Raw genomic sequence first — 144,179 nt, 5'->3', positions numbered from 1 at the left:
CATTATATCTGTGGCACAGCATTAGAGAGAACTGGAGTAGGATTTGGATTCTGAGTGGCACATGCCCTAGGTAACTGCTCCACTTTGACTTCTGACACATTACTCAAATGAACAGCGTCACATTCTAGTTCCTGACCCTTCATGCACAACACAGCAGTTATGGGGTTAATATCATATACCATTTCAAGGAAACTGAAAAGTAAAGATTGGAAATTACCTGTGGTTTTACCACTAGTACAAAAGCAAAGGCTGGGTTGTTGCTTTTTTATTTTTTTTTTTAACACTCTCATCTATTTCCTATCGTGAAGAGTGCATACAGATGTAGGCAAAAAGTATTTTGGTGAACTGTGTGCACTTCAGTTTATCCCGGTGATGAGCTCTAAATCTGAAAAGGTGACAGAATATGGCTTTCTCAATGACTTGTTTGCACAATCTCATACTAGAACTAAAACCTTGAGCATCAATAAAACATGTGCCACACTTTAAGCAAGTAGAATAATGCATTTTCTGCTCCTAAACAAACTTTACTATTTTTCATCTGGAGTTAGTTTTCTACTGTCAGCTAAAAATCCATGCATGTGGTTGTGTATTTATGAGCAAGTTTTATCTCTAAACAGATTTGTAACTAAAAACAGAAATATATTTTTATGGGAGACAGCTGGTTGGGAGATTAAAGAAACACAGCAAGGGAGGGGAGTTCAAATTAACAAACATTCCTCAATAAGGAATGCCTTTAAGCATTAGCAAGCTCTTAGCTTGCGACCTAAAAAACATATCTAATCTTACCCACTGCTCTGTACTGATGTGTTTTGCTTTATTTTGATGACCAAAAAAAATGAGAAGTCCAGTATGGAGCCATAACTCTTTTTCATCTCAAAGTATCAGAGAGAGCCTATAAATATTATGTCAGAGTAAAAATGTCCAATTATGCTATGAGTTGGGATTCAGTGATAATGACTTATATGTGACAACGTGTGCACTAAAGTTCTGCTTGGGGCAAATGATGCTAACTCTTGAGTGGCTTCACAAAAAACTTGCAGCCCATTGTGTAGCCTCACAGGGGGGCCTCCATCAAAAGCAGTCCCTTTGCCCTGCGGAGTGCAGGCACTGTTTTCTCCCTGCAGAGCGAATAACCAGAAAGAGGAGAGAGAGGAGGCAGGCCCTGCTCGCATCTTCCACATCAGACTTAGAACAAAGTCAGTGCACCATGGGAAGCAATCTGTGCCAGCCTGAAGCTTGTCCATCTTACATATGAAGGAGAAACTGTGCCTGCATGAGACATAATCTTCCCCAGTGTTCCTTCTGGGGTTGTGCAGCTCCACATTCACCTTTATGCAGGGCTGTAGCCTTTAAGTGTCTCTGTAGGAACTGCTGGGCACTGAGCACTTCTGAAAACCTGTCCCTTATTTAAGTACCTAAATGGGGGCTGAGCTGTTTTGAAAATCTGGCCTCAGTTGTGGTTGCTGGACACTTGAAAATCTGGCCTTGAGTTTTTGAAAAATCTGGCCCAATGTATAATGTTGCAGTGTATAATAATTTCCACTTTTTGTTTAAATATGGTCATTGGGAATGCTGCCAACTTCCAGTGGAGCTATTAGTTTTTAAGTCAGAAAAGTTACATTTGGAATTGTTATCCTTTAAATTTTTTCTATGCTCTTCTTCTGCACATATGCTTTGCTGGAGTAAATTGACACAGCTTTATTGAATTCAGTTTACGCCAGCAGAGGATTTGGCCCACAGGTTTTCACAAACTTTCCATAAATAATTGGACCAGGTAGGATACAATCATTCTTAAAATGAATCACTTTCTTCCAAGTTCCTTGCAACTCAAAGCCATATTTTTGTGTGTGTTTCTTAACCCTCCACTACAAAATGGTAAAATATCCCATCCTTTCATGTGATTAGTTAAAACCACATTCTTGGCATCCACATGTTTGACACATCTGCTTTACTTGTTAAGAAGACGTTTGCTGGTTTTGAGAGCGCAAGAAGAAGAGAGAATAATAATAATAAAAAAACCCCTTTCAGCTAAAGGACATTTCTTTATTGTTTCAATTGGTTAATAAATGTTGCATTAGGCAGGGATGAGAGAGACCAGTGTGGCTCTCTCGCTCTGTGTTGCAGCTAGCAGCATGAGAAATGTGTTAGACAAACTACATATGTTAGCATTCATATGCCTAGCCAGATGCTTTTGAGATAAAACATGGAGCATAACTGCTGTGTTCCGAGAGTGGACAGGCACTTCGTAAGTCTAGCCATACACAGCAAGGTGACTCGAGGGGTGTGATTTAGGGCATGGCTACACTTGCAGGTGTAGAGTGCTGTGAGTTAAGCCAGCCCTCGGAGACCGCAGCAGGGAAAGCGCTGCAGTGTGTTCACACTGTCAGCTGCAAGTGCACTGGCATGGCCACATTTGCGGCCCTTGCAGTGGCATTGGGAGCGGTGCATTATGGGCAGCTATCCCACAGAGCATGTCTTCTCACTCTGGCGCTATGGCTTGTGGGAAGCAGGTTGTGGGGGCTGAGGAGCATTCTGGATCCTGTCCCAATGCTTTGCATCCCAGCAATCCCTGTGCTTCTGTCCACATTTGGCACCATCTTTCAACATTTATTGTTCTGTGCGCTTTGTCTTCCCTTTCGATCAGCAGGAATAGATCCCAAACTGCTGAGAAATATGTTGATGGGTCGTGCTAGCACGTCACGAATTGCAGCTGAGTTACTCCTTAAGCTACAAACTGACAGTGAGGAGTCCGATGATGATGTTGACTTGCATAATGCTTACAACACGAGATTGCTTGTGGCATTCACGGACATGCTTGGCACAGTGGAACACCGCTTTTGAGCTCGGGAAACAAGCACTGAATGGTGGAATCACATCATCATGCAAGTCTGGGATGACAAACAGTGGCTGCAGAACTTCTGGATGAGAAAAGCCACTTTCATGGGACTGAGCTGGCCCCCACCCTGTGGCGCAAGGACACGAGATTGAAAGCTGCCTTGCCGATGGAGAGGCTGTTGCAATCTGGAAGTTAGCAACTCCGGACAGCTACCGATCGGTCGCTAACCAGTTTGGAGTAGGAAAGTTGACTGTTGGAATCATGTTGATGCAAGTTTGCAGGGCTATTAATTGCATCCTGCTCAGAAGAACCATGACTCCGGGTAACATGCATGACATTGTAGCTGGCCCTGCACATATGGGTTTTCCTAACTATGGAGGGGCGATTGATGGGGCGCATATTCCAATTCTGGCACCAGCCCACCTAGCCTCCGAGTACATAAATTGGAAGGGGTATTTCTCAATGGTTCTCCGACAGATCACCGTGGCTGTTTCACTGACATTAACACAGGCTGGTCTGGAAAGGTGCATGACGCATGCATCTTTCGGAACACAGGCCTGTTCAGGAAGCTGCAAGCTGGGACTTTCTTCACAGACCAGAAGATCACCATAGGGGAAGTTGAAATGCCCATTGTGATCCTTGGAGACCCGCTTACCCTTTAATGCCGTGGCTCATGAAACACTACACAGTGAGCCTTGACAGCAGCAAGGAGTGGTTCAACAACAGGCTGAGTCAGTGCAGAATGACTGTGGCGTGTGCTTTTGGCTGTTTAAAGGGCTGCTGGCACTGTCTGTATGGGAAGCTGGACCTGGCCGATGACACTATCCCCACAGTTATATCCATGTGCTGTACCCTCCATAACATTTATGAAGGGAAGGGTGAAAGATTCACTCAGGCATGGATCTTGGAGGTTCAACACCTGGAGGCTGAATTTGAACAGCCAGAGAGCAAGGCTATTAGATGGACCCAGCATGGGGCTGCAAGGATTAGAGATGCCTTGAGGGAGCAATTTGAGGCTGAAAGCCACCAGTAATGTTTGGTGCCCTGCACGGAAGTGATGTGCAGTGGTTCCAATGTGAGTAGGAATCTGTGTTTACTATGTATGATGCACTGACTTGCAGTGCCTGTTGCTTTCCTGGGCTATGGTAGCTTTTACTTAATGCAATAATAAAGAAAGTTTTTAAAAAAATAATCATTTATTGAAAAGAAAATTCATGTATTGAAAAAAACCAACAGCTTGGGAAACAGAGCATGACATTTGCGCGTGTCCTGTTATCATACTCAGCCTTTCTGTCTGGAGTGCCGTGCAATGAGTGTAAATAAAATGTATGGTGATGGGGGTTGAATGCAGTGGGTAAGGGTTGTAGTTTCCAGGGCTAGGTGGTGAAGCTATAGGTGTTGGAGGCAGTTGGTGGTGATAAGAACCCAGATGTGGGGGAAAGTGGGTTGGTGGTGACATGGGGGCACAAGGGAAAGAGTTTTGGGACAAGGGCTGCGAGAGGGGGTAGTGTTAGGGCTCCACATGCATTGCTACGAGCACCTGAATTGAGTCCGCTTGGCGCTCCATGATGCTTCGGAGGCGCTCTGTGCCTTGGTGACGGCAATCCGTATTCTGCTGGCACACTCTCTTTTCACTCTCGCGCCACTCCTACACTTTTTGATTTTCATTAAGGGACTGCTGCACTACTTCATGCAGCATGTCTTCTTTGCTTCTTCGTGGACGCTTCCTAATTCTTTGGATTCTTTCAGCCATTGATAACAAGGATGGCTGGGATCTCAAGGTTGCATTTGTAAAGCCAAAATACTACACTTAACAGAGGTAGCATTGTTCACACCAGACAGGCCAATGTTCGGCTATACTTAAAGAAAAACACAGTGCACATAATAGCAGAAATTGCCCATCCCAAATCAAGTGCACATAACCCACAGGAGCCACAAAATTGTGAGTAAGCACAGTGGCAAGGGGGACTGATTGTTTCACGGCCATACTGTTCTCTGGGGTTCTGTGCCTTGAGGAGAGCCAACAGCTGCAAGGGGCACCTAGACTGAACACTGTCCCAACATTTTCTACAGGATGAGTTCATCCTGGAAGATATCTCACTATTGAGGATGACCTGGGAAGCAAGGGAGGGTCTTCTATGGCTTCTGCCCTGGCCCATATGCAGCTTGCCTGTGTGCAGAAATGGTTTCCCTGCCCGTCACAGCATAGTGGTGCGGACATGTTAGCCATACTGGGACAAGGATCACAGTAGCGCTGCCAAGGAACCTGCACAAGCGGATTGCCCAGTTTCTGCATGAGACCTTTGAAGAGATCACTGAGGCCAATTGCCGCGATGTGAGAGAGCACATTAATGCCCTATTCCGCATCTAGGCATGCATGCAGCCCTAACCCTGTCTTGCCCCAAAAGTCCACACCAAAGAACTACCTTCCCAAAATAAAAGCTGCTTACTGGGCACCTCCTCTGGTGTTTGTTCTTCCCAAGCACCATCTGCTGTGACTGGCTACGTTTCTCCTGGCTTGAAAACAGCTCCTGAATGCTTGCATCCGGGCTGTCTTCCTCCTTCTCAGCACCCTCGCTCATGCTTTCCTCTTCCTCCTGCCTTGTTGAACTGGGCTCTGAAGTGTCCATGCTGGTCTTCAGAGTGGAGGTGGGGTTGCCCCCAAGTATTGCGTCCAGCTCTTTGTAGAAATGGCAGGTCGCGGGGGCATCACCTGAGCGGCAGTTTGCATTGCACGCTTTGTGGTACGCATTCCGCAGCTCCTTCACTTTAACCCTGCACTGCAGTGCGTCCCAGTCATGGCCCCTTTTGTTGATGTGCCTTGATATCTGCTCGAAGGTATCATAATTCCTATGGCTGGAGCGCAGCTGGGACTGATCAGCTTCCTCCCCCCAAACACTGATCAGGTCCAGCACCTCACCATTGCTCCATACTGGGGATCAGCTGGAGTGTGGAGGCATGGTCACCTGGAAAGATTCACTGAGAGCACTCCCTGCCTGGCTGAGCAAACAGGAAGGGGATTTTCAAAATTCCCAGAGAATTTAAAGGGTGAGTCTGATGGTTGGTCACCGGAGGGAAGTTCAAAGTGATGACCAGGGTGACTAGAACAAGCATTATGGGACACTTCTGGAGGCCGATCAGAGTGCTTTACTAGACCAAAGCATCCACACTGGTTCCACAACGCTCCAGCCAGGGGACAGCAAGTATTATGCTTCTCGTGGAGGTGGATTACTAGGAGTGCTCCAGCCACAGAGTCCAGGCACTCTACATGCCTTGCCAGTGTGGACGCGCCATGAGTTAGGGTGCCCGGGTTGCTTTAATGTGCTCTAACTCGGAAGTGTAGCCAAGCCCTTAGAATGGACAGTGCTGGCTCATCAAAGTTGATTGTGTTGTGTTATATTCCCCGTTTGAATTGTTTGGTGTGATTTATCCTTGCCCCAAGGTAGCTGAGCAGGCTTTTTTCAGAATGTGGGTGCAAATTAACACGCAAAAATCCCGGGGCCTTTTCAGAGGGGCAGATGGCAGAATTTGGAGCTACTTATTAGACAGTTATTGTATTTGTATTAAATATCTATAGTTAGTCACTGGAGGCTTACTCAGAAACGTTCAAAATCAGGTAGCTTGACTACTGGAACAGGCTTTTTCAGTTGGCAGTGTACTATAACTCAGGATCTAACCCAACTTGAAGTAGGACAATGTGAAATATTTGTTTGGATTGTTTTCTATTTGAACTCATCCACTTTCAAAGTGAGTTAGTGTTAAGTGCAATCAGTAAATACTGGGACATGTGGCAGACCTACGCTGATGCTGGTCACAGAACACTAGTTACCTTTACCAAATCCCTAAGCCGCAGTCCAGCTAATCAACTCACCCCAGACCCTGTCCCAGTTTACTCTTGTGTTCAAAGGGGGCATTAGTTGTCCCTGTGCACAGTGTACCAGGATTCACAGTGGGAGAGGGAATGTTTTCACTTCCTACTCCCCTAGGAGACTGTCAGGTCGTTTTTTGCCCCAATTACCCTTTTGGTGAGTAGGGCACACTTCTCTGCTGGTCCCCCGGTATGCTATGGTAGCTGTGTCCTAATATCCTCTGAAAACCCAGAGGTGGGGGTCTTCTGGCCCTAGAAGTGAATGGAAGAAAAAACCAGGCAGCAAAGACTGAGAGGCTGGAGGGAGGAGGGGAAGGGTCCATGCCAGAAAATGACTTGGGAGAGGGCAACTGGACATAGTGGATGGAAGCTTCCTCAGAGTTCTGTGTTCTGTAGAACCACAGCTTCCGAGCAAACCAGCAGGGGTTAGTTGGATGTAGTCCCTAGCAAATAGGCCTCGCAAGTTCTAATTCACATATACCTTGCAGGATTCACTTACCCCTTCCTTCCACTTACCCATTCCTAAACAATGCCATTGAAAATCTACTTTAATCTACAATAAGTGGTTTGGTGAGATGAATTCAAGCAGAAGTTAAAAATGATTGGTGATGAGGTCTCTATGCTATGCTTCCAATTTCAAATCATAGATTTAATGCAGAAGCTGCTTTCATCTCTCCCCTTCCCAATTTTACAGGACCTTTGGCCACATGTCTGACCTTAACCTTTTCTCTGCTGCATTGGGACACACATATATTTGGGAATAAAAATGGAGTTTTGAAACAATTTTATTTAATTTATAAGGAATCTGGCTGCATGTGTGGATGTCAGTTTGTTTTCTCTTTCAAACCCACAAATATGTACTTGATGCACATTATAAAATGATGTCATTATAAAATGAAGTGGGTATTCACCCATGAAAGCTCATGCTCCAATACGTCTGTTAGTCTATAAGATGCCACAGGACTCTTCCTTGCTTTTTGCAGATCCAGACTAACACGGCTACCCCTCTGAGTATAAAATTGGAATCCTATCTTCAAAAATCTATTTCATTCGTTGCTTTATGTAAAGCATTGTATCCATCCTACCTGTCTTTATCACAGATGCTTACTACTAAATCATAATGAGGTAGTAGCAACATTTTGTTTTTAAGTTCATAAATAAAATGCAAAGGAGACAATACGGTAAGTGCCACAAGTCAAGAGAAGACTTTTCTCTTATATTCGTAAAAACATTACTGATTTTGTTTGATAAGTTTAATTTATATATATAAATAAAATATTTGGTGTAGTATTTTCCTAGTTCTGTTTACAAATATTAGCTCTGTGGGCACGCCAAACAGAACAGAACTGAGGTTACCTAATTGTGCTGGGAGTATAATAGGAATCCAGAAATGCAGCACAACATTAGACTAAATATGTTTCTTCCCAAGGCTAGAGTATCTCCTCATTGTTGCCAGGGATGCAATATAATTAATACACTAATCAATCCCCTTGCACTTATTTGGCACCTTCCTTCTGATGGACTTGAAAAAGTTTAAAAGCATTAATTAAGTTTAACAACACCGCTGTAAGATAGGAAATATAATACTTTTTGAACAGATAGGCAAACTGAAGCATAGAGCACTTAAGTGCTTTACCCAATGCCAAGTGGTGAGTCACAGGCAGAACTGGGAAATAAAGCCAGGAGAACTGACTCTCAGCCACACATTTTATTGTAGCTTTATTTTAAGAAATTAATGAAATTAATGAGTACAGGTGCAGTAACAATAGTCAACCGCATACAATAGAAAATTCATTCCTAACGCACTGAAAGCATACAGAATGTCATGTCTGAACAGCAAAAGAAAATGATATTAACACAAAAGACAAGGGGATTATGTACCACATTATTGATTTAATGTGCTTATTATGGCTAAGTAGTGGGTTACTTAAATGGTTATCTGAAGGTTAAATAAGAGTAATCGTAAGGTAGAAAGAAAAGGGGGAGAGGGCGAGAAAGGACCAGAGGAAGAGAGAGAGAGAAGGAAAGCAGAATTATCTTCTCAAGAATCAACAGGATCAATTATTTTTTTTAATCCTGAACGGTTTTATGAGATATCTCATCATCATCCAATAATTATAAACTGCCAATCCAACAACCAGTCTTTTGTTCTAACTATTCGATGATGCCATAGCCACAGTATAGAATCAAGTGTATTTTATGTATTGTTCTTCAGTCAAAGAATAAAAAAAATACTTTTCAAAGAGCCTTACGACCCATTTAAAAAAAAACAACAAAACCTCTGTTGTGGTTTCCCCTCAGTTTATTTGTGCTGATAGAAGCACTAGCAACTACAGCAGTAGTGTAACTCTGGTGTACCGGACATTTTAACTATTGTTTTGTCTGGACGGCCCCTAAACCATGTTAGACAACAAACATACAATTCTAGCAGCCCATCTGCTCTGGTAGGCCACATTGCATTGTATTCGTGGTGGTAACAGTGAGAGGATGTAATAAAAATGACTAGAGTAGTCACAGTCTATGTAGAACGTTTTCCTTGGTCTTTTGGTATATTCTTGGTGCTTATATTTGTAATATACAAAAATTTTGAAGGTGCTAAAATTGGAAGATTGTATGCCCCCAAATGGAAAGACTAAATGTTGAGATTGACAAAAAGCCTTGAGTTCCTTTTGTTATATATGGTTTACTTGTCACTTGTGGGCCATGTGTTATTTATGTGTGTACTCATAAGATATAATTTATACAAGAAAATTTAGGTGAGATATGGTGGCAGTGTATTTTTCCTGATCATCCTGGGCTCAGGGAAGTTATAAGATAGTAAAGCCTGGGTTAGGTGATCTTACCCTATATAACACGGTAAAGGCCTAATTTAATGATTAGCAATGTATAGGTAGTTTGGAAATCATGTATACAATAAATATTTTCCAAATGGGAAGGAAGGCTTTCGGGCAGTGAATGAAAAGAAAGTAGTGTTAATAAAAAGAAAACATGTCATACTACATATAAAAGTTTGTATTGAGACTAAAAGTCTTTGTCTCTGTGTTTCTTAAAATAGCCAGTTTCTTGAACTGCTATATTCCATTTGATTGCTGGGGTGTAGTACTCTGTAAATATGCAAATAAAATCTGGTCTATGGATATAAGTAGTGGTTCTGTCCTTGGATTTGAGAGACAACTGTAGGCCTGGTTGAATTGGTCCTGAAACATCCTTAAGCAGAAACACTGCAGCGGACAAGTAGCACAATATGGTTTTATTTCTGAAGCAAGAGAATAATCATGGTTTGGCTTTCTGTACTCCAAACTTTTGAATTAAGGGTTTAGGAAGACCATAGAAGAGGAAATAGCAATAGGTGAGCAGTAGTTAAGTTATGAATAAAGACTTCAGCAGAGTTAGGGTTGAGGTAAGGACAAATTCTGGTAACGTTCTCACGACAGGAAAATTTACTGAAAGGGAGAAGTAGATGGGAAAAGTATGTAGAGTATATGCATGATTCCAAGTATGACTCCAAATTTTCTGCTTTAAGGAACAAAATAAAGGTCAGAATTAAGAATTGTTATGATAGAGGCAGAGATCAGGACAAAGAATATTTTATTCAGTCTGAAACATTCACCATAAGGAAGTAAAGGTCATATTTCCTACATTTAAAAAATAATAAGATAACAAAATAAACCTGATCTTCTGTTGAGGAAACTAATTCTCCATTTGATTTAAGATTTCTCACCTTAGATATCACACACTAATCCTCTTGGCCCTTTTGGGATGTCTCACTTTTAAACATTTGCTTAAAAGTCAGTCTGTCACATTTAGGCAATCGTTGGAAGAAAGTTCAACCCCTGCACCTAAATGTGAGAAGGTTTGTGTGAAAATGCCCAAGTAGTTGTGCAGATTTCAGATGTTCAAACACCAGAGCACATTCAAACACCAGAATAGATTTCAGATGTTCAAACACAGGGTACGTCTATACTACCCGCTGGATTGGCAGATACCGATCGATCTATCGGGGATCGATTTATCGCTTGTAGTATAGACACGATAAATCGATCCCCAATCGCTCTCCTGTTGACTGCTGAACCCCAGCTTGGCAAGAGGAGGAAGCAAAGTTGACGGGGGAACAGTGGCTGCTGATCCTGCGAAGTAAGTGATTCTAAGTCGATCTAAGATACATTGACTTCAGCTATGCTATTCTCATAGCTGAAGTTGCGTATTTTAGATCGATCCCCTCTCTCTCCCTCCCCAGTGTAGACCAGGCCACACAAAGGAATGAGTGCATTTTAAATGCCTAGATTAGTGGATACCTTGTCTCCATGAGATTCCTCCGGGAGTGGACAGTAATGTTAAGTCCTGCTGGTGTGTTCTGAGGCTGTAACTAATAGGTGGTTTCAGCTGATGAATCATGGCTGTGGACTATGGGGAGGGTTGCAATGCTGTACTTCTTTGACTGGAACCCATACATCTTTGGATATATCCCTGGCATAATTTCTATTCACTGCAAAGGCAGCTATACACATTACATGTGTTAAGAAAATATATTTCAATGTAAAAACCTAAGATTTATTTGAAAACAAACAGCAGTTTAAGGTGATGGCACATGCAAAACTATATGGCAAACCTTATAGCGAATAAACCATGAGACTTTTAAAATAAACATGCTATTTATTTCTCTGGGATTGTGCTAAATAATATAAATAATCCTGTTAATGTGCTTACTAAAACATTGCTACGAAGGCTGATGTAATAAATGACAATGAATTAGGTATTAAAAAGTATGTCCCTAGTTTTGTTTTTGTAAAATTGATCTTTGATTGAGTTTTAGAGTTTGATTTATTCAGAATCACCTTGGCCTCCACCATCCATCCCTTCACTGCTTAAGTATATGCAGTACTGGAACTTTGAATGTTATAGCTAGTAAGAATGCTTAGAAAATTTACATTCTTTTAAACCCTATGGCCTTAGAGGCCTTGAAATCAACTGCTCTTTCATTTTTACTTAGAAATTCTGATTTTCCCTAATGACACAGCATTCCTTATTTACCTGGGTTAGACTTGATTTTACAGCTACATAGGCAATATGCTGGCTGCTGAAGAACAGCTCACTGCTTTTTGTTTTTTGGATCTTTTTAAAGGCTTTGCGTGGCAATCAACATTCTTCTTATTTTTACTTTCTTTTCTAATGTCTCCCTTTTCAGCTTTTTATGTTGCCTTGTAACTATAACCCTCACCATTGTATACTGCATTTGATGTTTTACCTAGGTTTCTCTTGTTGTGTGCTTTAGACATCAGGTGTTCGATTTTTGTAGGTCACTTCAATGTTACAGTCACAATGGATTCTTTCAAATAGTTTTACATTTTGAACAAAACCAGAAATACATAATTTCCTTTCATGCTTTTAGCTTTTAATTCCATCATTTTAGACTGTTATAATGCACCTCCTAGTCAGTTTTTTGTACTACTTTAAGGTTTTGTGGGAGCAACACTTTAAGGTTTCTATTATAATTACTATAACCATCTTTTTTCTCTGTGTGCACCCCATACACTCTAAATCTGTGGGTCGATCCAAATAAAGAGACATGGACAGTGAATTCTATCTGAGGCAGCATTAACTCTCTGTGACTTCCTTTTGCACTTATAGAGCATACCTGAGGTCTGTGAGCCAATGGCAACAGAACTGTTAGTCCATCCATGCTGCCAGAGTTGGACTTCCTCTGTGCAGCTGCCTGATATCTGTGGAGTCATAGGTACTGGAACTAGGGGTGCGCTGCACCCCATGTCTTGAAGTGGTTTCCATCAGGGTTTACAGTTTGGGTCAATGGCTCTCAGCACCCTCACCTCACAATAGTTGAAAATTAGGATCCCCGGGGACTGCCCCATTCCACACTGAGGCCTTGTTCTACCCATTCCATACTGCTCCTGTAGAGTGGACTTGGGGAATGTGTAGCTTAAGATTCTGAGCATTGATTTATTTCCTCAGTGCAGTTTTGTGTGGGGAAGAGGGTGTTGATATTCATGACATTATCACTAGAATCTTTAGTCTATTGGCACAGGGACAGGGCATGTGCTGTACCCAGGGCCGCCCAGAGGGTTCAGTGGGCCTGGGGCAAAGCAATTTCAGGGGCCTCTTCCATAAAAAAAATAAGTTGCAGTACTATAGAATACTATATTCTCGTGGGGGCCCCTGCAGGGCCTGGGGCCTGAGGCAAATTGCCCCACTTGCCCTCCCCTCTGGGCAGCCCTGGCTGTACCATCCCTTTGAATGATGTAGCACCCTCCTTGTTGCACCCAACTAGCTCCAGGAGCCAGTGGGAGGAGTTTGAGTAGCTGTGGGCCTGTTTCCTCCCCATCCCCTGTTCTCAGAGAGAGTGCTCTTTGACTTATTATCCAGGTTAAGAGCTGAGGGTGTTGAGGGAATTGTTCTTGGGGCATCAGAATTGGCAAAAACAATAACGCCAAAACAAAGAAACTGCTCCAGAGCTAGTCTACTAAAGTAACCATTATGTTAGTCTCCACTGTGTGCTAATGGAAGCCTTTCTGTGTTTCTTATGTTAAGTTTTCGGGAAGAATTGAGGTTACCTTGAATGCTGGGAAGTAATATGAACCCCATCATTCCTCTGCGGAAATTTACATGAAAATGAAGCTACACCCTCATAGTGTAAGTAATACACTAATGAGCAGAGCCCTCTACACTGTCTTAGCTTTTTCAGGCTTTTCTAAAATGTTTTACAATTCAATACACTTTATTCAAATAAAATATCGCTTGATTAAAAAAGAGAAGTCCCTGGTAATACTGTGTGATCAATACTTTTCTAGAATTATGTGACACTATAAATAATGGACCATATCCTCTACTTCTATAAATTTGGCACAGAATCACTGATTTCAATAGACTTTTGTAAATTTATATCAGCACAGAATATCTGGCCAAGTTGGTTTAAAAGAAGATTGTCCAATCAGCCTAACATAGGTTACCAGACTTCAAATAAATGAAGAGTGGACAGCACGGGATTGCATAGGAATTGCACAGAAGGAGAATGATTACACTCCAATTCTCCCCATGTAGGAACAAATAGTGTGTGTTAAAGTTAATGGGAGTTCTTCTTTGAGTGATTGCACAACTCCATTCCACTTCAGGTGTGTGCAAACCCAGTGCACCACAGCCATAGATTTTTCCTTAAGCAGTGCTTGTCAGGGCACACGGGCACCTTCAGTAGTCTCCTGCTGCTGCATCAGGGTATAGAGGGGCACCTGGAGTGCCTCTACTCTTCATTCCTCCTTACTGCCCATGGTTGGTAGTCGGAACACATAGCCTTGTTTACTGCAAGTTTTCTCCAACTGCAGAGGGATTATCACCCTTCCGAAAGTAGCTAGAGGTACTCTTGATATGTAAATGAGTGTAGGTTTTCTTTATTTTTTTATTCTGACTTTGGGTATTGGATTCCTCTTTTATACAAAGGGTGTGGTCGCTCATTACAAGGGTATGCCTTAGCCTGTGCGCTTTTGGCTTTCTTCTGGGTGCAGTAAGTGGTCGTCATTCCAAATTCCTAAAGTGCCAATGACAGTGAAGGCCATGTTTGAGATCATTGTCAGATCTGCAGAGGCTATAAACCTTGGACTAAAAAGGATGAAGAGGTGAGACTGTGTCCCATTCTCACGGAGGCTGCCCTGCATCCACTCTCAGTGTAAGCACTGAGTGCTCCTTAGTTAGGATTGCCTCTCTGGACGGGGATTGCTGATGAGTTTCCAATACAACTTCTCCAGTGCCAAGGAAAAAGCAGAAATCGGAACACTATTCCTTAAAGGAGCTGAGCACCTCTAGGAGGTCAAAGTCTCCAGTACTGTCCACTGGTAAACTACCAAGAGGAAAAGATAGAGTGTCATCTGGAATGAGACATGCTGTGGTACCAACTTCTTCTGATTAAGGGTTGTCAACTCCGACTCTGGTGCCTGGGCCATTGAGGCTGACCCCCACTGTGGTGCCATACCTTTGATTACTGAAAAAATGGAAGAAGTCTATGACAACAAAATATTGATGCTTGGCTCAGTCATATGGCTGACCTTTCATCTAATGAATGATTGGCATTCTGCAAAAAGGGAATGCCTGAAAAAGAAAATTTGGGCAGACTTTTTATAGGTCTGTGATTAACTTAGACCATAAAGATAAATATGTTGGTTTTCCTCCCTTCCCTTTATCCTAACTCTTTCTTTACTTTGTATATTGTGATGAATCTGGTATTCTGGAATATTTGTTGTATTTGGGAAAAAAACTAATACAAAACTATAAATACAAAAAAAACTTTGTGGAAAACTCCATCCTCTCGATCTTCGCAGATAACACAGCAGTGATGTTCTATGTGAACAGGCAGGAAGAGGCTGCATGAGACTTTGTAAAGAGGTAATACATGCTTGGAAGTTTGTATCAGCAATGCAATGAATCTCAAAGTGTCCTAAATTTCTGGTGTTAAAAACAGCTTGGGGGGGATCACCTGAGTAGATTGGTCAGCAGAGTGGTGTCTCAGGCTGAATGTCATGAGATTCATTTTTCAGGCCTCTCAGAGACCTATATGCTGTTCATCTCAACAGAAAGGGCCAACTCTTTTGTTCCAGGGGAAGTCTCCTTGACACATGCTTTCCTGTTCTCTTGGAAAAACAAGCTTTATACCTACCCTTCTACTCCTCTCTTCCCCAAGTTGTTATCCAAGTTCAAGCAGTATCATGCTCACACTGGGCTACACTGAGCAGTATCACAATACATGTGGCTCATTGGAGCTCTGTAGCTGAGGAGGCTAACATTGATCTTTAATGAAAAAGCTCCCCACAAACTGGCATATGGTAACATTGAGTTGTGTGTGTCTGCTAGTGGTTCCACAGATGATGAAAGGCCTGTACTGATACCACATAATAGGATTTCTCCTTTAGCTCTGGTAACAGAGACCTGTTTTGGTGCTGAAGGTTCAAATTTCTGGTGTTGACAACATGACAACATTCTAAAGATGTAGCACATATGCATCTGCTCATACTTTGCCCATGCCAAATGCTATGTATGGGTATAGTGGAATAACATCAGAGGAGACAATGAGCATATGAATTTCCTCCTCATTATCCCAGAGGGAGAGGAGTTCTTGATCTGCTGGTTTTCAGTGACGTGAGGAGGTACTGAATTGACACACACAGACTAAAGATAGCCTTCTCGTGCCAAACAGTTGTTTGGAGGCTGTCGAAGTTAGGACTTCTTAGGATGAAGATTATCCATGTGGTGATGACAATTTAGAGGCGGGAAAGGTAGAGAGGACACAGGATTTCTAGAGCTGTATGGAGAACAGAAGTTCCCTTTCATGAAAGATTTTGAGTTTTTGAAATTAGGTTTTGTTTCAAATCACAGTGAAAACTAAACATTTCCAAACTCCCTACAAAAGCAAAAATTTGAAAAAATCTTTAGTTTTAGATTGGTGGAAATGTTCCATTTAGACATCACAATTTTTTTCTTTTGAAAATTCAAAATATTTTATAATACATTTAAAAAAATTCAAAATGAAAAGTCATTTCAAAATGAAAAATCAAAGCATTTTATTCCAAAATATCAAGATGGGCATTTTCAGCACTGTTTAAACTCCTCTTGCCCCCACCTCCAGTTTTCTTCCAAAATGAAATTCTGGTGAAATTGAGCCAATTTCATGAAGTGTGTTGATTTCACCAGAAATGCATACTCTGATTGAATATAGTTCCATCTAGGTTTTTCTGACCAGCTCTAATAATGTCTCCACAGCTCCTGCGCCTACCCACAGAGCATGTTAGGTTTGAATTACGCATCTGAGTAATTTTCACCAAGTGTATGGTACAGAGTACAGCCAGTATATGTGGCCTGCAGAGGCTTACCAACACATTAGTGCCCTATAAACTGGATTCAGGATCAGGTCTAATAATAAGAGAGATTTTACACTGAAATAATTAAGCTATTAATTCACAAATGAATTAATATATAAAAGTGCATTTTCCTAAGGCTTGTTATTTGATGACAAGAATAATACTACGTATTATGATGATAATATTCTGAGCGTCTTTAGCATTTTTCGTTCCAGGATTTCAAAGCGTATTACAAGCCTAGTGAATCATGGCTCACAATACCCTGGTGAATTAGGCAAATGACTGTGTCACTGAGACAATTATTTACCATTTATTTTCAGTGGAGTTACAATATATTGGTATATTGCATCTGAATGGATTGCTACTTATTTTAGCCCACATATGGTACATGTAACATTTTCTGTTACATCATATCAATGAATTATTCATGTCCCCTCCTTTTTTTTCTTGGTCTGGATCTTCTTTTTTTCAGATTAGTGTTGTGGTTTTGGATATGAATGAATCTGCTGCTACTTCACACATTTTTTTTCTCTCCTTGACACCGTTGTTGCTCCAAAGGTATTTAAGTCTTTCCTTTGAAAAATATTGTGAAATTTTACTTATACTTTCCGTGATTATGGATCTTTCCTCATCATGGTTTTCTCCGTATGAAGGAGCTTGACTTAAATTATGTGAATAACTGAAATGGACTTACTGTGCAGACCTTTATTTGGCCACCAATAGAAAGTACTGCATTTTTCTTGACCTTTTATTTTATTTTATTTTATTTTATTTTATTTTATTTGAACTTGTAGCAGAAATCATGTATTACCAGAGCTCTTAATGGCCTTTTGTTTTGTGTTTTGTATAACAGTTTCTTTATTTTATTCCCTGCCAACATTATTTTTTGACAGTTGGATCAGTTTAGTTTTTCTGAGTATATCTCTCACAGTATATAGAGAATACAAAACAATTTAATACTATTGCTTTTTGTTAATGTATTGCATACTCTAATTATTCTAGACATAAATGGCACTTGGCAAACTTGGCACTTGGCAAATCCATGCATTTTCTAAAATTCTCTTGTTATATAACCATTTCTAGCAATGAATTTTCTGATTCTTTCCTTGGTCTCATTTAAGATACAATATTTTTAATATTTGCCTTCAAGGACTTTGATTACTGATACGGTATTTTGATGGTCAATGAGGCTTATCTGCTCCTCCATGCAGATAGTGCATAATGGTGTGGTAACCTTGTTATCTAGAACATCACTCTTCTTTTAACAGAACTTCCCTTAAGCATCTCCATCAATCTTCACATGTCATGTACTGTGTACCATGAATAAGTTGAAATTTGTGCTCATATTTGATTGTATCTTATGTTTGTTTTACACATTTTAAACACTGCCTTTTCATGTTTCATTCTCTCTCACATGATTAATATATGCAGAGACTTGAATAAATAGGTAGTTTGTTTTCCAGGGAGATGTAAATTGCAAGGAGATTTTTGTATTTGATTATATTAACATGAGACCAGACTGACATAAAGTTGCAAAAGCAAATTGTAATAGCTCACTGAGCTTTATTATTTGAAAGTTCAGCCAAATACCTTTCAGTTCACCATTTCTTATTAATAGACAGAACTGTTAATATTCCTTGAGAAGTAAAATCTATTTAAAACTTATTTTAATTTGGCTATGGAAATTTGTAGGGAAGATGAAGGTTTGAAGGACTTGGAGCCAAGAAAACTTGGAGTAAATCTCTTACAGAAAATTGTATAGTAAACTGTAATAAATAAAACTAAGGTGAATGTGCAAACTAACACCCTGGTGCGACTGTGTCCTACTCAGGGGTGAAAGTCACATAAAAGACTTACTGGTACGGGGGCCCGGCTCTGGGTGGGTGGAAGGAGCGGGACCTCGGGCAGAAGGGACGAGGCTGGGTGTCAGCCACCACCAGCCAGCCCTTCCATGCTGCCCAGCCTGCGCCGCCTGGGGCTCCGATGGTGATTTAAAGGGCCTGGGGCTCCAACTCATGATCTGGTAGCAGCAGCAGCAGCAGCCAGGAGCCGTGGGCCCTTTAAATCGCCAGGCTCTGGGGCAGCTGACCCTTTTGCCCTCTCCTCCCGTCCCCCCATTGGTGGACCTGGGGAAGGGAGGCAAAAGGGGCAGAGATGTTAAAGTGCTGCCATGGCAGCAGTTTAATGTTGGCTGTGTACAGACCAGTACCAGTGACCAGTTCTTACTGGTATGCTGTACCGGCCCTTACTGGCTCACTCTCACTTCTATTCCTACTGACTTCAAGCATATGCTTACGTGCTTTGCCAAAAAGGAGATGCTCTTCAGCATATGTTTGAAGTTAAGTATATGATTAAGCGCTTTGCTGAATTGTGGTTTAACTGACTAAAGATATACAAATTTAGGACAATATTATTTTCTTGGATCTGTGTTGCAAGCATCTATTGTACCTTTTTCCTTTCTCCTATTCATGAATATTCTAGTGATGTTAATGGGAGTTCTACATGGAGCTTGAAGAACATACAAAGTTCCAAAAGAGGCTTAAAAGTTGTGTCAGCTGTGCAAGGAGAAGACCTCATCTAGCAGAGACCACAGCTGAGGAGACTCAGAATCCCATATGTGCCATGAAGAGCTCTGCAGTTTAGGATAGTGAGAAGGAACATGCATAGACCAGGGATTTATCTTCAAACTAACATTGACTGAAAATACTATAGTGAATAGTAGATTCACTTTTCATTTCATTCATGAGACATGAATAACATACTGGGCATTCTTTGGTGTATATTCTGTTATGCCTTTGCTATAATTAATCGAGCAAAAAATGAGTATTATATTTCCTAATGACAATTTTGTGCCTAGAGAATAAAGTGATGCTAAAATTTTAATACTGTATAGGGTCTTCTACATCAAACTATACAACCTTTAATTCTAATTTTAAGAGTTAATAGCTCCAGACAATAATAATAAACCATTATAATTTTATAGGTGTGTCTAGTTGGTTTTCTATAATTATACTAAACAGGGTACTAACTCACTTATGTAATTAAGACAACACCATCTTATAGCTCTTTTTCCAGATATACCTAGTAGGATTTGAGAATATTTTTTTGGAAATAGCTTTCAAAAGATTAGCAGAAATCCTGAAATATAGTCCACCAAACAATGCATATTATTTTACAATACCATCATATGTTTTAGAACATTTCTGGTTATTTAGAATTTCTGTTGGTACCTTCAAGATCCGTTATGGTTAACCCAACCCTGTGATAGAGCAGATTAAAAAGTAAGGCTTGATCTTCCAAAGGTATAGCTTTCCAAATATGCTTGACTAATTTGTACACATATTTACTAAATTTGCACACACAACAGTGGTAAGTGCATAGAAGAACCAGTTGCATGTATAAATGGCTTATTGCATGAATAATTAGTCATTTCATACACAGTCACAGTAAATACATGCACACATTATTTTTGTATATACATTTATATGCCCCACTTTTTAAATTCTGATCTTTAAATCTCTGCATCAAAACCTTTCATTCATAGATTAGCACCAATACAATTCATTTTATGTTAATTGTTTTAGGGGATTCTCATTTATTCCAGAATATGTATCAACTATTCTTATTACTTTAGAGCTATCAGGAAGATGGATTTTATGTGTTCTTATGCTGGATGAGACATTAATGTGAATGAAATGGAAATCGTCCTCTGCCTCAAGAGTTACAGATTGGGTTGTTGAATTTGTCATGCTGATGACGTTACAGAGGATATCCCTCAAGATGTGTGGTCTTGCATCTAGTCCTGCAGCTAATACTCAGGCAAAATTTACATTAAATCCTATGGGAATATCGCTTGATTGAAATAGGACTGCAGGATCAGACCCTTACTATATAACATTGTATGCTCAATACTCAAACTTCGAAAAACTGAAAGCCCAGAATTCTCAAAAACTGAATGGCCAACATCTGAGTACTCAAAGCAAAATTCCTTGCGCATCAAAATACTTGTTTTCATATCTGAAAGTTAAATGTGGCTAAGTACTTAGCTAAATTGGGGCCTAAAAGAGAATGCCATGAATTTATCTAATAAAATACAAATTAATCATAGAAAACTACTTTAAAGGTCCAGATCTCATAGATATCCTCAGAATTCCATCTGGAACAGAGCATATTCTTCTCACTTGTAGGTTCACTCATTCTATTTCACTCCTCCATGGTGTTCAGTTTGTTTGTCAGCTTTCAAGTCCTTAGATCCTTTAGGCTGCTGCAAATCTCTTATCAACAACTGCATTTGAAATTTATCCAACTCTCCAAAAGTTGTACAATCTTGTAAACTGAAAATCCTTGGATCTTCTGGGATATTGCTGATTAAGATCATGTTTAATCTCCTTCCAATATCCTCTGAGTGGTTAAATCCTGATTACAGTGATGTACATTCAAAGTAACTCCATTAAACTCAGTGCAAAATGTAAGTCAAAGGTGTTACTTCAGATTTAGTATCAGAATAGGGGCTTGGGATTTTATGTTTTAACTCATTGCAACAATAAGTGTAAAAGCATCTGAATCACAGACCTGCTTCCTCATCCGACAGTACTTGGTGGTCAAAAGATTTTTAAAATTTTTCTGTTTCCAATTTGAACTTGATAGCAAGAGTAACTATAGTAGTGATTTGGCATATATATATTTTTAGCTTTTAGTACTGTATCTGTTTGCCTCCTTAAATTTTCACTCCAGCACAGCCTTAATTTGTCCACAGCATTTTTTGGAAAATTTTGCTATGTAATTTTAGGTAAAAAAAACAGGAATTATTTTTTTGCCAGAATCATCGGGAAAAAATTCTCTCCTGTCTTCATGTTGTCAGAAATTCCAACCATCTGGACACATCTTAATCTGAATTTGTTTTCTAGGGGTACATCTACACAGGGATAAATGACTCACTGCTGGCTCGTTTCAGGGGCTTGGGCTCTGGGGCTAAAATTTGCTGTTTAGACGTTCAGGCTCAGGCTAACCCCCGAGCACTGGGACACTCCTCCCTCACAGGCCTCCACCCCAAGCCCAAACATCTACAGAGTGATGTTTCAGCCCTGGAGCCTGAGCCCACATCAGCTGACCCGGGCCAGCCCACATATGTTTTATCCCTGTGTAGACATACCCTAGGTTATTTAGAGCATCAGTACAATAGCTTTTAGTATTCTCAGATAAAATGGTATCATGTCTGTCAACCAAAAGCAATATTGGACCTATTCTTCCTTAAATACATGTGTAGCTTTCATTGGCACATGAGAATTACTTGTGCAGGACAGCGTTTCAATTCTCTTAGCCTTCTGCATTCTAATTACAAATTCAAATGGTGATGTCACCAGGGTGGCTGGCCCTTGTAAATGAAGCAGGTCCGGCTTCCCAATGTCAGATGCCAATTAAGAGGGTAGGATGGCACCTGGGGCTATAAAGAATCATGGAGAATCTGAGGAGGAAATCTAGTGAGTCAGAACTCCCTGAGACTCAGAAAAGAGCAGGTGGGAGCAAGGGGACTGTGCAAGCTCCTGGAAGGACACTGTAGTTGGTTCAGGGAGAAGATTGAGGGCAGAAGAGTACCAAAAGGGCTTTGCTTGTTGTCCTCCACAAGGACCGGAGAGAGCTGAGGGCCAGATAGCAGCAAAGGGAGTTGCCTGCTAACTTCTAAGCAAGAGAGCTGAAGCCAAGGGCTGGACAGGTTAGAAGGAAGGAGAACAATGGAGGAGATAACCTGTTGACATCTCCAGGACTGGAGAGTGGGATCCTGGGGAATAGTTAAAGGACCAGGAGGAGAGAGAGAGAGGTGCTCTCCTGGTGAGGATGCTCCCATCATAGAGACTGAGGGGAAGAACAGGGTTTCACTCCAGCTGCAAGGGCTCAGGTGACTGTCTCAGCAGAGGGACAGGAGAGGACCAACAAGGAGTCTCTGTGTGGAGGATGATAGGTTATGTCAATAAAGAGGTGGTTTAGGATTTTAAGGGCTGCTTGCACTGGGATGGGAAATGGACTGTGTATTGGGACTTATGTTTTGCGCCATTTGCACCAACCCTAAAGAGGGTACTATTGAGGTAGGAGAGCCTGGTGTCAAGTTACTGGGAAAACTGCAGCAGGCACACTGGTTGTGCCGTAGCCTGCAGCAGGAGAGCAGGAGGGTGCTCTGGGCCACCCTATGACATGTGTAGACTTTCTGTAAAATGATAAGAAAATGTACGTACTATCGAAGCTAGTTCCTAGTGCTGTGAGATGTTCCAGAGGTGATATCAGGAATCATTGCTGTAACACCATGGGTACTCCTGTATGTTTTTGTGGTAGTTCATTCTAGAAGGGATCATGGGTTGGGAACAAACATAACTGTTGGGGATCAAGTTGGACATTGATTTTGCCTATGTTCAGAAAGTGAGCTCTAAGAAGGGAGAAATGGCAACCTTTGTATTTCATTTTGATGAAGAGTAGAGTGAAAGCAACTCAGAGAAGACCTAGTATGAAGGTCCACTGATGGAGTAATTCTTATGAGATCAAAATTACTTAGGGCACAAATATCTAACTATAAATGTTGGAGAATGCAAGGGACTCTCTAATTTACTTGTTTGCCTTATATGTGAATTCTTGAGTGTGTTTGGTTTCTGTTATTGTGTTAATGATCATGTCTGATGTAAAGAAATCTTTCTTTACATGTTGCCATGATAGAAAAAAAAAACACAGATGGGATAGTGGGACATTCCACCATGCCCTGACAAAATAAAACAAAGCTAATTGGTGGTGGCAATATATAAAACCATAAAGAAATTCTCTAAAAACAACTTGTTATGGGTGGATCCAGTTCTTTACTTGCAGGAGATGAATGAGAAGTTCCACTGAAGTATTACTCACTAGGGTTCTGAGAAACCTGTCATTTGGCTGGGTTTTCAGTGCATTCCATATTTTCAGTTTCTCTTGACATTTCAGATTGTCATGTAGGACAATCTGCCATATTTTATGCTGATTCTGGAGTACCCAGCAATGGAGTAGGGTGTTTTCTTGCCCTGTTCCTGCAGGAAAAAAAAGGAGCTGACAGGCTCATCCCCAAACAAGACTCATTCAGGAATAGTAGACATAACCCTAAAATTAGAAGATAAGGCGTGGAGTAGTTTACTCCTTTAACAGCAACAAAGTGGGGAAGGGGATTTGCAATCCATAGGTTACCGTGGTATGAATGCATGAGTCAGATTAGGGAGGACTACCTCCCCATTTCTAAACTAATGCAAAAGCAAGAGAGGAATCCTGAGCTGTCAGGCATCTCTTTCCCACTTTGAACTTTAGCGTCCAGAAAGTGGGGACCTGCTTATTCCCTTCTAAGCTTAATTCCTAGCTTAGATCTTATCACGCTGCCACCAAACCAAAATACAGTGTTTGGGTACACGTTCTGTCCCCCAAAACCTTTCCTGGGGAACCCAAGACCCAAATCCCCTGGGTCTCAAAACAAAGGGAAATAAACCATTCCCCCCTCTTTTCTTCCTCCCAGATTCCCGCCCCCCCCGGGTTACACTGGGAGCTCACTGTGATTCAAACTCCTTGATTCTTAAAACAGAGAGGAAATTCACCTTCTCCCTCCCCTTCTCTCCCCCTCCCAGACTCTCCCTGAGAGAGAGACAGTGATCCTAACACAGAGAGAAATTAACCTTTCCCTCCCCCTTCTCTCCTTTCCCCCCTACCAATCCCTGGTGAGTCCAGACCCCGTCCCCTGGGGTCTTACATGAGAATAAAAAAATCAATCAGGTTCCTAAAAGAAAAGCTTTTAATTAAAGAAAGAAAAAAGTAAAAATTATCTCTGTAAAATCAAGATGGAAAATGTTACAGGGTCTTTCAGCTTCACCTAGATCAGAGGGCTCCCCCTCCCAGCCTAAGGATACAAGTTACAGCAAACAGAGTTAAAATCCTTCCAGGAAAATACACATTTGCAATAAAGAAAACAAACAAATGCCTAATTGGTCTGCTATCTAGTACTTACAGTATTGAATAGAAGAGACTTTTTCAGAAAGATTGGAGAGCATGTCTGGTCCTTCTCAGACCCCAGAGAGAACAAAGAACAGGACAAAAAGCACAAAACAAAGACTTCCCTCCACCAAGATTTGAAAGTATCTTGTCTCCCGATTGGTCCTTTGGTCAGATGTCAGCCAGGTTCACTGAGCTTGTTAACTCTTTACAAGTAAAAGAGACATTAACCCTTAACTATCTGTTTATGACATGAGCTTTCTTATGAGTGAAATTCTCATGAAAATTAAGGCTCTTCTCACAGAAGTTAAGGGCTATATAGGCAGTTTGGAGATGGCTGAAATCTTTTCTGAGGCTCCCAGTCCCAGGAATCTCCTGCTCAGGTTTGTGAAACTGGGTGAATTGTTTGTGTGACCCATACAGGATCTATTTTTGTTGTGAAACCTGAAAGAGGCCTGGGTTGACAAGAAAATGTTAAATTGCTCTAGGGTTTTTTTTAATGATACAGTATATAGGAATTTTCAGGCAGGACTGAGGTTCGTCACTGATTTTATTCAGTGGCATGGTTGAGTAGCCTGAAAATTGTTTCCACCATTTACCAATACCCACCATATATATGCTTAAAATGTCAGACATTGTTTGATGTTTTAAGGCTTTTTGTTATTTTAATTTCTCATTTTGAGAAATGGAAGGCAAGATGTCCCAGGTCTCCGCTATTGAATCATCAGAAGATCCAGCTTTGTTTTTCTTCTCGATAACTAATGTTCCCAACTAAATAAAACAAATAACCAAAAGCATCAAATTACTAAAACAACAAAAGAACAGCTACTAAAAATTGTTTTTGAAAGCTGTGTGGTCTCTTGGCCTGCTTATATAAATGCCTGGAAAATGGCAGCAGCCCATTTACTCAGTGATGAAGAATGGATACATTCAGCTGTTTGATTAGTCTTCCCTACCCCATGAAAATGCCATACAACAACCATCTCCAACTTCAATTTTGTGTTAGTTGCTTAACTTTCCATTTTAGTTCATCTCAAGTTCATTCTTAGCCCCAAGTATTCTCCTTAGTCACAAAATCTGAGTAGTTTTTTTGTTTGTTTGTTTGTTTTTCCCCTTCCAAATGGCTGCTCTATAGAGGACAGAATCTTCCCAGACCAGGCCAAAGAGTAGTAGAAGCCCTACCCTGTGACTTGTGCTGTGACCTTAGATCTATGTGGGTATGTGATGGTGGTTCAGCATACATGGATGTTTGGCTGGTGGAGCCACCTAGCTGAAGATTTAATGATCATTCCATGTCTTTACACCAATATTCCCTGAGTGATACTAAAAAAGAACCCTTCTGGGGCACTATTGCATGGTATAGGGATTGCAGACACCACAGGACCAGATCCAAAGGTCACAAAAGTTGGTGGAAAGACTCCTATTGATTTGAATGAGAACTCTGAACTTTCTATATCTTGTGCCTCCAGACACTGGAACATTATTGCTTGTGCTGATTTTTGAATAACGTAACTGCAGAAGATGTTTTACCCTTTAAAAGTCAGAGACTGAAACTATGTTGCTAGATTCTCTATTACATCCACCAGTTAAGTATAAAAACATCTTACCTTCTTTGAAACAAAGCCTGTCATTTTCGTCCAGCCCTCTCACTCTCAGGGAGTCACTTGTACCCCTTGACCAACTAGTGTATGACAATTAAAAAAAAAAGGAACATGATTTAAAAAAAAATCTGCCACGAATACTGAATAAATACCAGTCTCTTTAAATAACCATCCATATACAAGCAAATTGGTGCTTTATTACACATGGGAGTTTTGCCTAAATCTTATATTGCATCCAATGATCGATGAACTTTCAAAACTAAATGGAAGAGTTTTTTTTTACTAAAGCTACATAGATCATTTCATTTTTCTACATTTCATAATTGAGACTGTTTTCCTGTTTTCTGACTGAGTATTATGTGAATCATCTAATGTTTTAGTTATCTCATGTGACTTAAATTATAATGTTTAATAATATTTATATCTAATGATAAAAGCAGTATTAAAGAATTATAGCTGTATGGAGTTTAAAGAGCAAAGCAAACTTGTTTTTTTGTATAACCATTTTTTATTCACTTGAGCTTATTAGATGGAAGTGGCTATGGATTGTTTAAAACATCAGAGAGATGTTAATGCAGTTTTGGTAGTTCAGCTGGTTCAACTTTATAGTTTAAAGTAAAAATCATAGCTAAAGCTTTATCATTTTATCATTATTTTGTTGGGCTATGAACAAATGGCTCCATTTATAATTGTTTACCCGACAGCTACAATTGTGATAGAGCACTGAGATATGTGCAATATGGTCATTCATACACCAGTATAACAGTGCCTCTGATTATGGCCTTGTATGGGTAGATAAGTAGCTATTGACTCATAGTAGCAGAAACAGCACAGGGACATACACCAAAATCACAAATAAAAATCTGAAATACTTGAGGTGCTTGCTGGGCAAGATTGACTATCTCAAGCTGCGAGCATTAAATGAAGAAAGATCTTTGTGCTAGATAAGCATGACTGCCTGGTGTTCATCAGTACAGAAGGGTTAGCTACTAAGATTACAGGAACATCATTCTCCCTTAAATCTACTTGGCCACATTTTGGACTATTTGCAAACTGAAGTTACATACTCCAACTATATACTGAAAAAAACATCATTTGTCAATCATAACATGCATTTTCCTTAAATGGAGCACAAGAAAACAGAGAAATGTCAAACTGTAAAGTTTGTAAATATCCTTTTTTCATGAGTGAGAATAAGCAAAGGTATTAATTATACAGCACTTGCTGTACAAAAGAAATGATGCTCAGAAGTGAAATTAGAACACAAATATTGGTACTAAGGATTAAGCTATGTCGTTTTTCTGTCAAATTGTCTATGTTCAAACTGTGTATGCTCTCTAGTAAGTTGAAATCATTCCTTGGACAATTGTTTTATTGTAAAATGAATTATATAAATTATTTCCTCCAAGTCCCTGAGTCATTTAAACACCCCAACCAGGATCTGGAATTTCAGTAAGGGCCTGATCCTGCTTGCCCTCTTAATCACAGTGCCATTGAAAGGTAAATTCTCTTTATACAATGGTGATGATAATTTCTTTTTAAGGTGTGGGTTCAGGAATAAATGAGTCTCAAGTTCCTAACTGTAAATCATATCTTGTCTAAATAAGAAATCTAGCTTTCTGATCTGTATCCCTAAAAGCCCATTAGCAAAAGACACAGTTGCAGTTAAAAGTTTGAGATTCATCTGACATACCATTTCAGTTTCTTCTATTTTTTCTGTGCTGTATGGATATTAGGTAATAAAGACTATTGTTACAGTGAAGTGTGTATATATATCCTCTACATGCAGTACTTCAATATAAACAAATTCACTTACTTCAGAATGGCATTCTCTGTAAATGTGTTTCAGTCTAAGTCCTGTAAGGACAAATAACCCAGCTTAATTAATTATTCTGGGCCAGATCCTTAGATGCATCAACTGCATTGAGCTGTTCTGAATTATACAGCTGGCAAAAAACTGGCTTAGATGTACCTGCGGATTCTTCTGGCATGAGGGAATTTGACTGGCATAGGAGCTGACTATGCCAACACCTACCTAGCCCCCAACTTGACAGATGTGTTGAGAGTAGAGGTGAGAGAAACAAAAAGGGTACATGGTCAGAGTGCTGTTGCATCCCAGAAATTCCTACCAAGCGATAGCAAGCTTGCCTAATTTTGATCCGCCTTAAACCATACTGGGGACTGAATAAGTACAGGATGGGCCCAGAGATCATGGATCTGGAAAGGGCCATACTCAGCTGTGCTCAGCACATGTTGTGCCAGATCTCCTGATGGTATAAATTGATTTAGCTCCTGTTGCCAAGGTCATAATTAAAACAAGACTTTCCATTAAACAGGCATTTGATAATTGTCATTTGAAAAAAGATCTCTACCCAGAAAGATTTTTTTTCTCCCATTAAAACATGAACAAATTTGAGCCGCAGTTCTGTAATTGGATTTCTAGTAGTGGGTCCTTATATCTGCATGGTGTCCTGCTAAAGTCATCCCCAGTAGTCTAATCACACAGTTTGGTTTGCAGGATCAGGGCCTTTGATCTCCCATAAATGGGGAGTGGGGTGGAAGAAGGGGGGCTGGGCACTGCCACCACAGTTGCCTTGGACCTGGCTGGGGTGGGCAGGGTGGAGATGGAGGCTGGACACCGCCACCACAGGCATGGCAGGGGAGCTGGGGTGCAGAGAAATAACTCATTCAGGATGTCATTTAAAAACAAACAAACAAAAAAATCTATTATCCCATGACTTTTACATTGAGATGCAGGCAATACCAAAGTCTCTTCCTTTTGTGATCTGGATGAAGAGTCACTGTCCACTGTGAACTCACTCTCAGTACTTAGATACACTTGTGCTCAACAGGAGATGTCCCCTCCATCTTACTTTTTTCCTTTCTTCTTTCCAGATTTGGACAATTTTTCACTAACGTGATACACTGAGGGGAATGAAAACAAACTCTTCTAGTCACTGATGTACCAGAATAAAAGCATATGCAAGCCATTTACTCCAGGGCGCCATTTGGTATAGAGGTGGAATGCACTTTTGGGAGTACCTGTTACAGGTCAGTATTCATTATTACAATTTTAATTCTTACAAGAAGACACTTGTGCAGTATTCAACTGGTTAATCATAAAGGGGAAAGATTATAATATACAGATTGGAAATACAATATTTTCTGTATCAGAAGTTTGTTTCTTCTCCTTTCCCTAATTCTCATTCCTCCCCACCCTTTAAAAAATAGAGCCTTTGTCTTTTCTCTTCCTTTTTTAATACTCTCATGTTCAAGGTCCCACACTTCATCCTCATGTCCATAGAGAAATACCAAGACCTGCAAGCTTTGTTGTGGTAGCAGATTCTATATCAGTTGTTTTTAATGAGATTATTTTTTAACCTGATATCTGTTCTATATTTTTTCAACCTTTCTCAAAAAAGAAACCATAGTTAAAGTTCATATCTCCTGAAAGAAGATAGTTGTGGCTGCAAGGAAGGCTGTGGCTATTGGATGTTTTCTGAGGGCTGCCAATTTTCAGTTGTGAAATAAATGAATTAAGTTCTAATCTTGTCCCTCTCACCAAGATGCACACTTTTGCTAAAATACACTATCCCTCTAGGCTCTCCTCTTCTCACTGTGCTGCTGCAGCTGTTGCTATTTCATTTTCCTACCTCTTGGCTCATGAGAATACTACTTTTTCTCTTCTCTAATCCCAGCTGCTCTTTGGTTTCTCATACTGAACCAAATTCTGCTTCGTTTCAGTGAAACCACATTGAACTGAAGTTGTAGGTGTAATTTTGGTCAATATTATCTTCTGTTAGCTGTCCTAACTCCTCGGTCACCTTTTCTCTCACCTGTTCCTTATCTTCCCCCATTTTGAGCTCTTTCCAGCTCCTGCTGTTAGCAATGTGGGAACCCTGTTCATGTTGCTTTTATACCTCTAATACTTCCCAGCAGAAAGAGTGAAGGGAGTTGCAAGACTCTTATAGGTAACTAAAAAGGAAAAGAGGGTTTCTTGAAGCCATAGGGAGGAAATGGCCTGTTGGGGACTAGAGAAGAAAGGTGGGGAAAAAAAGGAAAAGAGGCAAATCTTTCATATGACTGCAGCAATAATCACAACTAATCCAAATAGATAAGGTATAGGGATAACCGTCTGAACTTTTGGAGTGCCTATCTGAAGTGAATCTTTTGAAATTTATCAGTCAGTAATTCCTCTCAAACCATTTCAAGCAGACTAAAACATATGTTCAGTTATAACTTTTTTAACTCCAGTTTTAACTTTTTAAACTTAGAAGCAAAACAATCATTTTGGCTCCATCAAAAAGATCTATCAGAAATGTGTGATTGGCTGTTTTTTTTTTCTTTTATGAATGTGTGGGTTAAGTTTCATGAACTGAAGTACAGTTCTCACTTTCCCAGAACAATTATTAAATTAGCAGAGCTGCATGTAACTCTTCAGATGCTTAGAAAACAAATCAGCTAGCTTATTTTCAAATGATAAATTGTGATAACTTACTATGCAACCAACAGATTTTTAACCAGTTCCAGATTTTCTACATTTAAACCCACAGTAGAGAAAGTCACCATCTCTTAATTTTGTCAGATCTGTTATCACAGATGTTCCTAACTGAAATATACACATATGTATAAATAAATAATGCTTAATAATGTTTAAAATATGCATAAACTTCCTTTATTTATATCTGACACTGATTGCATTTTGACAATAGGTTTCTAGCAGATGCAAGTGGTAATTATGGGCTTTATTCTTCTCTCATTGCCACTTTGAGCAGGATCAAGACCAATGTCCGTAGCAGACACTTGCTACTTTTTCACTCCTAACTTTTGCACGAGGAAGTCATCTCTGGACAAATTTTCTTCTAGTTAAATGTGATCAATTTAATGAGCACTGGCCACAATGCACAATTCCTAACATCCAGCCCTAGCTTTCATGGGTGAGGAGGAAGGTTCCCTAAGCAGCAACACTGGTCTATGGAAAGATATTGCACGGCACAGAGCCCTGTACGTGGCAGGGCTGGGAAGGCATGGTTTGGGTAATCCATGTGGATCCTCCTATGCTACATCCCATGAGGGTAGGATTCATAAGAACCTATTTTAACCATCCAGATGGTGTAGATTCTGCTGTTCTGTGGCCCGGGGGATTTTTCTTCCCTTGCCTCCTGTACATCTCCCTTTAGTATTTGGTTTTGGCTGGACTCTGTGTTTTGGAGCTATCTGCCAAATCTTGGTCCATAAACAGGAAAAATCCTGAGTAAGGATATCAAGATGAGGTCCTTCCAAAATAAATCTCCTGAAACGGTGACATAGTAACTAGGAACTGTTCCTTTATTTATACACCATGGAGTGGCTAATACTAATTTGCCATATTCTGCCCTCAGATATATCCATGCAAACCACTGACTTCAGTTTCTAATCATGAACAAAATTTGACCTAATATGTCTTGTTTTGAGGTTTGGCTGCTGACTGTTGATGCTGTTGAATCCACAAAGGGCAGCACTGAGCATGGGACTCTATTGATTTGGATGGGAATTTCACCTTAACTTTTCCTGCAGGATGGGACCCTCCAACTACAACTGCTATAGGCACAGGATCACACAAGACAAATCTAATAGAAACATCTGATTAGTTTTAATCTTTGAAATTTTAGCTCAGAAAGCAGGGGGCAAACTTAAGCCAATCACCAGATCCAATGTTGACACTCATTTGTTAACATGATTCTTGAATAGAATTAATGCACCCTTACATTATAGATCAATATGCTCTTTGACTAAAGAGTATTACAAGTACCTTTTGTGTATGCTTAATTAGATTGAAATTGCTTTCACATTTCCTTTATAGTCAAGAAAAATCTGATCTCGGTAGTTTAAAAAGAAAATCTCAACGATCATCTCTCCACCTATGCTCCCAAAACTAACAATGGAAAAGAGAAGAAAACATGTTCCAACAAACTCTCCAGCTCTGAGCTTTGCCAAATGGAAATTCAGTTGCCCCTAGAGATAACAGCAGAACCACACTAAGTATCAGTCACTACAGTATATACTCAAAGGAAAACAATTGCTTATTTCCATGTAATAATTCCAGAGGATTTAGGGCATAATCCACTTTGCATGAAAATCAGTGAAAAGAGTCCCATTACCTTAAGTGGGAGTTCGCAGGCCCATTGTGAGAAAAAGTAAACTCTGTGTTCTGCTCTGTATATGGGACCAGACTTTATATGACAGCCAACTCTTACTTGTGTAAAAATCTCTCAACGTGCTGCCTTCCCTCAAAACAATGCTCACGAAATTCCTACTTCTTCACAGCTTCCCTCTCCCAAGACAAATTTCCCTCACAAAGCATATCCAAAATACATTCTTATCACTTGTTCTCTGAAACTCTCTTCCCTCAAAAACTCCTCAAAACACCTTCCTCTCACTTAGTTCCCCACATCAACTTTGCTCTTATAAAACTTTCCCCAAAACCACTTCTTCTACAAAACAAATTTCCTCCTCACCAGATATCTGCCACCTGAAAACACTGTTCCAATCAAAATAAAATAGTAAATAAATAATATTTTATTAGCTTTTTACTCCTTTCAATTCACCCCCAAGATGTTTATCTTTTTCTTTCACTTCTTGTATCCTGTCTCACCTAGATCGTAAACACCGCATGGCAGGGACTGTTTTCCTTGTTACTTGTCTGTAAAGTGTCCAGACAATGGAGCCCTAGTCTGGATTGGGGTTTTCAGGTGCTATCATAATATCAGATGATCTTACTCCATATATAATTTAAAACATTCCTACTCCCTAAAAACTGTTTCCCTACAAAGGTAACCCTGCCCCAATGGGATTGTGAATTGAATCTCCAACTCACAATGGCCCTTTCAATATTTTTTTTTCTTTAATTCTCTAGGGACTTAATTCTACTAACCCAGAGTGCCTGAGGCTCCCTGCTCTTTCCCTGAGACCAACGGTACTCAGGAGGAAGTAGCTTTTAATCTCCTGAGCTCATGAGCATTGTGTCCCTCCCAGCCCAGGGTGCTTTAGTCCATCTGCTTACCAGGCTGCCCCCTTCCACATTTTGTTCCTTCTCCAATGGTAATGGCTGTGCTATTTTTTTCCCCTCTGCATAGAGTTGTTGGCAATGCTGAATTAACCACAAAGTACAGGAGTCATGTTCTTTGGGGTCTGGCTATAAAGTCACAGAACAATGTGAGTGTAGCTGAGGAAAATCTGTGGAACAGACTGAGACATGGGCAAATTATCTCCACCCAATGAAGGCTCCGGTGGATGGATCAACCCAAACACTAAAGTAAACTCTTGGGATTAGAGACCACCCAACTGCCTCTTCTGTGCTTATTTTTGGGTGGCTGGATATTAGGTGGACAGATATGGTCTGCTGCTGCTGGAGCACAGGTGGCGGGGAAAGGGGATGATTTATCCACTGCATTCACTGGGAATCCAGGGACCAGACAGGTCTTCGCTCCACCATGCTGGTTCTAAGGCTGATGGAAAAGGGGGACTTGGGCCATGGTCATCTCCCCCTGGTTCCTAACTGTGTGTGTTTGGGGGCGGGGAGTGAGGCATCTGCTACTGCCATTAGTTTTTGAAGAGTGGGCCTGGCTGTACTTTTCTCTGGTGGTCCACAAAGTGAAAAGACTCAGCCACTTCTGCTGTTCACTGAGCAGCCTGGCATGGGGCTCATGGCCCCTGCCTCTGGTTATGGGGAAGATACTGCCAGTGGTCCTCAGACAACTAAAGACATGGTGGACAGAGGGGTCTGGAAGAGGGATCGATCTCTAGCTCCACCTCACCCACTAGAGCAGGGGGTCATGCAAACCCCTCCCCAGCAGAGGTCCCTGGATGCTAGGGCCACTCGGCCTCCGCTCTACCAAACAGAGCTGGCCAGGGCTTGCCACGTGGCAAAATGTTGAGGAAACTTTCTAGGAAAATGTGTAACTTTGAAAAATAGCAGTCGATGGGGTCGACACCCCCTGGGTTCACCCAGTTCTACTAACAGCCCTGGCTGGGGTGGGGCAGGAGGGCTCCCCCTCAAAATGAGGGCCCCATACTGGGCTGGAGGTCACTCCCCAAATGGGGTTCTTTTGCTGGGCTGGGAGCCGCCCCACAATCGGGGCCCCCTGCTGGGGTGGAGCTCCCTCCACAATCAGGGTCCCCTGCTGGGGTGCAGCTGCTCCCCACACAGCCAGGGGTCCCCTATTCGGTAGCCGCCGAGTCCCCCTTCCCCTAGGTGCCCCCCCCCCCCCAGGAGACGGAGCCGTGGTTTAGCGGGTGGCCCCAGCTGCAGTCCCGGCAGTGTGGGTGGCCTCGGCCCAACACCCGTGTGTGTGGGGGGTGTGGAGCCAGGGTCCCAGGAGACCCCTCATGGCGGGGTGCGGGGAGCGCCCCAGATGGCCGTGCCGCAGCCCAGGCTGCTCGCAGCCATCCCCCCGGGCAGCTGGGCAGAGGGACGGGGCGCCAGGCTCCTCCTCAGCGCTTCCCACGCGAAGAGCCCGGGAAGAAGCAGGAGCCTCCAGCCTATTCCTTCCTCTAACCCTGCTTCGCTCCCCCTCCCTCCTCCCGTCCCCTCCTTCCCCCGCTTCTAATTCCTGCCGCTCGCTCCGAGCCTCATTCAGCCGCCGCCGCCAGTGGAGTGTAACAGGCGGAGGATGCTGCGGTGTCTGTTCAGTGTCTAGTTGTGAATGGGACTTGCCTCCTCGCCCTCCGCCGCAGGTGACAAGGGAAGCAGCCAGCCCGGCTGGACTCCCAGGTAAGGCTCGGGGCCGTGCCCCCGCTGCACCGGCAGAGCGGGGAGCTTTTGCTGCGGAGGTCGCCTTTGAGGATGGGCATTTTGGGGGTGGGGTGGGGCGAGGGGTGAAGGCTGCTGCCGGGAGAGGAGCTGCGGGGTGGAGGGGAGGAGAAGGAGCTTTTCTGGTGGTGGAGAGAAGCGGAGGCGCTGTGTAGAGCTCCCCTGCCCAGTGGCCGAGGGAGCCGAGCCGGCTAGAAACTTGACAGCAGCGAAAGGCTAAGGAGATCTGTGCTGTGGGGAGCGCCCCCGAGCCCCTGGAGGGGACGGGCAGGCACGCACACCCAAAACAGACCCCTTGATTTTGCGTTGGGGGGGGGGGTTGAGTATGGGGAAAGCCGTGCAAGGGGGTCCTGGAGCCATCGCCGGACAAGCACAAGCCACATCCGGCAACTCTTCTCCCTGGCTCCTGAGCAAGTCCGGCTGCGTTTCTTTGCATCAGCTCTGTGCCGCTGGAGCTGACTGGCTTCCAAAGGGGGAAGAAATCTCCTTGCGATTCAGTATTTTGTTCAATCTTTGAGTGTGCGAGCGTTCAAAAAACGGTCCTCCGGATAAGCAGGCATTAAAAGAAACGAAGTGAAAAGCAGCTTTTCTCTTGCCATGGTAGCTCCCAATCATGAAATGGATATGCAGAATGCGAGCGAAAATGAAATGAAAGATGCCTTCTCCAGAATAGGAAGGGGAGGGGGGGAAGGGAAGCGAGCAAGACTTTGATTTTTTGCTTGTTTTTAAATTCATGCAGCAGTAGTCACAAAAACCTAACACGGTATCTATACACTGGGTTAGTCTAAAAATCATCATGGTCTATATGTAATCACAATCTCAATGGAGGTAAACTAGATGAAGCTTTAAGACTGCACGTCCACATACATACCATTCACTTTTAGAATAAAATCCCTTCCTGTGTAATCCTCCAGGAGCACATATTGCAATCTGACATCATAGTAAATGACTTTACCTTTCATAGATATGCGCATATGTTATCTACCCTTCTAAAAATATGAATTTGACCAGGATAGGACTGAAATAAGCCAGTTAGCATATACTGGGGAATCCTCTTTGTACCGTTGCTAAAAGGGGCACAGTGTGATTACCTAACGAAGTATCTACGACAAAGGATTCTCTTTAGCAACAGGAGTCACTAATTCAGAAAATAGCCTTTAATTTGGGGAAAGTTCATTTGTTTTTCACATTCCAATGGTTTGTAACTCATTGGAAAGGACTTTCTTCCTGTTGATCTGTGTTGATGATATAAGAAGTTCACAGACCATGAAACCTCTATTAAGAAGTCAAATATTTATAATTATTTAATAATAAAACTGTTGAATGCAAAAAGCAATAAATAATTCCAAAGCAGAGATGCTGAGACATATCTGGTGAAGTAGGCAATATCCTTATTTTTTTAAAGCTTGCAATATTTCCAGATTTATGTGGTTTCCTAGGTAAATATCACATTTTTTCTCCAGTCCAGTTAAAATGTCAATAAATAAATGTTGTATTTAATTAGGGTTTTTTGCAATAATTAATCTGAAGTGGGCATAAATCAATTCCTTTTCCACTGGGATTTGAAACACAAGTCAATGATCTTTTGGGTCTTTGGATTTTTTTTATATGGAAATGCAAATGCAGATGTTTTCTTATGAGCAAAAATTTTATAGGACAACATCAGCAGGATTCTTGATGTTGGGAGATAAGCAATACAGAACAGGAGAGAGAATAATGCAAGCTAGAGCAAAGGAACCAAGCTTCGTATCTTTATTCCAAGAAGCCTTTTTCCCCCTACCACATTTCTTCTACCTATTAAACCCTAGAAAACAGAAGTTTCTGATTGTTCTTCCAAAGCAATTTCTCTTGCTATTTCAGGAGAAGAAAACAATAAAGTTACAAAACAAAGGACTACAGATCTTACCAAGGAATGTAGACCTCTATAGGAAAACAAGTTAGAAATCACCTTGTGATTCGGATTTTCTGGTTGAAATATTGAATTTGTATTTAAACCTGAATCTTGGTACTCTAATATGAAGAAATAAGTATGATTGGAATATGCTATTTGTAGACTTTTCATAGCAGCTTAAACTTTGCTGAAATACACATAGTCTGCTTATATAAGTGTTTTTGTCTATAAAAATTATGATGATCTGGACTAGATCATTATTACAAAAGCAATTATAATAAACTCTGTTAATAGATGGGATAAGTGATTGCAATTTGTGATTAGCAATTTTTGAATGAAGACCTTTATAGAAAAACGTTGATTGAGAGACTGGATGTTAAAATTAAATTATTTCTGTTGCACAACACATTTGGAGCAGTTAGAAGTGTAGAGAAAATTTCATGATTTTTCTGCAAAAACGTCATTTTTATGTGTTACGTGAGTTCAAGTGCAATTAGCATACTATTTTAATAAAGTTTGAAGTATTGCCTTTTGTTCAGTTCAGGATATATGTATCCACTTTGGAGCTGCAGTAGCTTAGGAGGCTACATTTTCCACAGATCATTTAAACAAATAATGAGACTAAGCAGAACATATTTTTACTACAGTATTCTTAAAGGGATGTTCTTTTTAATTCAGGTATTGAGCCATTTTTTGTAAAAAATATAATGCAATCGCAAACTTCTTTAAAGATTAGTTCTCTTTTTTGCTTAGTGTGTCTCTATTAAAATTATTTGAACCCATTCTGAATCAGACATTTTGCCATCAGATGATAGTGTGTGAGAAATAATATTTTCACTTGTTTCACCTGAAACCATTAAGCAACATACTACATATCTGTTGGTGGCAAAGCCTTGGTATTTGTATGTAAAGCTCAGAATCTACATGCAATTTCTAATAACATGACAACTTTTTTTTTTATTAAATGGCACTTTGGTTTTCACGGTCCCTTTCTTGGGCTCAATTAAAAGCCCATTAAAGTAAACAGAAGTATTCCCACTGATTTAAATGGACTTTGGATCTGGCCTTGAGGCATGTGATTTAAGAGAGCTTCATTTTATAGTTAAGTACTGACATCTCATTTCACTGTCTTAGTCTCCGCATTCATTTTTTTTCTCAATGGTACTACTACTAAGTTGAACAATATTGAATGTATCAAGTGTATATTGTTAAAATTCTCCGAGTGACATGAAGGTGCAGGGGTGGGAGTAGAGGTGAGTCTCTAATTCTGTATTTGAGTTATATTGTTGAAGATTGGGGGTTCCAAAACATTCTCCTGGAAAGTATAGTTATTTTTTTCATTTTGAATAATGTGTTCCAAAACTGCATATACAGGATTACTAAACCCTTTTGTTGTTGTTTTTGTTTAAATAGTTTGAAGTTGAAAGATGGTTATAAGACTATATTAGATTCATTTATAAATTAGAGGATTTATTTGACTAAAAGATCTCAAGTTTTGGATGTAGTTTTTACAGTACTTATATTTGTTATGATCTCTGGATCAGTTTAAAAATTGTTTGGTTTTTTTTAAGTTATAGAAGTATGAAATCAAGAAGGAATTTATATCAAATTCCTCCAAGATTTACTAAATTGGACATTATGTAGTTTAATGTCTCTGAAGTAACTGTGGTAGTAAAGAAATTATAGCTGTAAATCCGTTTCTTTCATGTATAACGGTAGCTGGAAATTTGGGGCACTCGAAATTTGGTTATTGTTCTTTCAAAGGCGTTACACTTGTGAGCACTAGAGGGCACTGATGCTCTTCTCTAAATCACTTCTGTGGCCCATCTGCTTCTCAGGGCACTATGAAAAGACGTTTTGTTACTACCAGCATTGCAGGCCCTCTCAGGGGAAACAGAATTCAATCTAGCTGTGGTTCAGGCTAATGCTCAGGCAGTTTGTCAGGATTAACATCTTTCTAGTCAGTGGATCGTGTTACCTTCAGCATCATATTACCACCTTGGAGTTCAGTACAAAGTTTTGAAATCATGTAACTTTAGATTGTATGAGGAGTGACACAGCTGGAGTCTAGGTGTAAAATAAATAGTATCTGTTCTCCCAGCAGCAATGATTTTTAAGAGATTTGCTATCTTCTTTCTCTGTCTTCCAAAAAAAGCATCAGTTCATGCTATGGGAAAGGAAACAAATGTACAGACAGAGAGAGGAGAAAAAGTAATATGATAAAAAATTACTGGTAATACTTGGATAATATCTTAGCACATTCTTCCCAGTGATGGAGGATATTTGAAAAAGATAGAAAGACACTTTAGATAAGAAACAGGCATGCATTTTATATTCAAATGCACAAATTCTGCTCTTATTTATGCTGGCATAAACTGGTGTCATTAGAGTTCCTCTGAGTTTACATCAGTGTTACTAAGAACAATATTTGGCCCACAGCATCCCAGCTGTCATTTTGCAAAACACTTTGGGATACAGAATTCAATAACATAAATAACTGATTCTTAGGGTGACCAGATGTCCCATTTTTAAAGGGACAGTCCTGTTTTTTGGGACTTTTTTTTTGTATAGGCGCCTATTACTTCCACCCCTGACCCGTTTTTTTCACAGTTGCTATCTGGTAACCCTATTGATACTTGAAAAATAAGCCATTACTAATAACATGCAGAAATGGCATATAACAAAGTATTGATTTGAAAATGTTAATTATTGGCATGTGAAATTGTAAATCAATCTGTAGTAAGTACTATGCATACAGTTTCTGATTCCAGTGTTTGTCTCTATTTGGGCTGAAAATCAGACATATAACCTGAAGTTTAGATGACTTACAGAAATTTTAGCATATGATTGCAAAACCAGAAATTCTCATGGATGCAGTTTAATGATAGTTACAAGGTCTCATTAAATCATATCAGTCAGTTAACTTCAAATATAAATCATACAAGTTATTCTATAGTAGTGTGTAATGATTAGAGCGAGCTGCTACATACTTTAAGAGAAAATGAAGATTGCCCCTGCACCGACATACATGGGTGCAGAGTCCCTTTCCTTCTCCATCCCCAGTGCACCTATAGCATCCATAATGCCCTTAGCTGTTGTCAAAATGGATGATTTACCTTGCCAGTGGTGCTCAGAGGCCTGCAAGGGAATGTCTAGGTGTGGTTGGTTCATCTTTAGTGCTTCCACACCTTGCAAACCAGCTAACATTCAGAGGCTGATATCAAGTGGAGCAGCCAGGACTGCTGCTGGCTCGTTTGTGGAAGAAGGCATTATCTCTTCCTCTGCTTGACAAAGACATAATACTTTCTACTGTAACTGGCTGGATGGTGCAGTGGTTTCAAAACCTTCAGCTCCCACAGTGCTCAGCTGGCTCCAGGAGCTGTAATTTAGCTCTCAGTTTTAAAATGCTGTTTTAAACAAATTCTAGTTTGTTGCTTCAAACTTTTGCAATGAACAAGAATCCTCTGCCTTCTGAATCAGCTAAAGAATTCATCAAAGTTCTTAATTGTATTGGAATAGATACTGAGTTGAAGTAGTAAAAATCAGTCTAAATGGATTATAGGAGCAAGGATTAAATGAAGGGTGGAAAAGAGGATGCAGGGTTTTCTGAAATAGCACTGGTCAAACACTACTGTACATTTCCAAGAATAAATTATTGTTAGAAGGATGACTTAGTAGCTCATCACCAAAAAAAATAAAATAAAACATACCACAATCGGGCATATAGCAACCTTATGAACTAAGTATGCCACTCACTAAAGATTAATTAATATTATTGTAGAGCAAACAACATTGAACAGAACTCCTGCTGTTACATTTTAAACAGAATGAACCCAAGTGTAGAAAACATCAATATATCTAAGATGTAAATGCTTTTGAGATTTCATGTTACTGGAGAAGTAAGAGACCATATTGGCTCTCTCAGTAGCAAAGCTCCCATTGATGCCAATAGGAGGCAGGGACCACATTGCTCAAAGGCTGGGATAAAATAGAGAAAGAATGAAGTTCAACATCCTTTTAAAATACAATTTGCAGAATTTTAAGGTTTGTGCAAGGTGACAATTTGATAGCACTAAGAACTCAGCTGCATTTATCCACCAGACATGTACAGCACCGACAGTGCAAGTTTCCCCATGCTGCACAAGCATGGCTCAATCCTGTTCTAGGAAGAGTCTAGATCTAAGAGGTTACTTCATCCTCTGTACACATAGAACTCTCAGTCACCTCGATGAAACTGGCGACTGGGGGCACCAACTGGGATTTTATCATACGGACATTGTGTCTGCTTGAAACAGGACTGAGAGCACGATTTCATTTCAAATGCAACTCTAAACATCAACAGTCATTGCCAATTTGGGCCAGGTTAAAAAAGATGCCTTATCCTATTACCTTTCTCCAAACCCATCCAGTCTGTTGAAGAGATGCTTCAAATGTATTGCATTTCAGTGGTCATAAATTTTGCATAATACCTGTTAATAAGTATTATCTGTTTGCTTTTGTATTTCTGCATAAACAGATGCTACAGAACTGTTGTTGGAATGTAATTTTTATCCCAGGTAGTCTACTGGTGTGTACTTTCAAATAAAATAATCCAGAAACATATTAAGTCTCAGTGGTTAAGTTAAATAGTTAGTTACATGCATGCATATCATTCTGCCTAGAATAAATCGTAGTTGAGTGTAAACCAGATGTGATAGCTCTATTGGAATCAGACTAAACCCTATTTCCATGAATGCTAAACTGTTGTATTAATACACACGTGTTGGCATAAAGTCATAAATTTAAATGGTTGGCCCTACCTTGATTGAAAGTAATTATCTCAAAGATCTTGTCTGCCCCTAATGAATGAATACTATGTTATCCCCTTCACCTTTTTTCACCTACTAATTTAATTTTGTATGTGGACTTGTAACAAACAAAATAAATGTATTTTGTGTAAACTTAGTCTAGAATTTCAAGTTAAAATGTTAGTACCAAATTAAAAAAAATACTGTGCAAAGAATAATTTAAACTATAATTAGTCCCTGGATAATTAGTCTCAGATTCAAGCCTTCTGTTTTTCTTAAGGTGATTTCAACACATAAATATATAATTTCAAAGGCAATTATTTCTTAACTCAGACAACTTTTAATTTGTTCTATAAACGTGAAATTCAACAATTATGACTTGGTTTTAGCTAATTAATTAATTAATAATTGAACTAATAAACTTTATGATATCAGGATTTTAAGTAAACATGTCTCCTCTTTTTGGTATACAAACCTGTAATAATAGTATTAAGAGCAAATGGTTCTAACTGGTATTTTTAAAAAAGTTTTTCTTGAATAGTTAGGGCTAAGTTTTTTGGTGGTTTTTTAATTATTTTTTTTAATGTTTAGGTTCCATGTGATTAATTGCAACATTTTCAGCCACTGTGTGGTTACTTTAGGCTAGTTTTTGATTCCCTTAGTAATTTTACCTGCACAAGAAGTTCCACTGACTTCAGTGAGACTTCTGTGGCGTAAGGTACAGCTCAACATGAATAAATTAATCATGGCCCTTTATTAACAGTTGAATTTCTTCAAATCATCCTTTTGGATTTTCATGGATCTTTGTGGATCTGGCTGAAGGCAAAGCTTTCAGATCAGTACTTCTACCAAGCAAAGAGTCAGTCCTTATCTACTTGGTGATATACTGCCTTTAGTTAGTCACTTATGGCTACCATGAAGCTCATTTTGGCTCACTAATCAAGATGGACTTGTGTTTTTCTTTACTGGAAATAATTTGGAACCAGGGTAGTGACTCTAATAACCGTTTAGTGAGGAATAGACAATACTGGGTTGAAATGGCAGGATGCTGTCAGATTAATCCAACATATGTACCAGCATGCCAAATATACTGCATGTGATCCTCCTATCATTCTATCATTAAGGATGAGAAAACTGATATAGCTAAATACGAATCAATTCAAATTTCATCCAAAATTCTAGTGAGCCTGAACAGAGTATCATTTGAGCATAACCCTGACTCCCTCACTGTTTTCCAATTGTGCATGTTTTTTTTGCAAATGTTCGCCTAAGACATAATAATGTAAATTGTTGAGACATACTATTCTTGCAAGATTTCAAGCCCAGATATAAGAGGTTCAGAGCATTTGAAGGGGTTTGAGTGGCTAATGTCAGTGTCTGATTGGAAAGTATGTGTTTTCTTTTTTAATCGATTTTCACAGTTGTGCAAAATTATGGATTTTAAACTTGTTTTATTTTTATTGATTTTAAATTTTTTAAGTGGTGGGAAATTGTGGGGGTGGGGTCAGTCAGATAATAATTATTTTATGACAGACATTGAGATTCAAAAAGTTAAAGCTTTATAAACATTAAATCACATTGTCAACACCACATATTAATATATATAAGGTAAATATCCTTAAATCAAATGCGAATATGTTCTCAAGCAATATTATTTTTACTTTAACTGTAAATGTCAATTATTTTAGATGAAAATATTTTTGTTGATTTCTGTACACCTCTACCCCAATATAACGTGACCTGAAATAACACGAATTCAGATATAATGCAGTAAAGCAGTGCTCCGGGTGGGCAGGGCTCCACGCTGCGGTGGATCAAAGCAAGTTCGATATAACGTGGTTTCACCTATAACATGGTAAGATTTTTTGGCTCCTGAGGACAGCGTTATATAGAGGTAGAGGTGTATGTATGGTGAAATCAACATTTACTGACATCTACTAATAAAAATCTAATCCTTCCAAGCCTCCTCATGTTCCAGTTAAAACTTGTAGCCCGGAGAACAAATCTGATCAATATATAACCAGTAGTTGAAAGTCAGACTCGATTATCATAATGGTCCTTTCTGTCTTGAGAATCTATGAATCTAAGAATTGGTTAATATTCATGTGAAATATGATGATTCACAAACAATGGAGGCCTAATTACTATTTGGGCCTAATAGTCAACTTTCAAATACTGAATTTATTGCACTTTTTAGAGAAAGAGAGATGTTGTGCGTTTCAGGAAAGTATCTGTTAAAAATTGGTTAGTTCCAAGCCACTATAAAAAAAGATAAATTTGCAACTTTCAGATTTATCTTGAAACCTTATCTTGCACTTTTTCTGTGTCCTCTCCTTTTCCACATAGGATCTTGCCAACAGTTTCAAAGAAAAGATGGACAGGATCCACTAAGACCGCCTCTTATGCCCCTCCTCTCTAGCACTCTTTTCACCTTCCTCCTTGTTATCTACTCAGGGACTTCCTTTCCTTCCTCTTTCACATGCCCCAGTGAAGCTAGCCCTTCCTGTCACTTGAGCTTCTTTGCCTTACGAATCTGTCTCTTCATACATAATCTATCTCTCTCAGCTCAATCCAGATTTCTAGCGATCTCTTGGACATCTACTCCTCAATGTCTCACTGGCAACATAAATATAACATGGCCAAACTGAGTTCATATCCTCACTCAAATCCCCCATTCTCTGTATATACCGCCAATGTTCTTCCTGGCCTATAACTCTGCTCCCTTTCATTGCACATCCTAGTGTGTCCAAATGCTGCCACTCCTTTCTGCATGCTGTCTATAAGATCCAACCTTTTCTTTCAGTCCAGATTTCAGGTTCAGGCTGTCATCATCCCTCCATCTTGCTGATTAACATAACCACTTCCTCTCTGATCTCCCAGACTCCCACATTACCCCTCTTCAGTCCATTCAAAATGCTTATTCCAAGATCATATTCCTTGCCAATTGATCTAACCACATCACCCCCAATAACTCCACTAACTTCCACTTCTCTAGAGCATAAAGTTTTAACTTCTTGTCATTACCTTCAAGACCTCATAATTTTTGCCCCTCCTCATTATCAAACTTGTTTCTTTTTGCATACCCTCCCTTCCCATCTCCTCCATCACAGATACCAGCCTCAATACCCCATTCATCCATTTCAGTGGCAAACTTCTTTTGTGCCTTTCTCTATACTCTCCTGTCCACAACATGTCTGAAGTGCCCTGGCTAAGCTGATCTGAAAGTCCTCACCTTCTCGTTTTTCAAGCCTATCTTTAAGAACCGCTTCTGCTATCAAACCTAGATGAAATTAACCAGGATATCACTTTATGAAATAAATACCCCTCAAGCTCATCTTTTCGCTACAGCACATTGCGCACTGGTCATAACTGGATATTTGAGTAATCTTAGATGCTACCCTAAACTTCTTTATTGTCTTGTTACCCGCCTGTGGCTACACATTGTCTAGGTTGTAGGCTCTAAAGATCAAAGTCCTTGTTGTCTTTCTATTTTGCTAGGTGCATGCAAGTTAACAGGTGCAGATAGAAATAATATATAATAACTTTATACTGTGCTTTAATAAATTCCTATCTTAGTTAATTAATAACCAACAAAATCCAACTTTTAAGTAATATGATATTGATGCAAACTGATAAATGATGAAGCAATCACATACAAAAATGGTGTTCCACCATAACTCACTCTTCCATCCTTCTTAAATTGATCTGTTGTGCCTAGGTAATACATCTTGAAACCTTCTCTTTGCAGTACGTGGTTCAACTGGGACATTTACAATTAGAATGGCAGAAAATTATGGATATAGTTTCACCTTTGCATCACAGTTTTCAATTTGTTTGCTGCTTTTCAGTGATGTTGGAACATATACCATGCTGTAATACCACCAGTACTGATGAACTCCATTGATGCATGAAACCCCCAGGCTGTCTCCATACCCCAATAGGGTTCAGTAATGCTGTAGCTTACGCAAAGGCATCTTATGATAGTAGGTGGAAACTGGGACTATCAGATATCTAAGCATTCTGAAAGAAGAAAATCAAAGAACATTTTTAAATGCTAATATGTTGAATACCTCTTTTAGATTGACAACTGGAGATATTCAGCACATATTTGGAAAATAACAGAATTTTGCACTTTATGTTCAGAAGTCCTCTTTAAAAGGAGCTGTGTCAGTGCACTGATAGGCTTCCAATTATTGGACAAGTTGATTTTTTAAATTAGTTATATAAGCGGAAGAGAGCCTTTGAAATGATGAATCTTTACACTTTGTCAATTAAAATTAGTCAAATTGATTAAAATAAAATAAATGTAATCATCATTAGTTCAGGCAAAAAAAATCTCTTTTCAGGAAAGTGTTTAAGTTTGTGCTTAAAGCTGAGCAGGTGCTTATGTGCTCTTCTGTATCAGAGCCTAATTTTATTTAAACTAAGAGATCATGATAGAAATGTAAACTTCAGAGATACAAATATATCACCATTCTTAGAGGTGGGTCAACAATGGAACTCCTTTTGTTTCCCAACATAACATGGACAATAAAATACATTAGGACATAGAATTGAACTAGTCCTGGATTTAGTTTTCCAATATTGAAAACAAACCACCCTCAAATTTGCTTATTTTTGTAATGTCATACTTTATATATTTATAAGTATAATTGTTTCTTTTTACATGATTAGGGAAGGCTTCAGCCTTAATCAATTATGAAAACAGTTATGCAGTTTGCAACAAAGCCCCCTGGAGCAGTATATCATGTATGGTATGTTATGCAATCAGCAGGGCCACCCAGAGGATTCAGGGGGCCTGGGGCAAAGCAATTTTGGGGGCCCCTTCCATGAAAAAAAGTTGCAAAACTATAGAATATTATATTCTCGTGGGGGCCGCCACGGGGCCTGCGGCCTGGGGCAAATTACCCCATTTTCCCTCCCCCCCCAGGCAGTCCTGGTGATCAGCATCTATTTATGTAAATAGTACATGGATTAAAGTCTGCCTACAGTCACTCTGGTGTAAATCAGAGTAACTCCCTGGACATTAGTGGAATTACTCTGATCTGCACCAGTGTTAATGAAGAGGGAAATTGGTCCAATATTTTAAACCATTTTTTGTTATTACCTCAGTTTTTACAATAATAACCTAAATGTAGGCATATTTTTATGACTAAAACCACTTTTGAAACTAGCTGCATTAGGCATGCAATCCACACACTATCATATGTGAGAAATTGCACTAATATAACTTTAATTTTCCAATCAAATTGAACAAGAAATGAGTTTGGCTGAAATAATCAAGTCTATAGTGAAAATGCCAACTCTGATACTTACCAAGATGTGATAGTTGCTTGTTGTCTTGACCTTGGGTTTTTTAATGTTTAGCTAGAGGTTGAAAGGAGTGCTAACTGTAATTACTCCTTTCTTAAGGTTCTGAAGGCCATAGTCTGCAGCAGACTTGAACCAGATTGTCTGCCTATATCAACTTACTAACTGGGTACCAATGTATATTTTATTCTCATAGCCATTAAATGCTGTTTTTATGACCAACATTAATTGACAATTCAGCCTTTTTGAACTTCCTTTTAAAAAATAAAACAAATCAGCACATTCTTCCTTCTGAGGGTGGTAGATGTAGGGAGATTTGTCTAATAACTGGATTGTTTGATTGATTTTTTTTTTTTTTTTTTTTTTTACTTAAAATGTGAACAAAGCCACTATTTTCAGGTTAAAGGTCTACCAAAAAACATGTTTTTCCAAGGCTTGAATACTTTTTTTGCTTTAAGAAATAGTCCTATTTTTTCTTCAAAATGTGTCTATTTTCAATTTGATTAGACATGGGCCCATTTTCAAGTTCAATATGAAATGCAGAAAACCTTTAATGTTAGAGGTTAATTTCCTTAGAAATATTTCACCACCTGCAAATACCTCTGACAACTTTTTATTCTCTGAGTCACTCTTTTGGACAGTTTCCTATATCATCGGTCGTTTACTTATGTATGCAGCACCTGTGACAATGGAGTAAATAAAATATCACATTAAACATTAGCCTGCTCTACCATTCTCCCAAAATCATACATATTTTTCCTTTGGGGCTTCTCAAAAGGCCACAAGTTTTATTATCCAGCAAATTAGTAACATATCAAATGTTTTTAATGCAGTCATGAATTTTTATCTATATCCACATGCACAAACTTATGTGCCTGTTATCTTTAGTAAGCCAAGCATATTCATTATGACTTCTTAAGTCTATGGCCTTATGAATTGAGATGTCAGTCTGAATGACACAATTCCTTTTCACCCTGGTCCTTGAAGGAAGGACAGCTTTCTGCCGTGAATGCTACCATGGAAGTCCTCTCTCAAACCTACTTTCCTCATAACAGCCTATTTCCACAGTCAGTTTGAACGCTAACAAGAGTGTCAGGTGATAGCTCCCTATACAATAGTTATGCTTTCTATAATCTATAATTCCTTTTTAATGATCTCTCCACCCTCAAGAAGAGACCAGAGAATGCATGGGGAGAAGTGCAGCTCCCTATCTCTGAGTGAACCCTTTACCATCTATCCCAGCAGTGCAGGTAGGCTGAGGAGATGGGGTTGGAGCCACTTTAGGTTTAGGAAGATCTTCTGGCTTGGAAATTCCTGATAAGTGGTGCAATGAAGCTATCTTGCAGTCCTAGAGCCTGCCAGCAAGCTGAGCCCTGGTCTTAACTTAAAATTTTTATTGACCTAGCTATGTTGCTCAGGGGTGTGAAAAATTTGCGTCCCTGAGTTCAGTTGGTAAACCAACCTAGTCTCAAGTGTAGATGCTGCTAGGCTGATGGGAGAATTCTTTCTCTGATCTAGCTACTAGCACTTGGGGAGATGGTTTACCTGCATAGACAGAAAAACCACTTCCATCAATGTAGGAAGCGTCTATGCTGTGGTGCTACAGCAACATAGCTGCAGCTGAAAGCGTGAATTCCAATCCTTCCATACAACCCCCTACTTTGGTTAACAAAACATATTGACTCTGGATTGGTGTAGAGAGGGGTGGGATTTCACCTCAAGAGATTTAAGGATTTATTTTCTTACACTGAAGCTTAATTAATTCAGTCGTACAGTCACTTCATTATGAGGATCTGTTATTGGCTGATTCTGCCCCATCTGTAAACCTAAACATTCCAAATACATTTAAATTTTAAAACAAAAATGTAGCATTCCCTCATATCTTTTGTGCACAAGTGTCAATAAGGGTCCCATTTTCAAAGAAGGTGGCATTCTATGTGTCTATAATATGCACACTTCTTCTGCAAAGCCAGCTTTCTGCATGCAAAAAATGTGATGGGCTTGCACATGTAGTGTACTGTTTCTGCATGGAGTAATCTAATTGACATGCACAATACATGCCCACATACATATTTTCTATACATAGAAGTATGTATCATATTTTGAAAAAATTGGCCCTAAATATGAACTGATTTTTTTTACATTGAAGCCTAGTTAGCTCAGTCAGAAAACTACTTTGTTATGAGGAGCTGTTTTTAGGCACTACTGGCTGATTTTGCTCCATATCAGGTATGTAATGTAAATACGAAGACAAGACAATTCAACTGGAAAATCATTTCAATGTGAGATTTTTTTCAGGCACAGAGAGCTGACTTTGATGTAACCCCTTCTGCAATGAACTACCTACCAGGTGTGTGATACAAAACTGACCCCCTTGTGCAGAATAGCAAAGCTGATACTGTGTGTCCCCTTTGAAGTGCTAGCTGGGAACATTAGCTCTTCCAAAATGCTGCAAATGCTGCTAGCAGTTGCAGCACACAGAGAAGGGCTTAAACATGGCATGGGCCAGCTACCCTCCTGGAGCTTCAAACAGACAACTTCTACATTAAAAAAAAATGATTGCAGCAATTCCTTGATCAAAGCTCAGGTAATTTAATCATTTTCCTTTATGAAACAAGGGTCCTTGAACAAGCCCAGGATGTCTGGATACTAGAATATGGGGAATTTATTGTTTCACTCCTTCTAATATCCCAACATCAAAGAGAGTTTGTCCTATAGCCAAAGTAGTCAGAAGTCAAAGAACTCAAGCAAGGACTGGTGAGTGAAGCAAGCAGATGTGACTCATTCCCCCAGCACCTAAGTGAGCTGGAAGTTAACCTGACTCCTATGTGGTGAGATATTTACCACCATGATTTCTTGTTTTTATTTTATGTAACTAAACATCTGAACTGGACCATACAAGGTACCGCCTGAAATGCTGATCTCCCCCAACTCCTGTAAGGCCTTTTTATTTTAACATTGTTTTTCTTGTTGCATGATTTTGCTTTGTGTCTTATGTTGTGTCTTGTAAATCAGTCCTAGACTTACTAAATTTTGAGTGAAGTAACTTTATCCTACGTTCTGGTTCCAAAGGGCACTATCTAATGTAAACTGTCTTGTCTTAAGAGTGAGCCAAAGAAGAGCTCGCAAACCTACTTGATTATCCAGAGGCTCTTGCCTAAAGACAGAAGAGATCTGGTGACAGTATTCCTGCAAAAAGAATAATCTGCTGTCTATTGCACAGAACTTCTCTTGAATTCAGTGACAGTTGTTTTGTGTATGGGAGGAGTCAGTATTGGTCGCTGAATGTTCCAAGAAATCCAGCTGAAAGTAAGTGTTGAGGGGACAGAAGGAGAGAGGAAGGTGAGAGCACATAAGTGTTGAAAATTCATATAATCTATACGTCCTTTCTGTTCCTGCCAAGATCTGAGTTCAGGACTGAGTTCAGGTCACCTGGCTGGCATTACTAACATCCAAAACATGGCAGATAGATATATTTAAAAGTGATTTTGTTTTGTTTTGTTTTGGTAGAAAGCTGCACTGTAGTACAAAGGGGACTTAATCCTGCAAATGTATGAGTAAGTAAAAACTGCTCCTATGAATAGCCTCTTTGAGTCTTTTTATTTGGTCCTGCTTGTATTTTCTTCTATTGCTCAGGAGGACTTCTCAGGACACTCAGGGCCCAATGCTGACACATTGCTGACTTGCATAAGCTACTCACATGAGTAATGTTGCCAGGCATCCATTTTTTGACTGGAACACCTAGTCAGAAAGGGACCCCAGCAGCTCCTGTCAGCTCTGCTGACCGGGCCATTAAAAGTCTGGTTGGTGGCACAGTGCGGGGGCAGCGGCTAAGTCAGGCATCCTGCCTGCCCTAGTTCCACTCGGCTCCCAGAGGTGGCTGGCTCCGCAGTTCCCATTGGCTGAGAACCGTGACATAAGTAAAGTTTCTCAGGTGATGGACCAGGCATTTCATTGCAGATATTGGATGTGTACATGGTGTATGATCTCTGAATGAAAAAAGTTGATATTTTCTCACTGCCTGCATTTGCACTTATTGTATTTTTGTGTGTGTGTGCATGCGTGTGTGTGTGTATTCATGGGTTTGATCCTGGAACCAGTCCGTTCATCAAATTCCCATTGAAGTCAGAGGGATCTCTTTGTGCAGAGTACCTGGGCCCCTCTATCTATATATTTCAGCAGGGAACAGAAATTAAAGTAGCAGGAAACAAGCCACTAGAGGCAAGAAATAAATGTTACTACACATAGTGAAAAATGTTTTTGAACATGAAACCAAAGTGATAAAGTACAAAATATGAATGAAATAAAATATGGTAGGCTCTTCCTAGCTTCTCATGCTTAACTGTAAACTAATAGAGGTGCCCCAGATTCCTAATATTATGGGGCCTTTGGCAAACTGAATCATTTTATGAAATGTCATGACAATTGTTACAGTATAAAATATTTGCCAAACTTGGGTGAATTTAATTGTTCTAAATACTGACATGACTTATCTCATAGAACGTGTCCCATATTTAAAATACAAAATCTCTTAGGCCAGATTCTGCCAGCCTTACTCATACTGACAAGTACCTTAGTCCATGAGTAGTTGCATTGAAATCAATGGGACTACTTGCAGAGTAAGGTACTCCTCAGCATAAGTTAAGGGTGACAGAATCTACTCTTACAAACTAGTGCTGGGTTACCAAATAACTCCAACAGCTATAAATAACTTTATAGTCTCACTGAGTAAATATGCGGAATGAAATTTAACTATAAACAATAGTATTAAAGCAGATTCTAAATCTGTGACATAAACTTGAGATCATACATTTTATATAGGACCAAATTATGCCTTTGAAGCCATTCATCTTTCAAGTGCAGAATCTTTTATGTTTGAATGATTAATAAAATAGTAGCATATTGTCTCTAGTTTTAAACGGGCACATTTAAATTATTACCATGCAGTAGCCTAAAACCAGTTTCAACAGAACCGACCTAATGAAAGATATTGATTCAAACATAAATTAAGTTATTTAGTTGGTTTCACTGCAAACAAGTGTGCAATATCATTGCAGATTGCATCGTAGTCTTGTTACACAGTGTTTCCAACTAATTAACTTATATATACACCTTTCTGTAATGTCTATTTTATTTTCATTGTTTCGAGTAGAGTTAATTTAAGCAGAAATAATATGCAGTCCTAAATTTTCAGTGTGAAAACAGTGCAGAGGTATGCGTGGTTACTTTCATCTGTGAATGATATAGTGACAGTGCACATGCCTGTGCTATTACCAGAGAAGGAGGAATTGATTAGCAATAACACACTTCATTAACACTGCACTTTCTCAATCATAGTAATTGTGGCTCTTTCCCTAAAACATCAAGTGGAACAGGTTTCATTTCAACCAAATCAATCTAATGTGTTAAAATTTACATAATTTCCCCTCATTGTATTTATACAGCAGCAGGATTTTTAATTTGCATTGTCTGTATAGTCTATAATCAAAGTGTTAAGAGCACAAGGTTTATTCATTATGTGTGGCATGTGGTGACAAATTTACATAATGGGCTGCATCTTGCTGGTATATTACCTTTGTCTCCCTCCCCCACCTTTGCAATATTGGTGATAAGTTATTTTCTATAAACCTCCTAATTCAGTTTCACCAGCCAAAGATCATACACCATGTACACAGTTATAATAAAATTATTATTTATTATTAGTTTCACTAGCCTCTGAGTTCCAGAGAGCATTTATTTAACAGAAATGTCCTTATAAAAAAACTGTAATGCTGAAAGATGAAAATTCCTAAGGGAAAACTTTCAGAATTGGACTAATTTTCCTGTTTCTAAGAGAAAGGTGGTATAAACCTACTCAGGCCTGGGTTGCTACTGTACACTGAAGTTAAAAGTTATAATTATTGAAAGGAAAGATACCTATTTTACTTGTAATACGCAGACACAGTTATTACTTGGAGACATCCTGTGAGACATTTCAAATCTAAGTTTGGGAATAAAACCAGTAAAGAAATGAAAATACCACAAATATGAATGGCCATAGTTTAATTTCACCTATTTGGGTCAAACTCTACTTTTTGAAAGATAGAAGTGCTTAACAAGACAATTTTTGGAGGAACTCTGCTACTGTTAAGTAACAGGAAAAATATAGGATCTTGATAATATTTGTGACAGATGAAAATGCTACGTTTAGGGATCAGTGTAATCCATTTGTTGGTTTATGTATCTAAGACCTCTGCGGATTGCCACAAATCCAGACGTAGTATGAGATTTGGCATTTGGATCTTTGAATTGACCGAGATATATTTTAAAATGTATGCATTAGGCAGCTCCCTATTTACTGCTCAAAGGACATTCAAGAAAGAAATTTAATAGCATCATTTGTTTTACATATTTTTAATTGGATGTAAAGTGCAGTGGTACATACCATGTTCCATACTCATTAAAATAAATAAAATACAAAAGTTATTTTAGCAAAGTTGGCTGCCATTTTCATGTGATAAATTGTTCTGGCGTACAAAGAAGTTGTACGGTTTGCTCATTGTGCCCACTTCTGGTCAAACAAAATCCTTTCCAAGGATCTTCCATCACAAATGAAGGACATATGTACAAATGGACATTCATACTCCTTGGCATTATACTGATGGATGAAAAGTTAACTATCGAGCCTGCAGGCAGCTCTCCAAATACAATTTATTGAATAAGAGCAAATTTTACTACTTTGTATTTTTTTTGTAGCTTGACCTTTCCCCTTCCCCCCCATCAAATTTTCTCTTCTTTGGAATCTATCGGAGTATTTGTAGAGTAGAGAGATACTCACCATCACCAAGAATGGCAGAATCAGGATTTTATTAAATAAATTATTTAGTAGTTACTAATCGTAGTAATAGTGTAGTGGTTACCTGATTATATAAAAAGTTCTTTAGTCAATAGTTTAGTATTTAAATATTAAAGATACTTAGGATATTGATTCAATCCTTTAATGGAAACATTCACTAAAAATGGTTTTACTAATATATAATTCAATATATCTGATATTCATGTAGTAGCCAGTTTGTAACTGTTATGCTTTACTTGTAAATTGAAATTGTCTGTGATATGAATGTTTTTAGACCAGATTAAATTAAGAAAAACATGAGTGTGCTACAGACATGGTGATTTGTATTTCAAAAAGCTGTGTAACCCTATTAGCAGTAAAATATTTGACACTTGTGAGCATTTTGACCTTTGTAATATATTTAGAACAGGATTTTGTTTTTATATAATACTTGTTATATTCAAAGCACTCCAAAATGCTTCACAAACTGATGCATAGATAGTGTTAGTGCAAAAACTTCATAGATGAAAAGAGAAGTCATTAAACAACATAACTTCTTTCATATAGAAATAAATTCATTTATGCAAAGGCCAACTCAACAGCCAACTATAGTTAGTATGTTCAAATAGTTTGTAAATAAGATTATAATATGTATACACCCTGTCTGTAGATAAAGAATGGCAGGCTAAGAAGGGTACAAAGACCAAATTTCAAGCCAATTAAATGTGGAGAGAGGGGAGAGAGTGAGAGAGATGGTGTGTGCTAGGAGTCTAGCTAGGAGAAAAGATGGGGTTTGAGATTATGCATTAATCAATCGCCAAGGTCTTGGTGTTAATGTGATTATGCAGTTTGCAAATGACTACATTATTTTTCTTTTGTCAGCGTTTCACATAAATTGATATTTATGCTGCATAAATCCCTTCACATGCTGCCTCATTCACCTTGTGAGCTTCTCTGACCACCATTTTACCTTCCTTCCTTCTTCCTCCATATCTGTTTTTAAGTGGTTTCTATACAAGAGGCAGTCCAGAGAATTTTTCCCCTCTAATCTTATGATTTAAAGGACAAAGCATAAGACAGCAAGAGAGAAGAGCTGTCCTTATTGGGGACAGTAATGAGACCAAGACCAGTCATAACCTCGCCCAGTCCTTTTCTCAGAGGTAATGATGTCTTCACTTTCTGTTCAGGTCCTTATACTATGGTCATCACTGTAATATCTGAGCACCATCTGAAATGGGGAAAGGGCTGGTGTGCAGTAGCTTTTAAGCCACTCCTCTACTATATACACAATTATGAGAACTGGTAGACACACCAAATTGATTTTGAGAGTTCTGCAAAATATTTCCATCAAACCTTAAATCCACTTGAATTGCAGCTTGATTTTAAGGTTTGATGTTTCCAAAAGTCAGCATGTTCTTGTTGGTTAAACATAGACTGACAACACTTCAGCTGGAACTGACACTGACACTATGCTGCTGAATCTTTCAGGTTTTCTTCATTCCTGCCTAACAAAATGTAGGGAACTGCCTCATGACATCAGAAGTTGTATCTGGGAAGTGGGGAGAGCAGGTGTGTGTAGGAATGGGGCATATGAAGTCAATGGAATGATGATAGTTCATACCAGCTAAAGATCTATCCCAGGAGGGGAATTCCCCATGAAGATTTGGGTTAATTGAACTTGAACTTTTAAGCAAATCTACATGTTTGCTTCCAACACGTGTGAATTCAACTGCTACATTCAGTTCAGGAAATCCTTTATAAACCAAACTTCAGGATTTTCAGAGCCCTACTGATGTGAGCTTTCCAGTAGAATAAGACCTGCTTTCACAGTATAAATAGTTTCATAGATAAAATACTCAGTCTAAAATTAACCTGATTTTTTTCTGCATTCTAATACAAATGTAAAAGCAATATATTTTAATCAAACCTGCTGATCCAGTATTCCCCTGTCCACTTACACTTGGAAGTACTTACTGCTTTTCTCCACTTTTCATTCTATTTGATATTAAGTTCTCTTGTACTATGAGTCCAGTAGCTGGCTTTTATATATATCAGATTTTTCTGGAATCTAGGTTTGTGACACTTCTTGTGATTAAGACAAATCTGCTTGATATGAGATGCTGGGGAAAGTGAGTTAAAGTAAAAATGTTTGTTAAAGCTTTAACACTGTGTGTCTCAGCAGTTGGGTGCAGAACTTGACCAGCACTTACATACGCCAAAGGAAAATATACTTTAAAGTCCTTTAAAAATACTTACTGGCAATACTGAGGTTTTGTAAATAAACTTGAACAATGTTCTTTTTCAAACAAAAATATAATTTGATTATCAACTTGAGTCATATTTCTGTCTGAAAATGCCATACCTACTGTATTTAAAGTAACACTTAAGTTTACTATAATTGAAAGAACCAAGCTAAACAAAACAAATACCACCTTTTTCAGGATTTTTTGTTTTTTTACTATGACAGCACTTTGATTTCACTGCTCCCCTGTATAGCAACAATAGCATGAGAGCAGAAAAACTCTTAATTAAACTATTATTTAAGATTAGGTCTTACTATTTAAAGACCTCTACAAATTGGATTTTTAAAATTATCAATTAAAAAAAATTAAGTTGACAGTTTTCTTTTAAGTTTTTACTTTCTATTTCAAAAGAAATGGATCAGCTGGAAACAGATAAAATATTCCACTAATTAATTCATTGATTCTTTCCTTCCTTTATCCTTTTTCAATTCAGAAAATACGCTAACATTAACTATTTAAAAGGTTTTTGGAAACTCTTTGGTTTTAAATCAGAAAAGGATCAGATTTTAGAGAAAAATGAAATGTCATGTAACTGGAATAAGTGATACAACTCTTTGTAAGACAATTCATATTTTTCCCAGCATGATTACGTTTTATAAATACCCAGTGTTGAACAAGGTATGTTCTGATCTCTCAGGCTACCAGTACAGACTGATGGGTAGTTCTCTGCTCTGAGAAGGACAAGCAGGCAGCAACAGCAGCTAATGACACCACTGGAATTTTTGGCACCTTTTTACACTACACTGACTCCATGCTCCCAAGATAATGGTCTCTCAGCTTTGCTTTGCTTCATTGAATACAGGTCACACAGCAGTGCTCTTCATGATATTTCCAAAGAATTTGTTTGTGACAGTGGTTAATTTCAAAGGAAAAAAGAAAGCGAAGGGAAAGAAACGCTGAACCAAAATTCAGCTCAGGAAAAATGGTATTATCACCATCCATGGCTTGGTTGGTTTGTTTGTTTATTTTTGCAATACTACCAGTGAATCTCGGCAGAGCCTAGCACTGTAACAGCAAGTGATAAGAGACCTTGTCTATCTCTAGAAAAGGCTGAGTATTCAAAGAACTTCACTCCATATTTGTTGGGGAGGGGACAGGAAATTATAGTCCAGGAGGGTTCTCTATGCTGAGGAGCAGAAGGTATGTGGGGGGAACCATGGATGCACCTTACCTGCTAATTTGAAGGTAAGAATCTTCTGCTTTCCAGCAAGTTATACTTATTAATCCATGTAAACATGTAAACTAGTTGGTGGGAACATTATGCTTTGTGATAAAACCTCCCTTTGACTGGCGGTTGGAGGGGGGAGTCAGGACACTTGGATTCTATTTCTAGCTCTGCCAGTGATCTACTGGGCCATTAGGCAAGCCATTTCACCTCTCTGTCTTCTACCTTCTCACCTTTTGGGTGGCTTGTCCATTCAAACTATAATGTCTTCAGGGCAGGGATTGTCTCGCAATATGGATGAAATCCTGGTCCCACTGAAGATCCATGAAGGAATGTTGCCAATGTCTTCAATGGGGCCTACAATCTCACACAATGTATTTGTACACTTTTAGGAACTACCCTATTGCAAATAATAAAGGATCCCCTTACTCCTATTGTGGTTCTAAAAACTAAAGGAAATTAATGTAAGAAAATGTCTTCCAAAGTTTCATTAAGGATAAATGATCTGCTGATCACTAAGGAAAAGTGCAATGAAGAGAAGGCAGATATTCCTCATCATCTGCAGAAGAGAAGACCACTTGAAGTCTTATAAAGAGGACCCATATTCTGCTTTTGCTGTCAGAAAGCTGAATGAAGAGGATGTGAATTATTTATGCAGGAATATTAAGAAGCTATTAAGGCTAAGGAGATGTCAGAAGCTGCTACTCTTGTTAAATGATCAAGATAAAGCTGATAAAGTCCTTCTAACTCATTCATCTGTGCAAGTTTTAATTACTAAAACCTGGGCTGAGCCTGACAGAAATTTTTCAGCTTCTTCTGTGTTGCAGAAGTTTATATAGCCAACCTCTTGGTAAAGCTCACTTGTGAACTGCCTCTTCAAAAGCTGATTCTGCAACGGTGTCAAAGGGAACACAGATCTGCCCCACCTATTCTTGAAGACTCAGATAATGACAAGTTAAAGGATAAAATTAAAATATATTATTTTTCTGCAGCTTTATTTAGCCATCTCTGTATATGCCCTGTATTCCTCCAAAACCATATTGGTAAGGCTGCATCAAGTTTTCTCTTCCAGATTTGCATGTAGAGGATATCATTTGTCTACAATACACTACAATGAACGCTGTCTTTCGTGCTGCTGTTCAAGACTGCTTAAATTTGAGAATTAAGAATTTGATAAATTTTCATAGCTGCTGAGAAAACCTTATGATTATGTGTTTGATTAGCTGTTCTCTAGATAGTCCTAAAGGAGTTACTGAACACAAATGAATCTTCCAAGTTTTACAAGCTTTTACCAACTCTTCTTTCAGTCAGTTCTCCGGTACCATTTTTGTTCCAGCCACCCTTCTCCTATGTTTAAAAGGAAAGAATGGAAAATATAATATACTACTACTTATTCAATTTGTTACTCTTCATGGAGAGAATGATGATATTGTGGAGCACAAAATCCTTTAGTTAATCATTCTGGCTGTCTACTGCAGGGTGCTGTAGTAGAAAGGGTGCAGATTGTAAAACAAAGAACAAAAGCACACTAATCACTAAAGACCAATAGATCGTCCTCTATATAGGGTATGTCTAGGTAGAGCAAAGCTAACTGAAGTAACATTAGCAGTGAAGTCAGCAGATGCTGTGGTTCTACCTTGTGATTATAGTAGAGAAATACCCATAATTACTCAAGATCAAAGCTAGCTCTGTTATGACTACATTTTCTGCAGTCATATCTCTTGGCTGCATTGTAGACATGCACATTCTCCAAGGGCTATCTCATAGAATTCAAACAGACACTTCTTATTCCTCAACTGTTGTTACCATCTTCAATTTATTTTCCCACAGGAAAGAAGCAGCACATTTGAATAAGATCCTCTCCTTTCTTGCTAAGTTCCTCATATAGAAAAGAAATGTGGAGTTTATTCCTTTGAATTTGTTGTTTCCAAGAAGTTGGGATAAGCCCCAACCTAAGACCACAGGTTTGACAATGTGGCAATGATTTGTGTACAACCTCTTCTCTACAGATGTTGCAATGTCTAGACTTTATAATCCAGAGGAAAATTCATTGCATCCTGTAGTATATACACCTCTGTACACCTGCTATAATGCACTTGTGGGGAGCCAAAAATCCCTATGGTGTTATAGCTGAAACCCTGTTATAATGCTGCAGCAGGACTCCGGCAGTGATTTAAAGCGCTCCGGGTTCCAGCCGCTGTGGGGAGCCCTAGGCCCTTTAAATCACTGGCCAGCCCCTCTACAACTTTCTTTGTCTTATACTTTAGACTTCATGTAGGACAAGAAATGAACTTTGTTTTTCACTTCCTCCTTCCTTTGAAAAGGAGAGTGTCTTCTGTTCCCTAGAAGTGAGACAAGACTTTACATTGTACTTAGTCTTATCTAAATTCTTGAGATGCAAATAACATATGTTATTATTTTCAGAGATGTCAGCTATAGTGGAGAAAAAACAGTTGAATATATCTATGCTACTAAATCCTTCTGTTACTCTGAGAAATGAAGAGATTTCACATTTCACTGAGCTAGTGCTTTCTACTGGATTAGTAGGGGAAACCTCTGTTCCATGTAGATGTGGATCCACTAACCATGCCCCATATATGTCACAAACTGCCTCATCTTCACAAATGCCTTCACACTAGACTGGATGGAGCCATCTCTTAAGCACACATGGAGTTCAAATCCCCTGCGTGGAATTACCCCATCTGGCCTGCGGTATGCAGAGGTACCATACTAGTACTGATGCCCTGAAGGACTTCCATACTTGAGATTGAGAATATGGCCCTTTATATGCAATCTGTGGAAGATGTTTACATGTTTTTGTGTTGTCATGGCAACTGCTTCTCCTTAGCATTCTGAGACAAGAAATACCCATCAGCCCCAGATTAGTGAGGTTGCAGAATATAGAAAAACCTTTTACACCTAAGATATCTGAAATAACTTCTTTAATCCCTGCTACTATTTGTAATTGATTTTCACTTGGGTTAATAATAGAAAACAAAAAAGCCAGTTTAAAAGTAAAATTCTTCTTTTAAACAAATTAATTCTCCTTCTTGAGTACCTCAAAACATTTTGGTTTTAAGACTAAACTTTTTTACAGTTCAAAGTGTTAAAATGCTGTTAGTGAAAAGATAAATTTGGTAAGAATTTCTAGATCTTGTCTACACTAGAAAGTGTGTGCTGGTATATTGTGATGATATAGATTTACTGGCAAACCCTCCTAGTGTGCCTATAACTTATACTGAACTTTTGTCAATATATATTCTACTATTCCCTGAACAAAATATTCTATACCAGCAAAAGGACTTTTTTTCCCACTTTGGCCGGTATAAGTGCTTTACACTAGGGCTTCTGTTGACATAGTTATGTCACTCAGGAATGTGAAAAAAGCACACCCTCAACTGACATAGGTAGGCCCGCAAATGTTTCAAGTGTAGACCAGGTCTAAATGAGATTATTAGGACTTTCAGAGCTGCTACAAGCACCTGGGAAACCATCGTATTAGTTTAACCATCTCTCAGTTATGTACTGATTGTTCAAAACTGTTTTACACCATGGCTTCATTTCAAAAACTTGATAGTGCCAGAATTAGATAAGGATAAAGCTAGCAAATTATGTTAGCATAAAGAAAAGAGGGATTTCAAAGGCTGCAAAAGCCTGAAGGAAAAAGACTGAAAAATAAACAGAGTAAGTGGGTGGATGGTTGTATTATCTGATCTAGGGGGTAGAGCACTGGACTTGTAGTCAAGAAATGTGGATTCTATTCCATGGGCTTGGGCAGGTCACTCCACCTCTCTGTATCTCTGTTTGTCCTTCCATCCTTAGTCTGTCTTGTCTATTTATATTGTAAACTCTTGGAGAGGGGGACTGTCTCTTACTATACGTTTGCATAATACCTAGGATATTGGGAACCTGGCCATTCTTTGGGCCTCTAGGCAATATAATATATAATACGATTTATTATGAAATTACTTACATGGACCCTTCAGGCTTTTCTTGCATGTTACATACAAACATCACATAACAGAAGTGAAGCCTATGGACGTAGTACAGTCTTGGGGCAGCTGTGCATGGCCAAAGATTAAACTGACATTACTAAATTTGCAAAATCAAGCATTCAGAAGTTATAAAATGAGAGTAGTAAGGTTGTCCGTGAAACATATGTATTGTACCTGCATATTACCATATAGTCCTTAACTACATAGTCACACACTCTTTTTCTACTTTTACGGTTTTATGGGTTAAGAGCAACACATTATTATTTATTGATTAATAACAGCTTTTCTTTTCTCTTCTTTTTTTTCTTTTCTTAGTGCTTGCTCACTCAGTAATATTCTAAGGAAATTTGAATTTTTAACTGAGGGAAGTGCATTCGGTGATGTTTCGTATTATGGTTTTCTTCCCACCCTCACCCCTCTCTTTTTAGTTTATAGTGCAGACCTGAGCACCCATGTTGTTTCAAGGAGAGAGGGGAAAAAATGTGATTATATATTGGATCTTCAGATATGTCAAAATTAAGTACACAGGGATAACAGAGTCCAGGAAATCAATATATCTCTTTCCCTCCTTGCCCACCAAGAAAGCAAATATTATTGCAGCACACCTGATTTTCAAGTACTTTTCTACTGTTTATAAAACCACTTTATTTTCCTTGATAACTGAGAAGGCAGCAGTGCCAAGTTATAGAATTTACTATATAACTGCTCTTTCATTGCCATTTGGCTAATAGCTTCCAGTACATGCTGTTTAGAGTCCAGTCCAACCAAGCTTAGGGTTGTCTCAGTTACAGCTGCTTGTGGGGTAAGGCATACAAGCCTTTTGTCAAAATCCCCCAGCAGAAATGAGATGCTCAGGATGAGAGAAACTGCAAGTGGTAGGAGCCATGAGGCTCAGAAGAACTCCATCCAATGGACATAGTTGTGAATTTGTTTCCTGTTAACCATCATAGCTTCACATGAATCTACATGTGAATTTTTAATTTGGGGCTTTAATATTGTACAAAATAAAATGATGCACTCACAGAGAAGAATAAGCATTTGATGCTAAATTTGTCCTGAATTTTCAAGTATAGACACTGGTTAAACATATTTTACACAGTTGCTGCCGTTCTTTACTTTTTTATTCCTGTTTTTGTTCTTCTGCCCTCTTCTCTTCCAAAATTTGGACTTTATGGAAATGATAGTGATTAAAGCTTGGTTTCTTGTGTTGATGTGTGAGAAAGAGAAATAGATCAAAATGTGGATTGTATGTGCTCCTTATATTTTGTCACTGTTCTGCATGATATGCATCGTTTTAGATTTTTATTTGTTGGTTTTTCTACATACAAGAAAAACATAAGCTAATAAATCCATGTTCTTGAAATCCAGTGTTAAGAAATAAGGTGAGTTTGTACAAGGTAAACAGGATAAAATTGAGCAACAGAAAGTGCAGAAGAAATTTGAGTTTACGAATATCCACTTTTTCCCTCGGATTAAAATTAGTTTGACTCTTGTGAAAAATATGCAAATAAAATAGATTCTAATATTAGCAGATCACTCATTTGGGACAAGAAGTGTGTTCAGCTCACAAAAATAATAAACCAAGTCTTTCAGTCCTTCCAGCTAGACTTGTATAATTCTCTGATCATTTCAGACAAAGGAAAACGCCTGCATCTTTTATGAAGTGCTAATCTCCAAGATCAAACACCTGAGGATGCACTCAATCTCAGTGCTCCCATTTTATTTTATGAGATTAAAAAAATATGAATTCCAGTTTATCGAGTTGGAGGAGCCTAGAACCAGGAAGGTTTATTTCTGAATTCTACAAAAAGTTGTTGGTCAAGTATCAGATTTGCAGCTACAAACTCTGAATTAATCCCAAATTGGGTGCTTGCTAGAGACTGTGAGAATGACCTTAACAGTAATAGGATATCAAGAAGGGAGCTTGCCATTACCTAGACAGAATTACAAGCCAATGTTGTTGAGAATTCAAGATGATAAAAAATGGATGAACTTTCCTGGTAAAATTCTTGGCTTATTTGCACCCTGATTTAGTGGGGATTGTCTACATTAAGAAGTCCAGCATTGTGCACTCAGATAGTCATTTGGATGGATCAATGGCATATTTTCTTTAGGATAATGAAAAAGAAGAATTTGATTGAATTGAAACTTGTTTTGGATACATACGTAGGTTTAATTTTAGTAAAAAAGTTATTTGTTTGGACAAACCTTCTATACACTAACCCAAGAGCTATGATGGAGATTACTGGACACTATTTGTGACTGTAACATTAACTGAGGTACCCATCAGGGTTGTTCATGTTTAATTTTCATTTATTGCGAGAAATAGGACTGCAGTTAATTAAAATCTGGGAGCATTCAGAAATGTTGAGTACCAAGCTGGACTGTACTAAACAGAAGTTCTAGCTGTGATTATTGCAACTATTCTGAAGAATCCTCCTATCTTGACACTAAATCATGCTCAAGCTTTGTGATTTTCTTTTCAGTTTCCAGTTATAAAATAAATTAGAAAAATAGGAAGTAACCTCATTGTCAAAACTATGCCTAAGCTGGATATCTGTTATCACAGAATTTCTCAACAGGTGATATCATGAAGGTTCATATCCTCAACTGTGACGTTTGGCATTTAATGTACAAGAAACAGTGCTATGGCAGGTGTCAAAGAAAAACAGACTATAGCAGGCACAAATTATGCCACCAAAATCTTTGCTATAAAGAAAAGAAAAAAATCATAACCTGTTTATTACAAAAAGCTGAAATTAAGGAGACCAACCAATGCATTGTGGGAGTTGGGGGAAGGGATTTGAATAAAAACTTCCTTGAAGCTTTAGGTTGATCATAAACTTCTTAATGAAGAAAAATTTTGGAAGTATGTATAGTTAAATGGGCTATATTAAGGGAACAAAGCAGCAGAAGAAAGTAGCACCTATGAGCAAGCTCATTTGGGATGAGCCAGTCTCTTTTTGTGAAATCAAAGCAGTGTGTTTCAGACTTGTATAAGATGTTGAGCAAATAGAGAAGTACAAATATTGCCCTAAAGGTAGTGTGGAAGCATAAAAGTTGAAGAAATTTTTTGTTGTATTTGTAAATATGAACTAAATTAATCTTTTCTGGTTTCTTTTGTCTTTACATGTGTGTAGTTGATGCTGTCTAGTCAGTGATCAGTTAAAATAACTGAAAACCACTATAAGTAGATGATTATGTTTAAAACAATATTTTATTAATAAATATTGATTTTATCTGAGGTTCTGGATGGTCTTTTAGAGTCTGAACCAGTGCTTAGTCATGTTCCATTGATTTCAGTGGGACTAGGCCTTTACTGAGAATGTTAAAATCAAATTGGTTGTAGTTTGATATTCAGCTTATTTGTAAACTCCCCAAACTTTTTTTTAAAAATTACATTTTGAATCTGCGTTTATATGATATCCATTTAGCATATGTCTTATTTTATATTTATTGAGTATTTATTAGAATTGGGTAGCTAATTTCTAACAAATAATTCTGTGAAATTCATCTCTTTTTCCATTTGTAAAATGTCTGCTAATAAATTGTCCTCTAATTTATTCATTCAAAACTATTCACCATTTAATTTCTGCAAATTATTCTTAGGTCACTATCCTATGAACACTTATGTATTTCAGTAGCTTTACATACCTGAGTAGATTTGGAGAATAAAATCACTGCTGTACATTGTTTGAGGGATAATACTCTAAATCTGTTCCTTGATTGTGAGCAATATGATACATTTCAAGCCATTTTGCTTGGCAATATAAGTCACATGGTAATGTACTGCCCCATGTTTGGATAAATGTAATTCCTAAAATTAGGTTTCCAATGTGAATACTGGCAATTAGAAATTCAAAATCTGCTTTCTGTAACTATTCTGTAATGGTTACTTAACATTTTCTGTTTCAGCAAACATTCTTGGCAGTAACTCATTTGGTAGAATATTCAGAGATACAGAACACACACAGAGTATGACCATGGTCAAAGAGAATTAATTTAAAATGAATACTTATAGAATTTTTGGCAGTATTTGCACAGCATCTATAATTACCCAGAGATCTATCAGAAAATCTTTGTTTTCTGTTGTAAAAGACATAGATGAATAGATAGTTAGAAATATAAAAGATACAATAACTAGCTAACCAAGGAGATGGAATAGATATTTTTTGTATGCAATATAAGAAAAAAATCTTTTTAGAAAATAGAGGTTAGAGCTTCCCTGATATTTCATAGATATAGAAGGGAAAGTTCAATATGGCAGAACTCTGGTCTCTTTTAAACTATACAGTTCATGTCATCTGTATAATACAGAGTACAACTGAGAGTCATCAGACTTGGGTTCTTTTCCTGGTTCTGTATAACAATAGCATCTCACTGTCAGAGACTCAGATATCTGTGTCTCAGTACAACTGACACTTTGAGGCATGGTAACTGTACTGTGCCCTGTGAAAAATCCCTGACTCTTAAAACAGAGAGAGTGCTGTAATAGTGAGATCCTTGTGTTGCAGTCAGTGATAGATGCAGTGAGAGGACCTTATCCTGTAGTATGTAGTGCATGGGTGGGTTTCTGTGTCTGTGTGGAGCCCTGTTGGCTTTACAGGGGCTCTGCACAGGTGCAGCAGTCTGCCTGCATGCTATACATTGCAGGATCAGGACCTAAATGAGGTCTGAATCCAAACCTTACAAAGGGCCCCTAATAAACCACAGGGCTCCAATTACATGGTCAAGCTGTAACCGTTCCTTCCTTGCAAAAGTGCTCATAGCATTCCTGTCTCCCTAGTCTCTATTAAGAACCTTCTATTCCATGGAAAACCCTGGTGTTCTGTGCTGTTGGCCTTATCTCAGGGGTCCTGGGATCTAAACCTTGCAAATCCATCAACTTCTTTCCTTCAGCACATGGCACTGATAGGCAGGCCCATGAATCCTGCCTCATCCTATCCCTGGCTGTGGTACTGAAATGCATGTTTAGCTGTGACCATACTTGGTCACAGGGTAAAATTGTACTTGGACCGATTTACTGGCATTGAATGTGCATTAATAACTCATCTAGTCATGGGACTCTTAGAACATTTTTTTTTAAAGTAAAGTCTCTAGTGGGTTTTTTGGCTTGATTCCAATTTTAATATTGTTAAAAACTATTCCCAGTTTAATAATAATTCAGCAATTCAATACTTTTGGCCTATTTTTCAGTGATGGCCTTTGTATCCACAGCTCCAGTAGAGTACTATACTTCTTCCTGAATTTAATTGCAGGTTCTAAAATGTCATCACAAACACTTGCTTTTTATCAAATCGGAGGCCTGGTCTACGCTGGGGATGGGGGAAATTGATCTAAGATACGCAACTTCAGCTACGAGAATAGCGTAGCTGAAGTCGACGTATCTTAGATCAACTTAGATTGACTTACTTTGCGTCCTCACGGCGCAGGATCGATGGCCCTCCCTACCCCATTGACTCGGGTTCCGCCTCTCACCCTGGTGGGGTTCTGGAGTCGAGGGGCGCGCGTTTGGGGATCGATGTATCGCGTTTAGATGAGACACATACATTGATCCCTGATAGATCAATAACTACCCACCAATCCGACGGGTGGTGTAGATATACCCAAAGGTTTGGTTAAAGTCTGACTGAAGATAGGTCTCTGTTGTGGATTGCGCAAATCCTCAGTGCTCTGCTATGGGACCTGTGATTTTTTTTCTGCTTGTTTTATCCTTCTTCAATTCTATTTTTGTCATTAAAATAATATATTTCAGTTTTTTAGTGACACCTTCATTTAGTTATGTCATCTGACAGAGCTGAAACTTCATGATGTTTGACGGTATGTTATATACTGTAACTGGGACAAATCAACAACACATGATCATAAACAGTTTTTAGACTTCCAGCCAACACTTAGGAGCACCTAATTAATTCCCAAGGAAGCTCATACAAAGAGCATATTGCATGTATCCTTTTGAAACTTCCTGATAAAGTGATGTGTTCTATTTATTTGTTCAAATTTCCTTTGTAAGTATATATAACCTTTTATTATCTGTATTGGAGATACTCATGACCCCATGTGCATCCCTTTATTTCCTTCAGGCTCAATTAATATAATCTTCTCTAGTGTCCCAGGGAGGCCTACTTAAAGGCAGCATTGATTCAAAATTCTGTAGCATGCTTTCACTCATGCAAAAATCCAATCAAAATACTGACTCTTAAATCCTTATATTAGCTCTAGATGAAGTATCTACTGTAACTGATCGCAAGAACTAGTTGCTTACATACCACAGTCTCTTGTCTATGTTACTCATCCAGCTAATCCACACTGCCAGAGATCGCTTTTATCTCTTGATCAATTGTAAATTCTTTTCTTCTGGAAAGCATTTGATTGCTACAGATAGGTGGAATTATAAACATATTTTAAAGGAGGGATATTCCTAGGTTTCCCTAGAAGGGTTCTATTCTCCATTTAACACGTTATTCATTTTAAACATCGAGCTGTATCATTAATGGATCAACTGTGGCCCATCAAAGGATTTCATGAAAGGGGATTGAAGAATGGCCCTTTACTCTCCTGTGCTGAGTACTCACATCTCAGGTAGCAATTCGAGCAAGTGTACTTATTGTAAGTGTGTTGCCAACTGATTCTTTAGATTTATGATTCTAAGAGCAGAGTTTTAATAATATTTTAAAAATATGTTTTGCAAGTACTTTAACTTCCCCTCCTCTACCCTCCTCATGGGTGCACCATATTTATCACCAAAGTGTTCCTCATTTCAGTTTCAAAATACTGGCAGCTGTTTGTGACTTGATAAATATGGAAATAACTTTCCTGCTTCCATTCAGTGCACATATTCTTTCTCTTTCTGCCTCTTTTGCTCCAAATCTAAATTCAAGTCATATCTCTTTGATTTGACATCCCAGTCCTAAATATTATTTGTGAGGAGGACAGTGTAAAATATTTCACAATACCAACTAAACTGATAAGATGCAGCTTTTGTACTTCAACAGAAATTTCTGGATTTTTGAAAAACAAGAGAGTTAATTGTGGCTAAGATGTTTTGCAGCTAAATACTGGTTTTCATTGAAATTACACATTCTTCCATGGAACTAAACATTACCCTATGACTAAACTCTTGCGTAAAATGATAACAAATGTTTGAGAGTCCTATGACCATGTAATATTTTCTCTTAAAACTAGAACTGGAGGAGCAGTGTTTCCAGTGAGAGGGATATGGCAAACATGAGAACACATTGGCTCACCAAAGCTAATCATCTTCCTCATTATTCATAGTCATATTTCCTCAGGACTCTGGAACATTCCCTTACATTTTACAAGTGAATCCATTTTATACATGGAAAAAAATACATGTGCCCAAACATATCTGGCAATTGCATATGCAGTTATTTTCTTTGGACATGGGTGAGTCTATGACATTCAAATTTTATTTTTATTGAAGTTATAGAAGAGTTTCGAAAGTGCCTGTGTGTTTTAGGAGCACAAGTTCCATCTAAAAATCAATAGAATTTAAGGATTTAGGAGCACAAGCCCCAATGACTGTCAGTAGAATTTGTGCTTCTAAATCCCTTAGGTATTTCTGAAAATCTCCCCCATAAATTTCATGTGCATGGTTAAGTAGGGCCCATGAGAATATAACTTATTAGTTTTGTTAAGTAACTTATTAGTTTTGTTAAATTTAATTGTTAAAAGTATTCCTGGTATGAGGACATGAGGGCCTACAGAGAATCATTTCTTGTATTTACTACATGGGGAGTTATGAGACTGTGAAATTTTGCAGATGAAAAAACTAACCTAACACTTTCTCTGTGTGTGTGCATGTGCACATACATACACACTCACACATTTTGGATAATATAAAAAATTACACATTTTACTCTACCCGTACTTAAGTCGTGAGTGCAGTTTGTAACACTAAAAGCAGCATCCTGCCCTTCCTGTGTCCATGCAAATGAGAGGTGGGAGAAGAGTGATGTTGGTTATGGAGATTTTGACTAGGCTATTGAGCTCCAGGGAATGCTGCTGCTTACTGTGCACAAGTAGCAGAAGGGATTGTGCTTCCACACTAGCAGACAATAATTCTTTGTGGGCATATCATTTGGGTCCTTACACAAATGCTGAGGAAAATACCAAAGGATATGCTGCCCTGGACTTATGGACATTTACTTTGGGTTCCCTGCACAATCCCTTCTCCTTCCTCCCTTTCTCACCCTGTGCTGTCCAGTTCAGCCTGATACTGTATATAATTGTGATTATTATTTGATATACTATACCATGCACAAGCATGAGTACATGGAAAAAAATCTTTTTATACATCATACAGTGATGACTTATCTTTTGAACTACTGTGTGACATACACATTACCACAGGATGTCCCACAGATATGCTGGGGAGGATCACAATGTTCTATAGAAGATAATTAATATGAAAATGTTATTGTCTTGTTTAAGTTAAATGAGGATTTCTCAGGATTCTGGTGGGCTAGTCATTCCATCAGGATTGGCTTTTTTCTGTGCACTCAACTACCGCGTTAATTAAAATCTTTAAACAAAACCCAATGACATATTGAGTATAGAAAGTCTGGTTCAGAAACATGATTATTTTTTATTAACCCAGATTCTCTGCAAGGTGAGCTACCACGCAGAAAGTGTCTACTGTCTTTCAGATTATTGCATTTTCATTTCCCCCCTCAACCTTCCATATGTATGCACACAAAGATATGTAGTGTCAATTATTATAACACGTAGTCACCAAATACATTATCCTTTTTCTTGAGGTCCAAATTATTTGATATAATTGACAATCAGCAAAAAGTAAACTGATAATTTCACAGATTCTCAAACTTCCACATATGTACATTTTCAATTTATAATAGTGGTTTTAGAAACCATACAACTGTAATTTAGCAAGAATAACTGCAGGTTAAGCTGACTGTCTAACTACTAAACATGGCTGCATGATAATTATTATTATGATTACCATGAACAGTGAATGGAAATTCAGCAACTGGTTGATGTAAATATGTCCACCCACTGTCAAGTGAAACCTATTAGATAATTATTTTTAATGAAACTCCTTTGGTTTAGTGCTTTCACAGTTGAAGATAATGAGCTGTGGAACTACCAGTATCTCTGGTTCATTTGCAAAATAACAGTGGAGGCATGAAAGTAACCTTATTTATTTTACCAACAGTTTGCTGCCAGTCAAATTTAATGTTAAGTATGTGTGAACATTCTATCAATGGAAATGTGATTTAAAGTAGGGAAAAACCTAAGATATATTTAAGAATAAATATAAATTACTAAGGCCAGCAAGAACACATAAAAAGTAATAATTATTAATAAATAGTTTGGACTCACATAGTCCTATCATGGGAAGGTCTTAATATTCCTTTGGAAGTGTGAGTTAACTGAACCTCCCAGCCCCTTTATGAGGTACTGTAGCGAATTATTTTTATCCCTAAATTACAGATGAAAAAATGGAGACATACAGATTTGCCAAGGCCACACAGGAGTTCTAAGGCAGAATATTCTCCAATCTGTATGCCAATTACATTTTAAACAGAAGGAAAAAATACTAATGTATGGATTGCATCCAACTTTTATTTTTATTTCAGCTTTCTTGCAAATAGATATTTTCCTGCTCTCATTGGGGAGACAGTTTGCTGGGCAGCTGCCAAAAGGCATCTTTTTATTAGTTTGATCTTATCTTAACTTATTATTAGCCATAGGCTTGTCCCCAGGTACTGTTCTTCAAGTTACACAGCTATCCAGGCTGTCATTTTAACAACAGATTTTCTTTGTTGTAGCCCAAGTATGGTGGGTATTTAGAGAACATTCTGGGGATATGCAATTAGAAGGTTTAAAAGATAGTCCTGCTGCCAGGGAATGACTTGAAGATCAGCACAAATGAGGACTCAACTTCAGACTGTCCAATTCCTCTCACTTAAGTTTCTGAAATGCTATATTTTTTTTAATCATCTGCCTTTGCAGAATAAGTTCATAGTTGTCTTGAGGTTAGTGGCCTGTTACAGGGTTACCTATTAAAATTAATATATTTATTTAGGGTTGATATATTTCTTACTTAGGCAAAATTCCAGTTACCTTCAGCGGGAGTTTTGCTTAAGTGTGTAATGCACAGCTGGCTTAAGTGTGTAATGCACAGTTGGCTCCTTATATATACCAGGTGCTTGTTATGTTATTATTTCATTATATATATTTCTACTTCACCACCATTGTTTTGAACAACTCTCATAATACACTTACTCATAGTTTATAGTAATTGTAGCATTGAAAATTAAAGTCTAAATCGTATTTGGAGACATAATGACCAGCAGACAAATGTTAAATATTAATATAGTAGATATTTTGGTTAATTTTAGCTGTGAAATTCAGTGTTATGAGCATTTAATTACATTGTGCAACTCAAATGTAGATTATTATTATTATTATTTATGCCTTAGCTCTCAAGACTAGATAGGTAGGCATGTTATCAAATATTGGGGAAATAACTGCTCATAAGAAATATAAGTATATTGCAATGTCCAGGATCAAATATCTTCAACTGATGGAGATGGAAAATCATATCACCCCACTGTAACATTCCTGAAAATTTGGGTGCTGTATTAATTCTGGAGAAAATTGCACACTCTTATATAGTTAAAAACTCTTACTGCTTGCACATAGTTCAAAAATACTGTACTTATCCATTGATATATTGCCATATCTTTAATTTTAGTCCTGGAAATAGCAACCCTAATGTGTTATAGTGTTAAGAATGATTTTAGAGTATCAGCCAATCAACATTGTTCAATTTTGTAATAAGAAACATAGATTTTAAAGGAGATTATTGCTATTATCAATAATATTCTCTGTCCCACCTCTACAGTTTTATTAATTTATTTATCAACAAGATAAATATTGCATTACCTCCTCACTTCTGGGTTGGGGAGCCAACTTTCCCCTTTTGAGAACACACAGAGAGAAATTGATGTGGAGGAAAAGAGGAGAGAGAAAGAAGCTTAACGGTTACCTAAAAATAAGATTACTATGCAAATAAATGCCAAATATACTATGGTGTGGGCATGATAAACACAGAAATAAGTTTAACTTAAATTATAAAGAAGATTCTTTAAAATTAATGAAGAGTCACTTGGTTTGCAATAAGCTCCTGAATGAATCATGTATCTTTCTGTGATTACACAGATGTTCAGTTAGTTGAATCAGGCATATATGAATTCAGAAACATCAGATATCTGTAAAGATTTTAAACAATTCTTCTTTTCTTTATTAATAATAGAGTGAAGGTCAGAGGAAAAAGTACCTTAGACAAAAGAACCCCATCTTTTTGCGCACCTTGGACCAATTCTGAGCTAAAGGTCCTTTCTGTTATGTCAAATGTCCCAAACTTATACTTTTCTGAGTGTCTGTACCAGACCTGGAACCAGCAGGATGATTTTATGGGACATTATATAAATATTCATTTTTGAAAGGTCTGCTGAAGTTTATTTCTGTGGGAATTCTGCCATTGAGCACAACGGGAACAGATCAGGCCCTTAGATATACAGTGTAAGGAAAGGAAGAAAGGACAGAGATTAGAAGAGTGAAGAAACAAAATAAGTAACAGTGCTTGAAATTTGATGCTAAAATGTATGCTTTCATGTAGGTAGATGTTCGATTTTGAGGGAGATATGTCAGAAGCTCTGACTGTTTTATGGAAACTGAGCATGAAATCCTGGCTTCATTGAAGTCAACAGCAAAACTACAATATGATTTCATTGGGATTAGAATCTCATCCTGGTAGTGTATGGCTTCTACCATTGGAAAACCTGGATTAAGTGTGACTCAGTAGGGAAAGGGCTCCATGGGTTGAGAGTGCCATTGTGTGTTTTGTGCAATGATGATAATCAGTTGTGTGTGTTTTGTATATTTTATGTCAATTTTATTTACGCGATGGGAAAATATGCAAGAGAGGTTTGCCCCAGGTGATTTGAGGACTTTTTTCAGTTAGTCTAGTAGAAAATTCCATATAGAAAAGCTGGGTTTTAGTGCATACACTTAAAATCTTTCAGAATGCAGAGAATTACATCTGCTATAGCCACGAAAATTTAGTTTTTAGAAAAAAACCTAGAGAGGTTGGATTTATGGAAATAGATTTGATCTATGATATTTAATTTGGCAGAGCCTGAAATCTCTGAACCCACTTTCATTCTTGATACTTGAACAGGATTAGGCTGGAGCAGCACAGGTTTAATTAACATAGACTTCATTCTCAAAGGCCTATAGCCTGCCCATGTGCCTACATGACCCAGATGAGAGGTGGACAGATGAAGTCCTGCTGCAATGGGAAAGTAGTGAAGAGCTGGTGCAGGGGGCACAATCTCTGTACACCAGAGCTGTGATCTGAGGAGGATTCTTTTGATGTGCAGCTATTTTGTCCCCTGCTGGGCCCTATGGAACTACCCTGGTTTATTCCCATTACTTTGAACCGTGCAGAGGATTTGACCTTCAATACATACTAAGTATTGGTATTGTAAAAACCAATCATGGTCTACTATAGCCCTCTATGAAAATGTACCTAATACACTATCCAGTTTGTAATTTCAATCATGTATTTTTCTCATTCATTTCTCAATTAACTTAATTTTCATTGCTATTAACCAGTTTTCCCTATACCATGAGTTAAAGCAGCCAAATTATGGCTGCATTGTCCTTTGGTCTCCCCCCTCCCAATTTGCTCCCTCTTTTTTTTAATCTTCTGCTTTCCATTTCCCACTCCTCCTCCTTCTTGTCTATTCCCCTCCCTCTCTTGTTTCTGTTCCCTTGGCCTATGTTCTGGCCCACTTCCTCTTACTGTGGTGGCCAGGCGCTCCACTCAGCCATCTCATGGTGGGGGAAGAGCTGATGGGGCCTGGATCCCCCCTTAAGCCTAGTCCCAGGACAGTGTCCCCAGCTGTCCATCTTGGCCATGGTCCTGAACTCCCAGTGCAGGGCTGTTGTTTCTAGGCCCTCTGTAGTTGTATTTACAAGTTAATTAAAGTGCATGTACCTGATCTGCGCAACTTGGGATTGCCCGTATTTTTGCTTTGGGTGTTATGTTCCTTTGGCTCTGTTATCCCTTGTAAAGAAGAACTATAATGAAATCTCTGTATCCACTTTCATTCTTGATGCCTAAACAGGATTAGGCTGGAGCAGCACAGGTTTAATTAACATAGACTTCATTCTCAATGGTCTACGTAAAAGAATAAATGGACACAAGTCAGATATTAGGAATGGCAATGTACAAAAACCTGTAGGTGAACACGTCAACCTTCCTGGCCACACAATAGCAGATTTTAAGGTAGCCATCCGGCAGCAAAAAAAACTTCAGAACCAGACTTCAAAGAGAAACTGCAGAACTTCAGTTCATTTGCAAATTTGACATCATCAGCTCAGGATTAAACAAAGACTATGAATGGCTAGCCAACTACAAGAGCAGTTTCTCCTCCCTTGGTGTTCACACCTTAACTGCTAGAAGAGGGCCTTATCCTCTCTGGTTGAACTAACCTCGTTATCTCTAGGCTGATTCTGGACTGCATATTTATAGCTGCCTCTGGAAATTTCCACTAATGCGTCTGACTGAGTGGGAATTCACCCACGAAAGCTTATGCTCCAATATGTCTGTTAGTCTATAAGATGCCACAGGACTCTTTGTCGCTTTTTACAGATCCGGACTAACACAGCTATCCCTCTAATACTTGAATAATGAATTTGTATACGGCTGGGATTTGGAGCAAAAATTATTTTTCAATGCAAAAAACAAAAACAAATGTCAAGCTTTTACTTTTTCCTGGTGTTGATCTTTCTCTTTACTCCCAACTCCCATTTAAACTGTAGGAGAATAAGCAAAGTCTCCACTTCTAGGAACTATTTTATATTTATGCTGCATTGTTAATTGTCATTGTTCAGGTGGTGTAGTTATTTTATTAGGCTGGATGGGAGGAGAGGATATACAGAAATCTTCCTTTAAGTGTCATATAATTATTTTCTTTTCCTTTGTGATATTTATTCTTCTTTTGTTCAGTGTTTGCCCTATTATTTGTTTTGTTAAGTGCTTTGTGTTTGTGGGTATGATTTATGCTGCTGTCTGCATTCTGTCCTTCCATGTAATGTATTCTCTGTTTCATCAAAATATTAGGTATTGTATAAGTGTGTGGCATCATATAGAAACAGTTATCTTCAAGGCAGGGATGGGATGATTACCTGGTTGGCTTTCTTAGATTTTGTCCTTTCTTGTATATTATTTTGATTTTGTATTGTAACATTTTTAAAGATTATATTTCCCCTGCAAGGAGCATCTCTTGGGAGATGCTATGCACCCTCAGTTCTCACTGGACACACACAAAGTACTTAGCACATTGTAGGATTAGGCCCCTAATACCCATAAAAGTGATGGACTATTGTCACTTGATAATACTGGGGACAGTGTGGTCAGATGCTATGGATGATTATGTTAAGCCACCTCTCCTTTGGTCAGAAGCACCTTTTTTGTTTTAGTCAGAGGCGGCTCAGAGGTAGAGACTATCAACAGTCAAATTGTGCTGTGGGTTTGTGATGTCAAGGTGTGTGCACCAGGGACTAGGATGAAACCACCGAATATATTTCCATTTGTTCATTAACCCACTGAGCCACCTTCTTGTTAATTTTGTATTTCTATATAATTGACTAATTCATATTCGTATAGTAAATATGAACTAGTTGTTATAATCTGGGCATTTAATTTTAGCTTATTTATTTTTATAATGAAGTCTGGATTTTCAGAATTAGATAGACACATACAAGCACCAAAACTGTACACATTTGTGTTAATTGCAATATTTGTGTTCATTATATTGTGTACACATGAAATTCTGCAAATACTTTATTTTTCATTCTTTTGGCAATCTATTTGATCTTTGATTTCCTGATGGTATCTGGTTACTTCTTGAGAAGCCTGTTATTTTTAGAGAATAGTTTTGTTACTTGATCTGCTTGGCTTTTTTGCTTCAGATAATTTTACATAGTTTGTGGCATAAAAACCAGAGTAGGTACTTTACCATATTTATTTTTCTGTGTTATGTTGCACTTCACTTACCTGATGTTAAGATTAACATAATTTCATAGATGAAGTTATCTGTAGGATATATATTTCTGACCTGTATATACAATTCCTTTATTTTTACATTGTACCATCTCAGATGTTCATAAAAATCTGGGTTTAGATTTGGTGTATTTCAGCAGCCAGTAACACAAATCCGAGCTACAATATGCTTTTATCATGTATATTTTTTATAGGTGAAATGTTGCATGGCATATTTTTGCTCAGTTTTAGAAGCGACTCTGAGGTTAAGGATGTGTTTCACTTTTTTCTACTATTAAAATATATATATTACCTTCAGAGTTTCTCATATTGCATTTGTGTATGAGTATTCTACATTAAATAAATTACACACACACACACATATAGATATTCCAACTGCCAATCTTATGTCCTTTCTACAGGGGCTGCGAGTTTAAATCATTGTTATGTTCAGAATTTATAAGATATTCTGTTAAACCGTCCAAGCTTATCAGAATGTACAAGTCAAGTACTTTTATTCTGGTCACTTTTTTAAACATTCTATCTTTAACATTCTGGGTGAGCATCTGGAAATAGTTGTTGTATTTTTATAAACTAATAGCAGCTAGACAGAATGTCCAGACAAATAATTTGTTCAAGAAATGTTAACCTCTTTTGCCTTTGAATTTACTCTCATGGACTATTGTGATTACCTTGAATGCATTCAATAACCTGTTTTTATGTGATCAATATTTTTTAAAACTTTTTCATCATGAATCATTTATGCATATTAAAAATTCTCTTTCCGTGAGCATTTTCCTAGTAAAACTTCATTAATTAAATATTTGCAGATACCAAACACAGAAGAGGTGCAACTATCGCAGAAGAATTTTTAAAAAAAATGCAAATTAATATTTTTGTATAATTTATTTTGTTTTATTTACTTACTCATTTCTACTCTAAATATTCCACTATTTTGACCAGATTAATTTTAAATATAGTAAGAAACTGGTTAGCACCATTTCATTTGGAGGACTTGGTCACAGATTGGTATCCATCACTATCAGGACATTTTTTTTTCTGATATTTACTCTATATTTTCCTTTTCTTAATCCTTGCCCCCTTTTAGCATCATAAATAGTTTTCTCTGTCTGTCTTATAAACCAACAAACATTTACATACTCTTATGATTTTGTTAATTGCTAAGCTATAGGTATCATCTCTTAGCAAAGCTATAAGTACCTAGCTTTCAAAATCCTTCTGTGGAAGTCAGTCCATATAGCTCCTTGATCACAGTTGCTTCTCTGCTTTGAAATCCTTCCAGTTGACCAATATTTTTCTCTTCTGTTAGTAAATGTGGTATATGATAGGCATTTTTCTTGTAGTAAAAGATAGATAGGGTGCATGAATGGATACATAGATACATTAAGGAGAAGAGGGACTCACAGAAAGGAGCAAAAGAGATGGTGGTTGTTTTTTTTTAAAGACTCATATTTTACATGCTACTTGATTGTATTGGTTTATTCATTTCTGAAAACTTACCAAAGCTGTGAATATTTATTTAGTTCTGCTCCTAATAGTGTTTCTAATAGGGAATTATTTTGGTACAATGAAAGACATTTGTAAATGAAGCAGATAAACCCTTTGGCAGACAAGGAGTGTTTTGTTCAACACAAGAATTCTATTGTCCACTGCTTTAGTTGTCAAGTGCCTAGGGAACCCAGGATTTATGATGATGTTACAATGGCCCTTTCAGTGCAAAATCTAAGAAGCTGTGAGATTCCGTTCCTCTGCTTTTCAGACTCTCTAATCTTTTTATCATGCAAGCACAATGCAGGATTCAGCTGCTTCTTGGGCCACAGGACTGCCCATTTAACATCAGGCATTGTGAAATAATTACCATAGTGACAATGGATTTTTGCATCTAACCAGCAACACTTTCAAAATTTCTAGGGTTGTCACTTTGTATTACCCAACTGTTAAGACATGGCTTACTTTACAAAAAATAAAATAATCTTGTTAGGAGTTTTATTTAAAGTGCCACTATGTCAAATCCATTTGAAGCACAAGAACTGTTTGTTGGTTGTTTATTGCAGTTTTCTTGTAATTATAATTGGACTTTGAACACAATATTCTATAAATACAGCAGTTTTTTTCCAATGCATTAGTGGGCCTTTTTCTTTATTTATTTGGGATGGTTGGTTTTGTTTTTTTGTTTGATTTTTCCTATAAACTGCAGATCTTGAATATTCTGTTGGAAAACAATGTAGCAATGTATCAAAAATGTTTACAATGGAAAAAATAACAAATACAAATATATCAGGAAATATAGGTAATGCCTGCTGTATACATATAAATATTACTAAAATAAGCTATGCTCTGTGCTTTTTATACCGATGTTCTAGATGGGAACTCTACAGTTGCTTTCCATCATTTTGTCATGAAAAACATTGATCATAGCGTTTCTCATTCCTTCTCTGAGGTGAAAATGCAGATTTATTTGCTACGCAGAATGATCGGTATTAGTAAGAAATATTGATTTGAAACCCATGTACCCTGCATAAATGCTGTGTTACTGGTAATGGAGCTCTTGTTTGACAGTTAAACTATCTTGTATATAGGAGGGTTTTGAATCCCAACTCTATTCACCTCATATAAAATAAATACTAGGTTTTAGAAATTGATGACATGCAGGTGTGTAACTGTGTACCGAGATTGAAACCCATGCACTTCCAGCTCCATGGATACAGATCTTCCAAAATGCAAGATAACCTTACCTGGGCACTGCCTTGATCCTGTAAAGGCAGCCATGTACATTTTGAACCATATTAGCAAATTATCAAAATGGAATAATTTAGTCCCTTTCCAATGTTATTCCTTTTCTGTGCTTCATTTTTGTGTAATTTCAAACACAAATGCAAAGACAAGAAGTTTATTTGTAAAAAACCCATGTATTTAAAGAGTGTGATATGTACTTCACAGTAAACAGTTTGTCTACATAATGCATTTTCATGAATCAAGCTTTTAGCATATTAGTTATTGAATGACGCTCACTATGTAGCATCATCCATAGCTTACATTTCTTTTCTATCATATAATTATTTAGAGCTTTAGTGAATATTATTAATTAATTTAACTTATTCTGTTTGCAAAATATCCACGAGCAGATTGTGCTTTCCTAGGACTTATTCATAATTTGAATTTAGTTGGTGAACGTATTTTCCAATTTTTTAAATCTATAGATTAATCATAAATATCTGAAACTGTAAGTTGAGTTGGTTACCAAAGTTGTGATTGGCCATATGAGTTGCATGTTTTTATTTCTGTTCTCTGATGGGATTAGTGAGAAGCATTTCTGGTGTGAATATTTATGCAAGTGCAAAATTTGTTATCCATGAACACGTGCATGCAACTTAAATTAGCTCTAACATTTTTTTACCAGTAAAATTTTATTGCTGTACTGTGGTCGAAAAACACACACAAAAGGAGAATGCAAACATAACTGAAGGAAATTTATTTTAAAATCCCAATGAATATTCATAGTGTTTTTTACATTATTTACCCAGCTCTGATATTCAGAAACATGTTTGTAATCATATTAACACACATTATAGAGTAGTTTGTAATAATTTCCCTAAAAGTTTTCATTTAATTTTTGGGTACTTGGATAATGAAGATAGAATGCAATCTAGTCTGACTTCGTAGGAGTGTTCATTGGTAGCAGCCTAAGGGGCTGTTAAAGTATCTGGCATCAGAAGCATGAGCCTCAGTATAATTTCCTATCACCATCTAGCCATGAATCCAAATAGCTATGGTTTTTTTTTTATCCATTGGTAGCTCTATGTGACAACATCTTTTGAAAAGTATAACATCCTTAGGGCCTGATCCTATGAGCTGCTGACCATTCAGAGTTAAGGGCTCTCTGCATCTCCAGGGAAGTTCAGGGCCTCCCAGAGAGGGGGGCAAGTGGGACAATTTGCCCCAGACCCCCATGAGAATATAGTATTCTATAGTATTGCAACTTTTTTTTAATGGAAGAGGCCCCTAAAATTGCTTTGCTGAATCCTCTGGGCAGCCCTGGGGAAGTGTTGAACGCCTTGCAGAGCCGGGCCCTTGGCAGACTTGCATGGGCTCCATTAATAATCAAAAGGAACTCCCATGTACGTGCACTATATTTGAAATACTCATTCAAGTACAATAGTGGCAAAACTCTTACTGGTTGCGAATGCATTCTGGCTACTCAATGGATGGAATACAATTACCCACAACCTGGGATGTGGTGTGCCTGGTCTTTGCTGCATATTCTGGGCTTAAAACCAGAATAGCGAGGCACAAAGACTTCCTTCATTATAGCGGGAACCTGCTGCCTTCTCCCCACTCCCCCATCTGCTTCCATACTGCTGGCACAGAAGGCTAAACTCCATGGATCCCTGACTGCCCTATCACCACCTTGGGCCATTAGCAGCTAGTGTAATTTAGAGCAACATTTAGGCATCTTTGAGGTACTTCAGGAGACTGGCCCAGCATTTAGCCAGCAAGGTCTGGAGAGCACAGAGGCCATCTTCCTCATCAGTGCTCATAATCCTAGGGTAAAATGCAGCTCCTGAACCAATGTGTTAATTTCACCACAAATATAAAATATTCACAAGAAAAACAGCATGTGAGCAATTCATTTCATTTAGTTTTAATGCTGAGTCCTCTGCACAAAATATTTAAATTGCTTTACAAAAAAGAGAAACATCTATTAATGGATCAGAATTATATTACACTTATTCTGTTATTTAAATGTTTAGCAAACTGAAGACTGTAAAGACAAGGAAAGAAAAGGTTTGAACCATAGAAGCAGAAAATTGTATTCTTGTAGAAATGGGAACTTAGTTTTCTTCTGAGTAATTCAGCTTGTTGGGGACACACATTATATCTGTGCTATCCCATTGATTACAGTCAGGTTGCACTAGTATAACAGAGTTATTATCTCACACTGAAATACTTAATAATTATTACCAACTGCATAACAGAAGCTTTGAGAATATAAGATGCAGCACCCTTTGATCATCTCTTAGTAATAGTCACTGGGTAATGGAGTAATAATCATGTGCTCATTCTCTGTAATGTGGGTGTTTTATCTAACTCCTGTTTAAAAGGCCCTAGCATAATAGGAACATGATGATGATGAAGCAACCAACCTATCTGTGTGGTTGGACATTGATATGTGTTTGGAGTCCCACTGACTTCAATGGGATTCTGCATGAGTGTAAGGAAGCCCTGGTTGGATCCCTTTAGTACTAGTTTAATATTTAATAATTGTAAAGTGCTATTATGAGACTTTGATAATTTTAATGTAGATTTTACTGAAAGAGGTAAACAAGATATTTAAAACAAATCAAAACAGGTTTAGAATTTTATGGTATTTTATTGAAAACTTGAGGAAGATACCTCTGCTATTCTCTCCTGTTCCAGGCAGATGGTAAGTAGCATACTGCAGATATCAATCAACAGGTGTATACACACAGCCATAAATATCTAGAATACTGCTGAATCAGACTGTAGATGCTTGCTGGATAAAAAGGAAGCATTCATATTCTGTTGAGGGAAGATTCTATTGAGGGACGTTGAGGTAATCCTTGGACAAGTAGCTCTCCATTGCAAACTAATGTAGTCATCCTCCGTCACCTTGGTTAGCTTCATCATTTGATGTAGGTGAAAGATATGGAGCCTAATCTGAGAAATTTTCCAGAGTGCATACAAATTAAGGACCATAACAATGACTGCATTTAATATTAAAATGTGTCTCCTTCAACATAAACACCACAAGGCAATTCCAGCTGGCTGCTCGAAAGGTGACCTACAGATATATTTCAGGAACACAAATCCCAATTTTAATTCTGTTTATTGAAACCAGGTTAATAGGCCCAAAAGCCCAGTCCAATTGTGCATTGGACTTTAGAATGAATGGGTGAAACCTCTGAGTTTAGAGATGGACACCATAAGCTGCGCTCACTGAATTCAAGAGGTGCATTTTAACTCTCCAAGGAATAGAAGAAATGTCAGGAAAAAACTGTATGTGATGAGTGCCCTTAGGAGAAGGCTGATCCATCACCTTCCAAGAGAAAAAAAAGGGCAAACATTGTGAAATCCTTCAATTATTCAACTAAAAAGCCTGAGGAGCTCTTTTAGGTGCCTGAGACTGTATGTGTCTGTTGTGAATAAATTTTATAGCACCTTTAGAATGGCTTAGGTCTGTACACTCCTGTTTTAGTTTTGGTTTTGGTTTTTAGTTCCCAGCTACTTTTATTTCCCCTATTTAGTTATTAAGTGTTAGAACAGGAATACTCGTGCCTTCCTTCACCTTGTGATTACTTGTTCCTTATAAATGTAAACTGTAAAGTGGGAAGGCAAGTAGCTGAAAATAACTGATTTTAAATACCAGGCTATGCTTCCATCTATATGTATATGTGTGTGTGTATATAGGCTTGAAAAGATTAATTTTTTATCAGTAAATTTTGGTAAACATAAATTTCAAACTACACACACATAAACCAGCAAAAAAGTATTTCCTTCAATAATAATCAGAATATAAAGATAGACAAAGAAGGAAGAATGCAGCTTGAGAACTTAGTTTGATTTAAGGATATTTATATATTTATATATATTGATGTGATATTTATGATTTGTTTTTTAACTTTTTGAATCTCAATGTCTGCTGTCATTACATAATTAAGGTCTTACCCTCCCATAATTTCCTTCAACTGTGAAAATTTAAATAAATAAAAATAGAAAAAATGCTTAAAAATAAACGTCAAAATAGTCTGTCAAATTTATTCAAAAAAAGTGGAATTCTGACAAGCCTAAGTATATAGCAGCAACAAGAAGATAACCTGTAGGCTTGGAAATTTAGTAGAAACAAAATACACATTTTGCAATGTACACATTATAAAATAATGTGGTTTATAGTCCTGAAAATAAAGTTAATTTTCTTGTTGTATGAAGGAACCTCCCAGGACCACCGACCCAAGGAAAGAAGTGCTTCATAAACCTGAAAAATAGGAGAGCCACCCTCTGCCAATTTTCACATTCCCAATACAACTGTAGCTCTTGTCATGGACATATAGTTCTACTACTCTAGAGACAGTTTCCTCTTTTCCTTATTCTGTCACAATTCTAAACTATCTGATTTGTAATGTGCCTTAGAGCACTTAGAGATGCTGGAAGCACATCTTGTTGGCTGATGATACCTGACATGTGACTGTAGCTGGGTTATTGCTTTTTTCCCCCATACAAGTGTCTCACTCTGGATAATGTTTCCAGAGCATATTTTCTTTCATGAGATTATATTTGTCTAGGAGGTAAAGAGAAAGATGTGAAGGGATATTGACATGGCCTTCAGCACTTTAATTATGGGAACATTCTTCCAATAATGGGACTATATGGGTAAAAGTTACTTGTAAATTCTATCCTGGTCTATAGATATTCTTCTGTCTCCAAAATCCCACTGAGCTGTTGGGGTAACATAAAGTTAGCGTTTGTTGTTTGCTTGTTTGTTTTCCCCCTGTTATTGTGACTGTAATGTTGCTTTTGATTTCAAATGAACTTTTCATTCTTTGCAGCAAGAGCTGAAATATTGGATAAGTGGCAGCAGAAAACTTTAATCTGCATTGTCAACACAGACTCATTAAGTGGCCATTCAAATGGGTGGAATATGTTACATAAATTGGCAACAAGTTTCCAGTGGGTGAAGGTGAGTAAGACCTCTGACTTCATGAGCTTATAATTGACAATTTAGGGATATGTTGCTCTCTTTTTGTTGCTCCATATATACACTGTGGCATGTCAACAATTAATAACCTCTTGTTTAAGCCAATTTGTTTCCAGATTTTCTCAAAGTTTTCATAGGGTGGGTCCACCGGTCTTCAGTGCCACTCAGAGAGCTGGTGCCTTACGACACTGAGCATCTTCCTGTGATTATCCTGTAACACACTGTTTGACAAGCTGCACTATTCAGATCATGCTCATTCATGTTTATAACATCATAGCTCTTCTTAAGGACACACAAAAAGGAATTTAGCATTGACGGGGTTGGGGTGATGGTAAGCTGTAGTCAGGAATTTTCCAAAACAATGAGAGTAATCATATTACATTAATCCAAAAATGGGCTCTGTGTTGCTGTATTTCTAAGTTTGCATTGATGAGCAACTTTTGTATTTATTTTTCACCTGTACCATTTCATGTAATGTCACTAATCTTGTAACAGCCATTCATACTTGTGCTGCAAAAGGTTTTGTTCTTCTTCGAGTGCTTGCTCATATCCATTCCAGTTAGGTGTGCGTGCACCACGTGCAAGCTCGTCGAAGACTTTTTACCCTAGCAACACTCGGTGGGCCAGCAGGTCGCCCCCTGGAGTGGCGCCGGCATGGCGCCTGATATATACCCCTGCTGGCCCGCCCGCTCCTCAGTTCCTTCTTACCGCCCGTGTCGGTCGTTGGAACTGTGGAGCACGCCTAGCCGTTCTCCACCTCCCTAGCTTTTCACTCTTCTGTAGTCTAGTGCATATAGTTCAGTTATTATAGTGTTAGTTGTAGTTATAAAGTTAAGTAAGTATAGTTGTAAATAGTTATACTGAGGATCGGGGGTTCGCCCCTTTTTCCTCCCCGCGGTGCCGGGGCCCATGCCCGGTTCACCCGGCTTTAAGCCTTGTGCGGCCTGTCATCGGCCGATGCCAACACGAGACCCGCACAACTCCTGTCTGAGGTGCCTAGGCGAGTCCCACCTTGTGGAGGGCTCCCTGTCGGACGCGTTTCTCATACCGTGGACGGGTCGCCTTTGCTACGCCTTCCCACCCTTCCCTCTCGTCCATCGAGTCCTGATCAAGGTCCGGAGAGACAAGGCCCGCCTCATCCTGATCGCTCCGGCGTGGCCGTGGCAGCCTTGGTACACCGTGCTGCTCGATCTGTCCCTGGCGAATCCAATTGCCCTACCTCTTTGGCCGGACCTGATCACGCAGGACTTCGGCAGGATGCGCCATCCGGATCTACAGTCCCTCCATCTGTCTGCATGGCTCCTGGCTGGTTAAGCCAATCCGAGTTGCGCTGTTCCGATGCAGTACAACAAGTGTTGTTGGGCAGCAGGAAGCCTTCCACGCGTTCAACCTACCTAGTGAAATGGAAACGCTTCTGCTGCTGGTGCAGTCAGCACAGCCACGATCCACTCGCCGTACTAGTCCCCACCATCTTGGACTACGTGTGGTCTCTCAAGCAGCAGGGCTTGGCGATCTCCTCTCTACGCGTCCACCTCGCGGCTATATCCACCTTCCACCCAGGCGAGGCTGGCAAGTCCGTCTTTTCTCACCCAATGGTGTCAAGATTTATCAAGGGCCTGGAGCGGCTCTACCCTCAGGTCAAACGGCCTACCCCTACTTGGGACCTGAACCTGGCTCTAACCAGGCTCATGGCGCCCCCCTTCGAGCCCTTAGCCACATGCTCGCTGCTGTACCTATCCTGGAAGGTGGCCTTCCTAGTCACTATTACGTCGGCCCGGCGAGTCTCGGAGCTTCGGGCTCTGACCGTGGACCCTCCGTACACGGTGTTCCATAAGGACAAGGTACAGCTGCGACCGCACCCGGCGTTCCTCCCTAAGGTCGTTTCCGCCTTCCATATTAACCAAGACGTCTTCCTGCCAGTCTTTTACCCAAAGCCGCATTCATCCCGAAGAGAGCAACAGCTCCACTCCTTGGACGTCCGAAGAGCTCTCGCGTTCTACACTGAGAGAACAAAACCCTTCCGGCGTTCACCACAATTGTTTGTGGCAGTAGCAGAACGCATGAGAGGCATGGCAATCTCCTCCCAGCGTATCGCATCCTGGGTCACGTCCTGCATCAGGACATGTTACGACTTGGCCAGTGTGTCAACGGGACGGGACCCCTGACCGCCCATTCTACCAGGGCTCAGGCTTCCTCGGCCACGTTTTTGGCTCATGTCCCCATACAGGAAATCTGCCGTGCGGCCACATGGTCTTCTGTGCATACCTTCGCATCACACTATGCGCTGGTACAGCAAGCTAGAGACGATGCCGCTTTTGGCGCAGCGGTTTTGCAGTCCGCAACATCTCACTCCGACCCCACCGCCTAGGTAAGGCTTGGGAATCACCTAACTGGAATGGATGTGAGCAAGCACTCGAAGAAGAAAAGATGGTTACTCACCTTTGTAACTGTTGTTCTTCGAGATGTGTTGCTCATATCCATTCCACACCCGCCCTCCTTCCCCACTGTCGGAGTAGCCGGCAAGAAGGAACTGAGGAGCGGGCGGGCCAGCAGGGTATATACCAGGCGCCATGCCGGCGCCACTCCAGGGGGCGACCTGCTGGCCCACAGAGTGTTGCTAGGGTAAAAAGTCTCCGACGAGCATGCACGCGGCGCGCGCACACCTAACTGGAATGGATATGAGCAACACATCTCGAAGAACAACAGTTACAAAGGTGAGTAACCGTCTTTTGTTCACTGTGAGGCTTAACTGAAAAATGCTGCTGAAAATGTGGAGACAGGGTGATAGGGTAAACCTCAGACTTCAAAAAATTGTTCTGTTATTCTTCCACCATAATTTTATTATCAGCCTTTAACCTCTCACATTCTGTGCTTTTCTGATCTACCGATGAAACAAGGGATTCCTCAGAGGTGAGAATTCTTAGACAGAAATATCCATTATCTTCTGTAATGGATCAGTTATCAAATCTGTGATAAATAACGGATAAGTAGTGTCACTTATAGCAGCATCAGATGTAAGATCCCTTTTGAATTGTGATGTTTATAAAAGTCTACAAGACTGTGATATTAAAACTCTGAAGCTATCTGATTAATTTACATATTTTTATATTCAGTACACTAAAGTCCTGCTTGACAGATACTTCATTTATGTGGAAATGTCCTTGAATGATGATGATCTAATTTCTGGCAGCCAAATGGGCAAAACACTACAATATCCTTATGAACAGCTACATAGATATGCATGTCCAACATTTGCTGAGTCATTAAGGTGTAGACTGCAGCAATTAGTATCAAGTTGCAATAGAATGGTTTCGACTGATAAACTGACACCACTCCACTTAATTTCTTTAGGAAATCTATAGGCCTCTTCATTCTCAAACTAGGAAGAAGCTATTCTATATATTTGTCTAACGCGCTTCTTATTTTCTTATTCATTAAAACTCAATGGCCAAATGTTGCCATCCAGACTCAGTACTTAGTCAGGCAAAATTCTCAGTGAAGTTAGAGTTTAGCCTGAGTAAGGGCTGCATGATTTGCATGCATGCAAAAACCACCCCCACCAAACAAATAAAACCCCTAACCTTGTCTTAATTGTGGGCCCGAATCTTCTCCCCTGCTCATCAGTGGGAGGTAGGCCAGTGATTTAGTGGGAAGGCAGATTGGGCTCTCTATGCACATTTATGCCAGTAGCTTAACTTTAGTGTTCACATTACTGAGGTTCTGAATAAAGTCTATTCTGCTTTCTTTTCAGTTTGGCACCGCTTCTCATTTCTCGCTTCTTAGACTAGTCTAGGCCTACTCCTGCTCTTTTCATTCTTGGCTCAGAGCTACACTCACAAGCAGATTTTATTTTAATGACAGTCTTGGATGGGGACAAAACGCCAACCACGTGTGCTTGGGAAAAGTACAGAAGAAACTTAGAACTGTTAATGTGGGGCCCAAATCTAAATTAACTCAAATTAAGCAATATCTTACACTGAAAGCTGCCCCATTGGTTTCGCTAAGTGCTTTTCCATTTCAGAGTTAGGGGAAGTTAGAGATGTAATCATTTATGAAAGACTTCCTGCACCGTGATTTTAGGATGTCCACTGTAAGGTATTTGCATTGTCTCTCTGTAAAGGGAGCTGCAAAGAGAATGAAAAAAACACAGTTTTTGTTGATTGTCATGTAAACCCCTGTGTCCAGATAGTTCTTAAATTCTCTGTTTCATTTTGGAGGATTTTTTTCTTAAATAATTTCACTCCTGCTGCTTCTATTCAGAAATGCAATATCTAAATCAGTGTTTCCCAAACTTGGGACGCCGCTTGTGCAGGGAAAGCCCCTGGTGGGCTGTGCCTGTTTCTTTATCTGCCGCGTTCGCAGGTTTGGCCGATCGCAGCTCACAGTGGCTGCCATTCGCCGCCGCAGGCCAATGAATGCAGTGGCCAGTACGTCCCCCGGCCCGTGCAGCTACCAGCAGCTCCCATTGGCCTGAAGCAGCAAACCGCGGCCAGTGGGAGCCGTGATCAGCCGGACCTGCGAATGCGGCAGGTAAACAAACTGGACTGGCCCGCCAGGGGCTTTCTTTGTTCAAGCGGTGACCCCAGTTTGGGAAACACTGATCTAAATCATCAACAGTAACCAAGGTAAAATATGCATGTACAATTATGATTATTGAAACAAAGCAGCAAACTGGAGCTGTAATCAGCGTAGTCAGATAATACAAACCTGGCCCACTCTGCCTGGGGACTGGCTTTCCTCTTCTGCTCTGCAAATCAGTTAGGGTGACCACCTTTTAAAAATGCAAAATTGAGACACATGCAGGAGCCTGCCCCTTCCATGGCCCTGCTCCTCCTCTTCCCCCTGAGGCCCAGCCCCCTAGGCAGACCAGAAACCAGAGCCAAGTAGTGATAAGAGCTGCCCAGGGAGCAGCATATTCCAAACACCATGCAAAAATGAACTAATTAATCTTCACAACTCCATTGTGAGGTTGGGGGGTCTCATTAGGTTTATGTCATCATTTTATATACTACGGAATCCCACTTATCCAATCTAATTGGGACTGGGGACAGATTGGACACTCAAAAATTCGGATAGTCCGGAGGATGGGAAAGTGTGATGCTGCAATGCTGTCTAGTGGCCACAGGCGAGATCACCTGCTTTTGGACCTGTGTACACTGGTTCTTCGGTTAATACACAGAGCCAGATAATGGAGCGTTGGATAAATGGGATTCTACTGTGTGTCTATATCTTGTACCAAATTTTCTGAATTCTTAGGGCAGTTTTGTGTCAGCCTTCCATCAGAAAGCTGCCCTAAAGCCATCATACGTGACACTGGAGTATTTTTCCAGTATAGTGGACTCCTCTGCACGTATTGAGAAACTGCAGGATCTTCTGTGCCACATTCATTATGGTTATGCACGTATCTTGTGTTTTGTAAATCTGTGTGTAATTTAGATGCATCTTCCAAAATCCTGACTAGTTGCCATTGGTGTTGCTTGGTTTGGTTCTATTGGCTATAGATTTTCCTGTTCATTTTTGCATGTCATTTATTGGAATTATGCACTCACATTTCAAGGGGAGAGGGCAATAGATACACTTGAAATGTTCCTTTCCTTTTGAAGGGAAGATTAAATTAGTTTGAGAATCATTTCCTGAAATTAAAGACCCTAATCTGTGCTCACTGAATTCACTGGGATTGTTTCATGCCCCAAATGGAGAATATTAGGAAAACCAATAGTATCTCTCACACTGATAGAAAAAAATTCAGTACCCCCACTATATTTATGAATTCACTGTTCTAATATAAAGCAGGCAGGTCACATATACATCTTTTTAGTGCTCATATGTATTGTAAACCATAGACTGTGACAGGAAAAAAACAGAGGGTCCCAAATGTATGATCTTGTCAGGAAATTGTTTAACATCTTTTTGGTATGAATGCACATGAAAAAAAGGCCAGATTTCAGATATTTAAAATGTTCACCCTCTCATAAGTGAATTTGAATGTGACCTAATATATTCATACATAATACACTGTGCCTCTCACAATCTGCTTCACATTACACACAAGAAAATCCCATGTTTACCCTTCTGTTTTTTAATGTAACAGTAATTTACACAGTTTTCATAAATCTTTCTTTATGAATTCTCATGAGTCAAGTCTAGAGAGTCTAGTTCAATATTCTGAGCTGCCATATTTGGAGTATTTAAGTAAGAATCTACAGAACCCTGTAACACAAAGGCAAAGATATATCCATTAATATGTGTCCAGCACATATTTAGACACACGCTGTCCAAATGTAGTCTTCTATATTCAGTATATAAAGAAAAATCTCGATTACATAAATACTTGTCATTTAGGCAGAATTAGGTGACATGAGTTGTATATTAAGGGTATGATCCAATAAAACATCGAAGGACATTAGTAACTTAAGTCGTGCAAATAGTCCATTGGAACTGCTCACATGCTTCTTAGCGTGTGCACAATATGCCCCAGGTGGCACATGATCAGCATTCATTACCGAATTTCATCCTCTGGGCTTGGTATTGACTGGGAGTATGATATGAATGCTGATCCATGCCCTCCTCCCCTCCCTTGTTACAGTTCAACACATATGAAAAAGTCTTGCTGGAGCAAGGCCTATTGACCAGATTTTCAAAAGCATAAATTGGTTTATGCCAATTCGAAAGTGCATGCACAGTTTGACAAGTTGGGATCTAAATGTGTAAACATTGACATCAGGCATTGCTTGGGCTAAAGTAACATCTTTGGAAATACAGCTCAAAGGGACAATTTATTTATCTTGCTTGAAGCATTACGAAAGAAAATATCAGTAGCATAATTTTTCTATGTGTAGCAAAACCACGAAAAACATGGTGAGAAGAAAATATGTTCACATTACATTGTTTCTCACAATCATGTTAACTCCTACTAGAGCTGGGTGAGATTTTTCTGTGAATGTTTTTTTTTTTTGGATGGAAAATGTTATTTCTGTTACATTGATATTTTCCATAGTGAAATGTTGATTTCACCCCACATTTTTAGATTTTCTGTTTAAAAAAATAAATCAAAATATTTAACTTCAGGTCAGGTTGACCAGAAACTAAACATTTTGTTTCAAGTCATTTCAAAACTGATCTCAGCATCTGCCTGAGCAGCCGCAATGCCTTCTGTGAATTACAGTTTTGCATGTGTCGTGTTCCCAGTGTCTTCTGGGCTGGGATCCCTGATTGGACATCATCTCCTATTATGCACTGCAAGCATAGGACTACCATGATGCATTGCCGTGGCTGAGTCAAAGAGGGAATCCACAATGCTTCGTAGGAAATGAAATCCAGGTAAAGAGCCTGACCCCTCAAGGAGAATGGGGACATGGGGCAACTAAACTCTACTGCCAATCAGGCTGCACAGCAGCATATCCAAGTCAAAATACTTGTTTTTCAGACAAAAAAATGAAAACTCTTTTTTGGGGCATTTATTTTATTTTTGACAAAAAAAAATCAAAGTGTACAGAAAGCAAACACCTTTTATAAAAAAAAAACCTTGTTTAATCAGAAATCAAATTTTCTGTCAAAAATGTTTCTATGAAAAGTTTTCAACCAAGCCTACTTATTTTATTACATAGTTTTTTGGAAAAAGCTAACTTCAGCCGTTACTATTGGCAAACTAATGTTTCCATAATGGTCCCTTTCACACTTCCACAATGGATAGTTTCAAAAAATACATGATGTCATTATATAGTGAAACACATGCATGATATACTGATACTATTAATATTACCCAATACTAGATAATAAAGAAATACTGCTCCAAGCCATCCATGAACTAGAAAAATATGATCAAAGAAATATGAAATGAAAGCTATGCATCTTGCATCATGTCCTAAAGGGAGGAAGTCATGTGATCTAAGAGACTGCTAGAAGTGATTTCTAAAGCATAGAGCAGCCCCTCCTTATCATCAAGATTGCACTTAGTCCCCAAAAGCTCAGGCCTAGGGACTTTCAGTAGAAATATGTCCCATCCAATCATAACTGCTGTGATAGGGCATAGAGAGGGATGATTTCTCAGAGTCTGCTATGTCCTCGGCCATTTAGGGCTTCATAGGTAATAAACAATACCTTGAATTGCTCCTAGAAGCTAATTTGCTGCCTCAAGTATGACACTTTGCTTCATATTAGAAAGAACACTACGCACTGTACAGCATGTACATTTAATTCACTTGAGACATTTACCAAGATCAATTATTGCAATGTTAGTCATAATTAAAGAACAACTTCTTTAAAATATATTCAGGAATCTTTCAGAAATTCACACTAATAGACCTTGCAAACCCCGTGATGTTCGCAGTTTTACTAATTTGTAAATCACACAGATCAGGGATTGGTAAAATCTAATAGAATGCATTTCTGAAACAGGATTTTCCTACTTGATTCTTGACAACCTGCATTTGCAACCATTCAGCTATTTTATTTTGAAACGGCTTTTCAATTATATTCTAGTGCTGTAGGGAAAAGGTTTTTGACAAAGGCACGACATAAACCATTTATACTGCAGCTCCATCATAGTTCCCATAGCTAAACTAGACTGGACAGTTCATTAAAAAGAAAAATTAATAGCACAAGGGTTGCAGGGAAACAACAACAGATGATGACTGGCCTGTGGCAGCCCACTGAATTCATGGAGTGGGATAAAAATGATTCCCCTAGCTCATAAATGAAGGTTTGTTCCAAGGTTTTAGGCAAAGCCTGTCCGTCTAGTTCTTTGCAAGAAAAAGCTGTATGTCTGAGATACCTGAAAGGTCCATAAAAGTAGTATTTTGGAACTTCTACAAAAGACTAGTATGTAGCTTTTACCCTAATAGAAATTACATATTTCATTAAATTTTGAAAACACAATAATAAACATAATGTATGTTGGAAGTGAATATATTAACCAAGAAGAGCTAAACTGTTAATTGTACGATCCCCTGTGGACACCCAGAGGAAGTGGGAAGGGAATAGGCACAGTCGTGGCTCCATCCCCTCACTCATTGGCCAGTGCAGTAGAAATATATTTCAATAGGAATAAATGAGTGTTGTCACAGCAATGCCATGAATTCCATTTTCAAAGGAAATTTCACACAATATAGATTCTATGATACATTGATTGTCATTTTAGGTTAAGGGACACAATTGTCTACTGAAGGCAGTTGGATTTTGGAAGGGCCCAAGAAATCGAGCCTAATTTGTGTTGAAAATGAAATATAGGAATGTGTAATCTATAAAAAGATTGTTAAGTGAGATTAACAAATTATTCATGAGGTGGTGTGTGCCTTCTGTGTCGGGCAGATGGCAGGTGGGCTCTGCCATGAGTATTGGCTGGAACTACTGCCACCCCCACCCTTACGAAGACAACATAATTATCAGAAGAGATCATTTGTAACCACACTCCCTGATACTGGAGACAAATGATTTCTGGTGGAAAGCCATGTATTTCTGCTTCTCCTCTCTTGTGTCTGGTACCATGACTGCGCACAGGCTCCAACAAGAAGGGTTACTGAGAGGCCTCCTAGCCAACCTGACTTGTTTGAATGGGATAAGATCAACCTTTACTATGATTATGCTTATTATCTATTAATTGTATACGTTGTTTGAGGTTATAGTGAACCAAACAGATATATTGCCAGCTAAAAAAATAAAAATAAAAAAGTTACTCTTCTCTCTGAGTTCTGCCTGCTATAGTTACAGGTGTCACCTAAGATTACTAGAACTGAATTAACTTGGAAACAAGAAAAAAAAATCTCTATATTTGTCAGTTTGTTAATGTTGTGCAAATAATCTCATTTGGGGCACACTGGTCTTTTGTTGATTTCCACGTTCAGGGGTTAGATGCTAACTGCAAATCTTGCTACTTATTTGTTTTATTTAAATTTTCACAGGGGCTACTGCTCTCTTCTCTCCTAAAAACACAGGAGAGAAAAACACTATCCCAGGAGGCTCCCTTTCTTTTGATGAATCACAATGCACAAATTGTTCCAAGGATACCACAACAGAGTCTTTGTTAGGCTCTGTCACTGCACAGCCAATAGCCCAGCAGTTAGTGCTGCTCTGCTGCATTCTTGCAACATAAACAAAATAATACAGTATTCAAGGGGCCTGCAATGGACTTAACTTGAGCTGCTGAGTCCCTCTCTTATTCGATTAAATCCCTTTAGAAAGTTATGGTTATTTAAAAAATGGGTTCCTGTTTAATAAATGTAGAAGAAATACAAAAATATTTTAATAGTGAAATTTATCAGTAGAGAATAGAACAATTAACATTTCTTTTAACACTGTATTAAAAAAAAAGTGTAGAAAATGCCCAGTGCTGTTAGGATATCCTCATATGTGCTCTTTGGTGGCCCTTTTCTTACTCAGGTTAAACTCTCATTTAAACGTTGAGGAGCTACAGAACTGGGCCCTAAGAAAGATTCTTTAGGGCAGAATTAGCATGTACCATTGTCATGAACCTGCAGTGTAGGTCACTTTAATAACAGTTACTTCATTAAAGTATTTCTGTGTGTTGCTTTGGGGAGAAATAAAGTCACTGAGGAGACGGACTCTGATAAACTTACTCATGAATAGAATTCACATCTAGGAAAGGTACAAGGGTTTCAAAGCTAAAGACAAGTTGGAACAGATAAGGAGTTAACACGTTGCAAGAGACCATTCCAGGTGAAGTGTGAAGTTATATAGCTATATAAATCTGTATATTTTAGACAGAAAAGTTAGGTGAGATAATATCTTTTATCTTGTAATGTAAGATACAGGTTTTTGAACTACACAGAGCTCCTACCTGAAGTAGTTATACCTTGTATATCTAATATATACATATATAGATTGGGAAATGTGAATGTATAAATATAAATGAATATCTTATCTACATAGAACTATGGGATAAAATTCTTGCTTGTTTTAAAATATACATTTCTCCTCTTTGGGTTAATTCTGAACTCAGTTATCCATTTGTAATTCAGGATGAAAAGCTTATCACCACCACTTTCCAAAGGAAAATCCCTGGGATGGGAAAACTGCCTCAATAACTCCATGTGAAGTTTTCAAGGCAGTGCCCACTCCAAAAGACCTTGCTCTCAAACAAGAAATGTGGCCAACTAGTCACACAGATGTTCCCATGGTCTTTGAAAAATCCTCAGATCCAGCCTTTCATACTGCCTACATTAATGGTAGGCAACCTGTGGCCTCTCAGAGTAATCCACTGGTGGGCTGCGAGACAGTGTTTACGTTGACCATCTGCAGGCACGGCCGCCCACAGCTTCCAGTGGTTGAAGTTCGCCTTCCCGCAGCTCCTATCGGCTGGGAACAGCGAACCGTGGCCACTGGAAGCTGTGGATGGTCAATGTAAACACTGTCTCGCAGCCCGCCAGCAGATGACCCAGATGGGCTGCGTTTGGCCCGTGAGCCGCAGGTTGCCCACAACTGGCCTACACTGTAGCCCTTCCTTAGCCCTTTGATTCCCAGCAGCACAGTGATTGCACAAAGAAGAGACTGTCGGCTTGGTGGAAGAAGGTTGTGATCTTAAGCAGCCTCTGTGTTCATACCCCATCCACTACTGCAATGATGTTTGTGCAAAATATGCCTTGTAAGATATAGTTTGAAAACTAACAATACATTAGTCATTAATATCATTGTAAAATGCATGTGTTAATCCTTATTTGTGAAGTTATAAAATCCCTCTGTATGATGTTCCTAGAACATGTTAAAGAAAACAGCCTGCCTCAGTAAAGGTGATACACAAGTCTGTCCTAGACAAAGGAATTTGGCTTTACCTGGATTTACATATTATCCATAAACAAAGTTTTCAAGCAAACCAGTGGTGGTTGTCTTGAGCTTGATATCAAGAGACAGAGAAGTAACTTGGCTTCTGCATGCCACTGAGAGACAGGAGACTGAATCCCCAGGAGGCCTTCCTAACTTTGATGGTTCTTTGGGAATTCTTTGAGAATATATGGAACAGAGAGAGACTCCTTTTTATCTTTTACGTACGATGAAAAGGGAAACATGCTCCTCATACTTCCTTGGAAAGTCCTGACTGAGACACAATCAGCCATACTGGACAAAGAATAATTGATGAGAGCTATCTTAACCAAATACTCTACCTTGCCAGATTAAGTTTTAGACTTATAGATCTGTGTTTTCACTTCTATTTCCTTGTAATCATCTCTATGTTTATTACTTTTATTAGCATCCCTTAAGATGTGGTTAATAAACATGTTTTAAGTTTAATTTAAACCAAGCTGTCCTGTGTTTGAATTGAAGTAGTTGTTGACTCCGGTTAATGTGGTAAGCTGTTGGGTATTGACTCTTTAAAGGCACAAATGGACCTTATTATTTCTGAGTGATCCAGGAAAGACCTGGACACTTTAGGGCGGACTGTTTTGGGATGTGTTGGGGTCACGTGTCTAGTAATAACTGGTGGAGATCAGAATGTGGCTGTGGTGTAACAAGTAGGCTTCTGGAGTCAGAGCGCTGAACCATAGCTGTTTATCACACAGACACTGGGTGCATGCTTGTATCCTGTCAGGGAGCTACAGCAGCAGAATATTTTCAAGGTACCCAGGGTTATAGGACAAGCATAACACAACCTCTTGCTGGTCTAGTCTCAAACCTGGAATGTCAGAAAAAGAGTTGTGATGTACCATTCAGGTGTTAGATTATTTTTGTGCTTCTTCATCACAAGTGCCCTTCTTTTATGACAGTAGGCTGACATATACTGGAAGGTAATTTTCCTTCTGTCATTTCAGAACCAATAGTATTCCACTAATAAGGTAGTCTTATTCACCTTTTCCCATCTTTGGCAGTCTAAAGGGGCTTTAGTGAAATGAGATTCTGGCCCAGGTTGACAACACAGTGATACAGGGATGATTCTGCACCATAGGAGATTTACCTTTGAATTCATTGAGATCAGGGCCAAAGCTAAAATATTTTATCCCAAAATATTACCTCCTTAAGGTGTCTAACTTTAATTGACTTAGAGCTTCAGGAATTACTCTAAATAATGATGGTCTCTTTAAAGAACTAGAAATATTGGGTGAACTTTTGTTGCAAATTCCCCTGTGTAGTTTCTGATCTTGCCCCTCTGGGTTTGAGATATCACCTTGGTTAACTGGGACTTTTATACAAGAGGAATTTGAGCTTGAAGGCATTTAAATGTTAATCATATAGTCACAGTGAAATTCTAGAATACTTGCATTGTCCTGACTATAACCAACCAAAAACCCCAAATAGGTCTGGTCTGGACTAGATTTCTATCAAATAATAGAGATTTAATCATCTGTAATTGGTCAGGAACCAGTAGCCAAACAGTAGTGATATGTGGGATATGATAGTGTCCCTTTTATATTATATGTTAAATAGGATTAGGTCAGACTAAAACCAGTGGAAAAAACATACTAATTATTTTTTCCTTTTTTGGAAGTGTGTGATTCATATGAAAAATATTAACTTTATTTACAGGTTGATGGGCCCAAATGGTTGGATGGTCGGTCTGTCTTGTGATATTTACATGTCTATCTCCTAACTGAATTTTTTGGCAGCACTCCAGGAAACAAGAGTGAGATCCACATTTTGTTCCTGCCTGCCTAGGGTCCAAAGGGCTGGGAACACTGAAAAGGCAGGGGGCTGAGTCCTTCTGGTCAGTGTTAGAGCCGGACAGGCACTTTCTGAAGGGAGCCTTATCAGGATTTCTCAGCCAGAGCAAATGTTGCTAAAATGTAGACCTTTAAGGATTGAGGAAGTGAAGTGTGATAGTGGAGACTACATTGAACAAGCCAGGTTAAAAGAATTATATCGATACACATCTAAATGTAGCCAGAGTGACAGTCTTGAGTCCAAATGGTTTGGTAGAATGTAGCTGTTTTCTATTGAAGTTGCAAGCCATTCTACTTTGGCTTGCCTTTGGGTACCTTGACAGTTGGTAGCTTCCTTTGTCTTGCATATTGTCATAGAGTTAGCACAATATTTGACTGTATGGACAGTATTCTGCAAGTCCCCCAAATGCTCCCATCTATAGCCAGTCTTATCTCTATGAAAAATTAACTATTGATTCTCACATGTTCATAAAGTTCTGAGGACAGTCCTTATGTCTTTTAGTACCGAAACTTACACTCCAGCTGACAAATTAAGTAAAAATCAGAATAAACCCTAACATCTTTCACTGACCTGATGAAAGCTGTCTGGGGAATCTCCCATATATTTAAGCTTTTACATCATGTCTGCCATGTGATTATATACTTCGAAATGTATCCAAATCCTTCCTTCCAAAGCTCCTTCTTTTACACAGACTTCTCAGTTTTTCTCTGTATCCCAACTGGTATAGTTGACCATCTGTAGAGTACATTGTATACTCTTTAAGGCCTGAAACACCCTTTTGAACCAACTTAATTTATGGTGTTCATTAACTTATAAGCAGTACCTTATATTTGGCAATTCTGTAGTGCTTTTTCTCCTCAGCTGAGGAGAAACAAATTTCATAAGTACCTTTGTGAGTTAAGTTAAAACAGTTGTCCAGCTACTAAAAGAAGATAAACTGAGACATAAAGAAACTAAGTTATTTGAAAAAGGCCATCCAGCAAGTCAATGGCAAAGCCACCATTACAGCTCAAGAATTCCTAAATCCATGCTTATTCCATTTCATTCACCTCTGAGATGACTCTTCACATACTCCTCTGTTCTGACATTATATTTCTTTAGAATATATTGTATGAAATCACTATTCATAATCTGAAATCAAAGTTCGGGTTCCAGTACTCTTTCAATGAAAGTCAAGAAAAGCTGCAGGTCCTTTCGTTAGAATTTTAGCTCTCACCTTTGTCCTTCCTGCAAACATGTCTGAGAATCACAAGGACTCCTAGTAATTCACTGAAATCTCAATAAAGTCACTTTTATTCTGGAATAGAGTGTTCACACAGTGGCATTATTCCCCCCAAATTATGCAAGAATAGCTATTCTGGTCAATTTCCCCATGTAGACAAGACATAAGGGTAAACAGTAAATGCAAGTAAAATGATGAGTTTGTGCTATCTCTTGGTCTTTGATGGGAAGGCATTTGTATTGTATCGTATTGTGTACTGTATTAGATTCACCCCCACTGAGTTATGCTTCCACCATAGTAACCCAAGAGCCTTGACTACAGAAAGATTCTTTGAGAGATGGTGGTGGGGAGGCAAGGCGCCCAGGGCTTCTACTCTACTAGGAGTCCTATAGCTGACCCAAAGTGGGTGGCACTAATTGGGGAATAGCAGGCTAAGCACTGATTCAGCACATCCCTGGCTACTCTCTAACTGCCATTGTCTGAAGGGACTCCCCACAGCAATGTTAAAACTGCCCTCTAATGGCAGAATCTCTCAGAGAGGGTAGTTCTACAAACAGCACACCTGCTGGCTCAGTTTCAATTAGCAGTTCATGTACTAGTGGAGGTACCTCAAAACTATTCATTTCAGCAGGTTGAAATAAGGAAAGGAGTTTGCCCGAAGTGCATACAGAATCAGAGAAATATAGGACCGGAAGGGACCTTGACAGGTCACCCCGTCCAGTGCCCTGCACTGAGGAAGGACTGTCTAGATCATCCGACAGGTGTTTGTCTAACCTGTTTGTAAACACCTCCAATGACAGAGATTCCACAACCTCCCTAGGTAATTTGTTCCAGTGTTTAACTACACTGACTGTTAGAAAGTTTTTCCTAAGGTCCAACCTAAACCTCCTTTGCTGCAATTTAAGCCCATTACTTCTGTAGAATCATATAAAACTTCTATAGAATCATATAATGTGCGTGTTTTGATGGGTCTGCTCATAATATTTAGATTTTGAAGACATTCAGAATTATCCTTCATCTGGCCTTCGATTCTGACTTTCTGTCTCAATGTTTTATTTTGCATAAATCAAATTAGCTAGCAAGTAAAATTTGGGGGTAATTTTGCCTTTAGTTGATATGAGCGCTTAGTAAAGAAATACTCAGAGCTAGTTTATAACCTGAACACAACATATAATTGGAAGTAACTTGACTTTAGTTGTTGGTTATTTTCCCCACTGAGCATCATTTATTATCACTTACTTATAGAATAGCAAACCATACTGAAACTAGAGTGAACCTAGGCTATGGTTATATTGGATTTTGAGCACATAGTAAATGATGAGACTTCCACTTTACTCTGAGATGCACAAGCACACAATTATTATTTAAAATAAACTCTTCCAAGAGTGTAGTCATTATTTCAAATGACTCTATCAATCACTGAGTTCTTTAATAAGACTACCTTTCTTATGCTAGTTGTTTTCCTGCAGAGTTTATGCTTAAAAACAGACAGCCTGTGTCACATTTATCTCATGCAGATCTCCCTAGAGCAGTAAGTAAATGTGAAACTCTGTTTACAACCATTTTTCATTTCCCAAGCCTTTTAATATCAGTCTCTCAGGCCTATTGCTATGTCATTCACTTCGTAATGTACTAAGTTGTCGTGTCTCTTTCAGTGCTTGTATTGGGTACAGTGCTTGGCAATTTCACTCTCTTTGGATGACTACAAATTAAACTAAATTCAGAGGAAAATAATTTCCTTCTGTGCTGATTTCAGAGGTAGATACTGAAAAGAAATATCACATCCTGTTAGTCAGGATGCTTACTTTTTCTCCTCCTTCCTACTGAATATTTTTTATTTCTAAAGAGCCACTGGTATGCATTTTGGTCTATGGTTTCCTGATATTGAATCTCAAAACTGCCAAAGGGAAAAAATGGCTGCATTTCAAAAGCAATTTTTAGGAAAACCTTGGGATTATTAGGTTTAAACATCTCAGTAATTCAATACAGTGCTGTAAAACATAATTTAAAAATACAGAGCATGAAGGTTCCTTGCATAAATCTATACAGAATAATAACCTATAAAATGGTAAAGACTTATAGTATATTATTATTTATTTGTATTACCATAAGCACTTAGGATCCCTGCTCCAGGAACCGGACCCTATTGTGCTAGGTGTGGTACAAATAAAGAACAGAGTGAGTAGTCTCACTGAAGAGGATGAGACTATTCACAGTGCATAAATCGTTGCAAGATTGGACTCCCAATATTGGGATTAAGACAATAATCATTTATGGTCTAATTCTGCAACCACTGAAGTCAATGGAAGTTTTGTCACTGTTTCAACTGTAATGGGCTGAAGTCCTCATAGACATTTTTATCTCTCAGTTCCTAATAAATATGAAAATTGGAGGTTTTGGATTAAACATTCTTAGGGTATGTCTGCAGTAGAACTGGAAAGTATGAAGTCCAGCACAAGTAGACATACCTGTGCTAGCTCTGATTAAAAATTGACTGGTAGCCATGAGGGGCAGGAAAGGGCAGCTACCCAAATGCTATCTTATCTGAGACAATAAGCACAAACTCACAAGTTGCATGGTTGTGAAGTTTCCAAAATATCAAGGATTCATAAGCTGGTCTGACAGTGCAACTGTGTTTTAGAAAAGAGAGAGAATATATTTAACTGTGCCATTGTGCTACCCTACTTGAATCCTTATATTTTACTTCGCCTAATCAAAATTCTCAGCACAAGACCAGATTTACTGAGCTACCTTTTTGTGACATTTTCTTTAACTGAGACAAAAGCAGGAGCACAGAATATGTTTTCTGCTGAAGAAACCTTAAATTAAAAGTGAATACCTATCAATCGAAGTGCAGCGATACTTTCTGGTTACAGCTATTCCTCTTGCAACCTCATTTTCCTGCAGTAAGAATGGATAATCCTGTTAGTTTTCAAGAATTGTATTTGTTTATTTAAATATCTTTAAAATGTTTTTTAAAATATCTCTAGGATCTTATTATTTGTATTATAGAATTAGTAGCAAGGATAAAAGCCAAACTCCTCCTCCTCTCCTAAAAAAAAAAAAAAAAATCACAAAATGAACTGACCACACCAGACCAATCCAGGATATATACATAATGAATCTTAATTAGTCATTATGTTTTATTGAGGGAGATGAGTTGAATGCAGAATGGCGTATGTATAAATAAAATTACACCCCCCCGCAACATGCCTACATATACTTGGCCATATTTCATTCCATTTCATACTTGGCCAACTCATCTCCTGCAATAAAACGTAAAGTCTAGTTAAGATTCATTATGTTCCTTAAAGATTAATACATTTGGGATCTGTTTGACCACTTTGGTTTCCAGAGTCAAACATGACATAGCCCCATCCCATTTAAATTGAGAGACTATTAGTTTGAGTGCCTCTGATGAGTGCATCTGTGCTTATATCAACGACAGAGACTGTGTCTTAGGCATCCAAGCCTCAGAATGTTTTGAGTTAGACCATGGAATTGTCATGAGTCTTGACTAAGGGGCAGTGTAAAATTGCACTGCCACAGGAGAAGATGGGAGTCCAACTTCTCCCTGTGTGCCTGCTCAGCTATATTGATGGGTGTGTTTGGGGAGCTGGAATTAAGGCCCCACCCATTCCCCACCTGTGCTCAGCCATTCCCTGCCTACTTGAGCATTAGGGGTATAGAATAGTCATAGCAGTTCCACCAGCAGTTCTCCTGCTTGTGCTCTGACCCGCAATGTGGGTAGCCCGTTCATACAAGGGGTAACTCACGTTCTTGTGCACATGACTCAAAATGTGATGTACAGTTGAACCCTGGAGATTTTATAAACTGAAACCCTTAAACTCATCAGAAGATAATCTGGAGCAATATACTGTACTTGTTCAATCATGATATAAGATATGTATTTGTTCATCTGACAGTACTAAAATTCTGCTATAACAATGCTAATCAAATTGTCAAAGTACTCTCTGGGGATTGAGAGAACATTTCTCTTTTTCATTAATTCTGACTAAAACAGAGAGCTCATTTAGCTGGGAATTTGTGAAATTTGACTCAATGTTCTTGTAAAATTTCTCAAAATACTATCATCCATCATTTTGTCCTTACAGCGTACTCTTGAATATATATTATCAAATGTATCCTGGAGGAACAATTACTTGTTTAGTGTGTCATGCAGAAGTTCTGGGCTAGACAAATCAAAGGAATTGTTTAGGCTATAATACTTTGACATATGGTCATTTAACAGAGGTACACATAGGAAGTAAGCTTGACTCTGTTGGAGTTATTTCTGATATATATAGAAAAAAAAAAGTTGGCTAGACATAACTTCAGAGTCTCTGGTTTTGTCATTAAAATAATCTCTGCTGACTCCTTAGTTTTGTCTATGGTTCTTGTGTAAACAATCAGCACCATTTTTGTCCAAGAAAGTTTGAAACTGATTTTTTTGTGGGAAAAGCTGTCTTTTTAGAGAGAAAAACACTTTAGTGTGGTGGACTCAAATTGTCCTTTGTAACTCTGGGAAAGCACATTTTACTGCACTGAAGTTGCTCTGCTATAAAAGAGGGCAAAATTTGGGTAGTGTTTTCAGTTTGGTAGTATTCAAAGTATCTACAATATAGTTAACATTTTTTTTAGATTGGCTATTCAATTTAAGAATGGTATTGATGTAAGCAATATTGGAGTAGCATTCGGACAGACCCTACACTGCGTGATCAGGAGAAAGGAAGAATAGACCCCTTCTCCATTCAGCTCCCTTTGCAAGAACATATCAGAATTACAATTCTTGGCTCTGGGGACCACATGAACTGCTCAGTTTATGCATTCTGGGGAGTATATTGCTCCAAAAGGGGAAGGACCGTGGCCCTATTCCAACCTTGCAGCAGCCCACGCAGTAGGTCTGTGGTACACAAGGGAGTACATTGCACTGGTAGAATGTGACTCAAGGCTTAAGGAGGATCAGTGTCTAATAGGCTCAACAGAGAGCTTTGTTTAAAGATATTTCTAATAAAGTGTATTTTTTATTTGTATTTTCAAAGGGGCTGAAGCCCAGCCTCCATTTTTATAGGTACACGTTTCATTGAATCTGATTCTTTTTTCTTTTGTGATTATGCTGTTAGAAGTGCCCTTTAGAGAAGTGTTCCTCTCCATGGCTCAGGCAGACCTCACTATGTGTTAGATATCTGCAATACAGGATATAAATTATTACAAGTTTTTAAGTTTTATCTCTAGTAAAAGCAAACACGCCTGTTCATTTGTTGACATAGGGTTATTTTCTAATTGAATAGTGTGACATAGCTGATTAATTCTTGTTTCTATGTATTCATGAATCTAGCATTCAGTCTCTAAAAAAAAATCAGAATTTTCTTGTTAGCAGTTAAAATTTACTATCTCCTCATAGATCCATCTTGTCCCAAACCTTGTTACAGTATCTACTCGGGTATAAAAAAGGAGAATAAGGTTGAGTTTCTAGTAGTTTCTAAGGGAAATATATGGTGTTGAAATCAGAAACTGTTTATTATGAAATTCCAGACAATAGTGAAAAAATTGGAGTATGGTATTTGGGGCAGTCTGGATAGATGGCCATCCATATTGTTTGCCATAGTTTCAGAATGGTACAATCTTTGTGTAGAGTTAGTTGAATCATCATAATCATTTAAAAATAGTTATTCCCAACTAATCATTGATTGAAGAAAGGCAAAATTCACAATGAATTATTCTAATTGTTTTATCTACATGTGATGTAGTACAGCATCTGTATCAATCTGTTGCAAATTGTGGCTTTTTGGACATTAACCAGAGCCACGTTCCAATCATCTGCTGCAAGTTCAGTTCCCAGATCTGCATGCCATGCTTGGGGAGTGATGAGGTATTTTTCCTCCAGCGTTGGCCAAAAGACAACAATTGGTTTATAAATTGTTTAGCTGCTTTTCCATACTGACTCATTGAAGAAATAAACTGTTTATTTTCAACCTGGAAGTTACTTTTAAATGGTTGAAGTGACTTAATTGTTTTGGAAGCAAGTCTCCTTTCTTTTTAAAGATACCACTGTAGTTTGGTTTTTAGTTATATTTGTTGTTGTTATACCTTAATTTAGTAGCATCTCATACACCTTGGCTGGTAGGAAGCACCTTATAGATAAAGCACCAAATACTCAGCTGGTTTAAATCAGAGCAACTTCATGGACTTCACTGGTGCTAAGTTAATTTACCCAGCTAAGGATCTGATATAAAGTTATTAACTTTCCTTATAAAGATAGGTTTGGATCTTACTTACTAGTGTGCAAAGACCATACTACTGTGATCTGTCCCATTGTATGTTGTGGCAAATTGTTGGCGCTACTGTGATAGATCTCACACTTTCTCTTCTTGGAGGGCAGGGAGGGGGCGCATTCAAGGCACTGTTTCTTGCCCCTGAACTGGGATATTAACTACCCCACTAGTGTCCTAGAGGAGGGGGGTGGAGAGGGAGGGACCCAGGACTGCCCTCTACTCTGGGTCCCAGCCCAGGGGCCCTAGGAATAGCAGTAAACCACTTGAATTAGCAGTTCCTTCCCCTGGGCTACTTCCCTCTCCTGCCCTCCCTCTGCACAAGCCAGGTGTCCCTTTACTTAGGGTCTTGGTCTTCCCCTGCAGCACTTCTCCAAACTTTCCTCTGCTTCCCTTCAAACTGCTCTCTGCTCCAACTGCTCCCCTTGTCTGATTGAAGCAGGGGGGTTTTATCAGGTGACTGGCTTCAGGTGCTTTAATTAATCTATGGCAAACTTTCTTCCCTCTACAGAGAATAAGGCTCCCTTCTAACCCTCTTCTGCTGCCCTCTGGCCATGCTGTATCACAGTGTTTACAGAATTGGGCTCTTAGAAAAAGCCCCATTTAGGTACAATACTTCCCTTTGTATTAGGAATACATAACCTTATTCCTCTCGCAAAGAGGTTTAAAAATAAAGGATTGGAGGCAATTACTATTTTAAATCCTAATTAGTAAATTAAGTATGGATGTGTGGTTAATGTTTTGTATCTAGTGCTTCACACTTCAATAACTGATAGTAAACACTTGTGTGTATCTGAATCTCTGTTCCATTATTTTAAAGCATCTTTTGTAAAGCCTTTGCTGATTATTACCAGTATTGTTATGTAATTAAGTTATACGATGTTTTGGATATTATGGAATATGTGGTTGTTTACTTACTTTAATTGTTGGTGGCATGATTTGAAATTAACAATCTGGAGAACAGGATTCAAATAAACAGTTTTTTTTTCTTTTTATACTTGTTTTGAAATTCCATTAATGCAAACTGTTCACTTGCTAAGCCTGCTGTAAAATAAGGTGAAACAATGCACAACAGCAAATAGGGCAACTGTCTCCATTCATCTTTTTGGAGAGTTGGGGTCTTATTATAAAAATGTGCCAGTGCTATTAACTGCTGCACTTCAGAATAGCATGTTTCCAGCAAGTGTACGTGACCAGTATAACGGGCTATAACTTGCACATCATGGTGCTCCATTCATTTGAAAGAACACTCCATAGGAAACTGCTCCTGAAACACATCCATATTTTAGGTTAAGTGAATGCAGTTATGCATCAAGCTGAGCCAGCTACAGTATTTAGAGTTTTGGTTGCACCCAAAACAGATGAATGTGGACAAAAATAGCCCCATGTACAGAGGTGACTTTAGAGGGTGGGTTAAATTCAGCTCTCAACTCTGGTGTAAATCCAGAGTCATTCCAGTGAGTGTATTGGAGTGGCTCTCGATTTACACCTGTGTAACTGGAGAAGAATTTGGCTATATATTTATGATGATATTTCTAAACTTTGAGCTAAATTTAATGGATATTTACTTAAATGGTAGTGATGCTTAGCCAGTAATCATCAAGTAATAGGCACTGCAATTTGACTTTTCTACACAAAAGTGATAAATAATCTGCTTCCATTTTCTTTAAGAATGAGTTATTATCAGAGAAAGAAGTGAAATGATCGTTCCATGGTGAAGTTTTTTTCATGAATAAACCACTAATAATACAGAATAAAAACTAGTTTTCAGTCTCTTATTTCAGGCTCCAGCGCGTCTAGTGTCAAAAATAATTTCACTTATCCGCAAAATGGCAGCAAACATAAGTAAGCTCAGACTTATCCTTTATTCCTTGATACAATCCACAGTTTATACCTAACATAGATTTCTGAAATTTTAAAGCGCTTTTCGGAGTCAAAGTGTGGGATTTTCCTTTAAAGGATGAAGAGTGTTCTTCACTTTCCCATCTCCATCCTTTTATGACTCTTCCATAATATGGCATAGAGAAAATAATATTGAAAAAAATTCACATCATTACTTTAAAATGGTCTTATTAAATATGCCTGAGAAAGAAAAGTCAAATTCTTCTGCGCCAGATTATGTTCTCAAATATATGCATAAACCTCATTGAATATATTAGGCTGGAGCCATTGCAATGTCATAGTTAAGATTGTTTCTGGTTAACACTAAAAATGGAAGATAAACATCTTTATATTCTGTGAAAAACACAGTGTGTCTGCCACAAATGTTTAGCACACCCCATTCATCAAACCTGAATGCATGTGTTTGAACAGAAGTGTGCAAAGAGTACGGTGAGCGGAGGGTATAAACAGGTTTTGGGGAAGGGAATGCTGAATGTGTGGCATTTCTACTGGGAGAAAGTTAAGAGTGGGGTGCATTCTCTGGTGTGGCTGTTTTAATAGTGAGCTGTGTGTCTTTGAGTGAAGGAGTAGAGTGTGGGCAGCATTAACTTTTTAGTTCCTTGTCTTTCTGTTACATATATTATTATAGAGCATCCTTAACTAACACCGAACTCTGTGTGTGTGTGTGTGTGTGTGTGTGTGTGTGTGTGTGTGTGTGTGTGTGTGTGTGTGTGTGTGTGTGTGAGAGAGAGAGAGAGAGAGAGAGAGAGAGAGAGAGAGAGAGAATTGGCAAATGTGTGTGTATATACATGCCTCTGAGAATAGAATATAGCCTTAAGTTAATATTTTGTTAGCATTCTGTATCAGATACAAAGTGAATTACTGAGAAACCTAAAATAAACATTCCAGGAACAGTAAAAGTTAGTTGCTCAGTACAGGTTTAGGTGCTGGAACTAAGGGTTCTGGTTTCCATCACATACAGGGTTTACAATTTGGTTCAATGGCTCTCAGCACCCGCACTATACAGATTGTTCCAGCACCAGGGAGTACAGATGTTCTTTTAAAAAAGGCTGAAAAACATTGTATGGGAAGCCCCAGGGGTATATCCAACTGGTTCGTTAAGATAGGTTGTTAGTACTGGAGGTGTAGTCCGTAGTGCAAGTTTCACTGTACTGGACAATCTCATGGTCAAACTTTGATCCTGACCTATTGTACATAGAAGTGATCAGATTTAAAGAAAGAGGCAACGTCATTTGAGCAACTAAAATCTTAGGGGTTTGTATAGACTGGAATAAAAAAAAAACATGGCTCCGAGTCTCAGAGCCCGGTCAATTGGCTTCGGCTTGTGGGGCTAAACGTTGCAGGCTACCATCCAGAATTGGGCTAGAGACTCTGAGGCTCACCCCTCTCATGGGGTTTTAGAGCCCGGGTTCCAGCCTGAACTCGAATGTCTACATTGCAATTTTTAGCCAGCAGCCTAAGCCTGAGTCAGCTGACACAGGCCATTTGCAGACATGGGTCTTTTATTACATTGTAGACGTACCCGTAGAGACACCTGGAATGGGTGCTACTGCCAAAGGTCCCATTATTAAAGAGTCTTTAGGTGTTTTTACTCATTCGTGATAGTGAAGGTTGGTAGAGACGGGAGTGACAAGGAAAGCACTGAGGTTTGAGAATGCTTCTAAGCACTCACTGGCAATATTTTATTAGAGTACTGAATGCAAGCTGTGATCATGTGCATCATTTTCTACTGAATTAGGAGAAGGGGGAAATTATAACTGACAGACTCTTCAGTAAAAAAACAAGTTTTACTGGAAAAGCACCAGAAAGAAAACCTTATCTAGAATATTCATAGTTGGTAGTAATTATATCAAAGTATTATTTTCCTACTAAATCAGTAATTTTTGAATGCTGTTATTTTCATTAAGTGGACAATGGGTATTACACCTGTGCTATGTTGGTACTAGTTTCATTTTAAAAATTGCAATTGGCTTATAATTATCACTTCTCAAAGACAAGGGAAAGACTGACACTGTTCTACACACTTCTTTCTTTCAGCAATTAAGCTGGGAACCTGCAGATCATTAAAGTGATGCACTTAATGAAAGGTGGCATCCTATATGCAGAACATTACATCTAAAATTTTCCAGTAGCTCCAAGGTTCTTACTTCAGAGGTGGCTCTGGGTGGAAGGAGTAGATTCTCGAATACTCCTGTGCCTATAAATTAACCAAAAATGAAGGAGGACAGTTGTTTACATGCTGCTCTTATCTGCCTGAGCATGCTATATTATAGCCATGCCATGTCTACAGAAAAACTTAACCCTTTAAGGCCATCACTCCATGGTCACCATGAAAAAGGAAAAGAAGGGCAAGTTCTGCATCGTTCAAAAAGAGGCTGGGTGTGGAATCAGTTCTTTGTAATAGAAGAGTACACAGGACCAGATCCTGTACTAGTTGGCAAGGTAAGAAATGTATTTTATTTGTATTTTAATAGTTATTATTTTCTGCCTCATTGCGGTGAGAGCTGCTTTTTTCCTCTAGTATTTTTTTTCATACCAGCTGCCTAATCAGCACCCTCTGAAGCTTCTGGTATTAATCATTTCATCTGTTGCTCAATAAGAATCTGATCCAAAGTGTATTGCAATCAAGGGGAGTCTTTCCATTGACTTCAGTACACTTTGACTTGAGGCCTGAGAGCAGTAGGTTGAAACCTTCACTGCTAGGACCAAAAAGATCATTTGCACAACAAGCCTGATCCCCAAACTGGCCACTGTGTCCCAGTAAATCATCAGACCATTCTTAATTTTGGTGTCCAGTCAGTAGAGCAGAGCTCTCACCATTGTAAGACTAGCCTAGAAAATACCAACTTGTGTAAAAGTTCTAAAATAGTGGTTAAAAATAGATTTCAGCTGAGACACCAAAGTAAAAGAAAAACGTAAGTGTATGTCTACAAGGCAGCTGGGAGATGTGAATCTCTGGGCATTTAGACTGACAAGTTCACTAAAAATACTGAGCTCACTAGCACTAGCTCACTAAAAATAGCTGTGTGGCATAAGAAGCAGCTTGGCCAACAGGCTTGGACTTGGGTGGCTAGCCTGAACCACCGCTTGTGCCACGTGGCCATGCTGCTGTCTTTAGAGGAGAGCTAATGCAAGTCTGTCTACCTGCTCTGAGAATTACAGCTCCCAGCTGCAGTGAACACATACTCCAATTGTATATCTAGATTTTAAGATATTACTCAGTAAGATTAAACATGTTAGACTGCATTAGATATTCTGGGCCTGACTCTCCTCTCTGTTACACTTATTTTACCGCCTCCAAAGTCAGTTGGGTTATTTTAGCTTAAGACCGGTGTAATAGAGTGGAGAGTCAGACCAGGGAGGCTCTATGTTTTTTGCCGCTCCAAGCACGGCAGTCAGGAGGCCTTTGGTGGCATGCCTGCGGACAGTCCGCTGGTCACGTGGATTCGGCGGCATTTCTGCGGATGATCCGCGCCTTCGGCACTCGCTGCTGAATTGAAGCTGCGGGACTGCTTGCTGCTATGGTGCCTGGAGCCGCCCCGGGTCAGACTCACTGAGCCAAATTCTGTTATCAGTTTGTTGATTTAAGTGTAAGTTAGACATGTGTAAGCAAAAGCAAATCTGGTCCATTGTGCACCTGACTCATGAAACTGAAGTCTGTATTAGTCATGAAAGTTAAGAAAGTTGAGTCAGCAATGGCTAGACAGTAATGTACAGTAATTCAATTACTATTTTAATGGCTGGAAATACAGTGTATACTGGTTTGTTACAATATTTATGTTTATCGTTTTATAGCTTCATTCAGATATCGATTCTGGAGATGGAAACATTAAATACATTCTCTCAGGTGAAGGTGCAGGAATCATTTTTGTTATTGATGACAAATCAGGGAACATCCATGCAACAAAGACACTGGACCGAGAAGAGAGAGCTCAGTATATTCTAACGGCACAAGCTGTAGACAGAAACACTAACAGACCTTTGGAACCACCCTCTGAATTCATTGTGAAAGTTCAAGATATAAATGACAACCCACCTGAGTTCCTACACGAAAACTATCATGCAAATGTGCCAGAGAGGTCCAATGTGGGTAGGTACAGATAAATGCATACCGGTTTACATTTTTTGGAGTAAATTACATTGACAGTGAATCTTAGGTAAATCTAACTAACATCTTCCCAATGTCTGGAAGATAAAATGTATTCAGTTCCTCTATTAATCAATTAAACATTTATTGTCATTTGCTCTAATTAGTGGAAGGATTCAAACTCTGCTACAGTAAATCCAGTATTGTCAATGACAAGAGATCAAAAATCTTGAGTCAGACCCTTACAAGATCACAATCAGGAGACCAGTCTCAGAAATCATGAGATTTAAAAGCAGCTATTAAACCATGTATTTTAATCTGTCTTTTGATTTTTTTAACACTGCCTCTGCTCTTTTGGAAATGTGTGTGTGAGAATTTCAGATTGAAAAGTCAACCTTTAATGCACACATGCCTTTCTATGGTAGCTCAAATGAAGTCTCAGTGTGTGCATATTGAAGGAGAATTAGAATAGAGAGGATGCAGAATGGTGTTTTTTGGTGTTTTTTTGGGGGGGTGGGGACTAGTCTATGTAAAGACTCATTTCAATATGATTTTGTGATGCTTCTGTTATTAGTATATCAAAAGTATCCCTTCAAAAATGGAGAGCTAGGGCAGAAAGAAGGCATCCCTACTAGTTGGAAAAAAAAGAAGCACTTGTATTAAGTGGTTATACCCAAGATAACGCTTAGTGGAGCGCTCCATGGTGTGATAAAATTAAAATATGATGGAAAAACCTAAATCATACATATTTAGAAACATACTGTAGAAGGCCTATAAAATTGAGCTGAGAAATGAACAATGAATAGCCTCATCACAGAGAGCACTCCCTCTCTGTATCAAGGTTTCCAGTTATTTTTCAGCAAAGATCTATTTAAGCTGCAAATGTGTACATGCAAGAATATCTTTACAACATCAACCACCTTTCAGAGCTTTCTGTCTTTCAGTGCAGTAACTATGTTTAGGCCCTATTTTTTTTTAATAATCAATACAGTTATATTCAAAATATATCAAAAATAACTTTAAATCATTCTTCTTCCTTTGTATAATTTCATAACCATATAAATATCTACACTATCCCACAATCACAATACATTTAAAAAAAAAACAAAAACAAAAAGCTCTCCTAATTAATAGTTCAAAGAGCTAAAAATTCATTTTATTTTAATTATTCTTCCTTCCCGCAGCCCCTGGGCTCCCCTGAACCTGGCAGCACCCTCTAGCCCCCCCACCCCAGTTCAGCACCCCCAGCCTCACCTCTGCTGCTCCTCCAGTTCTTCATGCCCAGGCCTAGGGGGCAGCAGCAGCATCCCCTCTCATCTCCCCTTTCCCAGGCTGGTGCGGGGAGGGGAAGCTCCACGGGGCTTTTCACACCCCTCTGCCCATTCCTAGGCTGGATGTTGCAGGGAGGAGGAGAAGCACTGTCCTGTCTGTGTTTCTCACAGAAGGAGAGAGGGAGGAGAGAGTTGAGCCACCAGGGCTGTTGGGCTCTTTGCTCCCTCCGTCCCCCACCCCTCCTCTGAGCATGATGAGCCAAGATGAGAGACTCTGCTGGCTTTCAGAAGGGCTGAACTTCTTGAGTTGGAGCATCACAAGACGAGTGCCAAAACCCTCTGAAATCACTTGAGATAAAATCATGAGAGTTGGCAATGCTACAAGACTGGTGGTTGTGGAGTCTCTGCAAGCCTGTAGGAGGATCAAGGAGTGTGTGTGTGGGGGTCCCCCGATTGAGAGGGCTAAAAAAGGTCTGTGGCACAAGAGATGCAGTGATCTACAGGATGTATAGTACTCTTCATTTTGGCTGAGCTATGTAATATAGCTGTGAGCTAGGGCATGGTGCCACTTTACATTTCTCCAGGGTTGAAATCAGCCAGCCAGAGAAGAGCTCACCCCTGCCTTGGGGATCACTACAAGCAGTGTTTCTATGAGTTTACTTGTGGAGAGTGTAGCTGTCCGTATGATGGAGGTAGTCTTGGCTGGCTGTATAATGCCAATGTAGTACAATGTCAAGGAAAACATAAAACCTGTGGGAATACTGTATATTAGGCTGTATAATTTATTAGATGGAGATGACCCATAATCCCTATCATTATTGGTGACTTCCTAGGGCTTGTATTTTCTAAAGCACAATTTGCTAAATAGACCTCAGTAATTGTTGAAATGTGTTTGTTTTGGGGTTTTTTTGCAATGGAAATAGTCACATAGAACAGGCTTCTCTATGGCTTGACTGAAATCACCTCTGTGTGGCTTTAGCAAACACGTTTACTTTTTAAATGTCCTTCCTCTTCTTTTTTAGGTACATCAGTTATTCAGGTAACTGCTTCGGATGCTGATGATCCTACCTATGGGAACAGTGCCAAACTGGTTTACAGCATTCTTGAAGGTCAGCCGTACTTCTCCGTGGAAGCACAAACAGGTATGACTGAGCCAGCCTGATTTGTTTGGAACACCATCACTTGTTCGAGTACATTATATGAATAACTAAATATTTTGGCCCAGAACCTCAGTAGCAGCTGAAGGGCAATGCAGTTCATCTGGGGGTGTGCATACAGATAGCTTTAAGCCACCTTCATTCTCTCCTTCTTCTGCCCCATCTGTTCAGTAGGGTGGTCCTGTGGCATGTATTAGCATTTGAGAGAGGTATCCCTGAGACAGGACTGTTCCCCTGTATGAGTTGCAGAGAAATGGTGTAGAAGCTCATGTGCTGGCTCTGAAGAATTACCATGGTGATACTTTTGTGGTCAGCTGTGTTAATTTTAGGGCCGCTTTCCCTGCATGGTATGGTGCATAGTGGCTAGAACCCAGGGGAGACTCTGGGCCATTGTTGCTCTACACACCATGTATGATACATCTTAAATACACTGTATAATATGCAGGTACCAGTTTTGCATGACTACAAATATGTATATGACACTCTCCATGATTACAAATATGTATATGACATTTTTCCTTTGAATGTACAGGTATTATTAGAACTGCTCTTCCCAATATGGACAGAGAAGCTAAGGAAGAATATCATGTTGTAATACAAGCAAAAGATATGGGAGGACACATGGGAGGACTCTCAGGGACAACCAAAGTGACAATTACACTTACTGATGTCAATGACAACCCACCAAAGTTCCCACAGAGTAAGTGACAAGTCCCTTAATACATAACGGTTACTACTAATTATAATTAACACTTTTGTAGTGCCTTGTATATTCAATCAAATAGTAACTAATAGTAATGAATGGAGTACCACAACAGAAATGTGAGATAGGTAAGTATTATTTTATGCTGAGTCCTTACATGATTTGTCTAGTGCTATAGAGTGAGTCTTTTTCAGAGCCAGGATTAGAAGGCAGGGGATTCCTGGCCCCATGCTTCATTTTGAAAACCATCGAACCATGTTGTATTATAAACGAAGCTATGGTGAGATCAATGTGATGTCATCTAGACTTTTATGGAAGTGAAGCCCCTGTAATTGAGACAGTTAAAACTAGGCTGTAGAAAGCCCTTGAAAAAATACTTCAGGGGAAAGACTTGCACTGTGGCTATGATGGATTAAGATTACTTAATAAGTGTTTTCGAACTCTAGTTTTTAATGCTGCAGATGTACAAAAGCCTGCTCAGAAAAAGCAGGCTCCATTTTGCATTCTGTTCAGACTATAACAAAAAACATCTTTGAGATTCTGTCAAAAATCTGATGGAGAACCAGGAGGAGTTAAAAGAATGGATCTTCAAATTCTCACCTCCAGTGCGTATCAGCAGTTTATTCTATTTGTGGAGATGTACAATATATATGGGCTTGCCACCGTACCTTGGTCTACACACTCCAGTAGGCTCTTGCAGTGAGACTAACACTGTTCTAAAGAAGAGCCAATACGGCTTTCCCTTATACAGTTCTCTCTGTTCATAGCTATTTCCAAGCTGCAGCTTAAGATAGTCATTCTAACTGTGCAAATCCACTTCTGTCTATTGATAAATATGAGTGAACGGCAGATGATCTATTTGATCTTTTTACCTCAGCTGCACCTACGCTGTCTAAGGTGTTTCTCAGGCAAGAGGTGCTTTCCTTGGCCACAGATGAAAGAGCATTGCACATCCTGCTAACAACTCATAGTTACGCTCTTTCAGCCCTTTGGCAGCCCTGCAGCTGAGTAAGCATCACTTTCTATTTCATGTATTCTTTCAATGTAAGGGCTTAATGCTGCATCCTTCACTTGTATGCGTAGTCCCACCGATGTCAATGACTGTTCGTGTGGCTACAGATTATAGGATTGGACCTTTACTCCCTTGTGAATAGTAATATCCACAGATAGCAGATCAAATAAAATTTAGCTCAATTAAATTTTCAGTTTGGTGACAAATAATGCTAGTTACTACAAGTAAAATGCATTAGTTTTTAGTTGCCAGGCTGGCTATTTGGTTTTCACATGTATTTTCATCGTGTTTGGTTGTTTATTTTAGCTCATTCAAACTCTGGGGCTGGATGGAAGTCCAGGCATGGAGCCTTAAAATTACCCCTATCCTGGAGGGGATTTTCTACCATGTAGGACAAATTGTGCTGAATTGTATTTTCTAAAAAAAATTTTCTTGTCCAGCAAGAAAAGAAAGATGTTTAATTTGCAGAAGTCTACCAGTTTAACGTATTGCATTCATTTGAAGTCTAAGTGACTTTCTGTCAATAGATCAAACTGTTATTGTGCAACCTGCTTCAATTTAGGCTCATATGTGACTGGAGTTAGTGTTTTGTTTCTGTCATATATGCCTATTGTGTTTACAGTGAATGAAGCAAGTCCACACCTGGTATATCTCACTGATGTTTCTCAAATGATACTTGAGGGTGGAGGTTAGATTTAGCCCATTATATTTTATCTTGCTACCTGTGTGCTTTCCTGAGTTTGTTCAGGTCAATGTTGATGTTATGGGTAATGTAAAGAATTCCAAAATGGTTAATCAGTATTTAGGGGCAGGTTGTACTATTTAAACTCTGGCTTTGGTTGGAAGGCACTCAGAGATTTACATCACTGTAGAAAGAGCTGCAGGAGAATTGTGCCTCAGGACACGCTATAGTGCTTGGAGCCTCCTGGTGCACAGGAGCATTGCTTACACTGCACCATCCTCGCCCTTTCCAGAGATTTGTGCCACTGGGACCCACAGAGGGTATAGTTCCCAAGTTAGGGTGGGAAAGTTTCCTGTTATTCTCCCCTTTATGCATCTGTACTGGGGCCCTACATAATCCAGCATGTACTGAATGGTGCTAAATTTCACTACTTTGCAGTGAATGCAATTTGATATTCCAAGTAAGAACCATGGAAAGCAGCAGATTTATTCTTTTAGGTGTCACAGCAGTAAGATTTTATCCAGTTCCTGTTATATAATTTGTGGCTTTTGAATGAATGTCAGTTAGCCTCCTAGGCTTCTCGCAGTTGAAGTTCATATCATGAATCATTTGAAATGTAATTTTCTCTAGATTTTTGTAATAACATCTCCAATATGAATTATAACTTTGATGTCACAATAATTTCTGCATTCTGATTGTATGATCAGTTGACCTTTTAACTCCTGCTAGAACACTAGAGGTGAAGGTAGTAATTGGGAAGGTAATTTTATACAGATTAGCAACATGACCTCAGATTTCACAAATGACCTCAATCTCAAAGTAACCTCGACCTTTATAATATAACCAGTCCTTCAGTGGATAACTCCATTAGTGCATATGGATAATTTGAAAGTTTTAAAATTTGCTGTGCTACATTTACGTGGATGAATGAAACAGGTAAAAATACAAATACTTGAAGAAGCAAACTGTGCAATTACAATTGAATGTTTTTTGCCTAGGTGTGTACCAGATGTCAATATCAGAAGCATCCATACCAGGGGAAGAAGTAGGACGACTGAAGGCCAAAGATCCAGATATTGGAGAAAATGGCTTAGTGACTTACAGCATCATTGATGGAGATGGTGTGGAGATGTTTGAAATTACAACAGATTATGAGACTCAGGAAGGTGTCGTAAAGCTTAAGAAGGTGAGCAATCCTGCTCTTTCAAGCCTATTAATATACACAACATACTTTATTTTCTTTCTCACAGAAGATACAATACCAATAGATTACTGTCCATGTTAAAATTATGAAAAATGCAATTGTGTATAATATTTTTATGAAGCTTTGATGATCTCTGAGCTCCAATTTTATTATTCTCTGGTAATGCCTAGATCCAAAATGTAAGGAAGTAACTGAATGAAAAGCAGTACTACAAAAAACTCTATAGTGAGTTTATTAATATAAAGTGAAGAAACTATTATATATTCTTTAACAGCGTTCTGTACTGATCTACCTCTTGAGAAATCAACACCTTTCACTCTTCAAACATACTGAGAATTACCACAGAAATAAATGATAGGTTTGCTTTAGTTGTTTTAATCAATCATTCATTTTCAAGTTGGTAGTGTCATAAGAATTTTAAGATAATGTGCAAAGCATCGAGGATTTGTCTGCATTTCTGATAAAAGAAATCATTTTAAATATCAATATTGCTTCCATCACATTCTACGTAGATAGAAAGAAAAGGATGAAATAGTGTGCAAGTAAGAATAGAAAGTCACGTAGAACAATGTTATATTCCCATCAAGGGATTCTGCCATTTGACCAGCTAAGATCTTTTTAAATGGTTTGTGCCCACAATTCAAAAACAGTTTCCTTGTATTACGTTGCTGAAGCCACTGCACATAGCACAATGAACAGCTGATAGCAAGTCATGATGAAATGCAGCAGCCTCAACTTCATTAGTAACAAAGCCTTGCACAACAATGAAAGCTAGCAAACATTCCCCCTGTAGTTTTAATTTATACCTTGATAACCCCAGGTCATTTTCTGTGCCCACTACATTACCAATGAGAGTGAGGTCTCAGATATGGACCATGGCATCATTGCCCTCCTCCAACACATGGGTAAGAGGAGGCTGTGCATGTGTACAAGTGAGGTTAAACACTAGGGACAAAAGGTGGGTGCAGTAATATCTTTTATTGGAACCAACTTCTGTTGGTGAGAGTGACAAGCTTTTGACCATACACAGAGCTCTTCTTCAGGTCAGAGCTCTGTCTAAGCTTGAAAGCCTCTCTCTCTCACCAACAGAAGTTGGTCCAATAAAAGATATTACCCTCACCCACCTTGTCTCTCTAACATCCTGGAACCTACATGGCTTCAGCAGTACTGGTAAATTCCAGGCACATTCCTCTTAACTCTAATGTATGAAGTCTGAAGTCCCTTATGTACTCACTCCTTTATTCTCAAAACAAAGGGTAAAATTGGAGTGTGGTGTGGGTGGACAATGGGCATCTTTGAGGTGACATGGGCTTGAGTGTGATCCTCTGCATTCATAAGGCACTTTGCTACTTTACTTGGGGGATAGGGGGAACAGGCAGGAAGCAGCATCTCATTAGTGGGAGATCATATTCCACGAACTCCATTTTGCTTTTCACCTTTTGCTTTCTTCACCATGCACCTATGCTCTGCTAGATCAAACCCCAAATGTCTGCTCTGTGTAGGAGGAATTGAGCAGTTATCTTCAGAGTATTTCTTACCTCTGACCCAGTCCTAGGTCAAATTCATAAGGGACTTGAGTAACATTAGTTCACCCTGGAACTTTTCCCAATATAGGTACATTGATCAGGGAGAAGGGGCTCTTGCAGGGCCGGCACAACCCATTAGGCGACCTAGGCAGTCGCCTAGGGCGCTAACATTTGAGGGGCAGCAACCGCGGCAGTTGGATCTTCGGCCACCCCGGTTGTCGGCAGTATTTCGGGGACGAGACCTTCCGCCAGCTCTGTCGGGGACGGCATTTCAGGGGTGAGACCTTCCGCCACCTAGGGCACCAAAAAAGCTAGCGGCACTTCTGGGCTCTTGTAAATACTGTCATGACACAGAACTGCCAGCATAACAAAGTCTCAACTATAAAAAGAGTATGCAATTGTTAGAAAATCAGTTAACTTCTAATACAGAAACACTGTCATAATACTGCATCACAAAGTGCATACCAGTGATCAAACAAACAAGCGCACACACACAAAAAATGCAAATAAATCAACACCCTGTTTTATGTATGTAACATACAATTTCCTGTCTCTTAAGCCAATACAAAAATGTTTCTTGGAGATGGTGCTTTACTTTTGAGATGGCGAGGCAGTCACTGCTCAGAATACTGATAGTTATTGCACTACTGTGATGTTTTTTGATTGCTCATTGTTTTTATAGCTCTTCGATTACTGAGTCTGCACTGCTTTTTTAGCTGTAGCTGGTATGTTATCATGGCCTGCAGTCCATTCTATGCTGTTAGCGTAGTTTGATAGCCATAGTTGGCAACTGCATCTCAGACATTTAAGGACATAACCATATTGTGGCTTACGGTACTGAAACATTGCAATCTCTCTGTGTCGGTGAGACATTGCAGGTACACCATAATTAGGATCAGTCATCAGAAGCATGGAGAATAATTCCTACCTAACAGGCTGTGGTGAGGCTTATTCCCTTCATATTTCTAAAGTGCTCAGAGATCCTTGGATGGAAGAGCTATAGAAGTGCAAAGAAAAATCTTCACACTTTCCCCACCATTACATTTGTGATATTTATTCATTAATTGTTATTTCTATTTACTTTTTGAAAAGTGGTTGTTCAGTAGATGAGTTAGAGAGCATGTTCGGGCAAGGAGCAGTAAGGAAGGGATGCGTCTGGAGCATGCTGTGCTCTGTCTATCCCCAGCTAGCAGACAGTCCCTTGGGGACAGTTGGAAGGGAACCTACCTTAGGGTGGGGTAACCAATTATTTTTTGTCAAGGTCCAAATTTCTGTGCTGCTGGAGGAATCCCCAGCTGATGAGATGTAGGTGGTTTCCTAAGCAGTACAACAAGCACATGGCATGGTAGGGAATCTGGTCCAGTATGCTGAGTTTTTTTTCTCTACTGTAGATGTAGTGGGTAGCTCCTCACTTTGACTATTTAGCACATGTTTTAAAGGCGTCAGATTTTTGAGTCTTTGCATATTAAGTGCTATGCACACATCTGGTTTATAGAGATTCTGCTATCATATTCTAAGGAACTAGCTTTTCATTTCAATGTTGTTGGCACTGTCCAACTGATGCATCATCCTCTTATTTCTTACAGCTCCTAGATTATGAAACCAAAAAGTCCTACAGTCTGAAGGTAGAGGCAGCCAATGTACATATTGATCCTAAGTTCATCAGCAATGGACCATTCAAGGATACTGTAACTGTAAAGGTAGCAGTTGAGGATGCTGATGAGCCACCCATATTTTTAGCACCCAGTTATATTCTTGAAGTACAAGAGAACGCTGCAGCTGGTGCTGTTGTTGGGAGAGTACATGCCAAAGACCCTGATGCTGCAAATAGTGCTATAAGGTATGCTTTATGAATCTAGTCCTATTGTTTATATAGAAATAAACAAGGTAACTTTTTAGTTAATATGATGTAATGGTACCTAGCCAGTTATCTTCTTTTATTTGCATGTGTCTTTTCATAGCTATTCATTTTGCACATTTTCTCATATTTAGGACATATTTAATGTATAATTTGTTATAGCTATGTCTGCATACTAACACATATTGGTCACTATTACAAGGTATATTTACTACAATATCATCAAAGACATCAATAAAGTTATAATAGAAATAACTTCGGTAGCTCAGATATTACTGTGTGGTTACTATTATCAACTGTTAACTTTTCATGACAACCACTATGAGTCTTTGCATATACATACACACACACACACACATATATATACACACATACAGTGAAAGAGATATAAAGTAGCATTTGCTATGTGTGTTTTCTGGTGTCATCTTGCTACTATTAACTAAGATATGAAGCTATTTAAAATGCTTTGTTGTCATAACACATGCTCCAAAGAGTTGCAAAGTGAATGTCTGAAAGCCATAGTAAAACATACTGTTGTATAGGAATACAGAGATGTTTAGTAAATCAATTAATAATATTAAATAATCTAGGAAATGATAAATTCTATAATGTTCTGAGTGTTCTGAAAATTAAAAGAAATAAATATGGAATAGGTGGAAAATATAAATATCTCAAAATATTCCATACAAATTAAAGGAATTTAGACACTTTTCAAAGGTGATCTTTAAGGTCTTCAAATAATAAATGTTTTTATTTTCTATACTATATAAGAACTTGACAGTGCAAAATGCCTCTGATATATAAGCATTAATAAATAATGGAAATACATTTCCATTAGAAAGTTGTTTGGTAAATTCCATTAATATGTCCATCCTGCAAGCATGCTACTGAAAAAAATATATTAAAATAATATGAAATATACTGTTGAACAAACACTGAAACATCAGTCTGCAAAGTAATTATTTTGTCTAATACTCAATTTTCATCTCCTTCAAGGTATTCAATTGATCGTCACACTGACCTTGAAAGATATTTTAGTATCAGTCCAGAAGATGGTTACATTAAGACCATAAAAGCTCTGGATAGGGAAGAAATTGCTTGGCATAACATCTCTGTCTTTGCAACTGAAGTCTGTAAGTATTCCATGGAGGATTTCAACTCAGTGATATAAATATTATACTCCTCACATTGTTTGTGGGGTATAACAGCTGGAATAATAAATAGCAGGATTACTTTTATTGGTTGTTTCTTTTTTTTTACTTTAATAAAAGTATTATAGCTTTGTTTTGTCTCCATTTTGTTTTATCTTTCACTTATTCTTATAGACAACCGACATCAGGAAACCAAAGTTCCTGTAGCAATTAAAGTCCTTGATGTCAATGACAATGCTCCAAAATTTGCATCGACCTATGAAGCATTTATTTGTGAAAATGGTCAGAGCAACAAGGTATCTTATGTCTGTTACATTCCCCTGATGGAGGAAGTTCTTTATTCCTGGGTTGGAGCTCAGTTTTGTTTGGAAGTTGGAAGCTGGATTGCTATTTTTAAGTTTTGGCAAAGGTGCCTAAGGCAAATAGAGAGGCATGTTTTTTTTTTTTACTTGACATCAAAATTGAACTGAATTAATGTGTGGGAGCACACCCATGCACACACAACATTTCAAGGTTTGAGTTTTGGCTGGCCATGGCCACAGGTGTATATCAGCAAACTTACAGTAGAAGCAAGGGTAGGAGGTAGTTTTCACAATCATAGGCACACGTCAAATATTAGAGAGAGACTCTGCCTTCTATGACAGAAAGCATAGAATGGGGCTTGCAGGGCGTAGCCCACAAATGTATCCAATCATACCCTGTGTATGTATTATCCTAGTGTGGATATTCCTACTGCTAGAAGTAGCTTGTGCAAAGGATTACCTCCAGTTGGGAGTATAAATTACTTTATTAACACTACTTTTGTTGCCTATATGTTTGCCAGTTTGGAGTGAGAGGAGGAGTGAGGTTGTACTATTTCCTCAGACCTACCCACATTTAAGCTCAATATTATATACAATATTATAATATTATATATTATAAAAACATTTGTATTGACTAAATATAGTAACAGAAATAGTTGTCTATTTGAGCTTTATACCCATAGTATATTTATAAGAGTAAATTATGTTTTTTCTTTCTTTTCCCTTTGGCTCTCAAAATTCACAATATTGAAAAAAAAAACTATTTGAATGCAATATTACGTACCCAACAAAGGCACTATTTGTTTACAAGCTACCTTTCTTTTACAGGCATTTATTACAATTACTGCTGATGACAAGGATGATGCCGCCAATGGACCGAGATTTATCTTCAGTTTACCACCTGAAATTATTCACAATCCAAATTTTACGCTCACAGACAACAGAGGTTTGTATCAAGGTTCACCATATATTAGTGTTCAGAGTAGCAAAGGTAGAAAACATTGGTATTATAATTTTATACACTATTTTCATTAACCTTGACTGATTGATTGCTTTTGAGTTTTGCAAAAAAAAGCAGAAAATATAACTGACAGTCAGAGACATTCTTTGGAATAATTTAGTGCATGTTCACTGGCCTTCAGATTCATAAATATATTTTGTAAATTACATGATACTCTGTATGATAAATGCGTTGGCATTACAGCCACAAGAACAGGCCATAAACCAAAGATTCACAATTCTACTTAGTTAAAGGTAATAGGTAGACCACAACTTTAGGACTTCACTATGACCCATACTGGGCTTGGCATGGGACCTAGGCTCAGTTGTAGGGGAAGGTATGGGATGATGTTTTTGATTCAGTTGTGTTTGTCAATATGTGGATTTCCTGCGATTTAAATATGGAGTAAAAAGCCTGCCACTGCAAGGTTGTCTGATGGGAGGGGAGTGCAGATCCAGTTTTTCAGTCCGATCCATTATCTAGATGAGGACCAGTCACAAAAATCCACCTTCTACTTCCAACCTCCAATGCGCAAAATGTGCATTGTATCCACGTTGTTCTTGTATCCACATTAGCCACAATAAGATGAGAGAAATCCTCAGGAGCAGTCTTTCCACAATCCCACTTAATCTCCCAGTGTGACACCATCAATCCTGGGCTAGCAATGTGACCCCTAGCAAAAACTGCATGGGAAGGTTCTGGATGGAGGGGAGAGAGAAACAGAACAAAGGCATATCCAGTCTTTATAAATATTTCTTTGCTAATTGCTTAATTACAATAGTGCATAGAGCATAATACATTTTTAATAATAAGTATTTAGCAAATTCATTTTAACATGGTTATTTCCCTGCAAAAGCAAAATTGTTCAATTTTACAGGAAACTGTTTATTAAAAATGAGCTTTAATACTTGAGAGGAAACTTACTTGTTTCCCAAATTCTGATCTCAGCTGCACTGGTTTAAATCATGAAGCCAGTAGAATTACTCCAGATTGACATCAGGATAAAAGAGAACAGGATCTGATTACTTACATCCAACATGAACTTTTTATCTCAAATATTATAACCAGGGCCAGTGCAAGGACGTTTTGCGCCCTAGGCAAAACTTCCACCTTGCCCCCCCTGTGCCCCCGCCCTGAGGCACTCACCCCTCCGCCCTGAGGTGCCCCCCTTGCGGCAGCTTCCCAATCCCCACTCTCCGCTCTGAGGCACCGCCCCCACCCCAGCTCACCCCTGCTCCGTCTCCACCCCGAGCACGCCGTCGCTACTTCACTTCTCCCGCCCCCAGGCTTGCAGCGCCAATCAGCTTAGACACCGCAAGCCTGGGACGTGGGAGAAGTGAAGCAGCCATGGCGTGCTCGGGGAGGAGGTGGGGCAGGGGTGAGCTGGGGAGGGCAGTTCCCTTGCGTGCCGCCACCCCCCCCTTACTTGCTGCAGGCGGCCCTCTCCGTACCCCCCGGCCCCAACTCCCTCCGCCTAAATGCCGGTGGCAACCTGGGTGGCCGAAGATCCGGCTGCCGCTGTCGTTGCCAAAGAAAATGGCGCCCCCCCACCCCCAAATCCTAGCACCCTAGGTGACCACCTAGGTCACCTAAATGGTTGTACCGGCCCTGATTATAACATTTACAAAACTTCCTGTATTATTTTGGGATGATTTCTTCCTTTCTGAACGCTGAAGAAAACTATCAGAACTCCCTGGCCAAATTTCTGATGCATTAAAAAAAAAAGTAATATGAATATTTATAGCAAGGTTCCTCAACATAGCAACTGTACACTCAAATGAAGTGGGTAAAGGACCTCAAAGAAAATATGTATTTACCTTCCTTTATTTAAAAAAGGAAAGGGGAAAAAAAGGAACATAAAATTAGTTTGAAGCATATATTTTAAAGAAAAATAAGTAAATCAATAAAAAGAAAATGAAAATGTGCTCTTTTCCTTCTAGACTGTGTTTCACCTTGAAAGATATTCTAGGGGCAGTATATCAACAGAGGCTAGAGTGCATAGAAAGATAATGGACTAGCCTTTCACCTTTGGAGACCTAGCTTCAAGCTGAGATTAGCAGAGAGTTTGGTAATATCAGCTAAATCTCTAATGGATATTAGTGTGCATCAGAAACCCACCACGGTTTGGCACCATTTGGCATAACTTGCAGTTTATTTAAGAGAGGTTCAGGACTAATATAGCAGGGGCATCCCATGTCAGAACTGAGATACATTGAAACAGCTTCAGGGGGAAGTTAGCACAGTCTCTGGTTTGAGCCAGTTCTATTACTCCTTCATTTCTACAAGCATCAAAGTCATCTTTCTTTCTTTTTCTTTTTTTTTTCTTTTAATGAAAAATTCAACCCAGATAAAAAAGGGTTTTATAGTGGAAATGCAGATAGTCCAGTGAATACACTGCTTTTATATGACACTACTGCAATACATTATTTCAACAAGACAATGTTGTTTTAGGTCACTTAAATCTCTGTCCACATAATTTTCTTTTAGAAAGGATACATAGTATAATGAAATCCTTCCTTCATTTTTTCTTTTTCATACTTTGCTGTCTCTCCATCATTTTCATACATTCCTTAATATATTCATGTACATTTTATAAGACAAATTGAACAGAGTGGTTAATTGAACTCTTTTCTGATTAAAAAAGTTAGAGTTAGAGATGTAAGTGAACAGGTTAAAATTGTAAGCATGTCTAGATAGTAAACCTTTTCAGAGTGTGTTACAATTTGCAAGTCAAATAACTTATGTAATCATTTAAAGTTTCTTTTTTCATTTGTAAATCAGGATAATCTTTGTATCATGCCACCTCTTTCATAGGGAATAGCTAGTTTCAAATAAAAAATGGCTGTATTAACTTTTGGAGAATAGTTAATGAAAACTCCAATGTTTAGGTCTATTACAGAACTTTAAAGTGAATACAGTCCTATAATTATAATTTAATAGAGTTTTTTTCTCCTGACTCCTAAAAGTAATTACATATTGCAGTAATCCAGAAAAAGTAATCACATTCTACATCCTATTAAAAGCCTTCTGTGTTACCAAGTTTTTCAGCTCAGGGTATTTTCTCTAGAAAACATGAGATAATGGGGTATCTCATGCTGTGATAAAGCACTTTTGCTCTGAGTGTTTACTTACATTATACCCTGTAAATAAACAGTACCTCATTTTCCCAGACTATGTATACGTTTGGTGTCCAGTCCGACTTCCGCTGAAGTCAGTGTGTGTTTTGAAATTGCCTTCCAAAAGAGCAGTAGCCAGTCCACGATATTTAAAAAAAGAAAAGAGCGACAGATTATTAATAAATCATGTTTCCTTATTTTCATCCCCACTCCATCTTGCCCTGAGGTACTGTTAGGCAGAGATTCACGCTGTGCAGAGTCAAGCACAAAGGCAGTTGGTCTGAAACTGGTGCATTGGCCTTATGCTGTGCCCTTGTCACTGATGGGATAATGTTCTGGAATGCCCAAATATAAGAGACGACTTTTGGAAGACTCATGGTCCAATTCTACTGCTTTTATTTCAATGGCAACATGTTCTGATCTTCAGTGCCACACGTCTGATCAATGGGTTTTGAGGCCCTCATTAAAAGACATGGGCTCCAGTGCAATTCTCCTTTGTTTCTTACCATAGAATTTTACCCAGTAATAATCCTTGCCTGATGAGATTCTAGGCAATTACAATCAGAAATCTGTTTGGTCTTCCCTGCTCTGTCAACACTTTCACCTCTGGTGCAGCAGCTCGTAATGCTCACTCTTGCAATAAGCTTCTGTTGTCAAACAACTATTTGCTTTTCTGGGTGTGCATAGAAACAGCATAATAAAAACCAAGCAACAGCTACCTTCATGGAGAAAGACAGTTGGAAAGTTTGGGTAAGACTGCAAGAAGCAAAGAAGAAAATCAAAAATGGAAATATAAATATTGGTGGATATGATACAATTTTATCTGTGAATACCAGCCATTTCACAAAGAGCATTGGTGATCTAGTCACCTGAAGTAATATCTAGCTAGAGGGATTCTCCAGGAAATAGCAACTGGAAAAATGAAAACATGTTATTTTCCAGAATGGACTGCAAAGGTATTTCGGATGGATGTTTTCTTCCTTCTGTAACATGTTGTGGCACATTGTAGTCCTTGAAATTGCCAACCAAGCAGCTGCAGTATGGTTCTTGCAGAATGGATATTTAACGTCTCTTGCTCGTCCTAATACCATTTACCCGGATTACAGTTAGGCTTTGTTTTGGAATCAAAGGGCATGAAAATGATGAAAAAGCAAGGATGAAAATATTACCCTGGATTACATGTTGCCTTTGTTCTGAGACGTTAAGGTTTTGTTGTCTCCTATGGACATTATATACTGGATATGAGAGTTGGTCATAGAGTAGAGCAGAGGAAGAAGTGACAGGTAGTGGACTTAACAATATTTCACACGGTGTTTTTGAGTGGCTTTCCTTTTTATCTGTCATTTAAATGGGCATCAGAGTTTTCCTAAATCCCTACTGTGTGGCTCTCAGTATAGTTTTGAAAACTGTTTTGCTGAGGCATTACTATATCTTTGAGTTATTTTAAGCATTCACCCAATTCTTTTATGAAACTTGCAAATTCCAAATCTTTGCTTTTGACCATTGGTCAAATAAGGAAAAACATACAAGATTGCCTAAATTGTCGGAAACTTAGTTACTTCTTACTTAGCAGAAAACAAGCAAACAAGTCTAAACAATTCACATTATGAAATACGTGGGAAAGGAAATTTAGGCTTGCTTGGGTTAGGCAGATCTGTTTTGTAATTAAATTGTTGTGATCTTGGCATAAGATAACCAAATCAGAAAAGTAACAGCACAATCGGGTGTTATCAATTGTCAAGAGTTTTGTTTGTGTACAGAGTACCATTTTGACATTTGCTGAGGTTGGAAGCAGGGCTCTTAAAGTCTCTTCTGTCTTGTTTCTGGAATCTCTGGGCAACTGTGTCCACTGCAGGAGAGGTAGCCCTGTGTCCATCAGCCTACAAGCTCTTTCACCATGAAGATGATTTGACATCTTGTGAGCTTTTATTTGGTTGTTTGAGAAGAAATGGACTATTGTTCCTAGTGTGAAAAATACTGTACATTAGACTAATATTAGTGGATACTTTTTTAGACTAAAAAATGTAAAAAGGAGTTAAACAAGGCTGATACACAGTGGATGCCATGTTTCAACTAACAGCAAATTGTTATGACCACACTCGAACCCCTTGTAATTTGAAGACTATTACACAGACACTGCCACCTATAAAATGATAAAACTGTAAATATTTAGCAGCACAAATGGGTTTTGAAATGGATTGTATAGTATCTGCCAAAGCTACAAATACAAAAAAATCAGACCCCTTGTATTTGTACATCTGTATTCATGATTTTCTTCTTTGACAGGGTAACTGTGGATAGGGGGAATATGGTGGACATAATAGACCCGGATTTTAGCAAGACTTTTGACACAGTCCCACAGGACATTCTGATAAGAAAGCTGGAGGAATGTGGGTTCGGTGGAGCTACTATTAAGTGGATATATAATTGGTTAAACAATAAGTAACTATTAATGGAATGATAGCAAATTGGAAGGCGGTCTCAAATGGGGTTCCACAGGGATCTATTCTGGGTCTGGTGTTGTTTAGTATCTTGGTTAATGTCCTGGATGTAGGAATAGAGAGCATACTGATCAGATTTGCAGATGACACAAGGCTAGATGGGATTGCCAACATTTTGGATGATAGAGCTAAAATTCAAAGGGATCATGATAAATTGGAGAACTGGGTTACAGACAAAAAAAATGAAATACAACACAGGCAAATGTAAGGTGCTACACTTTGGGAAGAAAAATGCATAAACAGAGAATGGGGGATAGCTGGCTTGGCAGCAGCACAGCTGAGAAGGCTTTGGGAGTTGTGGTGGATCACAACCTCAACATAAGTCAACAGTGTGATGCTGTTGCAAAAAGGGCAAATGCAGTGTTGAGTTACATTAGCAGAGGCACGGCATGCAAGTCATGGGAGGTGGTAATACCACTCTGTTCAGTGCTGGTTAGGACTCATCTGGAGTACTGTGTCCAATTTTGGTCACCATCGTATAGAAAGGATGTAGAGGAAACTGGAAAGGATCCAGGGGCAAGTGGCAAAGATGATCAGAGGGATGGAATGCAAGCCACATGAGCAAAGACTGAAGGAGCTCTATATGTTTAGTTTGGAAAACTGTTTTCCATTGCCACAGAGGGCAGAACAAGAGGCAATGGGTTCAAACTACAGCATAGGAGATTTAGATTAAATCTCAGGAAAAGCTTTCTAACGGTAAGAATAGTAGGACAGTGGAACAGACTGCCTAGGGAAGTCATGGAATCTCCTTCACTGACGAGTTTCAAAAGGAGGCTGGATAGCCATTTTCTTGGAGGATTTAGACACAACAAATCCTGCATCTTGGCAGGAGGTTAACTATATGACCCTTGTGGTCCCTTCTATCCCTATGGGTCTATGGAACCATGATCTTCTCCATCTCAAGCAAAACATTACCACCCAGTTACTGTCAAAATTCAAAAGTATCATGCTGTTTTGTAATGCAGTCAGACTTCCAGAGAGCTGGGGTGAGGTCCATATCAGGTCCAGATATGTTCCTAACCTCCTACAGATCCCTACATATCTACCAGGTTTGGGGTTGCAGCAAACATTGTCCAACACATGGGACAATGTGAGGTGATTTCCACAAGGAAGTCCTCGTGGAGATTTTCTTCCAAAAATTCCCTCTGCATAGGCTTTGAGTGTAGGAGGCAAGATTGTGCCCCATTAGGTCTAATTTATTCACAGGTTTCTCTGGAAATAACATTGGTCAGCTCATTAAAATAAGTTTTATGAATGGATTATTCTGGAATTTATGCTGAGTTTTCAATAGGAAAAGGGTTAGTCTTTGTACCGTTCTGCTGTATCCCGAAGCAGCAGCAAAATGGATGCCACAGAAGGTGACTAACCTGTCCTGATTAAGAAAGAAAACTAAAAGAATAGTCCTATTTTCATTTTTCTTTCTTTTTGGAAAAGTGAGAAACAAAAAACGAAGAGATTTGGGCAAAGTGAGATCTGAGCTGAACATTAATCAATCTAAACTTTTCTGAGGATCTGAAAAAGATGGATGAAATTGCTTCTTCCACTCACTGCAGTGTTTTTGAGTTTTGAGTGTCCTGGGTCTGGCAGCACAAGAAATGTCACAAAGAAGCACTGTGCTTGTTTTTCATAGTATTTACTGTCTGACCAGAAACAAGAAACACTGGAAATCTCATAAGAAGGCCTCTTTTTACAGACTCTCCTGCCTAATTTTTTTGTCCTAAGGAATTTGAATAAACATTCAAATGCTTGGGTACTTATCCAAACTGAAACTTGGATAAAGAGGAAAGTAAGAGGCAAGTTTTCAGTGTAAAGTATAGCTCCAAACCCACTTAAAATTGTTAATTTTTGAGCATCATTGTGTAATTCAGTGTGTATGTTCAAACATCTTGGGGGGGGGGGGGCACAGCTCAGTGGTCATGTTGCACTCCCCATCAGTACCCGGCCCAGGCGGGGAAACTAATGATCCAAGCAGCAGACCAAATTCAGTGATGAACCTTGGTCATGTGCCAGTCAAGGCACATTGCACATACACTAAGAAGCATCTTATATTAATATACACTTTCAAGCTTTCTGGTTTCTGGGATCAAAGCACACTGAGGAGATATTGATTGTCAGCATATTGTTTACTTAAATATGTTCTAGTGAAATGGCCATGTGGAATATCAAGGACCAATTCTGCCATGATATATTGTGTGCATTTTCCTTTGATTTCAGTGGGAATTGCACTCTTATAAGTGTCTTTGGGCAACATCTATATAAAATCGAATCCTTATAATCTTAAGGGGATAGTCTGAGTAGAAATAATCTGATCCTAAGGTCATGGAAGTCAATGTAAGTCTTGCTTTCCACTGACTCCATTGGTTTTGGGTCAGGCCCAGAATTAGCATAGGTACAATTCTACAGATGTTTACTACTTGGCATAGTGCTTAGTACTGTGAATTGCCCAATGGGGTCCATTATGGCTACTCTTTATACTGAGCACCACAACCAGCAGTAGTTGTTTGCATGATCGGATCCTTTTTTTGTTGTTGTTTTTGTGTGGGTTTTTTGGTCACAAACACTCTTTTTAGCAAGTACCCGCTGTTGCAGAAAACGTGAATTACTGGTGTATATGTTCCTAATAATCTAAGCATTTGGCAGTATCTGCAACCTCTTTTAAAACTGTCATAAATACTCTTGCCTTATAAATAAATGCCTTGATTTTCCTTGTGGTGCTGTATTCCCGTATGGTAGACAATGAAAGGGTGAACAGAAATAATAAATGAGAATAATTTATGCAGGAAAAGAAAAGTGAAATGCAACCAAGAAGGGCTGGGGGTGCACTATACTCCTTGTATTTCATATCCCGCCCTGGAATAATTTAAATAAATAGGGCAATACTGTATATAGGAACTATGATATTTAATTTCTCACATCATTAGAAATGGGACAATCAATTTACTGTATATAAATACAGCATTAAAACTGTGAAAGCAATTGTAGCAAAATGTAGTTTCTCAATATTTATGAAGAAGATGATTCTGAGAAGAAATTGAATGATTAAAGATTGTCTTGTTTGTTTAAATAGATAATACAGCGGGTATTTATGTTAGACGCGGTGGCTTTAGTCGACAAAAGCAGGATTTATACCTTCTTCCTATTGTAATAAGCGATGGTGGAATCCCTCCAATGAGCAGCACCAATACCCTCACTATTAGAGTCTGTGGCTGTGACAGCAATGGCTCCATGCTCTCGTGTAATGCTGAAGCTTACATCCTCAATGCTGGACTTAGCACTGGAGCTTTAATTGCCATTCTCGCTTGCATTGTGATTTTATTAGGTAAGGAAACTCCCTACCTATTTATCTGCTTTTGATGATATTGCAACGTTAACCCTGACTTGGCCACGTTTGACATACTATATGTTCCCTCATAAAGATGAACTTATTTAGTATTCTTCACTTCCCTTTCACTAGAGCTGAGACCCTGAGTAAGCCCAGGTAAAGTACTCTATATAACAGACTCCATGCACAAAGTTTTTGGATTTTTGGCCTTCGCTGGATGACCCATTGCTTATTGAGGTCTGCCTGAAATAATAATTCATGCCAGCTCTTTGCCTTTAACTTCCCTAGTGTTGAGGGAGAAGTAAAGACAAACTGATGACTTAGAAGACCTGCCATTGAGAGAAGAGCTGTAAAGCACCATACATGTCCTGAGTATTTAGAAGTATCTATATAAATCACTAGATGACTCTATAAGGCAACATTTATTTTAAAAAAATGAGTGACAAGGTCATATTTGCCTTTGTCCCTTCATCTATTCATGTTATCAAAGATAAATTATTAAAATCTGGAGCTAGAATAATTCCTATTGCATTGTGGCAGCAGGGTGTGGAATTAGAATTCAGTGTTGGGTGTTGCAGGACAGCAAAGGTTCATTTCTACCTTGCAGTCATGCAGTTGATTGGGCTTCATATCTCAAGAAGGTACACCTTTCTTCTGAATAGTTGGCTTCCCATATAGTCACAGATCTGTGATGACTAGAAATCTATTGGTGTGGTACACAAATCAAAGCCTTAAAGTAATCATAGAATATCAGGGATGGAAGGGACCTCAGGAGGTCATCTAGTCCAACCTCTGCTCAAAGCAGGACCAATCCCCAGACAGATTTTTGCCCCAGATCCCTAAATGGCCCCCTCAAGGATTGAACTCACAATCCTGGGTTTAAGCAGGCCAATGCTCAAACCATCAAGCTATCCCTCCCCTCAAATCATATAATAAGCACTGGTATCCAGCAACAAATGGGCCCAGTCCAAAACTTTGGCTCTGAAACCCCTCAGAACTAGGGAAATATCCCATCTGTATCCAAACTTTGTGTGTCTCAGCCATCAGGAGTAGCTAATAGTAAATGTAATAATTATGACAAGAATGTGATATGCATTAGTCACTGTGTGATCTTTCTCTTTAGAGAAAAATCATTTATAAAAATAGATTTTGTTTGGAAATTAACCCAACTTACATTCTTATTTTTTCTGTAGTCATTGTAGTGTTATTTGTAACACTGAAAAGGCAGAAGAAAGAACCTTTAATTGTTTTTGAAGAAGAAGATGTCAGAGAGAACATTATAACTTATGATGATGAAGGTGGTGGAGAGGAAGACACTGAAGCCTTTGACATTGCTACTTTGCAGAACCCTGATGGCATCAATGGGTTTATTCCTCGTAAAGACATAAAACCCGAGTATCAGTATATGCCAAGACCAGGGCTTCGGCCAGCTCCTAATAGTGTTGATGTTGATGATTTCATCAACACAAGAATACAAGAGGCTGATAATGATCCAACTGCTCCTCCTTATGACTCTATTCAGATCTATGGCTATGAAGGAAGAGGCTCAGTGGCTGGTTCACTTAGCTCGTTAGAGTCAGCGACAACAGATTCTGATTTGGACTATGACTATCTACAAAACTGGGGACCTCGTTTTAAGAAACTAGCAGACTTGTATGGTTCCAAAGACACTTTTGATGATGATTCTTAACAATAAAGTTACAAATTTGGCCTTAAGAACTGTGTCTGATGTTTTGAAGAATCCAGAAGAAATGTAAGCAGGTATTTTTTTAAAAATCAAGAAAAGGCTCATTTAAACATTTAAGTTTGACAAAGAGGATTCCTTTAATAATAATGAAAAGGACATAAAAGTGGTAAATACTGTGAAGTACCTTTTCTTACAAAAGGCAAATATAGAAGTTGGTTATCAACTTCACTAGAGAAAAAAAACCACTTGTGAAGTACAAAATATTTAAGGGAAGGAAAATTCTAAAAGTGAACCTACAAATGAGGGAAATCTTTTATGTATTATGATCATCTAAATCTTTTATGTCAAAGAAGCTTCCACACATTAGAAAAAAGATAACAGTTCTGAGCTGTAATTTCGCCTTAAACTATGGACACTCGTATATGTAGTGCATTTTTAAACTTGAAATATATAATATTCAGCCAGCTTAAACCCATATGATGTATGTACAGTACAATGTACAATTATAATGTCTCTTGAGCATCAGACTTGTTACTGCTGATTCTTGTAAATCTTTTTGCTTATACTTTCATCTTGAACTAATACGTGCCAGATATAAAACTCTGTCTTGTTGCAGTGGGAGGCGCCCTATTTCTATGTCATTTTTAATGTATCTATTTGTACAATTTTAAAGTTCTTATTTTAGTATACATACAAATATCAGTATTCTGACATGTAAGAAATGTTACAGCATCACACTTATATTTTATGAACATTGTACTGTTGCTTTAATATGTGCTTCAATATAAGAAGCAGACTTTGAAATAAAATGATTCTTTTTTTAATTCTTGTTTTGGTTATTAAGCATTTAAGAAAACATGTAGTGTTTCTAATGTTCCATTTATAGTTCTAACTAATTTACTACAATTGTGACCTTTTAATAGCCCTATTTATTATGTGTTTGTAGTTGGTTTATTGCCTTGTTAAGTGATTATTTAAAATCAAAGATGTTTTACAAATGTTTTTAGATAAGAATCTGTAGTGTCCGGTGAACATTTTGTACCCTCTCTATCTACAGCTTGTGGCTGCTCCCAGAGTATAGTAACACCTTTCACACAAAATTATTGTATTCTGGGAGTAAATTAAATTTAATCCTTTTAAATATTTCCCATGTAATATGTATTTATCTTATAGCCTAGAAAGTCCATGGATCTCAGAAACAACTTCATATGAACAGGAGTGCACTGTACTTACGGTATACTCCTCACGTGTTAATTATAATATCTGTACTAAGCTCTGCAAGTTGCTAAAGACTTAAATCTGACCCACTTGAGCTAGTAATTCCCTAAAGACTGTTCTACCTGACAATTACCTTACCTGAGCATTAATTATGGTTCTGGTACTTAGAAATGTTTTTAGTTTACTTCAGTAGAATTGCCTCATCTACAGCTAACAAGACATTTTAATTTTTAATAAGTGAAATATTGAGTACTTTCAGAGTTGGTCTTTGTAATGTATGTTTTTAATCTAATAAAATTGATCTATAACCTTTTTATATTAGTTTGGAGTGGGCAAGGGACCAAAATATGTTCTGTACATCAACATTTTCAACATGTGCGTGCAGCTGTAATTCTGCTAAATTTAATATAGTTTGGTGGTAAGGGTCAACGATCAGCAACTGCAATATGAGAAGAGGCAATAAATAGCAATGATATGAATTTTTCCATCTTTAATTTTAGAAATCCCATCCTGGAATTGCAGTCAGGTACCAAACCACATAACCTTAGAGGAAATCTTATTTTTTTTGATGTATTCCTTAACTGAAATCCCCATATGTAGTTAAATTTAAATCTAACTATTAAAAATTAAAAAAATATATATTTTCAGGCATATATTCATAAAATATTCACTTTTCCCATTATAACCCTATTTTAGTTTACTGAAGGAGCAAATTCACTATAAAATGTTTTATTGTAATATTTCATTTTATTATATGCATACGCATTCTCTGTAATTCCATAGTTTATTACTTCTTAACTTGATTCAAATTTCCTTTTTTGTTGATTTTTCTATGTTTATAATCCAAAGAATATTTTGCTAGATTTGCACATTTCTCCAACATAAATTTAAATAATTAAGAATATTAATAATAATAACAATAATAATAATAGCAATTTACAAATTAGCATAGAAAAAATAAAACTATTGGTAAGTTTCCATCCTTAGCATTGGTGTTTTTATTTCACTATTAGGTAAGTTTTAGAATTAATAACTGCATTTTCTACATTTATGTTTAATTTTTTTTAAAAGGACATTGTCAACTAATTTTTAAAAAAATAGTTTTAAGTGTTTGGTTTTTAGTCTCTGTTGTTTGTAGCTCTCTCTTAGAAGCTTGGAAATAAATTTTCTTTCCCTGCTGATTTTTGTCCTTTTTCATTTGCCCTCTTCCCCCACCCATCCGAGTGAATATGAAATTAGCATAATTCTTTATTGGGTAACTGATGCTACCTGTACAATTCTGGGAATGGTGTTTAATTAACTAACAATTGCAGAACTCCCACAAATGGTTCGTTTTTGAAAAAAAAAACAGTGGCATTTGTGTGACAGTCCATGCTGCTATTCTCTGGACTCTAAAACCCAGAGCCTTGTTGGCTGTGTCTTAGAGTTTGTGCAGCTCATGCCTATCGGTTTCCTCAGTCCTGAGGTGACTATAGATTTGGTTGGAGTTCCTGACATACTGGAGCAGACTGTGGGTTACTGCAATTTGTGACAATGGCCGTAAGGAGCTGAGGAACATGGGCATTAGTTGTGGTTACTCAGGCCTGGTCTACACTGGGGGCGGGATCGATCTAAGATATGCAAATTCAGCTACGAGAATAGCGTAGCTGAAGTCTACATATCTTAGATCGAATTAAAATTATGTACTTCACATCCTTGCGGTGCGGGATCGATGGCTGCTGCTCCCCCGTCGACTTTGCTTCCATCTCTTGCACTGCTGGAGTTGAGCAGTAGATGGGTGAGTGATTAGGGATCGATTTATCATGTCTGCACTACACGCGATAAATCAATCTCTGACAGATCCAGCGCTGCCCATGATCCAGCAGGTAGCGTAGACGTACCCTCACATGATATGCACCGTGTGGTGTGTATACATTCTCAGAGGGCCCAACCCACCATTCATTGAAGTCAGTGGAAAGATTCCCATTGACTTCCATGAGCATTGGATTGAAGTCTCAGTCTAGAAGAGGGATTGAAGAATTCAGTGTGGCTGTAAGTATTTTAGGGAGATAGAGTGATTCAGGAAGCATAATAGATATACTGGATTAGGTCATTTTAGAAACTGTTAACCCTTTAATTCACACAAGCCTTGCCTGAACCATTATTCCTAGAAAAACAGGCTACTGTAACATCCATTAGCCACGCGCAGTGTTAACATTTAATTTTCCTTCATTGCAGTCACCTAAGCACATGCATGTGTTCTCCTGTTGGCAAAGGGTGCAGCCAGATCTTTGTCTGGCTGCTGTGACTATGCTTGTGCCAAGGTTCTGATGGGGTCTTTCAGAAAAACTGAACACCAGCGATGTCAGGTATTATTCTGATTATAAAATAGCCATAGTGCATGCCATGCAGAGGTCTGTCCCCTCCTGTCACCAACAGGACAAAGTAATTGTGTATGCCAGGATGGCGCTAGTTACTAAGGAAGCTCTGAGACCCTAGCCTGCTTGCTTTAATTGTTTCACATCAGGGTCCTGGTGAGTGGATTTGGGAGCCTTGACCTCCTGTTACCATGTAAAGGATACTACTTCAGATGTGAATACTCAAGCTTGCACTTGCCTAAATATTTGCTTTCTGGGCACATTTAAGTGAGATTATTCAACTGCTCTCCGCAAATGAATGCAAAAAGGACACAATCAGAGCTGAAGAAAAAAAAATCACTTTTACATTTGAATGAATGACTTGAATGTTCAGTAACCTTGGTTGCTAGACTAATGAATTTGAATTTACTGGAGCTGAATCTTTCTAAGTTTCTAGTGCTGTTAATACTCTTCCCATTACAGTCGATAGGAGTTTTGCCATTGATTTCAGTCAAAATTGCCATGTGTCCAAAGCATCTCAACTGTCCAAGGCCTAATAAGTCCACTTAAACACAAGGCCCTAGCTCCTGTGTGATTAATCATTCTTTGTAGTTCCCCTCATATATTGCTCTTTTACCATGTAGTATAACATCTCCAGCAGTTTGTTTTAGAAGAGAAATAGGTTAGATGCATCGGAGTTATTCTTTCAGCTCTAGAAAAACCCAGAAAAGATAGAAAATATCCCCGGGGTAGTATTAGGGAGACTATAAAAGGTAACACATTCCCATCACTCTGCCAGGGCACAGGGGTCTGTTGAGAGAAACAGAATTCTGCAATTGGTGTGAAGGAGGGGGAGGGACAGCCACATACTGAAAGGAAATCACGAGACCCATTATGCTATCTGAAAGCTTCCTGATGCTATGAGAGCCCTGAAATGTCTGTTCTACTGACAGTGGAGTTAATCACAGGCTTTAACCATTTAACCAAAAGTAACCCCCCGCACGGAAAACTATTTTTTTTTTAGAAGAGGCAGGGAATGCCCCCCTCTCTGCCCCTACTAAGGAGAGAACATAATGCATCCCCGGATCCCTTCCTGAGTTGCCAGTGCTCCAAGAAGCATGTGTATAGTAGCAGCATCTCTGTTCTCTCCATTATCACTACCTTAGGGCATCAGAACAGAGGAGAGGAGCTGGTGAGAGATGATGATCTTGCTGAGGGAAGGCATAAGCCCCTGCAGTGCTGCCAGCCCACACTGTGACTGCTGTGAACCTTTTCCCCTCCATAGAAAAGAACTGGGTACCCTGGGCTCCATTCACAAAGAAGGTTGAGGTGTCCAAGTGCTTCTGACATTCACAAAACTCCTGCTCAGCTGCCATCTAATGCGGTAGGTGCCTACGTTTTCACAAGTAGGCATCTGCAAAGGTGCCTAAAGTCCTGATGCAACCAAACTGCTTGGAGCCCTAACTCACACGCAGGCCCCACCATGAGTCTCAGGGTAGGCACTGTCCCACTTATGTTGCCTGCAGGGCCAGCTGCGGTACAGGATACAGAAGACAGGCAGGGGTAAGCAGAACCAGAATTTGGGTGGTGAGGGTGGCATGCATGTGTCCCAGTCTGCCCAGTAATCTGAGCCCTCTCCTGCAGGAGACCCAGCTTTGAGTCCTTCTGCCTGATTTGGAGCAGAGACTTGAAGCCAGATCTCCCACATTTCAGCAAAGTGCCCTAACCAACAAACTATCAGGTATTCCAATGTAGCCATCTCTCAACCTCCCCTGTTGATGCTGCACCACTTTGTATATCACTAATAAAATAGCTGTTGGAATAGACACTTGCATATGGCTTTCCACTATCCCAAGTGAGTGCTCTGAGCACTGGGTTACAGAATCAGCCTCTCACTTTGTCTCTTTCTCTGGCTCAATAACTATTTAATTAGTTATACAAAGTGGAATATCTTCAGCAGTGAGAGCCTGCCCCCCCAAATCCAAATAAGCTGGTGGTTAGTTCCCTCCAACAAATCAGAAAGAAAAGCTCCCTGTCATCCCAGGTATGTGCCTTGACCACTGGGCTATTGATGGGGGCCAATTTCTGTGCAGTTAGGTACCTCCCTATGGCCTGTTAGTCAGAGCCCTACAGCTAATAGTGGATCTGGGCCCTAAGCCCTGGACCTTTCCTCTGCATTTCTCTGCTGGCTAGCTTAGACAGTTCATTTCTCAGCTTGCTGGCTTCTGCCAATCACTTGCTTAGGCACCTAACTTTTCCTGTGTATTGTACCTAATGTGGAACTATGACTTTCCTGAGTACCTCTGTGAATCTAGATCCCTGTGCCTTCTGAAAGGTCCTTGGGTAAGGAGTGCTGATTCACACACGGGGAGAGACTATCATCCACCACCATCAATGTGAACATCAGTGCCTCTTTGCCAACCAGCTATCCCACACGTGTGATTAAGTCCTCTCCTCAGCCCACCTCAATCTGATCATTGGTAGCAATTAAAGCCATCAGTTGTACTTTAATATGTTACAAAAGCTAGCAATTCAGTCACTGTCTGCAAACTCTGCCTGTCTGCTCTGCCATACGGCATGTTGCCATCAGAACAACTGCTTCATCAACCTTCAGCTAGGACATGCAGGTAGAAGCCAGGCAAACAGAATTATCATCTTAATGTACTAAATTTTTAAAAGCCTCCAGCCCGGTGCTAGCATGCCATGCTTGCCACCCTGCCAGACCTGCAACATGCATTCATGCAGAGGCGCAGCAGCCCGACAAGCTGTTACAGCACAACATGAGCCAGGGGACCCTTATGATTAGAGGACATACATTTTGAGAAGTGAGAGCATCCAACTTCTTCAGTGTTGCCAACCCTCATGATTTTATCACAGTTAAACTTTTTTTTTTTTTAAAGCTATCACACCTGCATTCATGTGACCTAAAAGAATGGCTCAAGTTTGGGACTTTTCCTCATATCCTCAGCCGTGAACACCAATGTAAAGAATTCATTTCATGACTTCATTCATGACTTTTCACATGTGAAAAAAAGGTGCACACATCTGTTCAAGAACATAGCCACAGACAGGTTTGTCTGCATTCCAAAGGGCAGTTTTAAACAGAGAAATTGGGTTACAGAACTGCAAATGAGATCTTACTCTCCTCCCCCTTTCTATCATGGCAAATTTCCCCAATCCCATTCCATCACCAGCAGGCTTTTGCACACAATCTAGTCAGCTCACAATACTTATCAATATAAAGCATGTTTGTAATTTAAAAAATTCCTTTGTAAACAAAATCATCAGTTAAGGCCCCCCCCCCAAGACACCCACTAGTTACTTTGCCTTCACATCTAACTGGCCCTAATGGTTTCACATCCATAACTGCCACAATTTTGGAGTCTTTATGCTCTGCACTGCACTATCCATATTTCATGTGGTTGGTCATGAAATAGGTTGGAGCAATATTTCAAAAGGAGGGAAAAATTCTCTTGTGCTTAGCAGGGCTCTATTGAAAGATCTTATTGTTCCTCTACTGCTGAAGATGTCTTCCTTTACAGTAGATTATTTTCCCAGCTATAGCACATTCTCATATTTTCTTGTTCGAGAACTGAAGAAAGTCATCATTAATCAACTGGAAGCACATTTAGCAAAGTTCAACTTGTATGAAAAATTTATGTCAACCTTTACGTTGTATGACAGCACCAAGACTTCACTTAATTAGTTCTATAGTGACTTTTGGTTAATGGCTGATTCAGATTATCTCATTCTGGTTTTACTGGACATTTTAGTAACATTTTCTGCTATTGATCATGGGACTGTGTAGTTGTCACACAGACAACCAGGCCTCAGTGTTTGCATTCGAAGCATATTTGGCTGAAGAGCTCGATGGCTCGGGATATTGAAACTGAATTAAGACACCTTGCCCCTCTAGTTTACTTGCTGACATGAATCCATGCTTCTTCAGTAATAACTGAAAGTTGTAGCTAATGAATGGATGCTGGTTGGCCTATGTTTAGTGAGCTGGACAGGAAGCTACATTCCAAAGGTCTAAACATGAGCTCCCTTGCTTACAGACTCCACAGCATACCAAAGACTGAACACGGGTGGCGAATGTTGCAGAGTTGGTCAGGAATGAGACCTATTTATGGGGCAGTGATGCAAAACCTTAAGCTTAGTGCTCGAAGACCATAGTTTATTAAGCAAGTTTTGCCTTTTTGCTTGTTTTATGACAGAAAATCTTTGCTTTTCATCAGTGTAAGTTCACTCCTTCCATCACAAGTGAAAAATGTTTTTTGCCAGCACAATTATGTTGTATAAAATAATAGTCCTGCTTGTCCCTAATAGCACAGGCTGCACTGTGGGTTAGAGCTAAATTCCAAATGTCAAGTAATATTTTTCACTTATTGACTAATTCTTGTGAGTATGAAAAATTGGCAAAAATGACAATATTTTATAGAATTGAACACCTTTTCTGTACATTCTTATTGTTTGGGGCTTTTATAAAGGTGAAATAAAATTAGGGCACTTGTAATAACTTATTAGAGTTTTGTTAGTGCAGAGTGTAACCTTATTTGGAAAATATCATTTCTGTTATCACGTTAGTTGAAAGAGCTGTATTTCAAATTGAAAAGCTTGTAACATATGTGGAAAAATACTGCCTTGTTTCAACATCTTTAGGGCATGATCCTGCTAATGCTAGTTGTCAGGCGCCATAAAGACACGTTTGAGATTTGTTCATTACTTGTAACTGTAACATTAGTTTCCCTAGACCCACTCTCAGGCATAATGTTTACTGCTGTGAATAAATGGGAGTATTCATAGTAACAAGCATAATGAGGTGTATCTGTAAAATTACTGTATTGTAATTCAAAAACCCCACACTACAGGAATTTTGTCTCAAGCACAATCTGTTAGTATATAGTGCAATGTGCTGAAACTCTTCTAAATTAAAATAAAAAACAAAAAAAACCCAACCACATGAACAGTGTTCCTGTGTATGTATATGCTCTGATTTACTGGTGCAGGACACTACAGCTGGTAGCAGGGATATTGGCTCTGTTATAAGAAAAGGAAAAGCAAACAAACAAAAGAGACAGAAAATATAGTCAAAAGAATGTAAAACAAAAAAATACTAAACAGAAGAACGTCAGTAACCAGGAAGCACCATGACTCTGCAGTCAGACAGTTCACCCAGCACAAAGCTACCTTAACATTCTAGTGAAAAAAATAACCCGTTTCTTTATTTTCCCCTATTGTGCTACTAAATTAAAGGTACTTTGCTGCATGTCTGTACCTACAGAGCTGGATGTGCAGCATCTGTCTTACTGAGGGCCAAAGATGCTACTAGCAAATATATGACAGTCATCTTTATAAGAAATGGTGTACGACGAGAAAATCAAACTATAGCTACATTCATAGATAAGCAACATGGCATTTGTGTTACATGCATTCCTAGCAAGAGGTTCAGTGGTGGCAGAAATGCAGAACACTATTCAGAAACACGCTGGCTGCCCTTCAGATGAGAAAAACCACTATATGGTCTATTGTGTGGGTGAAGACGTAAAAGGTGTTTGTGATCTTTTGCCCAACAAACCACCTTACAAAAATGGAGCCAAATACCAGGAAAAATACTGACTAATTTCCAAGCCAGATTACACTAACTAAATATCCTAATATGGACTGAACCCATCATTCCAGGTCAGGCAGAGACACCATACTAGCATGGAAATTAAGTTCTTTAAAGACTTCAAAGTTCCACAAAACCATAAAAACTCCTGAGAGATTGTAAAACATCTTCAAAACATAGCCATTCATTAGAACCTTTTGATTGCAAACCGCCTTGTTAACTTAAGTTCCCATAAACGAGATTTAGGAATGTGACTTTAGTAAGAAGCTAACCAGTACAAAAGGTGTGGAGGCCTGTAATAGAGAGAGTGTGTTTTTTTAATGAGGAGTAGGGAAAGGATGGCGGTTTATGTTTATTAGTCCCTGGCTGGATTTGTGTTGTAATCAGAGAATACAAGCTTAGATGGAAGATAATGTGATATGAAGCACACTGCTGGAGCGGTGCTAATAAAAGTACATTAGCCGCCTATCAAAGGGTGTGCTCCTGGACTGATGTCCACAGGGCACTACAGAAAGCAGATCATTGCTAGGGTATGTGTTGTCAGGCCTGTCACATGACAATTAATAACTCAACAGAGTTAGCAATTTACTCATCATTGTTAATTGTCATGTGAAAGGCCTGAGCCTGCATTCCAGCAAGCAAACTGATTACTGCAGTGTCCTGTGGCAGTCAATCCAGAAGCACATGCTTATGCCAATGCAGCTGAATTCATGGAGGCCATGTACTAACAATTTGCCCACCATAACCCAGTCTCTTCCCCTCTTTGTGACTTCCCTAGATGGATTCTAAGCCCTGGCTTAGCACAGTTTGCAACCAATCAACTAGCATCTGATGGAAAAAGCAGTGTGATATTCTTGTCTCCTCAGGCTCCAAGCTCAGAGGTTGTAGGCACTTACTGCATTTAGCCAGGAAGTAGATGGAGGAAGAGTTGCAGCTCACAGAACACCTCACAGCTGACTAAGGGACCTGCAATATTGTATGACATCTCCAGGGCAAAGATGGGCTGAGGAAAGGAGTACTCCTGACACCCCACCCCCTCCCGCCAATGCACCTCGTTTCCTGTCATGTTCTGAGCTCGTTGAGAGAAGTGGGGAAAGGAGCAGGAAGAGTGCCTCACAGTTGCTTGCTGCATTAAAAGCGTAACGAAGAGGAGACCTGGACACAGCATAAAGCACACAAAAGACTGTAGGGGGGCCTGTTAGATGCTGGCAGTGGCACCTGTGACCATATCTCCATGATGACCACACTGACTTGGACGAGGCAGCCACACTTCACAGAGCAATAAGGGCATCACTGGAACCAGACACAGGGGCAGCAATGGTAAAAAAGATGCATTTGGGTGTAAAATGTTGCTTGGTGATGGCTATGCAGCCTCTAGTCTGAGGGCTGGTGGGA

At 38.9% G+C, this 144,179-nt stretch overlaps 1 protein-coding gene across 3 annotated transcripts; it reads left to right on the top strand.

Annotated features, from left to right (window-relative positions):
* Positions 1–34,672: 34,672 nt before the first annotated feature.
* On the top strand, positions 34,673–134,443 carry CDH11 (cadherin 11). 3 transcript variants are annotated; one of them, XM_050923184.1, is made up of 13 exons: positions 34,673–34,897; positions 83,888–84,018; positions 109,078–109,482; positions 110,836–111,130; positions 113,421–113,540; positions 114,088–114,255; positions 116,951–117,138; positions 120,269–120,522; positions 121,537–121,673; positions 121,866–121,987; positions 122,822–122,939; positions 131,678–131,929; positions 133,126–134,443. In XM_050923184.1, exons 3-13 carry the CDS (start codon positions 109,255–109,257, stop codon positions 133,620–133,622), a joined length of 2,379 nt encoding a protein of 792 aa, XP_050779141.1. In that variant the 5' UTR covers positions 34,673–34,897; positions 83,888–84,018; positions 109,078–109,254; the 3' UTR covers positions 133,623–134,443. The 3 variants fall into 3 exon arrangements, with proteins under 3 accessions (XP_050779141.1, XP_050779142.1, XP_050779143.1); XM_050923185.1 differs by lacking the exon at positions 83,888–84,018; XM_050923186.1 differs by lacking the exons at positions 34,673–34,897; positions 83,888–84,018 and adding an exon at positions 91,275–91,356.
* The last annotated feature ends 9,736 nt before the right edge of the window (positions 134,444–144,179 follow it).

This window comes from Gopherus flavomarginatus, chromosome 14 (genome assembly GCF_025201925.1).
Source record: "Gopherus flavomarginatus isolate rGopFla2 chromosome 14, rGopFla2.mat.asm, whole genome shotgun sequence".
Taxonomy (NCBI): Eukaryota; Metazoa; Chordata; order Testudines; family Testudinidae; genus Gopherus; species Gopherus flavomarginatus.
This window is presented reverse-complemented; position numbering and strand designations above follow the sequence as displayed.

Coding starts and splice junctions, on each gene's coding strand:
- CDH11 (XM_050923185.1), top strand. CDS start 109,255: ATGAAGGAGGACAGTTGTTTACATGCTGCTCTTATCTGCCTGAGCATG. Junction 111,131..113,420: donor GCCAGAGAGGTCCAATGTGG/GTAGGTACAGAT, acceptor CTTCTTTTTTAG/GTACATCAGTTATTCAGGTA. Junction 131,930..133,125: donor TTGCATTGTGATTTTATTAG/GTAAGGAAACTC, acceptor TTTTTTCTGTAG/TCATTGTAGTGTTATTTGTA.